Below are 138793 nucleotides of genomic sequence, written 5' to 3' on the forward strand. Positions count from 1 at the left end.
ACAGCAAAATTGTAACACACCTGGTGACAAGTACAGTGTTGCATTACTGAGCTAGAAACTACAGGATGACTTGTCTGAAAACACTAACATACAATTGGTTTCCTTATGAAGCAGTTTGTTTCTTTTCTTTAAAAGTTAAACTACATGAATTCCTTTTTTTTTCTTTTTTTTTTCTTTTTTTTCTGACTACACCATAAACGACAGAAGAACAGGTTTTACACAAATAACAAACAAGAGTACCAAAGTTACATGCTGGAATTCATCCGGAAAACAAAATAATTCGATAGCTTCTGGAGAAGCAGGTTCTTAACAGATGCAGTTTCCCTTAAAGAAAATAGAAGTCAAAGAAAAGCAGAAACATTAATGCAAAGGTTGTACAAAGGAGTGTGCTGTTATTTCAGCCCTCGATACAAGATCAAACACCCACTCATGCTTTACATTGAACCACACCTTATACAAAGAGTCCACTCACAAAGGGACACGTACCAACACCACCCATTGCACATCAGCTCTGGACAGGGGGCCCGGGGGTCTACTGAAACGTGCAAACGTTCACTGCATCTCGCAGGAGAGCAAGAGGGTTTCTTTTGCTAAACCTTTGCTTGGAACAAAGTTGAATGCTTTGTCCCAGAGTAAACAGCACTCCAATTCAATTCGGTTTACAGATAAAGCAGTAACCCCCTAAGGAAATCCAGAGTTCAGCATTTCAGAAGCACATATGCAAGATGAACACAATAAACTCCTTTTCATTTGACAAAAACAAACCCAATTCTGCCTAAACACGTGGCAGAATGCGCTAACAGTGAATTTTGTTTTATTTTTAAGAGGCAGTGCCACTTACAGCTAATGCATATAAATGTGTACGTGAATGTATTTTACATATATCTATATACATACAGTACATATACACACGCGCACGCACACACACACACAGATGATGCAGACCATTACAATCCCGTGGTGCAATAAACAGCCAGATATACAAAATTAACAGGTTTCATCAAACGTATCTTTGCTGGATGTAGAAGTCACTCACGAAAACAAAACAGACCAAAACCCCCAGCAGCCGGCCGAACACGAACCCCCGCCACACCGACGGAGACCCGGGGGCAGCTCGCGGCCGGCCCCAGCATCCGACAGCTCCCCTGGAGCCGGGGGGTGATATTCACCCTTGGAGACTTTTTTGTCTTTGGATGCAATCATTTTTCCAAACGATCCCGAGCCCCTTCTACGAGCACTTGGGAAGCGCATGGGTACGGCGCTGCTGAATACAGGGGGAAATATCCCCCGCCTCGGTTGCCAACGCCGATCTCACAGAAGCAATCCCAAGGGAAGGTGGTGGTGGAGGGGGGCATCAAATTAAAGCTGCTTTCTCTAAGACAGGTTGATCAACGAGGCGTTTTTCCTATCAATAAGGGCCCGTTCTCACTTTTTTTTTTTGCCTCTGAAGCTCATATTACATTTTTTTAAAGGCAAATTTTAGAACAAATGGCGAGTCTATGCCAATAGCAATTAAAAAAAAAAAAAATGCAAATTCTGCATTAGTTGTATGGAGCCAGCCCCAAAGACCAGCACGTCAAGCACTGTCATCATCTAAACAGTTAACAAGCTAAAGCTCCCTATCTGCCCCTGTGAGCAGACAGGAAGGAGTTGAAAAGATTTAAAGAGAGATTTTTTTTTTTTCCCTTCCCATTCGGTGGAAAGTATTTCTGCCCACAGAATGCAAGATTCACAAAAATGTTGGACAAACTTCATCTAACCCCATCCAAAGCTACTCCTCATGCAGTACTTAACTAGCCGAGCTGCTTCACGAACAGGTCCGCGTTTATTTGGGCTAGTAACTTGGTTCCCTTCTCCTGGCTGCACAGGCTGTGCCAAGGGAAACGAGGGGATCAGCAATGCAAGTTCCCTTCCAATACAGAAAGAGGAGCAACTCCTTAAGGACTTCTATTAATTTCCTAACTATCATCTCCTTGCACGCACATTTAAGGAGAGTGCAACCGATTATTCCAAAGGGAAGGGTCTGCTCTGGCACCTCCTCTTTCTTTCGTGGTGCAAGGCGGAGGTCCTGCTTCATGGTCTGTCTACTGATTCATCGAACTACAACCAGAGGGATGCTTTAGGATGCTGACCCTTCCTCTTCATTAAAGCTATTTGCTTTGAACGCTGAATTTGAGCAAGCCTAACCCCACTCCCCTCACAGCATCTTTGTTCTTCGGGAATGTTATTTTGATTTTGCTGTTCCAAAAGCAGAGGTTGCAAATCAACATAAGGAAGCTACACATAAGAAAATCTGATTTTAAACATGATCTAAACAAAACCACCCCCAACCCATCATAGCGCTTTGTAGAACTGCATTTGGAACCTGTCTCTTACCTCTCCTAATCCACAAGCAGTACCTGTTTCATGTCTGCACAATGCAGCAAGCATACAAGACTCACTAACGTTTCAGATTTTTATTCCCTGTTAGTGTAACAAAAATAAAAAATAAACAGACATTCAAAAACAGAAGCGAGATTGTTCAAGTACCAAATAAGGGGCTTTTCCAAACTCAAGGTGTGACACTCCTACAGCAATTCTGCTGTTTTAAACAGCCACAGCGTTCAGTTACAGACACGGTGCCACCCAAGCCTGCAGAGAGCCCAGGATTTGGGGCAACCAAGACCCTCCTCCTTCCCCTGTCCTCCCCAAAACAGCACTAAGCGTCAACATTCATTTCCACAGTCCCCATTACAGTTGCCTGGCTTTGCGAAGGACAAACTTTGATTTTTGCCCCGCTGTGATTTGAATTCAGGTATGATTAAACACAAGCTCTTTTCCTGGGAATGGCTTTCAGTTGCGGAAGTCTTGCTTACACTAGTGTCGGCGAGAAAAGAATCAGGCCCATCACGTTAAATGGAAAACTTCTTGACCATCTGCCACATCAAGAGAGATGAGTGTGGGAAGAGCATTTTATTTTTGGCATAAGACAGAGGGCTGTACTGGATATAACTCTAGATTGCAACAACCAACGGTGCAAAGCAGCAACCCAATCCACTGCTGATGAGAATTAAAAAAACACCAAAATACACCCCCCAAATCTAGAGCACTCCAGTATCAGAAGGTAGCCAATCACATCTTACTGCTTCACATACTAGTGAAGCATCTGTCGGGACATCCCTCTGTTTCTAGGCTGGTTCTTCCCATTCTAAGATTACTCGTTATCAATAAAGAAACTAGTGGGAAAAGATTTATAACTTACTAACTTCAGAAACATGGCACTCGTGGCTGATGCAATGGGGCGAATGGCAACTGTGGAAGTAGACCTGATTTCCATCCATACGAATACAAAATACTGAATCACCCCCGATCCCTGCAAATATACTTCAAAACAGATTAGAAGAAACTGTGCATATTTGAGTTTCAACATCTCTCCCCCCCCCATTTAACACTGTGCAAAAGTTATTTATTTAACTCTACATATATATTTAATACAATATGGGTCAATGAGATCAGTACTCCTCTAACTGCAGTCCGCTAACAGACGGCTGCTACAACAGTGAGACTATTTCCCCCTTTCCTCCTGACATTTTGACTCTTGAAACCAAAACCTTCTTGCACCTCACTGTTTTAAAAGAACTTGAGTTCCTTTGTTTTGCCTTTATGTTCACATTTCCTGTATTTGTTTTAGGCTTAACAGCTGCTTTTCATACTAGGGTGTAATCCTGCACCTCACAGGCCCATTTCTGATTTCTCAGTCATGCAAGTGTAGAACAGCTCCTGGAAGCCGTGGGTTTTCTCACAGGTCTAACGCTACTGAGCAAACAGAATTAGGGCGAGCACAGCGAGCACAGCAGGAGCAAGCCCTTGCCCCGTGGATCACACCAGCTACACGTGTCAGTCGGTTTTATATCCATTTTCATTTGCCTTACGAGTGCAAAACGGATGCAAAAAGAATCTGTGCAATGGCACGTGAGAGTCAAAGGGGAGCAATCGTAGCAGCCGGGGCTTCAGGTGCCTAAACCAAACAGAGCGAGCGGCAAAACACAGCCTCAGAGAGACTGCTGAGGATAACGGAGCCAAATACAAGAACACGGACTTAGTCTGCCCATAGCCCCGATCTGAAGGTTTGGGCAAAACAGAATTTCAAAGAATGCTTCAAGACGGCTTATGGGCTCTGAGTGCATCATTCACAGCAAATACATCACCTGTGACTAGCGACGAGTTCTCAGAGAGCGAGGGGCCAGAATCCCAACTCACTCACACCACTATAAAGCCAAGCTACCTTCACAGACACCAATGGAATTACACTGTATTTGCCTTGGCAGAGCCAGGGCCGGAGCCTGGACCAAGACCTCACAGGATCAGTCAGATTCCACCACAGGGAAACTTCAGACAGTTCCGCTTTGCTATCCCGCTGCTGTCAGTACTGCGAGGGTATGTCAGGATTTATGAGCCTGAAAGTAGACCTGTGCTTGTTTAAAACAAAACCGAGCCCTATCTAAAAACAGGGCAGATGGGAAACACTTCAGCCAGGTTGTCCCTGTCACAAAAACAGGGACGTGCCACATCAGCCTCAAACATTGTAAGAGGAGAGCCCAGCGAGATCGCAAAGGCAGAGAAAACAATCAGACACTCCTCTCACACAGGTTTTTCCAACAGGCATGAGGCACCTGGCTATCATTTGTGCCTTTGAACTGATTTCCCTCATCGGGCATTTGGACTCAGTCCAGCACCAAGGGAACGCTAGATGCACAAGAGGTGTGAGTGACAGCTTTACAGCTACCAGATTAGAACTGCAAATTATCCAAGAGGTAGGGCAAGTTGCTTTAAAAAGAAAAATTTCCATGTCCATATACCACTGAGGAATCCATTCCAGATTTCCACTAAGAACAAAGGCTACGTCTCATTTTCCATTTTCTTGGGGAAGTGGGAGAGAAGGGACACACAAGCAGATGTGGGTCACTTTGACATAGCAACTTGCATGAATTTTCTTCTCCTCTCACCCAGTTTTGTAGTGTTTCATTTAATTAGAAAAAAGTGGCATCTACAGAATTCTTTGCCTAAAGATTGCATTCTGGCTGATTAGAAAGTGCCTAGGATGCGTCAGGGTCATTAGTGCAAAATAAAACATCTCACAGGCATGCCAGGCAACCAGACTACCCTTCCTGCAATGGCTGTCAGTGCTTCAGCCTTGTCATTTCCCTGCTTGCAAATTCATGACATTCAGTGAAATAATACTTCTAGTGTAAACATTAAACATCAACAAGCCTGGCACTACTGCCCAGGCATTATAGAAAAAACCCTCCCATCTGAACAGGAAATAAGCCCCAGGGTCAGAAACAGGTCTAGAGCATTCCCAGACCTGCATGACCGTCTGCTTCCTGTCCTGCACAATGGGTGCATTGCAAGGGAACTGCTTCCAGTAATGGGAACAAAAGTAACTTTCAAGGTTGCACACTGAACAATTACTTTGCCAGTTGTGCTTTGATGCCAAGTGGTTCAGTTTGCCAAATTTAGCTCTTTTTCATTTTAGAAGCTTAAGGAATGGAAATAAGCTGCTTTGTATACTTTACAGGGAGGGGATTTATTGGATGATTGCTATACTTCACGAAGCCCAGGACTACCCACTCCAGTATTTGACAGCAGCCCTTGCCAAAGGATGGCACCAGACATCCAATAACTGAGGAGTACGGCTCTCTTCCCTTCCTGTGTTTTGCATCATGTCCAAAATAACTACAAGGGAATTTCGATTATACCAGTGTAAAAATCTTGCTTGGCTGCAGTGGTGTGAGAGTTCAGAACCTAGCTTGCAAAGAACAAATTGGAGGATATCTATAATTAGCGTGCTCACTTCTATACAACTGGAAATGACTACACCTCATGAAAGAATTTGGTACAATAAGCCATCCAGAAGCATTTGATTGCACCCACCTCTTCTATACCAAAATTAAGCATTACAAGAGTCTGTCACTGCTCAGCAAGAGAACTGCAACAGGCGAGTGCAAGCTTCACTCTAGTTTACATTCTGAAGCACAGTATCATTAAAAACTGAAAACAGAATCCCAAGCTGAGGAATGGGAGAAAGGGGGGTGAAGAAAGAGGAGAGTGAGCAATTACCTCAGATCAGACAAATTTAGTGTTTTGAAGCCACACAATGTTTAGCTTTTCCTTTTATTTGTTTCAAGTTTTGGTGTAGAAAGTATGTGCGGATGCTAATGCAACCTTTCCCATAAGTGCTCAATCTGGCAACGAACAAAGTTTTGGTATGTTCAATTTGGTTATGTTTCCTTTAAGTGAAGACCTGTAGTGCCATTGAAACCAAAACTTTGTTACTGTTGGCAAAAAAATAAAGCAACTTTTCTTTACAAGCATTTTTCCATTTAAATAAAAACCTGAAGCTTTCCCATAATTCCTTTGGTCTTCTCTCACCAAATTGCATGCTACCTCAAGACAAGCCCTCTTTTGGAAGTTCGGCTGAATCGCAGTGAAGCTGCTAAAATTAACAGAGAAGAATTGCTGTGGTAGAGTTTCCCCCCAGTTTCTTGGGAGTTTAAGACTGCAAGACATTACTGATGCCTCAAACAGAGGCTCCAAATTGTCTCTACAAGAACAAGAGAAAACAAAATCCAATTAGAAGTTCCACTGAAGGTGCCTGGCAAAAAATTACCTCCATAAAACAATGTTTTGCTTCCAGTATTTTTGTATGCATTGTGTTGAGTTTATTCCCCTCATAAGGAAACAAAAGTATCAGTGTAAAAGCACAGCTGAGCTTTTAAGGTAGCACCAGGACACCTACACCCAAGTTGTCGTCTTGTTGCTGCTAGGCCTCTTTTTGATTCACATTCACAGAATCACTTCTTGTGCAAAACAAGCAGTCTAAGGAGAAAGAATGCCCTCCAAGTTCTAATAAAAATTGTAGAAAAGAATCCAAGATAGCCAACACTTTCCTCCTCCCCAAAATTTATCTGCAGAGAGAGGGGGGCATCTGTGCGTAGACAGGATAGGCAAGCCTGACATTTAGGGAATCGTTGTGTTGGACAAGGGATGTCTGCTGGTAATGAAGAACCAAATCCTTAAGTGTGCTGTAAAGGTTATACGGTTCTGCAAACCCGTAACCTCTTGGAGTGCTGTAGATCACACAGTGTTTCACTTCTCCATCAGCTCTGCAAGGAAAGAAACCAGGAGAGTTTAACATCAAAGGACAAACCAAAAGTGACAGTCTATTAACAATTAGCTAATGCAGCAACGCTGCCAGTCACTAAATTACATAATGGAGGACCCAGCAGATGCAAGCTGAGGAGATTAATATAGTCTGTGAAGAAACAGTACTTCAGGGCATGTGATTAAACACTCTTGCATAATAATCCATAAGAGGCCTCTTCTGTCCCAGCAGTACAATTCCCTACTGCATTGTTCTCCAAATGCTTCTTGGGAAAAAAAAAGTCAAGAGCTTAACCAAGAAGATAAGCACCTGAAGTCAGCTATGACTTTGTGCTCAACTTCTTAGTGGAAAGGTTTCCGCTAAGCGAAGAAGCCAGAACCCACAAATTCTTAGGACCTACAGAGTATTTCACGAAATGCAGCACTAACCTTCAGTGTGCATTTTTTAATGTCAAGCATTGCATGGGTTCAAGTTGGTTCATTATCTGAAGTCATAGCGACTGAGTCCCTAACTTGGCAAAGCAGTTACTGCAACACAGTATTTCCAAAGTTGCTAGAAAAACTTATCTCCCAGAAAGATCGAGTATTATGTAATCCCTTAAGCCTGGAGCCTATTACAATCTAAGTCACATGTAGGAACAAGTTACATTATGACATCCCTTTGCTATCTTGTAGTACAATACCAACCCAACGAAAGTATCTGATGAACTCATCACTTCAGTGACTGTGACAAACAGTATCTTGAACATAGATACTACAATCTTCAGTTACCTTGAGGTGATATACCTTCACATATTAATTTCTGGGACTTGCTTTCAGAAGCAATTAACCTCATGTGAAATAAATCAGTGAAAGTCATTTTGCACTCCAGAACAGGCTTGAAGGGTTTTTAGATAATGGAATCAAAGTATTTCTGACCTCCATTATACCAGCATAAAATGAAGTGAAACATAAGAAATCAATGCAAGGCTGTGTGAATGTCATAAAAACTACTGGTCACAAATAACGTCTCCTCTGAAGCATCACCATTATCTTAAACATACAAGAGAAAGCATCTAGAGTTGGCCATGTCTGAAAACAAGAACGGAAGATGTTACAGCTTTACAGCCCTATTTTTCTTCTTCCCATGTGTTCCTTGGCAGGGAAGAATATATGGGAGAATTTGGCCTTCATTTACTTATGACTGTAGAGCTTCAAGTTGAGATACTTCAGAATTTTGTACTAGCTACTGTAGTGACTGAAGAGACTGCTAGGACTACAGTTATTGCACATTCAAAGCACATTTTTGCAACAAAGCTTTTACCATGCTAGTCTTCCTGCAAACATGCAACATGTTCCAACAAGTAGGCCTAGGCTAGGCCTGGCTTTTGCTCTCCAAAATAAAGAGCTGTGGTAGAGATTTATGAATTGAGTAGTTAGAACAAAAAGGAAAATAGACTTACACCACAGAACAAGCATAGCATCCTTTCTTGCTACTCTCTCGAATTAAAAATGCTCCATCAGGTTTCCCACAGAGCAAGTCTTCCGCTTGGATACGGTTGAGATCCCCAACAAACCAAGTTTTCTCATCGTGATGTGGCAGGTTTTCGTCTTCTTCATTCACAAAGTATGTGCTGAAAGAGAGGATAAATTTAACTTAACCAGTGGTCGGTAAAGGAGTTAATAAGCAGATCTATCTATTTTTGCAGAAATCATTCAAAGAAATACCAAAACACACCCAAATGGGGAGGTCAGGCTCCTAACGGACAGATATTAAAGGCTTCAACTCAGAACTTAATTGTTCCAACTTTTTTTAATCCTAAATGCTTCAGCAGAGTTGCTGCCTCCCATGACATACAGTTCCCCTAGAGAATTTCTCCCTTTTTCTGCAGTCCTTCCTTTTTCTACAGTCCTTTACTGAGAAACTGGTGTTTTGTATTACCAACCCCCACAAGAGAAAACACTTATTAATGGAACCCTTCTCAGTAAAATCATATGTATAATGACACTTACTCATCAATATTTTCATTTTTGATCCCCAGCCAGTCATTTATTCGCTTCTGTCTCACCCCTTTGTGATTGAGCCATCTGCCAAAAGAAAAGAGCATTAACACGTTACTTCAGAGTACATGTACGGGTTTTCTTACTGAGCAAGCTGAAGCTCAGACACAAGGTCCCACAAAGAAACAGTCTGGGGCTTAGTTTGTTCTCCAGTAGCAAGTGCCATAGAAAGACCATAGATTGCATAAGAGCGCTTCTTTGCATCATATTCTGAGATGCCTCCTTTAGCGGACACAGCAAAAAGGAGCCATGAAGCAACCTCTTAAATGGAGAAAGAGGAGAGTTGAGCTGAGGAAGAGGCACTGCCTCTGCACAGTGCAGTCCGGAGAGGAAGCGGAATGAAAATTGTGACAGCTGCCTGTTTCTCTTGGGAAAACAAAATGGGTATTGCCACTGGCTTCTTCTAACCTCCTAACATCACCTTCTGAGACAGCGTGTTTCCCTCTGTCTTCTGCCAGAATCCTAGTGCACTGAGTCCAGCCCAAGGACATTAGGAGCTGGATAACAGGGGTGTCAGTGAAATCAAGGGTGGGTACGAACAACATCTGCCACACCTTGCACAAAAAGTACTAACCTCTGTTGTATTAGCAGGCACAGGTTTTGTTTATAACTCATTTATCTTAAAGGTTTTATTTACAGGAGTTGCAGAATGTGCACCTAGTTGTGGCAGGCTCTTTAAGTAATGAAGTCAGGAAGAGGCCAACCAATTACTCAGACATCCCATGCCAGAATGTAGTACCTTAGCACTCACAGAACTTTGGTTATGAAAAGAAAATTAAATTCCCATTATCCTGATGGAAAAACAGTCATTACTCAGGCTCAGACACACTACTCTGAGGTACAGATCAGGCTTACTTACACAAGATACTGATCTCTGATTTTGCGGAGCTGAATTAGGTCAGGCTTGATACTATTCATTTTCTTATCAGTCTCCCTGTTGTCCAGAGCTTGTTTCTTCAAATCTTGTTCCAGGCGCATTTTACTATCATGGATCTCACCCAGGCGTGATTTTAGTTTTTCATAGTTCATCATTATCCTGCAAACAAGTGTAATATTTGAAAGGTGAGGTCAAACCAGTCTAGGAGGACTGAACCTTACCTGCAGCACTTGAGTATCACAAGAAGTACTGTAACAGCAGCTCCTCCCTTTGACCACCTCATCTTAACGTGAAAATTACTGTCAGAGTGCCAGAAAAGACCTCTTGCCAGAAGGCCTACCACCCTTTTGCATACTTCGAACCTTCAGTTTACCTTAATATATTTCCTTCTGGCAGAGATGCAGGAATAAATTATCTCTAGGAGGGTAAGCTAGAACAGATTCCTCCTTCACTGTCAGATTCGCTTTTTGGTGTATCAGTTATGCAATCCCACCATAGGTATCAGTACTAACAAGATTTCAAATGCAGACTTCAATTACTGATCAAGAGCTACCAGGAAGTAACGCTGCCTGTCTCTTCATTCAAGATTAGTTTGCAGGTTTGGTACTATTCAGGAGAACTACATATTTGCCCTGTTAATTGATCTTTAGTCAGAATGAAGCACCACAGTTGCATAATAAGATTGTTACAGGTAACTGTTTTCAGTCTAAAAATCTCCTTAAGATTACCCTACTGTGATTCGTAAAGCACTGTGTCACATTAGGCATTATACCTGGCATTTCTTCAAAAGCTCAGATACAGCTTTTTCTGCTAGTATCTTCACAGAAGGGCAATTTCAAATGAGGCCCTTACTGAATTTCTGTTAGATGACCACTATCCACTACCAAGTAGTGGCAATTAAATACTGATCATCTTTGAAAGTGACTAAAACTGACTATGGGATTTACCAGATCTATGTACATTTCACAGTTAACAAGTAAAGACTTTTCTGAATTATATTCTGAGCAAATCCAAACAGAAGTGGGATAAGCAAATGAAATTATTATTTCCTGATCCATTCCTGGTCCTCATCACAGTATCTTGATTTACTGAAGTTGAGAGAGAATAAACCAGAGATCTCCCACCTCTTCTGTCTTCAATGCAATTCCTTGACAGAAGAGGGCTTTACTGAAAGTTCAGACACCTTGGGGGAAGGTCTCAGAGAAAATACTGAGTTTACAAAGTGTTTTATATGATGCAATATTATAGAAAAGAATTTCATGGGAGTGTCAATGTGGACATTAGTTCTTCCTTGTAAGCAAACACAACTTAAGAGCCTACCGTTCAATTTCTTTGTCATTCCCCTCCCTACGAAATCGCTCAATGTATTCTTTGCTGTATCGCTCTTGTGAGTGGCACTGTTCCTCAAATATCTTAATAGTTTCATTAAATGCTTCAATTGCGGTCCTCTTCATCTGAATTTCCTATGTGAGGAAAGAGTCCTTCATCATTTGTTCACGATACAGATGACAATGCAAGACTCGATTATGTTCCCTAAATTGACTGAGAAGATGAACTCTTCTCCCCCCCCAAGTCAAAATGTGATTAATCAGTTTTAAATTTAGTCAAATGTCCAAGTAGAGTCAGGGAAGTACAGGGAAGACTTACTCCCTGTAAGTCTACCCTCCTCCCCCACGTGATGCTCTCTATTAGGCTGCAAACTCCTCAAATATTTTAGTCATATTTTCCATCTTAGTTTGCAGGAAGACTGCCAGCAAACCTCCTCCCCATATATGAACTATCTTATTTTACAAGAAGCAGTCCAAATACTGTATTCACACTTCCTTAATGCATAATATCTGGTATCTGATTTGAACATGACTTCATAAAAAACCTGGACAAACCCCTCTACAATTTGCACTGCAGCATACAGCAGCTGGAAATACTCAGCAGCCAAGGAAGAAGTCCGCAGTACAAAGCTTGTAGGTGATGGCCTTCTCCACCGCTCTACCTTATACTAGGAAGCTCAGCTCCTCTTTCTTCCTTGCCCCACACCATACCTCTAGGACTATCAGCAACAAGTAATATTCACTGTTCCCATCAACTTTGAAACCACCTTGCTCTATTACACAATTTACTAAATTTTTTCCTTGTATTTTCTGGCCTTGGACTGACTTTATTAGCCATAACAGGTTAAAATAACTTTCTTTACTTTTTAAACAACAAGAAACAGACTCACAGATAGCTAAAGTAGAACCAACCTGTGATGTTCTGGTATATTCTTCATACAATTTGTCGTATTCTTTACTCTTTTCCTGATACTGAGCATGGTATTCTTGAAGCTTTTTACCTACTGCATCTATATTATCTTCTTTCACCAACTGATCCTGTACACACAAAAAGCTATTAAGTCTTCAAGCAAAGCAGCTTTTCCTTAAGAATATTTGTTTGTCCACTTATGCACATTTGCATTTTACAGCTATTAGCATCATTTTTATAATCGGGTTTCTACAGAACACAAACACCGTATATAAATCCCCCTTCCTCCATGCAACAAGTTCCACAGTTTGCAGACAGTAGGAACTGGAACTATGGGACACCAAGAACTACGCCAAAATACTAAGCTTCCAAAACCACACTACAGCTTAGGTCTAGGATTGCTATCGCCTACTGGAGAAAGGAGGAAGTGAATTGCTTGGAATCTGAAGTTAGAGTATTTTTTTTCCCAAAAAGCTCTGCAGTTCTTTTTCCTTAATGCAAGACAATGTCTCGGGCTACTGAATAAAACTTTAAAAAATATTCTTGAAAAATTTAGATGGCTAGGCACAGAGCGGGCAGCTGAGTGGCTCATAAGTGCTTCAAGGGCAACGCTGTCTAGAACTGTGCCCTGTGGGTTCACAGGGGAAAAAAAGGCTTCTCAGGCTCAAGTCTGCTGCATGTCAGCGTTTCACTTCTCTATTGGACTGCTCAGATGGAGACTGGAAACTTGATAAAATGAAGAAGCTTAAATGGCTAGACAGTTTGGAAGACCCATTATTATAAGCAAAGTGAGGTCAAATGTGAAAACTCACCTTTTTTTTTTTTTCAGTTTTCAAAAAAAAAAAATCAGGCTTCACATAGAGAAAACAAAATTATATACACATTTGCAATTTTTTTCTTGTCTGCACTAATAGCTAGTGGGGTCCCATGAAGATCTTACCTGCTGGTACCGGGACACTGGGTACATCAACTTCACATCAAGCTTCGGGTTATACTGAGCTAGAGACTCATTGCGGTAGTGGTTAATCAGTTCCACAACTGAATTAAATGTCAGTGGATCAGAAAAGCCATATTTTCCATCCCGATGATAGATCTTTATCAGTTTATTGTTGCCACCCTTCCTGTAAAGCAGTACAGTCACTTAGAGGTTTTACTGTGTACCTCCTATCCCTCTTCAACACTAAGGCTGCTAACAAAGACACCAGTGAAACTTCTGGGCAAGTGGCTTTGACACTGTACACCTTCATAGTGATTCTTTACATACTAGCAGATATTAGGTAGTTTAAGAGTCAATACACAGAGAATTATCATCAGATATTATTTGAACAGGAGCAAAGCCCAAAGTAAATCTCTTCCTATGTGTTCATTCTGGAGCCAGCTTATAGTATTTAAGACCTAGCTTTGCCAGAAGTTTTGCAAGGGAAATGGAGGATGCTGAAGGCTGAATAAAGGAGCCATATGAAAACCCAAACCCACAATTTCCTGCAATTTGGGGTCACTAATAGTATACAACTGAGTATACATTTATATAGTGATTAACAAGTCTTTTTGAGTTATGGATGCTAATACAGGATACACGAACCTAAACAAAATCCTTTGAGGATTATAAGAGGGTTGTAAGTTTAGGACTTTACATTATCCAGATTTATACATTCTAGCGCTTTCCACAAATATAGTGCTTATTTCTTCCTTTTTTCACCAACAGACTGTTTAGACAATATACTGTCCTTCCTGCACTCTCAATTTTGGTTCCTAAAGACATCTGTGTTCAGCAAAATAACCAAATCATGCCAAACCTTAGTGCACAAGCCATGAACTTCAAGGCAGAAGCCAAAGCAGAATTTAAACTACACCCTTGGGGTCAAACCTGCCATTAAGACAACAGAATTTCACGGCAAGATCAAATATCTACCATATCACAGTAACTCCCAAAGGTGTGCTACAGAGGCAGTGGCTTATGCGCCTCGCCTGTTTGTCTCTAACAACCAGTCTTGGGAGGCTGGCAGAGGCAAGAGGCTGGACAGGCTGGGCAAGGTACCAGCAGCTAGTCACATGAGGTCTGCTGCCTAACTGCAGCAGACACGGCTGGGGCAGCTCTGGGAAGTCTGCCACTTGCAGACAATTTTAACGAAGAAAGGAACATGGCTCCAATTCAGTATTTCCTGAACTTTAGATCAGAAAGCACAAGATACTCTTTTTACAAAGACACTGTATTCAATTCCCCAGAGCTGCACGCTGACGAGATATTCAACACACTCCTATTAATCAAAGCCCTAGTTTATAAATAACTTTTACCTTAGCAGTTCTGAAACTACGAAGCACTACTGAGTGGCTCTCCTCCCCGAGTCCCATCTAATCTACACAGAGATCCTTACAGTAGTGTTTAGTGAGGGACAGGATTCAATGCACAGAACAGAACTAACTATCAGACCTGGCTATTTATTTGCTCATTCTGTGATCTGCAGTACCTTTGGGAACATCTCTCAAGTTGAGCTACGTCAGCTTTACACAGCCACTGCTGTCACTGGTATAGCAACTAGCTACTCAGGGTTTTACTATGTGGACTACAACTGCTCAATGCTTACCGTAATGTCAGAGTGTAGTCTCCCTGCATCTTGGTTGATGCATCGCGCACCAGGAATGTTCCATCTGGCATGTCTCGTAATTTGTCGTTTACTTCTTCCCTGGAGAATGGAAAGGAAAGCAAAATTAGAAGCGTTAAGGACATGATCATCTTTGCCACAGGTATCAATATTGGAGCCAGTAACACCAGCATGCGTAAGGAGTTCAATCTTCAAAATATCAGGCAAGCTTCTTTCACACTCAGCCTTTCCAGTCTTTTAGGCCATCTAAAGCAAGTCTGAACTTGTGTAGTTACACTAAAAAATAGCAGCTGCAGTCAACTGCCACTTAGGAAGCAGTCTCTGTTTAAGCAACAGTAGCAGCTGTGTCTCAGAGTTCACAACCTCTCCCTGTAATCTGCTCAGGTTTTAAAGTCCACACTGGAAAGAGGTGCCCTTTGAGAAGCCGGTCCTGACCTCTTAAGAAATGGTCTCTAGCATCATAGCTCAAAGGTGTCTAGAGTTTAGCACAGTTTTAGTCTCAAGAGACTCATTATTGGCTTAACTCTGATCTTATTGACAGCAGTTTTAAACCACTACAACCTTGCTAGCTTCAGTGCAACTTTTCCTTATTTACAACTGAAGCAAAAGGATACTCAGTCCAGAGCTTTAAGCTAAATCAAGAAATCTTTTAGTGAAAGTGAGTACCTGTAAGCATCAAGAAAATTATTTCAGCTGAAGAGTTAAGCATCTTGCCAGGTCTGACCATTTCACCCAGATTACATATCTCACTTTATTACAGCTCCCTCACAGCTCACCTCACAGGTGCTTAGAAGCATTAAGCACTTTAATACAATCATCTGGAAACTAAAGTTTATCAGGTAGCCTCAACATTAACTAAGTGAGGTAGGAAGCCTACCTGAATCTTACAAAGAAAAATCAACAGCAGCTTTTTTGTTCAAATACTAAGGAGCAAAAGTATTCTTACAAAATAGCCTTAGTTTTGATTTAGCTACCTGAAAACCATTCTGTTAGTAAAACTGACTCCTATTAAGTATCATGTGCATACCTGCTTACTCCTCTCAGAACATTTTACAGATTGGACCCAGTTAACTCAAATGGCCTTCTCCTTTTTGAATGGATAGATATGATCTAAGGGCTTGGGCTTATGCCCGCAAGTTGCACCCTGGAGCTAGTGACAAAATTTTCAGCACAAGTTCTTGACTGAAGAACACGGCTCCTGCCCTGACAGCCCGATGCAGTCCGTACCTGCTGGCTGTCAAATTAGGGTCATAAACAATTCCATCTTTACATGCGTGTGTATCACATTGTAATCTAATAAATCCACTCCAATGTGATTTATACTGCATTAGCTCCTGCCATCACGTGCACTGTTAATTGAGGAACAAATCCACAGTCAATAAACTGATACCAATATCAAGCAGTTTTAAACAAACCCTGCCTACTGTGTTTTGTGATCAGGTTTTGCCACTCTGCTTCGATTTAGAATTAACAGAAAAATATCACTGCCAAGGCCTTTCAAAAGCAAAATCTATGTGGGTTTGCTTTATAAAGATAAGGGTGGTACAATAAAGATATGAAAACTTTATTTCCCTTCTCAGAACTTCAATGAACTACTGTGGCAAACACACTCTTCTTGCCTCTATCTGACAAAGTGTTTCAAAGTATTATCTGCACAAGTTTGAGCAATTCCTGATCACAGTCCCAGCACGCTCATGTTTCCCCTTACAGTTCCAAATTCTAGACTCTTCAGAATTGCCTTAAGAGGGAAAGAGATGACTGGACACTTCAGTTCTTTTATGCAATTAAGTATATAAAAACTGGCACTTCATTTTCCAAACCTAACCCAAGCCATCTATTTTCTCAAGCGCATAGAAAAGCGTTTCCTTAAGAGGTAAAACTTAATTTATTGAGTATGTGTCTGTATCATCTGCTCAGTATAGCTCTTACAAATGCTAACCATCACCAGCTATTTTTATACCTCCATGTAATAGAAATTAATACAGATGCAATTTTAACGAAATGCTAAAGAAACCAAAAATAAGAATGCAACTCCTTTTATTCTGAGCAAGTCTCCTACTGAAATTTTGCTGAACTGCATGCATCCCAGCATTGTATGCTTACAAAACCTTATTAGCTAGCACATTCAGAAGCACTTTTCTTTTGAATGAAATGATTTTCTCTTTTTTAAAGACTTTGTGTATCTGGAGAAATTTAGAAACCCCAAATAACTGTCACCAAGACTGGCAATATCTGCACCAGAACAGTAACAACTCAAACACAAGTCCTGAATCCAGTCGAATACTTTCATTTAGGTGCCTTGCCAAGTATCATCCTGAAGTGTTTCCCTCCTGTAAAATGCTGCCTGAAATAGAATTCAAGAGAAAAAGAACATGCCTAACAGGCTTATTCTATTTTTAATAACATATATTAATATATATTTTAATTAATATATTTTAGTAGTATTGCTTACCTTGAGATGTCCCCCCAGTACCACTCCGCTTCCTGCAGAGAGAAACTGGAATTGTCCTTTATTCCATTCGTATTGACTGGAGTCATTGGTTTGGGGGGCTTTGGAGGAAGAGCTGAAAATGAAGAACAGATTAAAGAAAGGTAAACAGGGGAAAATAATCACTAAACTGTTAATGAAATACAACAGTGAAAGAGCAAGAGAAATGTGCATCTTGAACTTGCATTTCAAGCTCTCTCAAAGTAAATGGAATTTGTAATTTTTAAAGAATTTTGAAGTCAACAGCTGCACTGTGATCCCAGATTTCCTAGTACTCAAACCAAACGTGCTTGAGGGAGGGGAAAGGGAAGGAGTATGAGGAAACATGAGTTTTTGTTAAAAGGAGGACTGGCTCAGGCATGACTACAAGGGCAATCACCGCCTAAACCTCCAAACAAGTAACAAAGGTGTATTGTGTTTGAAAGCCACAGCCTGGAGAGCACTGTGCACCACTATGGAAAAACTCCAGTTGCTCAGGCGTCACCAGTCCTTATGCCAACCTGTAAGAGCAAACAGGTGGACTCTTCTTCAGAGGGAAAAATGCTGCTAGTGAGAGAAGTGGTGGCTGGGCAGTGGTATATCCATCGTAGACCCAAGGTTCATGTTTCATACTAGATTTGTCATTTAGGCTCCTGTTAGGAACAAAAGCTATGACCCTCTGAATATTATAGGACTTGAGGTGATAAAGGAAGATCCCCTTTATCCAAAGGAAGGGGAAAGGGGACATTAGGTCATTATTAGAGTGCCTGCACCACTTTACATAGCAGAAGTGTTTACCACAGGAAAGGGGATGCTACAAATCTGTGAAAGACAGGCAGAACTGCACATCTGTAGGCCTAGCGCACACCTGCCCAGAATTCCCCTATTCTGAACTCAAGGCAAACAGGCTTTTACTTCTGTTCTCAAAATAGGTTACACAATGTAAGGGCATACAACGCACTGAAACTCTTTCTATTTGGTCAGTTTTCACTCAAACAACTTTATCATGGTCTTGAACGTAAGCCCTGTATCAGGAGGAATTCAGCAGCCACAGGCATGTTCATGTATTGGTAGAGACTTGTCTGTCAGCAGAAATGCATTGCACTATTTTCTTCGAGAAAGATGTCTTGAGTGCTCTCCCCTGCCTTGCAGAGGCTGAACGCTTCATCAAGAACACTACCACTGAAACTGAGCATTTTTCAGTCATTTCACGAGACAGAGTGTTTTACAGGGACAGGTCACATTTGAATTCAGAGTAAGAAAGCAGCTACACACACTGATTTGCTACTAGCACATTTTAAAGTCAGACCCTGAACATCTGTGCTCCCAGCCCTGTGCCCTAGCCATCAGATTACACAAGCATCAGCGAGCAGGCCTGACACACTGACAACAGCCATCTTTCAGACACACACGATTCCAGTGTACAAGCAGAAATACAAATAAAGGGAGCAGAAAGAAGATTTTGATCTCTAGCTCCAGCGCGGAATGGCTTAACGCTGAGAGGTGTGCTACTTGGCACCATCCATCTGCTCACCTCCGAGCCACACCTCCCACATTAAAGAAGAGAAAACAGTGTTCCAACTGCAGTTCCAAATACCATTTCATGTTGAATATCCGACACAGTAACTTCACTGTTCTCAGACAAACCAGTAGATACTTTAATCGAGCCAATCTAAACTACATCTGAACCTTGACCCAGACGTTTGCACCCTGGGGTTGCTGACCAAACACCTGATTCAGATAGCAGCATTCATTCTGCGGGACTGAGCATTAAACCATAGCATACAGGTTCTTTTTATGGGGTAAGCTGGGAACTTTCAGGTGTGCACATATCTAGTGAGGCAACAACAGGTCTTGTTATAAAAGGAAGGTGAAAACCTTTGGATTCAGTGAAGTAGCTTCCTGCTTAGGAGGCTTCGGTTATTCCTAGCTCAACTACTACAGTTGTTTGTATAGCACCTAAGTATTTGTACAAAGCACCACTGAGACTAAGACACAGTTCTAACCCTATTTTGCTTGAGGCTCCCAGCCCCATCCTACTTTTGCGGGGTCAGAGGAGCATATATCCAGGCTAAGCCTGTAGAGTCAATTGTATTTACTGTGCCCTGTGCTGTTCCATTTCCCCCATTCAAAGTTCCTGAATTAGAAAATGTCTCCAGGTCCTCCCTCCTGCCCACCTCACATCTGGGCTGTGCTACCCTACGTACTCTAAGCAAGCGACAGGACCAACGCAGCGGTTCTGAGTCTCATCAGTGTCTGCACACGGCAGTAAATCCAAGTTCAGAAAACCTGTAGATGTTCTGATCTACTCCAGAATCTTTTGTAGATTCTGAGTCATCAACAAGCGCATGGAGATTCATGTAAAAAGCATACAACAGTGTGGAGAATTCTTAGAAAGCTATACCAGCACCAGCAATTATTTCACTGGGTCTTGCAAGTTAAGGCTTGGACATACCAAAAACTTCAAGGTATTTTACAGTGTAAAAGCCTGTTTTACACTGGTAATAGGGGCTTTCCAGAAGAGGCTTTCAAGTATTCTCTAGAGTACTTGAATACTTCTCTAGCCCTCCTTGTAAGATTAAGTCTTGCTCCTTTATATACTGTGGAATTATTTAGCAGCTTTGTTAGGGCTCATTCCACAGCACTGGGCACAGAAAAGCAAACTAACAAGGACCAGAAAGGTAAGGAACAGGAGTTTGGCATATGGAGACGGAGCACTAGACATTACACCAAGTGTCCTTACTACAGGTGGGGTTTTCTCCTTCTTTCCCTTCATAGGTAGGTATCAGTTCTCACTATCTGGGGGTTGCCTGCAGAACTTTGTTCTGCATAAGAAAATCGGAAGGAAATTCTTCCCAGGAGAAGAATAAGGCTTGGACCAGTTCCTGTAAAACCTGACTCATGGAAGCTAGTCCTTTTCACAATAGACTTTTGAAAAATGCTTTTTAATAGCTTGCACATTTTAAAAATACAAAAGTATTTGTAAGGGTGGGTCCTGTTTCCAGAGAGCTATGGATCTAATTCTTTACTTTCAATACTTTGAGCTCTTTGAGTCATAATAGATTTTCCCCTGTATTGGATACAGAACCAGGCCCTTGCTATTGCTTTACCCAGTAGATTAACATGCCCATCCATTTCAGTGTTTCTTGGCTACCCTCTCAGCCTGATATGACTGTAGCCTGTACAAATGGAGAACTGAGCACGAAGGTAGTTTAAACCCCACAGCCCAGAACCTGTGACGACACAAGGGGAGCATTTTGTAATAGCATGGCAAGTCTATTGTAACAGAGCAGCATCCACCCTACTGCTGCTCTCATAACACTGGCCCAATGGATTGCTAGAAGAGGCATCCTAAAATAGTTTTTACTAGCACCTAGACAGTACTAACCACCCTGCTAGAAGAAATCCTGTGACATTTCTATGAGAAGCTACAGAGAGCCTTAAAGAGTCTACAGATTTTGATTTAAATTTAAAAAAAAAATCCAGTTTTATACACCTTACTTGATGAACATTAGAGCGCTAAAATCCTACAGTAAAGTAAAATAAGGCTGGCTTGAAGTCAACAGAAATGCTTTCAAGAGCAGCCGTGTTTCTTTCCATGTCACTGGGTCCAATTCTGATCTAGCCACAGGCACAATCTCACTTTATCTCAAAACAAGCTCTGATTAGAGTGAACGATCCTGATGGTTTCTTGCCTCCTTTTTCCTGGGAGAGAAAGGACATTGATCACAAGTGATTAACAGCACAATGGATCTACCTGTTCTAATAAAGAACTTGCTGTTAACATCAGATACACAAGCATCCTTCCCCTACCATGTCTCTAGGACAGCTTTACAGCACAGATCTTTCCAAAATCCAAAAGGCAACAGCTCAGCTGGCCCCTTCCACTCTCGCACGAATGCATTCCCAAGATCAGGTTCAGCCCTCAGTGACCGCCTGGCACCACAGCAATGAGAGCAGACTGGCTCTCCCTCACGCACTAGCGGGCATCTCTGGTTTTTCTTTCTTTAGCAACTCTAGTCCCCTCTTTCTAGCTTCCCCAAGCAGCCTAGCTCGAGCTAAATCCCAATCCCAGATCAGTGTCACTTAGAAGGGGGGAAATAAAAAAGAGCTGGTGATGGAGCAGAGGCGGCAGCAGCCAATGCAGGCCGGGCCCGGGATCGGATGTTGCTGACGTCAGGGCCCGGAAGGCTGCCGTGCCGGCTCCAGCAGGTAGCTTCAGCTGAGCTGCTCTGCAGAGCTGCAGCGCAGGTCCTTAGAGAGAAAAGCCTATTGATTAGGCTTTGCCAAGGCAATTTTTCTGATGCTTTCTTGACTGAGTAGAATTGCTTTTTAAAAAGGCTACTCAAGATTTAACTGACATGATTCCCTGAAATTCAAACCACCTCTAACACCAAGACAACCAAGAAAGCTGGCAAGTGTCTGAAGTTTAGCACTGCTGTATTTTTTTTAAATTAAAGTATCTCGTAGAAAATAGCAGGCTATATTAATCCTGAATCTAACTTCAGCAAAGTATACCGTGACTTCCATGAGATATGCACTTTTCCCAGTCAGGTTTTGAATCAAAAACTTCACAAGTTTACATGATCTAAGAGCCACAGAGCCCTATGTGTGAGGGTTTTCAATGGCACTAATTCAGGAGGAGTGAAAAAAGAAGAATGCTGTAGGTCTCCAAGTGCTACATCCCACACAGCATCCAGTCAAGCAGCCCGTTTCTTCTCTGGCTGCAGTACTTACGTACAAGATAAACCTGCCAGTTAATTAAACTCTAATTTGCAGTTTTAAGGCAGATGCCACTTAGTCTAAGAATGGCTCCATAACTTATTTCTTCCAGTATTTTCCAAGAGCTGCAGGCCAGATACTTAAAAGCATAGCAGGTTTAAATGCAGTATTAACTCTATCTTACTGTTACAAATAATCACAACTACCAAGTACGCTGACAAAAGTCAATTTTAAGTCACTCAGCACTTCCATGAGCTTGTTTACTAGCCTTCTTTCTGATGCTCTCAATCTACTCTCCCTCCACTGTGACAAGCAGAAAACAGATCAGAGGATTTCCAAGATAGTTACCCAGCTTCAAAAAGGCTGACGTACAGTAGATACCCTACAAACTGTAATATAAAGCTCTAGAAAGTGTCATTACTATGGAAACATGCAAGTAATCCACGGTTAGGTCAGCTAACATTTTAATGACATAGTCCTTAAGGACAGAAGGGTTTTCCCTTTGGAGGTATAGATGAAGACTTGGAATGAAAATGTAGGCTAGCTTTTTTAAAACTAAAAAATCTCCCCAATCTTTAACTGCTCTCTGTAGTCTTACTCAATTTCTCAAACACTTTTCTCAATTTCTCTAACACTTTTAAGGCAAAGCCTCAAAATCTTTCCCTCCCTCAATAGTCCTGTACTTGTCTCTGCTGCATGAGATCCCCTCAAGACACCTGAGAAAAAAGCATACGCTGAACAAAGGCGCTTTTTGCACACCATTTCCATGAAATTGTGTACTACATGTGCAAGCCAGAGCAGTAAGGCACCATGCTTTTGCAGAGATTTTCCAGCTGACAAAGAGGAGGGTCGTGCGCACCTGCTGACAGTGGTTCATTCCCCACCACTGGCAGGTAAGTTATCTTGGCAGCTCCACATCTCAGCTCGTCAGTTCTCTTGCCAAGACCCCTTTTGCAAAGTACTGAGCGCCAATGCCCTTCGAAGCTGCCCTTCCTTAAAGGGCAGCTAACACGCACTGAGAACTCCTCAAGGGACGGAGAAGGAAGCTACTCGATCACATTATTGCTGGCCACAGAACCTCAGGCATGCTCACATTTTTGCTCTCCTCCCCCAGAACAGGCGAGATGCCAAAGAGTAAGACATATTCAAAGAATTGAAGTCTTTCAATATCTCATTACAGAAAACAGCAGACAAGTTGGCAGAAAGCCAGGCAGGCTTCCAATGAAAACACTCCCATTATAGCTTTGCTTGTGTTTCTATGAACTTTCATAAAACCTAACACTTTTAAGAAATATTTCAGTTTTGATTAATTGGCTTTTTTGATAAAGATCTGTTTTGTTTGAAAACTCCCCAGCTATCCAGTCCTCTCCCACACCTCCCAACCACTGTTTCACCTCCTACAGCCTGCCAGACTTCTGCTGCACTCTGTTCTTCACGAGCATCCACAGCTACTGCACAGGTTAAAAGATTATCTGCTATGGGACACCTGCAGAATGGTGGACAACAACAGTGTGTGAAGAAGAGGCTGGCTCAAATTCAGAATTCTTTTGGGCATTTCACAAGCACCCCTCACTACTTTGCAAGGCTTGTTACTTCATGGGCTGAGATGGAAGAAATGGAAGATGCTCGCTGTCCGATAAATGACACTGGGATCTTTCACTTCTGTATTACAAAGTAACGCAGCATCTCCTCTTCATTCCAGCCTTTGCATGAAGTTGCAAAGCCAAAAAAACTTCAACTTCCCAATTATTTTCACTGTTCAATGAAAACCAATTTTCCTTTCAACCCAGACCATAGTGTAACAGTTGCAAAGCTACAGCAGTGTCAGAAGTTCCATGATCAACAGGGTTGAGATGACTGTCCCAAAGTTAACATGAGGAGGTTAAAAAGGATAAGCCCTCTTTTACCTACCAAGCATAATTAGCACACTATTAATAAGTTGGATACGTTTTAGAACTTTTGCCGTGTTTCATCACTCAAAGATTGTCACTACCCAGCATCACACACTTGGCTCACTTCAGCAAGGAATAGCTTTATCTCCTAGCCAGTAGGCCCAAGCTTTTACCAACTCTTTGGATGAAAGTCCACAGCAGACATTTTATTGTCCATGAAAATCTGAAATATTCAATAAGAACAACTGTACTTTATAGTATCCAATGTCAGGTCTAGAAGACTATATGATAAAAGTAAATGTAAAATGCAAGGAACAAGTAGATTCTCCTTTGCATTTATTAAAGCAGTTCCTCATCTGCCTTCACAGAAGAAATACCACAGCATGTTTTCTATCCCTCCACAGGTAGAGTCTTCAAACGGCTATTAAAAAATGCTCTTTGGTCAATACATGGAAATAGATTTTTGGATAAGAGTAAGGAAAACACAAACCTTAGCATAAGCACAGAGCTACAGTGATCGAGAACGAAGAACTAGCTTTTCATTGTGGAAGACAGAGAATGAAGTCAGGCCTGAGCAGTGACACACTATGGCTAGGAGACCTACCAAAGCCAAAAGAAAAAGCCATTTTAAATAAAAACAGCCCAGGGCTGTTGTTCCAGATATTCCCCAGATATTTCAAAGACTAACCATCCATCCAGGTGTCACGTACAAACCTCATAGGAGAACCAATTCACAGAAATAATCGGCACTGCTGAGAAGTTTGCTGCACAAGAGCCTACTCAAAAATAATAATACAGCTGTAAATACATGTGACTTTTGCTGCTCTAAGCAGCATTTTATTTCAGCTTACCACTACCTCACATCTTTCAGAGCAGTATGTAAAATTGTTCCTCATACAGTACCTGTCCTTGTGCTGTCAAACTATTTTCTAGTAACCAAAGCAGAAATATTTCAACACCACCTAAATTGTTAACAGAGCGCCATCTAAATCAAGATCAAAAGGTGCATTTCAAATCAACACTCCAGAAGAAATTTGAAGGTAGAAAAGTATTCAGAGGAAAACTGTTGTACGTTGTGTCACGCATCATCTTTTCTAAGCGCCTTGATCTTGAAGGAAGTTCCACCGAGGCAGAAGTCCCAACCTATGCAGTCCTACGCAGTGCCCTCAGCAGAAGCTAAGATTCAGAGCAGGCATGGAGTAGTCTAGCCAGGCTCAGACTGCACGGCCATTGCTCATGCTAGGATCTCAAGGTGTAACAAAAGAAATTGATTCGATCTCCTCACTCAAGTACACTATATCTTCAAAATATTTTAATGAAATCCATTTCACAGCAGCAGTTTGACTTCTTTCACTGTCCCAAAACTTATCAGTGAGACTGTACTGTACCCTTCAAAATGGAAAGGATCTTAAACATTCATCTCATTGATTCAAGGTTCCTTGTATCCTTCAAGAGACTACTTTTGGAGACAGGAGATGAATCAGAGTAAAGACGCCACAAACACCAAAGACTTCTAATTTGACACTTGGAAGCAGTTCCTCGGAGGGCCAATCTAGATTCCTATAACATCCCCAAGATGACTATACAGGGCAGTGCAGCATGAGTACTGACAGCCTGGGAAATTTAATTGCAATGTACAAATTCGGGTTGTAACAGACAAGAGAACTTACATACACAATATTGCCAATGAACTTCTCATCCATCTCGCCTCTAAAACATTCTCCTGGGGCAGGTGCTGGAGTGTAAGCCCTACTGCACACACTCAAAGAAAAACACACTTGAACAGTGGGCTGTGTTCCCTCATTACAGCAATTTTTCTCTAGCTTCCATTGCAGCAACTCTGGTTTTAGGGTTTTTTGTTTGATTCTTTTGAGGGGAGGGATGCAAGGAAGGAAAGAATTCCTCCAAAAGCAAAGATTATCATGTGCAGCATCAGATTTTAGGGACTACAGAGGCTGAAGTTTAGGATAAGGCTACAGAAGGTAAAAACCCTGAAAAAATGGTTCCTGTAGGTATTTTTTATTTCATGGGGAAGAGTAGGAAAGTAACAGAGAGTAAGTAGTAGCTAACAGAAGGAAATGGGAGGTTTATGGTTGGCAGGAAAAACACTGACCTGAAGTACAAGAGTCCTAATGTGACACCAACCCCAGACTCAAGTTATTCTGTAGTGAAAGAACAAACAAGAAGGGGATATGGATTGATGTCTTTTTGATTTGTCCAAACCCACAATTTTTTGTGCTGAGAAACATGGCGTTTTTCAAGCCTTTCCGAAATAACCATGCGTCAGCTTCAGGGGTATCTGATTATAGAAGAAGTAACATTCCTATGAACTATCATTAAAATAACATTTTTCCAGTTCACAAAAACTGGTAGAGAGTCTGGGCGAATGTTGGAAGCAGTCACAGATTGAAGCAGTTGAAGTATTTCATCTCCTTTTTCAAAAAGCGCTGTATAGAAGGTAGCCATCTCGAGTGTGCTGCCAGACTCAAAGCCAGAGAAGAACCCGGATCCTGTTCAGCCACAGGAAAGCCTCAGAGTGCATCGTGCTTTGGCGTCAGGATTCACCAGGCAGCTGGTCGGTGTCCAGCAGGGCAGCTGGGGTCCTTTTTGGAAAGGGCTACAACAGGCACCACTTGCACTTTGCTTCTTTTGAACTGTATGAATTCTTATAAAGCTCCCTGTATGTAGCCACTTTTCTTCAGAAGAACTAGAAGAATTCAAGGTACTGGAATATATTCACTGAAACATTGAAAAATCTTTGTCTATTGAGTGGAGGGGCAAAGCAAAGATGAAGGACAATGAAAACAATCTCTTCTAAAGAGGTAACATCCACTCACATTGTTTGGGGACCCAGCACCAGCTCATATACTGTAGTTTAGATTATGTGGAGAAGCAAATTCTTGCTTACTTAGGTATTGTGCAAATTTTAACCTGTCAGAAGAAATGAGATAAAAAGCAGAAAAAAGAAAATCTGACTCATTTCCATAGGGGCATTTAGTACATGAGCAGAGTCTGTTCTTTAAGCATTACTCAGCAACCTACTTTACAAAAACAAGTTTCCAAAAATCCAGGTAGAACACACCTATTGCTTTAATGGGGCCAAAGTTTTACAGCAACCTGTTTCAACACAGTTAACAGTCTTTTTTTACAATAATAAAGCCTAAGCTTTAAAACATACAGGGAATGCTGATAAAAGTATTCTTTATGCTGCTGTTTCCAGTGTTCTCTAGTTCTCTGCCCAAAAAGTGACTCACTAAACAACCAACATGAGATGATGCAAGGCACCCAACAGCTTTTAGTACTGGGCACAGATGTGTATGACCAGCTCTGCCTCTCTGTTTTCCCAAGCTGTAGAGCAAAGATAAGCCTGAATAGCTTCATTCTGGAATAAGATATCATGCAGGCAATGGCTAAGACAGAAGTCAACTCTGCTGCTTGGGAAAACAACATTCCCCAAAGAAAATTCCAAGAAGAGTCTTCTCCTTTTAAGCAGGTGAGGTAGATGGAAGCAACACAGTGATAAACTCCTGTCAGGTACAGGCAACATGTGAGATACAAATTTGTTCGGAACAACAATTGCAGAAATAACATTTGCTGCAGGTTTTGCCTTCAAGCACGTGGTGAAGAGCTTGGTTTCTTCTCAGAACGTTCCCCCATGTTTTAGTTTGCATAAACCTACAGCTTTTCAGAACACAGAGCTGAACAACTTCCTTCCAACTATTTCTACATCATCTGAAAGCCTACTGATAAAACAAAAATGTCACCCTTTTAAAGCAGGCTCTCCCATCTCAAGCAAAGCATCATTTCACTTTATATTAATGATGCTATTTTTTGCATTCACGTGTTTAATTGAAAGCCGATGAGTGATATTCTTTAACAGTTAGAGCCATCAAAATGAAAACCAAATGCAAGGAATGCAAAAGCAAGCCTGAAAATGCAATCAGAAATAAAAAATGGTTACAGCAGTCATTAAATGAAAAGGCCTATAGAGAAATCTAGGTGTAACAAGAACAGAATACAAGCATTTCACATTACTGTCCTCATAGGAGATGACAGTCCGATTCAAACCATTTTCCAGGATATGTAGAATACAAGGGACTGAGCCTTATTTATTCCTTGCTCTACCCCAAAACAGCCTGCGCAAACTTCCCTTCTGTAATAAGGAAACTCTCAACCCCAACATCTGCTGTTTTGGAAACCTGACTTTCAGCAAGACTTAAATTGGCAATGAAGACAGTTGCTGCTACAGTGCTGCTGTCTTGATGACATGTACTAGTAGACCTACTTTTTTTTTTTTTTTTTTTAAAGATGTGTAAGAGCAGAACTTTTCTTTGATAAGCTTCTGGAGTCAGCTCAGATAAGTTGAAGGACAATACTGACAATGCTATTAAAATTTGCATCTGTTCTCCCACTGGAAAACTAGTCAGGCATAGACATGCAGTGTTCACCTACATCTGGCTACTGCATACCACAAACCCCATTTGAGAAGCCACATTCAGTTTCCACTATAACATTGATAATGATACAGCACAACTGGTATCCGAGTAAACACTGCCCTTGAGATCAGAACCCTATGTTTTCCAAATTACAGTTATAGTATCACTCCCCTAAAACAAGGGTTGTCAAATTATATATGAAGAAAATAGAAACTATAATGAATAAATACACTTTTTCCCTTGAATACTTGTTTCACTCATACAATGGCAGTGCTGCTTTTGCAAAGTAGACTTAACTAAGCGGCCTATAGATTATTGCTGCACCCCCTTAATTATTAAAAGATTTTGTAGCAACAGCATCGTTACAGCCGGTCTCAGCACGAGGCAAGGAAGAGTAATATTCTTGAAAAAGACAGTTGGGTCAATTTATAAACGTGGTCAGTCATATTTGGGCCTAACAGGCTTCAAAAAGGTAGCTTTCATGCAGCTTCAGGACAAACATTCTGTTATCTGCTCATAACTAGACAGAGCCCATTCTGCATTAGTAAGCCTGCTTTAAACTTGTGGTTTTCTTCATAACCCACACAAATGAAACTAACCTCTAATTTGTAGTTGAGCCAAATCTCTTTGCTGACATCTGTATCTGAAATCCCAACAGAACACTCTTACTGATTTTCATCCAACTGTGACAAAATGTATTCAGTGATTACACATTTTATCATCAACACAACTGATAATACATCCCAGATCTACAGAGGGAAAGACATTATTTAGTCCTACTAATTAGAAGCGAGGTAATACATAGGTAGTTATGCTTTAGGTACTCTGGTAACTTTTGCAGTCAATTCAACATCCTCCATTCAAAAATTTAACTTCTGGCAGTAACAACTTTTTGCAGACCTGAACAGATGTTGTTAAATAAAAACTAAATTCAATCCAGTAACCTATTTCCTTGTCTTTTCAGACAGCAAGACCCATAGCAAGAACAAACATTCGAGTGAACCCCTGACAGCCAGTTTCCTAATGCCAGAACCAGCATATGATACTGCCATGGCCATAATATGCTAAATGAATCCTGACTAGAAATTTTAGAAGCTACTATGTTAGCTATATGCAACTGATTATTCCAGTTTTGTCTTTAGACACTGAAAGTTATTTAGTTGCACCTAGTATTATTTGCCACATATAGATCCTACCTTACACCAGTGATACATTTTATTATGCATTTATACATGCAAGCAGAAGGAAAAAGCATTAGGTAACAGGAGTCACCCTGCTGGTTGTCACCACTGTTGCTCCTGTATTAGTTGTACTGCTCTGAGGCACGCTTTGCAAGGCTGGCAGAACTGAATCCCTAGTTCCACTGCTCTATTTAGGAAAACTGTCCCACTCCTATGCTTAGGATGGATTAAAAGCTAGCAGAAAGCTAGCAATCCCTTGTTGCCTGACCCTGCCTCTGCTGGAGCCGGGGAAAACTCATGTGTGACAGAGGCATCAACTTTATTATTATTTTTGAACTTTTGAGCAAGCCTTCTAGCAGAGAGGCTTCAGGACCTGCTCTGAGCATCCATTTACACCTACAACCCCGGACAGAAAACATGAGCACCCTGATAAGCTGGTGCAGGTGCACTGAGACCTCACAGAAGCTACGGCTGTGCTGCAGGCTGCCTGACATCACAGGATTTTATTTCTGCATTATTACTGGGCAACACTAAGGTGGGTATTAAGACAGCCTGCCAAGATAAATTAAAGGTCTACTGGCCCTTAACAAGAAACAGTATCCCCACCCTTGACTTAGAGGTTACGGGTGACACTGCACATTATGTTCACCTTCCTTTTGTCTTCTGCCTGAAGTTTAGACGCACTAAAATGTAATCACGAGCAGTCATGCGTGATTTGCGACACTTGGCTCCCAGTATCAGTCGATGCCCAGTCCTGCAGCATAAAGACCAACCAGGGATCTCTTCACGCAAGTTCTGTGAACAAAAGACCGCACTGCCTCCTTTGGCAGTGGGGACACTCGCTGCATATTGTTAGTTTGCGCGCTGCTGAGAAAACATATTGCCACCATTCAGCTGCTCAGGAACTCCAGCCACCGCGCGGGGGAATGCTATACTGAAAACCTTCACAAATTTTTGTTGGAAGCAGGCCAAATGGAGTTGTGGTTGTTACCGGGTGCAAATGCAGTGACTTTATCCCAAGGCATGCCAAGTGTTTTAAGTCTTCCAAACAAATACCTCCACACTCCCCTTAGGGATGACCTATCATCCCAGACCAGAAAATGCTTTTCCACCCCACCTCCGGATGAGGAAAAAGCAGACCACCTCTGCCACACTCTCCCTCCCTCCCCCTGCAATTTAAAAGTTATAGTTTTATGAAATCAGGACATACACATGGGGATCATCATCCCATGCATCATTTCCAGCTCTGGCTTTTCTAGTTTAAAAATATGAAAGATAAAGTTACTGAACACTTCAGGGATCAGCATGTAACATTAAGTCCTCTTACTAACTGGTGTTTGGACTGTGCAGAGCCTTGATCCCTGACAATAGGGCTTCAATGATGGAAATATTGGCATTATTAATGACAGAAGCGCTGCTTCTTAATGTAAACTTTGTAAGGCTGCATGGCCGAATTCCTGCAGAAATATTGGAAAGTTGTTTTCTGACCAGTTCAGTTAGGCCAGCCCCTTTTAGCAGCCTCCTCGCACTAAGCCATTCAAAGGGCTTTATTTTTTTTAATAAAAAACCCCACACCAATTGTTTTATGTCACCTACAATGGAACTTGGGGTTTTGTTCGCTTAATACAAGCAAATACAAATACTAACCTCATGAATAGTTAAAATCAAAAGCATTTACAAGAAAAATATCCTTTGAAATTCACAGAAGCAAACAGATTTGACTGAACTTTACGCTTTCAGGAGTAACATCTAAAAATAGGTAGTGTCCGCTATGCAAGAATTTAACGAGTAGTGGCCAGTATTGTGCATCTGAGAGATCTGTCCAATTTTTAAAGCGTCAGTTACCAGAGGAAGTGACTATAGGTCCTTGAGATCCAAAAATCTCAGGATGATCACCTCCTCCTCTTTTAATTAAAGTACCACATACCTACAGAGAGAAAAAAAGAGCTCACTGTGCTGAAACAAAGAGACTAAACCACACTTGGAGATACAAGCCACGATTCAAGCACAGATTGAAAAGTGCATTTTCAAAGTCTAACAGTACATGCCACACAGAAGATACCACTTATAGGTACTTATTTGCTATCAGTTTCTCTGCAGGCTAAGATTTTTGGTGCATATTTTACTGTACCTTCTGGCTGTACAGATCAGAGACCTGAGAACATAAAGGCCCTTCAATTACCTTACCGCTCTCAGCCTGTTAGGCTTACAGGTATAGATACGGTTTCACCAGTACCCATTTATGCTTACTTTAATTCATTACCAAAGAAAGACTCAACCTCTTCTCCTTGTAAGCCTTCCCTCACTCTTCAGACATAAAAGAAACTTTCTGTCCCATCTGAAAACTTCAGGCAAGCAAGGGACAATGCATTTCTCCATTTTCAGCACTGACAATCCCGGGGGGGGGGGGGGGGGGGGGGAAGTTGCATCAAACCCTTTTGAACAAGGTTATTAAGCGTTATCAAAGTAACAGTGCCTCCAGGGATGGATTCCAGCCTGTTCCCAAGTATTATCCCCCCAGCACCAAAACTCGGCGACAACACACACCTCATCTGTCAATGCTGGAAGAGAGCTGGCAAGAAAAGGATCTCGGAGACTGTAAAAGCGATTAAACTGGAGCTGAATGAAGGTAGGTAAATCACTACCATCAAAGTGTTACAGGCACATAAAGGCACACAGGTGAAGAGGCTAATAAAAACGCTCCTCTAGAAGTGAATACAGCCAAAATATACGGTTTTCAATAAAGGCTTAGAAAAAAGGAGACTCGGGAGAGGGGCTGCAAGCAGCTCTCCTCCTCCTGCCTCCTTCCACCTCCCAAAAGGCACCATAAATTGCAGTTATCCTCCCACCCCCCCAAAAAACAGTATTAAAATACTTTTGCCCAGGAGACAGCGGGTTCAAGTCCCTGAAAACTTTACGCAGACATCAAAGTTTAACTACAGATATATATATTTTTTTCCCCTCCCCCTCTGCAGATTCCCCCTCCTTTTCCAAACGGGAAAAGTCTGCAAGTAGGAGGGAGGACGGGCAGGGGAGAGAAGGCAGGAATGAAAGGCGGCCCCGACCCGCTGCGAGGGGTGCACACGCAGGCACCGCAGGCTTCGGTTCCCTACCTGGAGGGTCCATTTCAATGTAAAATATCAGCTCAGTGGAATAGGGCATCATCACTTCCCTCCAGTCCGTGTCATCGCGGTCCATATCCCACACCGTGTTGTACATCGCGACAGTCAAGTCCCGGCAGGTTTATAAATATGAGATTGGCTTTCTCGGCTTTTAATGGAGGGAGGTGGGGAAAAAAAAAAAAAAAAAAGAGGGGGAAAAAAAAAAGCCGAGAAGAATCCACCCCGCTCTAAAATAACACTTCTAGCAAAAAAAAAAAAAAAAATTAAAAAAAATTCGCAAAATTAAACTTAATTAAAAAAAGCCCACCACACAAGCCACCTCAGCAGCTGCCCTGCAGGAACTAAGATAGGTAGTTACACATATAATATACAGAGAGAGTGCTTCTTTTTGTTTAAAAAGACACCTTTCCACAGAAAAGCCACTTTCCTGAATTCTCTCTAAAAATCGCCATTTTCGGGGTATTTTTAAAACACCGGGCTGAAAGCAAAACAAAACCCCCACACAAAAGGGAAGGGTGGGAAGAAGCGGATAAAAAGGGGAGATTTCAGTCTCTGGATGAATTCTTTCCGCCGGCGGAGGAGAAGGGAGGGGGCGGCGGGCAACAATAACGGCGGGCGCGGAGCCCGAGCGGGGCGGGCAGCGCTGGGGGCCGCTCGGCCCGCGGTCCCTGCCGGCTCGCCTCAGCTCAGCTCAGCTCAGCTCAGCGCTGGGCGGGCAGCCCGCGGCGGCGTCGCCCGCCGTGCCCAGCTGGCAGCCCCGAGCGGCGCAGGCGGCGGCCCCGGGCGGCTCCGGCAGGTCGCAGCCCCGGGCTCTCTGCGGCGCTGCCGGCCCCGCTAGGTTTCATTTTAAGAGGCTCTGAGGGGCCCAACCGTCGCCAACCGCCTCTTGCCGAGGACGAGGCCACGCCTCCCCCCCGGCGCCGCGCGGGAGGGGCCCCCGGGGGCGGGGCTGCGCGCCGGCTTTTTTAACCCCTTCGAGGAGGCGGGAGGCCGTGCGAGCGGGCGCTTCCACGAGGCAGAGGAGGGGGTGGGCAAAAAAAAGGAGAAGGGGGACGTCCCTCTTCACGCCGGCGAGACAGGCCCAGGAAGAAAGCTGAGCACAAAACAAAAATCTGTTTCCCCACTGTCCTAACTTTTACCCGGCTCCCTTTCGCCACTGCGGCCGCCTCTCTCGCCGCCTTTTCCTAGCGACCCCCCCCCCCCCGCTTCCGAGGAGAGCCGGGGAGGTGGTAGGTCCCTCGGCTGGCCTGTCGCCAAGGGGCTGCTGCCGCGGAGCACGCGCGGGGGGCGGGGGGAGTCGAGCCCAGTTGCCAGAGCTGCTGTCTTTGTCTGAGGGAGCAGCGAGCGCCGGGATTGGCAGAGGGCTCCGGCCAGCCCACCCAATCAGCTGGCGGCGAAGCCGGCCGGCTCGATGGCGATTGGCTGGGAGCCCCAGTTACTAAGCGGGACAAAGAAAGGCGAGCGCCGAGGCGGAGAGGGGGGACGGGGGCGCGCGGGCACCCCCGGCTCCGCTCCCCGGCCGCGGCAGCCCCGGTGCTGGGCCGTGCGCCCCCCGCTACAGCCGGCCTCAGCGCTACCGGTGAGGGAAGACCCCCCTGCCCACACCGACGGGGGGGCTGCGCCCCTTCGGGTCGGTGCCCCGCAGCGCCGGGCCTACCTGCTACCCTCCGGCCAGGGCCGGCCCCCCTTTGGGGATGGGGTCTGTGGGAGAGGGCCGCGGCTCAGGCCCAGGAGGCCCTTTGCTGGCTGTCCCCATCCCCGGCTGGGGCCTGGGCTGGCCGACCCCACCGCCCCACCTCCCAGCTGCCTGCCCTGCTGCTGCTGCTGCCAGAAACATGGGCTGTTCTCCTCTGCCTTCTGCAGGTCCCTGGCAGCTGCCTCCTGTGTATTCCACATAATAACTTGAGCAGAGGGCATCATAACTGTCCGCTAACTAGAGTGTGACCCCCCGGGGAAACCCAACGCTCTTTGTAGTGACATAACCAGGGGAAAAAAAGCAGAGGAAAAGGCACCAAACTGGATGGCTGTCTCTCACAAGCTTTGGGATAAATCTGAGCTGCAAACACACCCGAAACTGAACCTCAGCTTGCCTGCCAGCCACATCCCAATGGCCAGACCCTGAGCCCGCAGCCCACAAGCACCGGCGGGAGGCAGAAATGCAGCCAGCTCGGCAGCCAGCCTCGGTCTTAGTGTGGCGAAGCATCCTTAAAGAAAGGCAAAATGACAGCTGCTGAGAAATTAAGGAAAAGCCCTTTCCAGAGACTTCCAACCAGTGTCGCAGGCACAAGGACAGACGAGCACCTTGGTCTGCTGCGGAGATGTCAGGGAACGTTAGAAAACCCAGCACTGAAGTTGGCCGCTTCATTTGCACTTTAAAGCATGGAAGAGTAAGTTATGAATAATTTTTCCTGCTCTAGCACCAGGTAGAAAGCTCCTGAAAACACTCCTGGCTTAGGTGAACCGAAGGGTGACTGAAACATTGAATAACTGAAAGGCTATACCCAACGTCAGAGTATGTGGGAAGAGCTGGGCACAGAGGATCTGAAGTTTGCTGATGTACCACAACTTCCACGGCAAGCAATTGAGAGCAGTGCTGCTCCAGTAATAGAGTTCCTTGAGGGATGGACAGCTGCAGAGGAGCACAGGGCTTTGATTCAAATAACTCGCTGTAGATAAATTGATTTTATATCCCCATCCACAAACTCTGATTAATCCACAATAACCAGATATGATTCCTTTTTCTAATTTTTAAATTAAATTTCTTGGGCTGATACAATATATCAGCTCGAGCTTGCTCAAAGTGAAATGTGCGTCCTGAAGTACACCCCCCTCCCAGTGAAATTTAAGTTGGTACCGTGGGTACAAACCATCCGCTGCCCACCGACGGTGCGTGGGGCAGGGCTGCAGAGCAGCCCCGCAAGGGTTGGGCGGTGGGTGCAGATGGAGATGCGGATGCCACTTTGCAGACCCCACGGTGCTGAGAAATGGGGCTGCCATCCCTATGGCAGCCCCCAAACTTGGATTAGCAGCTCTGGTGGGGGGGAGGAAGGAGGGAGGGAGGCTCGAATTGAAATTCATTTTCCCCTTTCCTGCACCTCATTATAAGTTCCACCCACATAAGACCTAATTACTTGGCTTTTATGCTGGCAAAGTGGATTTCATCCTTGCTGTTTCCCATGGTGGTTGCCTTCATTTTCATGGCGGCACTGATGGTTACAGCTTATTGATGTTTTCACTTTAGTGATTTAAAGCAGAATACATTTTGTTATTAGCACTGGTTTCTCTCATTGCTGCTTTAATCAAAGATGCAATTTAAGGCAAAGGATTGAGTGTAATGGTAAACAGTAGGATAATGCCTTGAGAGAACAGAATATTAATGTGTTTTTATTTCTCAAAACTGTGCTTATATCCAGGGTTACTTGACTCCCAACACACACACATGGGGTGCTCCCTTTCCTACCACACCACCTGCCTTGCAATAGGGGCGAGTGGTTGTGTGCATATGCATGCCGAGGGGGGAGAGGGAGGCACGTGTGCTGCCTTACACACTGCAAAATCCCCTCTGCCTGTGCGTCTCTCCTCCACGGGCACAAAGTCTGAGCATCCAGCATCATGGCAGTGCCCTTGGAGAACAGAAACAAAACCGGGAGCACGCCAGGTGCTCAGGGATGCTCGAGGTCTGGCTGAACACTAGATCAGCCCAAGTTGGGAAAAGCTACATTCAAACACTGAAATAAAATAATGGCGATAATGACAATGCTTGAGCGGGGGGCACAGTGCTTGAGAAAGAGTCCTGGTGCCCCACGCTAAGGCTGAAAGGCAAGAAGCGAGCACAGCGTCTGCTGCCTCCCCGACATACCCGCGTTGATGGCCATGCATTCGCTCGCTTTCCTTTCCTTGGATCTGACAATTTGCATTTCAAGGCAAGATTAAATATTGAAGTTTTGAGCGCTTCCATGTGCTTCAGGAGGAGCCGAACGGACTCGCGTTGGAACAGGCTGAACACAGAAAAGCCATTTGTGCCAAACTGCTTGGTTTCCTCTTTGCCGAGCCATGATAATGTGATATCCGACAGCTGAATGTAGGCCACAACAGGCTTTTATAGTTGGAGGGGTGGAGGAGGGAGGGGGCTGAATCCACGGTGCTGCCAGCCAAACACACTAAAATCATGAGAGATTTTTGGGGCAGGCTAGAGATTCCTGGCCACTCCCGAGATCCAAATATTAGCTTCACCGTTGGCACAAGCTCAGGGCCTGCTGGAGGGGAGTTTGTAGAAGGTAGAGCTGCGTTCGTGTCGGAAAGGACGACTCCCTGGCCGGCAGTAAATGCTACACGAAATTACTAGCCTTGTGCTGCACAGACACTGGGATTTGTGGAGTATCTGCTGTAATTGGTGGCCAGCTTCCCACGGGGGCAGCCGCATCTTGCAAGTAACAGCATGAGAACAACCAGTCGCGGCAGTTTGGTTTAGTTAACGGATTATTCCAGCCTGTTTCTCACCTCCTGGCGATGAGGAGACGAGGGAAGGCAGGAGGGTTGGTCTTCTTTGGCTCAGACGCTGCCTCTGGGGTCTCAGCGCAGCTCCGTGCGCTGCAAGCTAAACCTGGGGCTTGCTGGCAGAAGAGGTGGTGGGAAAGGCAGAGGTTCATCCTGTCTTCCTGAACCAGCGCGGTGCTGGCAGCATGGGGACGGTGCAAGCACCATCTTCCCCTTGAATTGTACAATCTGAGCCCCGAAAATACCCCAGAGACCGCAAAGCATTTGCCACCAGATTAAGAGTATTAACCCCTGCGGGGGTGAAGTAGCAGCAGTTTCCCCCCCTGCAACCTCTTGCACCTTCGTGTGAAATGTAATGGGTGATTTTAACAAGGACTGTGCTTCCTCCTGTCTGCTTTAGAGTCATTTTATGTCCTAATTGGCTGCAAAACAGTTGCCTCGCTCCACCCCAGATGCGGCCGCATTTCTGTGGTGAGGAAAAACTCTGGCAAGTGGGCTGAAGTCGGGTGCATTGGTTTGAAAATTATACATTGCATTAAAAACCTGTATTAAAGAATAATATGTGGTCTGCAAAAACATTCAAATGCAACACTTCAATGTTAGGAAGTGTCTTATTTACAGCTGTTGGAGCAGCTTGTGCCCTCTTCCCTCCCATGTCCACACGACAAGGAAAGAGGTTGAAATAGGGGTTCATGTACGTAAAGGTCATAGCACAATGCATGCACACAGAGTTGAGCTTGTGAGGAATCATACATTAGGCATTTCCTAACTTAAAAGCACTTGGCTTTGCGTTGTAAACAACATTCTTTTAACATAGGAAATAACATTTAAAAAAAAAAAGAATAAGATCTTTTAAATAAATGTCTATAACGTAGGTTATTGCAGCTGGAGCTAACGTATTCCTCAGCGAAGTTTGGACTGGCCTTTCCTCACTGCTCCAGAGGTTTCTGCCCCAAAAATCGCCAGGAGTAACGGTCAAGGCTGGAAGTGGAAAGCCGCTCTCCTGTGAGAGGAGAGGAGAGGAGGTGTGTGTGGCTTTTGCAGCTGGGCAGCGTATGCCAACCCCGTGCGCTGCCCACTGGTGTCCAGGGTGGACACGTCTGTGCCGAAGGGTGCCCGGGGATGGGTGTGCGAGGGGGTGGGCACGGGGGGGTGAGGGAAAGGACACGCCGCGCTGAGCTGTGCTGAATTGCTGCTTTGGCAGACAGCACCGGGCCAGCTCTTTAGAAAGTTCACGTTCAGTTATTGTTTTGACAGGCTGCCAAAGTTTTCCTGAGGAATGCAGGCAGCAGAAGGGAAATGGCGATTTTCAAACTTTTTTTTTAATAACTCAGCCAAACCAGAATGGAATTTCATGGGAAAAGCGAAAGGTACATCTCTAGCCTCGGGGCATCGCTGCTGCCAAATTTTGGAGGCTGACTGCGAACAGTGGAGGTGTCAGAGCATCTCCAAAGCAGCGCACACTTGCACGCACTCACATGTGCTCACGCACACTCACGCTCACGCACACACTGGAAGCATCTTCTCTAACGGCGAGTGCTCCCACCCTACACCCAGCGCCCCCAGAAGACAGACATTAACCTATAGTGCTTAAAAAACTCAAGAAGTATCCGTGGTGTAAAGGCAGAAGACAAAGCCAGTGTGCAGCTGATGAAAGGTTTGCGACTTGGCCTTGGGAGGACGCTTAAGTCCTCTCCCCACCCCGATCCCAGCCTGCAGCCAGCTGTGCACGGTGCTTCAGGGACCCCACAGCCATGGGGGGGGACCCCTTCTCCCCACACACTCTTCGCTATGTCAGTCCCAGAGCCGCAGGGTATTTTTGCAGGTCTTCCTACCCCTAGGAAGGGCAGGAGGTTGCAAGCTCCCCTCCTCCTCCTCCACGGAGGCGGCAGAGCAGCCGGTGAGTCGGGCTCTGGTGCTGCGGCACCCCGGGGTCTGTGGGGCTGTGGAACTGGGCTGGGGAGCTGCCAGTTACCTTATATTTTCCAGTACACTAATTTCTCTTGTCATCTTGCCAGTGACAAACAGAGAGAGTTAAACAGAGCAATCCATTAAAGAAGCAGCCTGACAGACTGATTGTTAAGGGTTTCAGTGATCCCCATTTACACTGGCTTGAAAAAAATTTCGCCTCGAGCAGCTCCAATTACAGAATTATCGGACCACACTCCGGTCCCTTTGTGCACTTCACATCTCTGTCATCGTTCCAGGCCTCTCTCTATTTAGTTGCTTGGAAATGGTGAGCAAAATGGAAGGAGACTTGTAACAAGTTCAGAGAAATTAGAGGGGAAAAAAGAGAGAGAGAAAAAAGCCACCCCCCCAATTCTAATGTTCTAAACCAGGACATTTTTTGAAATGTAACACTGTAGAGGAATTTAAAATATTTTTCACTTTCTCTGTTCATGGCTTTAATGCACTGGAACTACTTGCTCAGAGATTTTTTTTTTCCAAGGAATGTACAATAACCACTCTGTAAATTCCTCAGGTCTGATTTTAAGAGGAACTGTAGAACTTTATTCATGGCGGAAAGAAATAATCCCAATACCTTCCTGCAATAACTCTTTCTTTTTAATAAACATGGCAGTGTATATTTTGATCACAGCCAGTGATGCAAGTGGCAGGAAGAGGAAATCAACGGCACGTCTAGGAAAAGCGAGGTCTCGTCCCTGCTCTGCTGCCATCCCACTTGAATTGCCAGCACCAGTTTGAAGGTGGCACCATTCCCAGTAGGAGGAATTCTGGAAGAGCCCAGATGAGTGGTCACTTCTGCAAATGCAAAGCTTGAACTCTGTAGATTTGTTATTATTATGAAAAAAGAAACCCAACATAATAGTTTTCCTGCCCTCGGATGCAAAGCTGAAGGGTTCCATAACCCTTCACTCGCGGCTGAGCCAGGCAGTGTCACCCATGACGCAGCAGCTACGTGACATGGACATTATGCCCCCAACCAAACGTGACCTCACCTATTTATCTTTCAGCAAACTCTCCCGTCCCTGGCTTTCCGAACGATTTTACGATCCCATAGCTAGTGTTATCCTAGTACTAGTACCCTCGTATATCCATAACATGTTACCCCACGGTAAGAAAACCGCCCCCCCCTTTTCTTGCAGCGGAGATTATCTAGTTTCACGGGGAGGATAAGTGAGCAAAGCCATCCCTGTGTACTGCTGGGGGGAGGTTGAGATCAAGCTTCAGTGCTAATGCACGAGTGAATGCTGGCTTCACTCTGGCCCTAAACAGAAGGAAGTTTCTCATGGCTGAGTCCCCAGTCCTGCCATGGGACTCCCTTGTCCCCGTCCCTTTCCCTGGGATGTGGTGGAGCTGACCCATCGCTCTTCGGGTCCAAGGAACCTCGCTGCAATGCATCCATACTCAGAGCTCTGCCCAGCCGCAGCAATGGAGACTTTCACCCAAGGTTTTGGGTGGAGATCGAAAGCAAGAGAAAAAAACCCATAATAACCCAGGGAGCTCTCGGGGGTATTGAAAAGTCATCTCATTTCTTATTAATCGCTTAGGCCAAGAATTCAAACGTCGGCAGCATGTTGGCTGGGGTTGTTTTCCTTGCAGTTATCCACATGCAATTCATGCCTTGGAAAATGACCCATTTACCATTATGCATTGTTGCTTAGCTACACGCGCATTCCCTCTAAGTTTTCCCAAATGGAAACATGGCTCTATTTGCTTTGGAGATCATTTTCCCTGGCTTTCTTTGCTTTACAGTAAATAAGCGCAAGAAGAACAGCCTCTGAACACTAAGCGGGGAAATAAAACAAACAGCGCTGTGTAGGGTAATCATTTAAAAACCAGCACATGAACACAAGGCCTTCCTCATGCAGCCAAGGTGATGGGCAGGGAGGGCTTGAGCAAAGGCAACTTGCAGATCAGCTTCTTTAAGACCTTTTTTTGTCTGTCCTTTGCATTAAGGTTCTTTCCCTGCTGAAGATTTCCAAACCCGAAGGGGGAATTCAGTTGAATAATTGGGTTCCCAAGAGAAGAATATTAGTTTCCTGGAGGACAGGTGGGACTTCAGGGCACTGAGAACTCACTCCGTGTCTCTGCTGCCACGCTTGTCTTGTGGAGTCCTAGGCATCCTCTAGAAACAGGCAGGAAAAAACCTCCCTCATCCCTGCAAACCACCATGCCGCTTTGCACCACCAGACGGGACTTTATCATCATCAAACCCCAAAATTTCACAGATTCACTGAGTCCTGGCTGCAGTGGCATAGCTGTCGATGAGCACATGCTGGCAAATCAGCCACCGCAGCATGAAGTTCAGCTTCCCAGCACATCAGGTAAATCCTTCGGCCGTTTGCTGGAAGCCTGAGCCCGTCAGTGCCTGCGCAGCACAGATGTCCTCTAAACGTGCAACAAATCCAGAGCATTTGGAAGGCATCAGCTTTACTGCCCATGCACGGAGGGACTGCGCAGCACGTGTGCGGCTGGTCCCCTGCCTCCCGGGAGCATTGGTCTTGCTAAGCACGTGCCTTAGGGCTGAGCTGTGCCGGCACGGTGCGCCGTCCAGCATTTTCAGATGCCCGGCAGTTCCTCTGTTCCTCAAGGATCAGGCAAAACTTGCAACACCTTCAGATTTTACGAAGGACAAAGCTTTTGGGTAAAAAGGCGGCCAGGTCTCTCTCACAACACATAGGTTGGTAAAGACCAAAGTGCAAAAACTTGTTCCTCGGCACCATGAACACACACTGGATGTGAGCTCTTTGCAGAGCGTAGGCAAAGCTGGCAGCTGCCGGAGCACTGGGTGCCTGCAGCTTCCAGGAGGAGTGGGATGCCCCGAAGGGTGAGCTCTTGCCCTGCCTTCTGCTGACAAAGCATAAAATGTGTATTGTTTCCGAAAAGAAAAAGGGGAGAGACAAAGTAAATAGTGTGATACTGATTGCCGGGCCAACATACTGGTCTAAGGTTTAATACAACAGTTTCCAGGCCAAGAACCTGCCAGAAAGTGAAGAGGGGTATTGTACCTATGCAAATCCCGGCCAGTGGGTTAACACAGCCCAAACACTGTGGGCTCTGTGAGAGCTGCCAGCACCTGAAGAAGCCACCTTTACTGCCCCGCCGCTTGGAAGCTCTTATCTTGCTTTGACCAAACGTACACAATACGACTTTGTTTTAGGCGATACCTCCCAGGTGAACGGCCTCTTACAAGTGCTTTGAGGAATTAAATGAGAAAACAGTAGGAGGGGGAGAGGCAGGAGAAGGAGAGAAAAGCTTGCTGCTGCACTACAGGAGGCTAAGTTGGTGGACACTAAAACCACTAAATAAGGAGCTAGGAGCAATGTCAGACTGCAAGAAGCAAATGGGTGACCACAAGAGGCACCCCGAGACAGAGGCTCGGTCCCAAAGCGAGTATCCACTTCACTGTCCCCTGTGCCTCTGCAGCAAGGATGGGGATGCTGTTGCTTGCGGATGCCGTCCGGGTCTGTGGCGCTCCGGCTAATCTGCCCGCAGCTCTACACACACCGAGCTCAGGCACATCATCCTCATCCTCACGGCGCGGCCCCATGGCCTCGGCTCCCCACAGCGAGTGGGTTTCAGCACAGGCATTCGGGGGAGCTCAGTGGGCGATGGGATCAGCCAGCGTGTCCTCTTCTTCCCTTTGCCGTTGCATTCCTGCAGCTGAGGCCAAATCCTGCTTCTTGCACTCCCCTCTGGTCTCTGCGGTTGATGGGGAGATGCCAGGTCTCTCTTGCCCTGGGCAAAGACCTGCTCTTAGGAAGCGTGAGCGTCTCCTAGCCAGAGCCACGGGCTCCTGCTGCGGGCAGTGGCAGGGAGTTGGGCATGGCTGGTGCAGAAGGTGACGGGAGGACCAGCACAGCCATGCTGACAGGACTGCAGAGCTCAGTGCCACCGTGCTGTCGGAGGGAAGGCAGCACGGATGGCCGAGAGCTGCATCCGTCACTCCGGCTCACTGCAGGCTGGGCACCCGCCTTAGGTCCTGGAGCTGAATCAGGCCAAGGGCAGTTTTCATGAATGGAAATCCCTCTGGTTTTATTGTCTCTGAAAGCCTGGAAACACCTGCCTGTTGCTCAGAGAAATGGCAGGCAGGATGAGGGTCTGGCAGCACCTCCCCTTTGCCCCGCGTCCTTCCTGGGCACCCTTTGGGGCCCAGCCCCACCGGCATCTGGTGCCCCCCACGGTTGGTTTGGAGCTGGCCTTGTGAAAATCAAACATCAAAAGGGCTCTTTCAGGAAGGGCTATTTCCACATCAAATGCCTACCTCCAGTCCTGAGTCATCGGGGAAAGAGCTCTTCATAAAAGGAGAGGGAAGATTAATACTGTTTTTCAAAAGTATAATGGGAGGTTTCCACTCCCCAAGCACTTCAGAGTTGGTTTTTGCACAAAGTCAGAATAATTCCAACCCCAAAGGAGAGAGAAAAAGAAAAACACATTAGAGGGGGTTACAAATGCCTGAAAAAATGGTTGGTCTGAATAGAAACATTCACGTCACTGTCACTGGGAGCTGGAGGAGGCTGCTGTTGGGAGAGCCTGACTTTCCCATGGGGATGCATGTCCTCCACTCTCACTCAGAGCAGCAGGGTCCTTCCGGATGCCTGCTCGAGCACGGGGAGCACAGGGAGGTGGGAAGAGCCAGAGACGGGCTGTCGGAGTTGCACACTGGTGAGAGGGGGAAGGAGAGGACAAGGAGCAAAGAAGATGCTGGGAGCACCCTCTTGGGCAAGTGGAACGGGGGAAAGTCTGCTGCCAGGTACAACACTCCTGCGGCTCCACAGAGAGAAAGGCGGCACGAATCTGGCCCAGCGACTGGCCGGCAGCGTGCCCAGACCGCGGCATGGCTCTGCCTTGGAAAGGCACCTGCGGCCTCAACATCTTCCTCTTAACAACATGCCATAGCATCATGGGGGAACCACATCCCAGAGCCTTGACAGCAAGTTTCTGCTCTGTGAGCATGAAACGTTGGGCCAGATGGGTGTATAAACAATTATTTGATCACTTCCACTGCAGGAACCAACTTGAAAAATACCTTTGATTCACAAGCTTGCAGCCTGCTTCTGAAAAACCAGACTAGGAGCAAGCTCCCACCCTGGAAAATCCCTTGCCTGTGTCTGCTGTGCCTCCTTTCCCGTGCCAGGAAGGGTTGGGCCAAATGCAGAAGATGCTGTGGGGCTAGCAGAGCTGCTCCAGGGCAATGTCCCTGGGCCGCTGGGTCAGGGGTGGCAGGGCTCAGCATCTGGGAGGTGATCTGTCCTTGGGCAACTTAGTGCCTTGCTTGCTTTCTGCTTCTTGGTCATTCAACAGACGGGGCTGAATCTCTCGCCAGTGTGTACTTCACCTTCCTCTGGACTTCGGGTGCAAATGTGAAGCGAGGTGTGGGACAGTCCTTGCAGCCCCAAGCCTCACAGTGACCTGAGACGCTCAGTGGTTTTCACTTAGCAAGTGGGTAGGGAGAAAATCCTTGTGGATAAGGGGGAGAAAAATGCAAAACGTGATCCTGAGGGCTCAGAGAAACTCTTCTGGTTAAGCCAAATCTTGCCTTTTCCCAATGCTTGGAGTTGCCTATCCATGAAGAGGGCTAGAGCAGGCATCTTCACCACGTAAATTCCACTTAAGCCCTTAAAGAAATGCTTGAGTGGCCCTCCAGGTTCATCCGCTGACCACCGCAGGGGCAAAGATTTCACATTCACCCAAGAAAGCAGAAAAATCCCCCAGTCCCTCTGCTGGAGATTACAGCCGATGGCCGGAGGGCAGCGGTGGGAGAAAGAAGCAGCAAGAGGGTGGCCGGGCAGCAGTTTGTGGGACCATGCTGGCAAGCACCGAGTACCCCAGCATCCTTCCTTGTCAGCTTTCCTGCACAGCCGGACCCAAAGCAAGGGGGGGTGATGGCAGACGGAGCGCCTCTCCCCGAGACATCAGCTGCCTCCGGGAAGGTGGGGAAGCCCTGGGAAAGCAGCTTCACGCCAATGACGGGGGCTGACGCGCGGCGGGTCGGTGCTGGGAAAGCCAAGGGGCGCGCTGGAAATGGGAGACGCCTGCGGCAGCTGATTGTGCCAGTAGGATACGGCCGGTTTGCTGCCTGCGGGACTTCAAATGCTCTGCCCAAAACAACTTACTCAGATTTACTGTAAGCGGCAGCCAGGCCATCTATAGCTTGTGGTGAACATACCAGCCCCGCCTGCAGAAAGGGCCACGGGAACTAAGCTGGCCCCTTGCCCGGCAGGCTGGAGGAGAGGAGCGGGGGGGCTCTGCAGCCCTGCCTGCCTGCCCCGGCCCCCAGCCTGCGGGAACAGCGTTTCCCAGAGGTTGCTGCTGTTTGTTTGGGTGAAGGCATTGAAATTTCGTGGGCTGCTTGTTAGGGAGGCAGCGGGCGAGGAATACAAGTGGTGAAACGGGGGGTGGACTCCTGGGGATGCGTAACACACACATGCACACACATGTGCACACACACCGGACCCTGCTCATCTGCCTCTGCGCTGGCTGGAAACCCCCAGCTGGGGCCGATTCTCACCATTTCTGGGGTCCCTGTCTAACTCTGGAGCCCATGGAGCTGCACCCTCAGGCACTGGCCCTGCCAGGGCTGGGCAAGGGAGCAGGGCGTGCATGGGGGGGATATACCCCCTCCTGCCTGCAAACCTGCTTCTCTCCATAGCCACGTCCTGCTGTTCGCGGCCTGATGGCGCAGAGCCGCTTGCCACCTCATAGCCTCGAAATGCAACTGTTTGCCTTCAGTCAGAGCCCCCCCATCTGCATGCCTGACCCCTTGGGGCACACTCGCCTGGGACTGGGTGCGTGGGAGGAGGAGCTGGAGGGGGGATGCTGCCGCAGGGATGGGGTGCTGTGGCATGGCCATGGAGCTCGTTATTAGGGATGGCTAATTTTCCACTCACATTAGGGCTAGGTCACTGTGAATTTGGGGCTGCCAGCAAGGAAGGAAACCTGGCTGGCTTTTCTGACCTGTGGTCCAGCAATGGCCCCCCTTCCCCTCCTGCTCCCCCAGCATGCAGCGCTGTTGGTTTCCAAGGGGAAATTCAGGAGGTTTTTCCCCTGAGAGGGGGGCTTCGAGGGAGCCAGTGGCTGGCGGGGATGGCAGAGCACAGCTGGAGTTTCTGATGTTCAGAGACTCCACGTGGGTTCAGACAGGAGGAACCCACCGCTGCCCACGGGCATCACTGCTCAGCCCTGTGCCAGGCAGCAGCTAACAAAGTGTGGCAGAGGCAGGAGCCCTGCGCTTCAACTAGGAAAGCAACAGTCCCAAGAGGATGTATCTTCATCACCCAAAAGCTGTGGTGACCAAATCACGCTTTCTTGTTCTCCAGCAACAACCCCCATCCCAGCATGGAGCTGGTTGCAGAGTGTCCTCATGTACCTGGGGGCATTTGTGGAGCTCACCCACTGCAGGGGGCAAACGTAGGAGGTGGGCTTGAAACCTGCCTAGATGCCTTCAAGGTGCTAGGGGCACGTTTGATGTAGGATTTCAGGTGATTTCTGGAAGCTGGCGTGCAGGAGGCCAGAGCACGCCACCGGAGGGGACCCCCGCCTGCCACCCCAGCCCTATGCACATGGTCCCCACCGGGACCCCGCGGACGGAGCAGCCGATTGCCCCACAACACATCCCGAAGGGCAGCAAACCTCTTGACGGGGCTGGGACCCACTGGGGGCCGACGTCCTCCCCTGCCGGCGCAGCCGCGGGTCCTGCCGCAGCCAGGGCTGTTGTGGCCGGCCACCTCGCCGCTACCGGCTGCAGCCTGACACCCTCAGCCCAGCGCAGGTCCCAGCACCAGGTTCAGAAACACGAGGTGGATTTTCTCTTGCCAGGTGCTTTCTGCCACCCAGTGTAAGGCTCGACCGTGATGCTGTGAACATTAACCCCGGATGGAACGCTTACAGCTGCTGCCATGCCCCAGGGAGCCCCCAGCCCCCCATACTGGTTCCACTGCGACGGCACTGGGGCAGCCGGCTGTGCCAGCGGACGAAAGGCAGGGAAAGCCCCGACCGTGGCAGAAACTGTTTGAGCAGCTCAGCAAAGGCACGCAGAGGCCAGGCTGGGCGCCGCTGGCTGGCAGCCGGCTCAGCCCTGGGGCGCCCGGGGCCGTGGCCGAGCCGGGAAACCCCCGGCTGCACCCGGCTTCCGGCCTTTGTGCGAGGAGCCGGTGCCGGTGCCGGGGCGGTGGCGGCGGCGCAGTGGCCATCCGTGTCACCCTGGCCTGGGCTGTGCTGGAGGCTCGCACCCCTCCCGCACCCCGGGAGGTGCTGCCGGATGGAGAGAGACCGTGCGAGGTCTGGCCGAGGGGACTCGCCGTCCCCTCCCACGCAGCCATGCCGGGAGGGAAATTTCCAACACTGCCGGGTTCCCAGAAGTCAGGGGAGGTTTCAGCCCTGGCTCTGCTGTCTCGGCTCATGCTTCCTTCCCGGCTCAGCCTGCAAACCTGGCACTCGGGGCTTAGCGCTGGCGGCGCAGGGCGAGACCGAGGGTGGGCAGCCCTTCGGGCCAGGCCCTGCGGAGCAGAGCCGGGCTCGCGCCAGCACCGGCGGCCGCTCCAGCCCTTCTCCTGGCCCCTCTCCCAGCCGGGTTGTCTTCGCTGGCGAATTGCACCGGCGGGCTGTGGGCTGCCACAGAGTCGCTTGTGCCGGCAGCGCTGCCAGAGCTGCCGGCCGCCTGAGACGGGCCAGCTCGGTGACTATCAGCCCATGCTGTGTCCCCGTCCCCCTGCCCCAAAGCGTCCCACCAAAATCCCTTAATGGGGCACTGCGGCCCTCAGCAGTGGTGCGGGGTCACTGTGCCGTGGGGTGCCATAGGGGTGTGCTGCGGGGCCAAGGGCCGGGATTTTTGTCTCTCCCTTCCCTGGCATGGAGGCGAAGCTTCCTGCAAGGGAATACTCACAAAGGGACGGATCCTGCTTGCATGCAGCCACAGTGCTGGTGCCCACCAGCGGGCATCGGTGCCCTGGGCTCTGAGGACCGATGGGGCTGATCCAGCGCAGGTGATGGGGGACGTGGCTGCTCTGGGGTGGGGGAGTCAGGGGAGCCAGGGGACACCGGCCACGGGTGTTGGGAGCGCGGCTATATCCTGCAGCAGCCTCCCCTCCCCTCGCCCCAGCCACCCAGCGCCGGCTGCGGATGTTTTCTGTTCTTGCAAGAAATCCAGCTGAAAACAAGAGGGGCTGCGCCTGCCAGGTGGCTCCTTCAGAGCTCTCGCTTCTGCTCTGCGTTTAAGCAGCAGTGATTTTTGCTTGGAAATGTCCAAATTTTTGCTCTGCACAGGCTCTGATTTTGAAGCCACCAGCACTGAGCTCCCAGGGACCGAGGGACTCCCGGCGCCTGCCCCTCTCCTGCCTATCCTACCTGCGGGACCAGCTTGCCAGAAAAAAGTTGAGTCTGGGGCTAAAACATCCAGCCCAAACCTGATGTGCCTGGGGGGTAGCACTGACCCTGGCCCCTGCAGAGCTCCAGCACCAGCTCAGGCTTAACTCTCTCCTCTGCAGGAAGAGTTCAAGCCTTCCAGCTAAATCCGGGAAGGAGTTAGCAAGTCTTTGTGGCAGGCGGATTAGAGGCAGAGGTAAATGCTCCTGCTAAGTGTAATCTGGCTGGTTAAAAGCTCAGCTCAGCCTCTATCCCAGCATTGTCTTTGCTTCTTACAAATATAGGAGACGCTTCTGCAAACAGGGGGTTTTCCTTTTGCCTGTTTAGAGACCCAAGAGATTGGGGGGAGCCTGTGGCCCTCCTCCTCCTCCTCTCCCCAGGGTGTCATTAGGGTTTATTACCACCCCCCTGGTGCCCTCTTCTCTCCAGGATGGGTTTGGCGCTGTCAGCCTCTGATCCTGCGGGTGCAGCAGGAGGGGGATTACAGCTTGCGGGGCCACGGGTCAGGGCAGGTGAAGGCAGCAGAAGCTCCTGGTGTAGGGGAAATGGGACTGGGGGCAGAGCCAGGGCCCTCTTTCACCCCGCAAGCTGGGGGTTCGCCCCCTTCCGTGCCCTGGGGAGCCCCCCTGGAGAGGCTCCCCCCCCGGGGGGGACGGGGACTGGGAGGCTGGGGGCTCTGCTCACTGTGAAGCATATAGGAACCCAAAACAGAAATAAAAAAAATTCATAACTATAGAAAAATAGGTAACAGTTATCTGGTTCTCTCTAAAAACCCCTATTCCGGAGCTGGTGGCGCAGGAGGGTGACAGCTCCACCTGTGACCCTCCCTGCCCTGGCCATCCCACCCCATGGCAGGAGCATCCCTGGGGGCCGTGTCCCCACCGTCCCCTGCAGGTGACAGAGGACTCCCTGGGCAAGGCTAACCAGCACCCACGTGTCAGCCCCAGGAGCTCGTGGGTGCCCTGGAGAGGGTCCCTTGTCCCCAGGGCTGGAGGGTGTGCAGATGACCTCTCCCCGGGAATTATGGCTGGAGTGGAGGGCTCTCGCGGGGAGCACGAGGCAGGCAGGGATCAGGGGCTTACCAGGGATTAAGGTATTTTCCATGCATTTAAACTAGTTGTCATGAACCCAGAGCTATCTAGGAACAAGCGACCCAGAGCACAGTGCCCAGGGGACAGGGGAGAAGTGGAGGGAAAAGCTAATACTCGCCCCGGTCCCCACCCCAGGGCTTGCAGGGAGCAGGGGGAAGATGCTCACAGAGGCTTGGAAGCCCCCAAAGCCCCAGGGATGGCCTGTGGGCCCCGATTTGAGGAGAGACGAACACGTGCCGCGCAACCCCGGTGAGATGCATGCTGGTGGAGGAGAGGCTGGGGGGCTCGCGTGGAACAGCAGCAAGTCCCCAGGGGGACAGCAGGGTACCATGCCCTCTCTGGGGCCAGGACAGAGTGGTCCATCCCAGGAGGCATGAGGGCTGGGTGGCTCCAGGAGCTTGTTAACCTTAATCCTCCATTGGATTAATGCTCAGGGGAGCTGGGGACAGTGGTTAAACCTGCAGGAGTGAGCCCTCGCATTGAACGCGGCACTGCAGCGGGGTCAGGGGGGGACAGAAGGCACAGGTTAATGGCAAGGAGAGCGGCAGGCAGTCCTGTGGCCTAATCTGACATGCGGCCTCGGATTTTGTGGACATGTTCCTGGGCCCTGCCCTCCCTGTGAGCAAAGGGATGGGCAGCGTGATGGCCAGCTCCACGCTGGGGTCACGTCTGGCAACGCTGCCCGGCTCCAAGAGGCTGCTGCTGGGTCTGGCTCTGCAGGGCCACTGTGGGCTGAACCCCTTAGGATCAGAGCAGCCTGGAGGTGCCAGCCCAAGTTGGAAACTGTCTGCTCTTGGAAGGATGCTCTTCTGGGGGAATGCCTGCCTGGGATGAAGTCTCTGGGATGAAATCCCTCTCTCGGGCTGAGCAGGCTTCCCTGGGGCTGAGCTTTCAGCCTGGCTCAGAGGAGCAGTGTGAGGATGCTCAGGGATGCTGAGACAGCTCCTACCTATGCAGACCCCAGGCTGACCCCAGACCCCAGCAGAGGACCCCCTAGCTCATGGCATTAGGAGCCATCCCCCTCTGCAGTCACTGGCCATGCTGTGGGGCTTGCAAGCCCACGCAGGGGCAGAGCAGCCCGGCTGGCATCCCTGCAGATGGGGCCACCCGTCCTCAGAGCAGCCCCAGCCCTAGCTCCCCCCGCAAAGCAGGTACCAAGAGCCCCAGGCGACCCCCTGTAACAGCCCATCCCAGCCTGCCGGGGACCCCCCGCTGGGTCCCCAGCCCCAGCTGAGCTGCAAATGCCACATGGATGCCCTTAGAGGAGGTTCCCATCCCTTGGCAGCATGGGTGCAGCTCCCTCCTGGGCATCCCCTGGTCCGAGCTGTTTTGCCGGGCAGCTGGCTTTGGCACGAAGGTGCCACTGAGTTACACCAGTGTCCCCTGGACCCCGAGCACCGATTATACCTCTTTCACTCCTCCGCAGGCTTGGCCCCTTGTGGGAATCCCCTGCCCTGCGCCTAATCCAGCCCATGGCTCCATGCTCTGGGGCTGGCACCACCCAAACCTGCCGCCTGTCCCAGAGAGATGCCACAGGACATCATTGTCACCCATCCCGACGTGGCCAGTGTCACCTTGGGTGCCTCCCTGGCGGGGCAGGGGTGGCCTTGCAGGGGCTGCGGGTGCCATGTGCCTGTCCCCTGGGGCAGCGAGGCAGGATGGGATGTGCTGTCCTAAGTGGCATCTTAACTACATCTGATCCAGCCTTGCAAAGCCACAGCGCCTTCAATTCCCTTAGCACTCCAAATCTGCTACTGTGCATCTAAGCGGATTATTTTAAATACCCCATGATGGACTGCTCCTTTGTAATATAATCCAGCCTCGTGTGTCCCATTCCCCTCCTATTTGCTGTGATTTAGCTGCAGCTGTGACAGCTAGAAACCTCCTCAGCCCCCTCTGCTCCCTAGGAAACGTCCCTCATACCAGCCCCTTCCCCAAATCCTGCTCTGCCCTGTGCGGCCGGATCCTGGGGCTGCTCCCGCTGCCTTCCACGCACCCTTAGCGTGCAGCCTTTCACGTCTTGGGGTGAGCGGTGGCCGTGGGATGTGCTGCCCCAGAGCTGCTTCATCTGCACCCAGAGCTGAGCCCCTGCACCAGCATTGCCCCCACCCGCATCTCAGGGCCAGATCCTGCCTCAGCTGCTTTCACCCAGAGAGGGGCCATGCAGGAGCCCTTTTGGGTGGGTTTTACCAGTTTTCAGGCCTCTTGCTCGAGCTGACTGGCTCTGACACCTCAGCCCTGCCATGAAGTCAGCCAAGCGAGAAAGCATCCTGCCTCCTGCTCCCGCTGGAGAGGGGGGGTTTGGGGAGGGCGGGGGCCAGCACCGAGCCCACCCAGCCCCGCTCTCGGCAACAGCAAAGAAGCCGCTGCTTTTCCAAGCGCTTCCCTTCGGGGCTTGTCTGATTAATGAGGGCTTGTTATTTCCAAACTGTTTGAAATCGTGTTTATTTTATCTGCTGCCGGATTCCTCTGACTCAGGGCTCATCGTTAACTGCCAAAGATGAGTGACAGATCCCGCTAATTACAGCTAATGATGGCCTTAAAGGATCTTTGCGCGCACACGTGTGTTTGTGTGCACACATGCCAAGGGCCATTTATAATTTAAAGTGGGGAGAGTCGTTAGCATAAACCATGCCCGGATTAATTGCAGAGAGCAGCCTCTCCAGGGAGGATGCTCACCGAGAGGTTGTGGTTTCAAGCGCTGGATGCTGAGGATGGTACAGGCTGCCCGGGCAGCGGCAACGTGGTTCCAAGCCGGGTGTCAGCCTCGGGGACACCAAATCAAAGCCACCACATAGGAAATGTTTGGCGCAGAGCCACCGAGCCGCTGGCGGGGACCAGGGGACCCCAACATGTGGCACAGGCGCAACTGGCTCAGAGCCGTGCGGGGCCATGGGAGCTGACATCCACCCCCTGGCAGAGCTCTGCAGGGTGTTCTCCAGCTGGGAGGAGCGCCATGCCCAAGAGACCCAGTTCTCCCCCAGCTTCCGTGGGAACAGGCAGTGGGAGCACTGGGAGACGCTTTTTATGGCCTCCCTGAGGACAAAGTAGCTGCAGGAGCACAACCCCTTACTAAACACCAGAGACCTCACCTGGGGGGCTGGGGTTAGCAGTGCCCCCCGCTTGGGGAGAGCTCTCCCTGCTTTAGACCCTGGGCGATCCAGCCCTGGCGTTGACTTCTTTGCTTGTACCTTTCTCCCCAGGAGGGAAAGAGGGAGGGTGGAGAGGACGAGGCTTTCCCCATCCCTGGGCTGGAGGACGTGGCATGAGACGCAGTGGCTGCAGGAGCTCACGGCCACCACCCCGGCGAGGGGACAGGCAGGTGGCAGCTCAGCCAGAGCGGGCATGTCCCACAGAAGGGCTGACCAGGGGACTCCCATGACTGGCACAGCTTGGTTTGTTCCAAGCCCTTCCCTAAACCAGCTCTCCACTTGCCTGGGCTGACTTTCCCCCACCCCTGCAAAGAGGGTGCACAGGGACAGACCCATGTGTCCCCCAGCTCCATCTCCTCGCCCTTCCCCTCCTCGGGGGTCCGAGTGATGCCCTCACCCCTCTCCCAGGCCTGCCAATGCAGGCCATGGAAGAGGCATCCAGAAGGAAACCAAAAGCTGTTCCAGATGGCAAAAGGCTCAGCAGAGCAGAACAACTACTCCCCAGCCCTTATCTTTCTGCAAACCAAATCCACCCTTCTTGGAAAAAAGTAATTCAAGCTCCTCGGTCTTCCTCGGAGCTGGCGAGCGGGAAGAGCGAAGTGCCGGCGCCGGCTCCCTGGGGAGGGGAAGCGCCGTCCTGCAAAGTGCTTCTATATTGGTCTCTGCTACGAGAAGGTCTAAATTGGAAGTGATGGCAGCAGCAAGCGTCGGGATGCCGAGATGGACTCTGGGGCCAGCGTGAAGGGATTTCAGGGGCTGGATGTGCTCGGCATGGGGGGACGCCTGCCAGTGCAGGACACTGCGGTTCTAATCCCACTAAAAGCTGGGAGGAAACGACTTGGACGAGGACTTTTGGCTTCCTCACTGAAAAGACCACATTCAGGTCAAGCCTGATGGCTCGTGAATTTGTCTTGGATCTTTTGAATTGTTCTGGACCCCAAAACACTCGGGTTTCTCTTTCTGAAACACTCCAGATGTTTCAATTTCAGGCTTTTGCAGAAACAGCTGTCGGAGGCTGTGGAGCAGAGCTCCCCTCAGAAATGTGCAGCCACTCGATGGTTACAAACGCTCCCAAAACGGCCCAGCAAGGCTGTTTGGGCAGGGCCAGCTCGGGCTGGTGCTTTTTCAATTACCAAAACCCTGTCACTGGGGGTTCCAGTCCTCCAAACCCTGTTCACACAGGGGTCCTGGGGGCTTCTGCTCTCCGGACCCCACTCTTTCCCCTGGGGTGGCTTCCTTTGCTGTCGTTCCCTGCCAGCACCTTGCAAAGCCTTCTCCAGGCCACCTTCCCCATAGCTTTAAATCCCAATGTAGCAGGGTTGGGAGGCGACAGGAGAGATGCTCTGGAGAAGCCATGGGCTGGGAACAGGAGGCACCGGCGTTGGAGCGAGAGCAGTGCCAGCAATGCTGGGCGCCTGCTTCAGCGGGCTTGGCACCGTCTTGCTGCGGACCGAGAGCTCCAGCGGCGTTGGTGACCTTGGGGACATCAGTCTGGGCAGTCCATGTCTGTGGTAGATGGAACCGCGCAGCCCGTGGGAAATGGGTGGCTTTGAGGACCCGGGGTGACTTTGGGGTGTGCAGAGCTGAACGGTCTCTCCCAAGCCCAGGTGAGATGTTTTTCCCTCTGTGCCACGGCCCGGGAGGGTCAGAGCCATCTGAGATGTGGGGTGCACGACAGGACAGGCCACCACGAGGTCCTGGGTCTGGGCACTATGCTGCAAGCTGCTTGCTCAGCGGCACGCTGAGCCCTCCCCAAATAACCCCTGTGATCGCTGTCACCCAGCAAAAGAGCCCGATTGCAAAGAAAACAGGGAAGCAGCTGAAAAAATAAAGGCGCTGCCATGGCACTGTGCATGCCAGGTCGGAAATTTGGGATGGTGCCGAAGCACAGCCCCGGATGCTCCTCCTGCCCCAGGGCATGAAGGGCCAATGCAGGATGGAGAAATTAGGGGTGCCAGAGGCTAGCGGGAGGGCACCCTGCCGACAGCACTGGGGATGGGCAGCCAGGACTCGTGGGCCCTCCAGGTACTTGGGAAGAGCTGAGGATGCTCAGCAAGGATGCTGCAGCCATGTCTGTGTGGCGTGAGGTCGAATGGTCTAGCCCCAGCCCCGTGTCTCCTGGGGATGATGTGGTGCCAGGCTGCTCGGTGAGATGCCAGCCTCTGTGGGTACCCCAGCACCTTCACCGCCTGCACTCCTCCCTAAATGCCAGAAATATCCAAAAGATGGAGAAATCTGCTCAGCGACCCCAAAGCATGGCCACGAGCTCCCAGAGACTTGGCACAGGCCCTGAGCCCTGGCCATAGGGCTGTAACTCTTTCAGCTGAAGGAAAGGATGAACGGAGATGAACTGGGCAGACACAGCTTTGCTGGGAGAACTGGAAGGTCACCGAGCCTTGAGGTCAGGATAAGAGGCAATGCCAGTGCCTGCCTCCCAACCCTGCGTGTACTACTGCCAGAGACTGAGAACACCAAACTCATTGCACCTCTGCCCTGGGCCTCTGGTTATCTCCAGCATCAGCCGGCCTGGGGGCAGGAGCCGGTCACGGCACAGCTCCGTGCCCCTGGCCCTGCCGGTGCAGGCAGGGTGTGGGTGGAGGTGTGGGTGGAGGCAGCGGTCCCTGCCCTATCTGGCAGCCTCTGGGATTAGCTGTGCGGCATCTGGAGCAGCTCTAGCAGTAGCTGGGTAGGAACAGATACAGCCAGATAAGGCAACCTGAACTCTGGGGACAGCGAGCCAGCTTCGTTAATCCCTGCACATCCAGGCGCTGATGAAGACGCTATCGTCCCCTTTCCCTCCCCAGCAGCTCGTGTGTGGCCATCAGTCCTGACTCACACAAGGACAAAACCTGCTGCTTGCATGGGTGGTCCCTCTCTCCTGGAGCTGCTAAGTGGCTCCCGTGTCCCCCTGGGGACGCTGCTGGTACAGGGACCCAGCCGGTGCAGGGACGCACAGCCTGCATGGGGACAGAGCTGGTACAGGCATCCACAGCCAATGTGGGGCCCCGCAGCCAGTACAGAGAGCTAATGATAGGGACATGCAGCCAGGATGGAGACAGCCGACAGTATGGGGACAGGCAGCCAGGGTGGGGACCCAGGTGGTAGAGGCACACGCAGCCAGGATGGGGACTCTGCCAGTCCAGGGGCACAATGCAAGGGGTGATGGAGACCCATGGACAGTGTGGGGACATGCAGCCAGGACAGGGACCCAGCTGGCATGGGGACACATGCAGGGGGACTCCATAGAGCCCTGGGGGCACAGTGATGCTGCGGGGCAGAGGATGACCAGCGGTACCGCCCACCCCTCTGATGGCCTGGGCCCCATCCCCATCCCCACATCTCTCCCCAGGCTCTAGCTCTCCGGCTGCGGCAGGCAGGAAGGTCCAGCACTGTGCGGGCACATCGAGGGAGAGAAGCACCACCAGGTCCCTGCCCGCATCCCCATCGCTGGCATGCCGCGGGCTGCTCGGGGATGGGTGCAGCGCGGCACTCCCCATCCCGTTAGCTCCGGCATGGAAGTGCCTGCCGCAGCAGCAGCTGGGCCTGGCCACAATCTCCACTTCCAGGTAAACAGATGAGGCAAGCGGCTCGCCTTCCCTCCCTGCCCGGCAGCCCTGGCCGCACAGACCCACCATTCAGCCCCGCCGCCCCACACAAACCCCCAGTGTTCGGGAGAGGGCTCGCGCTCCCCGGGGGGCACTGGGGGGACACGCCGCAGCCGGGCGGTTGAAACCCAGCCAGGCTGGAGCGGGGCCAGTGGGTGCAGAAAGAGTCACTGTGTTTTGGCCGGCTCCTGCTGTGCCAGGGCAGGGGCAGAAAGGGCCCCTTGTGTGCGTGGGACCCAGGGGGTGCCCCTGCGGCTCGGCTGCATCCAGGGTCCCACGAGGCTGTGGCAGTGGTCACTGGTGGGTCTGTGGGGTGGCAGTGAGGAGGCGGGGGTGGGAGCCCGAAGGGGTGAGGGGATCAGAGGTGGCAGGCGGGGGAGCTCAGCCAGCGCACCGGCGTACACAACGCTGCTGCTGCCCTGCTGCCATGCAAAAGATTTGCAACCCCAGGCTACGGGAGACAAAAGCAGTGGCAGGGTTTGACCAGGGACACACTCAAGTGGTGGCAGAGGCAGGAGCAGGAGGCGGCCTTCCCTGGGCGTCACCCTGCGAGCATCCTCCCCAGCCAGTGGGAAGGGTGGGCATGCTCCTGGCACGTTCACCCTGTGCTTCCGCACGGCCTCCGCCAGCACAGACGGCAGGTCACCCACTGGAAGCGTGCTTGTGGCACTTCTCAACAGGACCAAGTCAGACACTTGCAAGGATGAGAGAGGAGGGTGCCAGCTCCTGCTCCCCAGGGCTCTTCTCCCCCTCCAACCCCCTGACCCTCTCCCCAGGCTTTCCTTTGCACTGCCGGGGCTGTCTGTCCTGCAGCACAGCCTGGGGTGCTGTGGCCACAGCAGGGCTCAGAGGGCTGTCCATCCCTCTGGGGAGCCTGGCACTGAGCTGCGCACATCCCTGCCTCAGCCACGAGCATCCCTGCAGGGGCCAGGCTGAAGGGGAGAGGGGAAAGCAGGAGGCAGAGCCGTGATGCTCCAGCATCCCAGCTGCTCCTCCTGCTGCCTCCATCATCCACAAGCAGCCATCAGTGCCTTTGCTGGGGACAATGTCCCGTCTTCCATGCCTGGCACCTTCCTCCCTTGCTTCTCCCCTGAGAATGTGGCTTTCTTTCCTGAGGAGCACAGGGAAAGCATTTTCCACCACAGCAGATGAAAATGGATTCGCAATCCAATTTTACCCTGGTACCACTTCAGTGATTTTGATGGAGCCGCTCTGGATGGGTGCCGGTTTGAGCCAGAGGACAGCTGTCGCAGCTTCATAGACCAGGGGTTTCTTATCTGTGTCACCTTTGATTACTGTAATTGAAATCCTGCTCTGATCTGAGCCGTGCCCGAACATTTCTGCTGCCTGTGCGGCTCTCAGCTCGAATGGCAAAATGACGTTAATAGATTTTAAAGCCAGGCAAGGCCTGCGAGAGCATTTCTGCCTGACCTCCCGGATAGCAGCTGACAGTCACCGCTTACCCTGGTCCCGCGCTCACCCGCTGGCATGGCCCTGCCATCCCCCCATGACTCATTTTCCCTCCTGGAAGCACAAATCCTGCCTTTCCCCAGAGCTGCTCATGTATGTGTGCTGGGCAGCCTGCCTCCTCCCACCCCTTCGGAGCAGAGCCGGGATGCTCTCAGGGGAGGCAGGGTCCAGGGGTGCCAGTGGGATCACGGAGGGATGCGCCATCCTTTAGCGCTCCTGCTCCAGCATGAAATCCCCTGTGGGCAGCATTGCCCTTTTCTGGCATCTCCTGACCAAAAGGGCAGTGGGGCAGCATGCTGCTGCCTGTCCGCTGCCAGGCAGGCTGCAGGGGACGGAAATGCCGCCGCGCAGGAGAGGATGCTCCTGGCTTTAGTGCCGCGCTGGAAAACCGGCTGTGGCGTGTGGTGTGACTGGCACTTTGTCACCCTCCCCATCTTCTTTTGTGAAGCTGCTGGTGCTGTTTAGCCGGAGTCACTGCAGCAGAAAGAGTGACTCCAGCCCAGACAGTGTCTGAGGGCAGGAGGCGAGAGGACACGTGCGCTGGCATGCACGCTCCTGCAGTTTGGCTCGGTGAGCAGCCGGCACAAGGAGCGAGCCAGCCCTGGCTGAGCTGTGACAGCCAAGCCGGTCGCTCTGTCTGGGATGGGGAGGGTTTGCTCAGCCAGCCTGGTCCCCAGGAGCTGCCCTCCGGAGCAGGCAGGGGCGTCTCAGGTGCAAAGCCCTGTCTGGAGAGCCCTGCAAACCCCGAGGGCCAAACCCTGGCCACGCCAGACAACCTTCCTTAACCCCCCGGGTTTTCTGGGTGGCAGCTTTTGTGGCCATACAGCCGAGAGCTGGCCGGCACGTGCTGGCACAGCAGCCTGGGCTTGCACCAGCAAGGATCTGACGGAGCCATCCCAAAACTTCATATGCCGGCAAAAAGAAAGGAAGGCTGCCCAGGTGGCAGGGCAGCCCCAGCGCCCCGCCGCCGGCACGCACGGAGGCTCCCTCCGAATCCCGGCCGGCCGAGTGGCAGCGTTTCCCCTCTGGCAGTGAAACCCCTGGCGGGTCATGGGCCGGTGGCACACACAATGCTTGGGGTTATCCAGCCCGTTATCAGCTCTGGCCATGCGGTGCGGGGAGGAAAAGGGTTTCAATCCCAGCTGAGCCGTGTTTCCGTCAGGAGCCGTTCTCCCTGTCACGGGGGAGGGCTGGACCATGCCATGCTTTCAACACCGGGACTGGTGGAGCAGGGCTGTGGCTGCCATGGGGAGAGAGGGACCGCAGGGATGTCACCCCGTATCCCCATGGCATTGCCAGGGTCCTTCCTCGTGCCAGGGAAGCTGCCAGTCTCCGAGCAATGCAGTTGCTCCTGCCCCAGCTTTGCCCGGCAGCGCTGTGCCGTGGCCTGGGCCTGGCCACCTGCAGAGCTTGGGGATGGGAAGGGGCCAGAGCTGGTGACCCCCAGGAAAGGGGCTGCCACCGGGGCGTGCGGCAGAGGTCTGGGCTGGCTGAAACATCCCTTGCTGGGTGTCACTGCTCCCCACCCCAGGGAGGCATCCCGGAGCCCTGGCATGCTGGGAAAATGCCTGCCTGGAGCAGTACAGGCAACCGGAGAAACCCCACTGGCAAAGGCCACCTCTGCCAGCCAGGAGGGGAAACTGAGGCACGAGGAGATGCTGAGGGAGGCCTCCTGCCCCCTTGTCCCTAGGCTGCCGTGGGACATCCTTCCCGGGGCTACCCCAGTCGCTTAAAGCCAGCTGGAGGAAGGGGACTGCGGCACAGTGTCACTCCTAGTTCCTCAGCCCAAAATCACGAGGTGGGGGTACGCCCCAGCCCCTGCTCCTCCAAGCCCTCCCAGCAGTGAGCACGGGGCAGGCCGGGGAGCCGGCAGAGGCACCGGCAAAGTCTGGGCTTGCCGCGATGCTGCAATCCCCTCCTGTTCTATGATTAATTGAACACAGGCTAAAATTAGCTGCGGAGGCAGCACCCCTGGGGTCTCCCAGCAGCATCCCACTGCCCGCCGGCTGCCTGCAAGTGGGTCAGGCAGCAGCTGCCTCCCAGCTGGGTGCCCTAGGTGCTTTGGGGACCCCCATCCTCTGCTGCGGGTGGAAGCATCGCTCCCTGCTCCATGGCACGGCTCTGCACCTCTCGCCTCCCTGCTGCTGCCCATCTTGGAGGCTTTTCCCTCTCCAGATTCACCAGGCTGGGCTGCATTACGGCCAGAGCAGCTGGGGAGGCGCAAGGCCACCTTCTGGGATGGCAGGAGTGTGGATCCCTGTCATGTCCCTCCCCGTGCCTTCAGGGATCTATTATTTTTAGCTGCTCTCCCTATCTCACGTTGCTAGCTAGGCTCTGGCTCTCTTTTCTTTCCCCCACTACTTCCCCAGTGTTAATTTGTTTTCTCTGTATTATTTGCAGATTAGGGGAGGCAGAACCAGGTGTCTCGGCACAGGGGACCACTCGGCCATGGCGTCCCCATGCTGCCCTCCACCCAGGGGTTTTTGGTTGGATTTTTTCCTGGCTATGTTTAACTCCCCTCGGCTCCCCATCGGCAGCCCCAAGGGGATGAAACACCAAGGGGTAACGCAAACCGGAGGCATCCTGGGGCCGATGTGCCAGGCCAAGCGGCAGGATGCTCCCGGCTGTGCTGGGATGCTCCCGCACAGGCAGGGCAGCGCCTGGACACAATCCCCAGCATCTTGGGCAGGCGGGGGTCTACACCCCCTGGGCCGGCCCCTCCTGGCAAGCCCTCTGCTCCCTCCTGAACCCCTGCACATCCGAGTCTGCAACCTCCACCATGACACACTGACACACAAGCCAGGGAGAGTGAGAGGACGGGCTTTTCCCTTGGATTCAGAAGAAAGCAAACAGGAAAAAAGTTCATTAAAAACTTCAAAGCCAGATACTTCTAATTTGGTTTAACGTAGCAGTCCTGCTCAGTGGCGATGCTGTCACAGAGGTGCCTCCCTGGGGCCTGGGCTGGGAAGTGCCCAGCGTGTCACATCGCAAGATGTCACGGGATGTCACCCGCGACCAGCACCACTGCAGCCCTGTGGCCTCCATCCCTGCTGAGCACTGGGGTGTGGGGTGCCATGGTGCTGGGCTCAGGGCTGGGCGTCTGGGGACCAACTTCCCCAGGGACCGGATTTTGGAGCTGCTGGGAGAGTGCCTCCATGGGGAGGCCCTGCCTCAGTTTCCCCATGGCATGGGGCTGCCAAACCTGCTCTTTGGGAAGGTGTTTTCAAGGCACTTGGGCTGGGTGCTGGAGCCCGATCCCCACCCGCTGGCATTATACCACTGCCCCACATAAAGTGGGGCAGGACTGGGGGTCCTGGAGGAGCAGGGAGTGCCTGCCTCAGCAGGGTCCAGCAAAACAGCGGCCCCCGTCCTGGGGTGAGGAGGGGACACTGGCACCACTGCTCCTGTCCCCTCCAGCCACTGCTCTGAAGGAGGAAGGGGACATCTCCCTTGCCTGATTCTCACTTTTCCCCAAAAGGAGCCGAAATCCTCTCATTTTCTCCAGAAACCTATGCCACAGGACAGCAATGCTCCTGCCCCAGCGCTCTGCCGCCTTTCCCTGCCTCCTGCCCCCGCTTTCGGGTTTTTTTTGGTGGTGGTGTTTTTTTTTTTTCCAGAAGTCTGTGCTGCATGGTGAGTAAAGGCATCCTGCTGTCTGAGGGCTAACGGCTTGCTGGAGAGATAATAAAGCAAAGAGGAGTAAATTAAAGTGGCTATAAATAGCACCAGGAGAGGAAAAGGAGATGAAGTCATCTTCCTTCAGCTGAGCTGGTATTTGCATCACTTCTTCCCTTCGCCTTCCCCTGCCCCCTCACCCTGCTCAGGAAACGGCCTCCCTGGGGCTCTGGGGTCCTGCTGTGGGCTCTGTGTGCCCCCCCCCAGGTCCCCATGGGGCTGGGGAACGTCCCTGTGCCCCTGGGCTGGGGGTTGCTGCCCAGCACTGGGGGCTTGCTGGAGAGCACAGCAAGGTGGCCTAGATGTGGTCACTCAGCCCAGGCTCTACCCCAGCTTTGCTACTGATCCATGGCCTTGCCCCGTGCAAACCAGTGCATGGCCCCATGCAAACCAGTGCCTCCAGCATGACCCCAATGCTGCATCCGCCGGTCACCAGGAACAGCGTTCAGGAGCCATCATGGACCCACCCCGTGCCATTCCCCTTCGCAGCCTATCCATGGGCGGCTGCAGAAACCCCCAGGAGCAGTGCCTGTGGGAAGGGATGCCGCAAACTCAACAACAGTGAATCTGCCCAAGGAAGCCCCTCCAGGAACCAGATTTCATAATTTACATTTTTATTCTTGATGATTTTCACATCCAAGCCTCCACTATCAGCCCCAGGACACATGGGAAAGGAGGGACCCCGACCCTGCAGGAGCCTCCCTGGGGTTAGCAGCCAGCTTTGGACCTCACCCAAAACATGACCCTCGCTGCCAAGGCGGCCACTGTGCCTGCAGCCCCCGAGTGGCCCCCAAAACCCCCCAACTGCCCCAAAACCCCCCAGCCGCTTGCTCGCACGAGGTATATTTACGCCTGAGTCAGAATGAGGTCACACCGCGGTTTCCTCCGTGTCAGCTACCGAATCCTATTCCTGTGCTATGTGCACACACCCGCCGTGTTATTGCAGAGTATTTATAGCTATTTTACATGTATAATTATAAAACCACAACTCCACACATGCACGAAAATAATCACGGTGCCGGGACACAGGGAGCAGGGCCAGGGCGATGGGAGTGGGGCCGGGGCACGGACCCCACTGCTAATAATAATTCTTTGCACTTTATATATAGCCCCTTTCATCCGCAGCTCTCAAAAACGCTTTGCAGGCATTTAATTAAGCTTCCCAACATCCTAATGTGATGACAGCCAAGTAATAATATCCTCGCTTCTAGGTATGAAGAGAGGGGAGGTGGCAGGACTTGTCCGAAGTCCCACAGCGAAGCAGCCCATGGGGCAGCAAGCCCAGATGCCCCGTGCCCTGCCCCACACTTGTGGGGTGCCCACATGGGGACATGCCCATAGGGGAGATTTTGACCCAGAAAGGGATGAGGACCCCAGGATCCTGCCCAGTCCCTCTGCTCAGTTTGAGGTGGGGGCAACCGGTGACAGCACAGGATCCGGGGACGGCAGTGGGGACCCTGGGGACCGTCAGGCTGCAGCTGCCCGACATCTGGATCAGCAGGTGGAAGAGACATACGGATCTCGACAAACTCATGGGTGAGAGCTCGGGGGAGAGCAATAAATAAGATGACAGGTCTGAAAGGGCTGATTTACGAGGAATATTAAGAGTTGTAATCCTGCCTGGCCCAGCCACCCCCCAGGGAGGCAGGGTGATGACAAGGACCCAGACGCATCACAAGGAGACAGGATTCACTGGGGTCAACGCTGACGTATCTCCAAGCAGGAGGGCTGGAAGCAGTTGTGCCTCCCAGGGGTCTGGGCAGCTTGGTGCAGGGACACAGCCGGATCTCGGTGGCTGCCTGGAGATGGGATCCCACGGGAATGGGTCCCTGTGGTCCTCAAGGTCTGTGGTTTGTGCTCTGCTGAGCACCCTCTCTCCCTACCACGTACATCCCTGCCTGGATGAACTGCTTGCCTCCCATCCTTGGAGTGTTGCAGAGGGCACAAGGAGCATGTGCTTCAGTTTTTGGGTATCGATGGGACATGAGATGCCACCAAGCAAGAGGGACATGGCAGGAGAAGGTGGCCAGCAGAGGGCTGGGGCTTCAACCACCAGAGCAGAAGTAAAAAGCAAAGAGGTGCTGGTGTTTGTAATAAAAGGGGCAGAACTGCAGTCCTGGGGGGTGCTGGGTGGGGTCATTAACACCTGCAGAAAAACACACGCTCCTGGCTCCTTTCCCATGCATGGAGAGGTGGGGGACAAGTGCCCATCCTCGTCCCCATCCTGGGGATGCCCCATGGGGGAAGAAGCAGTGTGTCAATGGACGCAGTGCGATTCTGCACACATGAAAACTAAATGCAAGTCAAGAATCATAAACCCGGATTTCATCCTGTAGCAAGCACCATCCTGCCGTTTTATGATTGTGCGGGTATTTTTTTCCTCCTAGACTGCAGCCAGATCCCTGCTCACCAAAACAAGCTCCACAGTAGCCCCCGACCGACAGCACCCACACCTACCGAGCCCCCAAAATGGGGGAGCGGGACCCACTTGCGCCACACCAGGACCAAAGAGCAGTGACACAGACATTAAGCAAGAAAACAGCTGCAAACCTTCTGAGGGGCTGCAAAGAAATGCCCCCAAACCAGTCTCTCTGAGGAGAAAGGAGGGAGGGAAATGGGAACAGCGTGCCTGGCCAGGGAGCCAGCACAGCCCGGGCACCGCCACAGAGATGTGGGCACCTTCCCATCACCGCACCAGCCACCGAAACCGCCCCGCGACCTGCTGCTATCGCCTCCCCGAATTTCACTCCTGCTGCCCCCCCTCTGCCGCCAGCCGGGCATCTCTTACCAGGGGCTGCCGGCACCTCCGCCGCCTCGCTGGCCATGATGAGGGACTCGAGAATCCTTGCGTGGAGTTCAGGACTCGCCTCGGTGCTGTGGGGAGAAGGGGGGATCCATGAGGGTGCCAGCAGGTCAGCCCCCCCGGAGACCCCCACATCCCTGGGAAAGGACCCAGCCACCCTGAGGGATTTCTTGTGGGGCTGGTGTGATGCTGCGAATCCCAGTCCCATGTGTGACACCATGCCTGGTCACCGTGGGAATGGGTGTGATGTCAGAGCATCACAGTTGGGATGGGGGCTCCCAGCTCCGGCCTCCCCCTTCGGAAAACGCTGGGGCTGAGCCGCTGGTGGGCTGTTATCCAGCAAAACCAGCGTGGTTAGGGGCCAGCGTGCCCGTGCCTGGCTACGGGCACCCTTCTCTCATCCACCCCGTCCCCTGCATGCCAGGGGCACCTCACCTGGCTGCCGCGGGGCGGAGAAGCAGCTCCCCGAAGAGCTCCCCGAGGAGCCGGGGTGAGAGGTGGCTCCTGCGGGCATCCTGGCAGAGGCGGCAGAAGTGGTGGGCGAGCTGGCGCAGGAGCAGCGCCTGGGGCTGCGGCAGGGCCGGGGGGGCCAGCAGGGCTCTGGCTCGCTGGCCACACTCCTCCAGGCCCGGGGTCTCTGCAGCAGAGGGGAAACAGTGGGGAAGAAATGTCAGTTTGGGAGGCTGGGGCGTCCCCTTGTCTCTCACAGGAGCCTGGCACCCACCAGCACACATGGCATGAGCTGTGGCACGTCTCTACTCCCCACAGAGCCTCAAAAAAACCTGACCTCAACCTCTCCTCCAAAACCCATGACTGTTTCTTTGCAGCCCATCCCTTCCCGCAGACAGGCTGTGGGACATGTGGGTACCCAGGGAGCGCAGGGCACGCAGAGGTGCTGCCCTGGGGGTCTCAGCTGCCTCTTGCTGGAGGCTGCCAGCCTCATTTACCCACTCACACCACCCCAGATCAGATTGTAGGGTGACATGAGCACGTTCCCCCTCTCAGCACAGCCAGGGAGGGAGCATGGGGGACTGAGCTGCTCACCTGGCAGGGGCTGCACCTCAACACCCCTCACTGCTGCTCCAACGGAGAACAGCGACAGCCCTGCCCTGCAAAGCCATGGAAAAGGCAGAGCAAAACAGAGGGGGGAAACAGGCACCAGCTGGAAGACCTGCCGAATTTAAAGGCTCAGCCCTCCCCTGCAGAAACAGCAAGCTGGGAGGGAAAAGGCTTTTTAGGAGAAAAAAAAGCTGCACTTGGGCTGAGAGCTACAGGCATGGCTGCAGCGAGGTCCCTGCAGCCCTCCCAGTGTGGCCTCTCTTGCGCCCCGAAATGCAGCATCAGGGAGGGCTGATTGGGGGGCAACTACTTCCAGCGATGCTTGAATTGCCTATTTGAATACAAGCAGGCACCTAATGGTGTTGCACATCATGGCGGTGCTGCCAGGACCCCCGCCGTGCGTACTTTGAGCCGCCCCACAGCCTCGCAGTGTTCCCACCAGCATCCCCCTGTGTCCCCGATGCCCTCTGACAGCCTTGGCCAGGGCTCCCCGGTCTTGTGAGCTGTGAGCTCAGTGGCCTGGGACCACGGTCCTGCCCCGGGCACGAGAAACAGCAGCTCTTCAGCCATCCTCCATCCCCGCCTTGGCCCGTCCCTTTCATCTGCGGGGAACAGGGAGGTCCCCAGGGCTGTGTTGCTCTCAGCTGGCTTCAAAGCCTGGCTTGGCCGGGGGCTGACTCAGCTCCCCACGGCTCTTTGCACCAGGGCTGAGGCTTGGCTGATGTCCAGCCAGCTCCCGGCATCCATCCTCGGGGCTGGGGTGCACCGGAGCCGGAGGGGTGGCGGGTCTGGGATCCCCTCCCGAGCAGGTCTGCAACCCAGCTGGGATGGCGATGGGGTGTTTGTGTGCCCCTGTATCCAACAAGCTGCTCCCGCGGGATGTTCAGCTTCGCTCCAGGCCTCCCCTACCCCAATTGGCTGCTTTTTGCAGCTTTTTGCACCCAGGGGATGCCACAGGGGGAAGGTCCACAGCCAAAGGGGGAATTTGGGGATGTTTTCCACCTCCTTTTGCAAGGGGTCAGCTCGCCGCTTTTCCAGCCTGCAGCCTTGAGCGGGGCAGAAGGAGCCTGCTTGCAGGGCAGACTGCCAAAAACCGGCACCGTCTCCTGAAAGACTTGTATTTTTTTTTTTTTTAAAGCCCTGGAGAAATCCCCGTCAGTTTTGCCTCCATTCCTGCCCCCTCCTGCTCCTCCTCCTCCTGCACCCGTCGTGCCAGGAGCAGAGCCCGGCTCGACGCAGGCTGCAGGGGGGGGAAGGCACATCCCTTTGAAGTCGCTTAACGAGGCAACCCAGCTAATTGCTTCCTAATTGCGTTTTTATCCTTGGAAGGGAGGCAGGCTTTGATTTCTCCTCTCTCTGAGGGGTGAGGGGAAGGCAGCGTCTAGGTGCCAGTGGCCCCGGGGGTATTTCTCCTGGCTCCGTGTCTCTGCGCAGGGCACGGAGGATGGGGTGTGAGTTATCCCTCATCTTCTCTGTGTGTCCCTCCTGCCTTGCTGGAGGCCACGAAGAGCCCGTGGCCTTTTCGCACCAGGACATAGCAGGAAAAGGCCACTCTGGTCCAGTGATCTTTTGGTGCCTCTTAAGGCAGCCAAGAGCATGATCTGTCCAAGCGCTAATTTGGTTTAGGACGGGGAGGTGATGCACGGGGATGGCAGATAGTGCAGCAACCGGCAGCGAGACAAGAGCTGCTGCGAAAGGGGAAATCCTGGTTTCGAAGGTGGCGAGGGATTCAGGTCCTATCTAAGATGGTGGGCGAGGGCTTGGCGTGTGCCTAGCAATGCCTGTGGGGCCTCGGGCTGGGAGAGGCTGAGCGGCTCTGTGAGGACTCCTTTGAAATGGGTTTTGGTCCAGGCTGCCCGCTGGGATGGACCGTGGACTCTGCTGACCTGGGTACGAGCCCTGCCCTGTTTATTTGAAAAAATTCAAATAAACCCAAAACCTTGATGGTCTCGTACATTTGCACAGAGGCTGGAAAGCTTGCAGGGACCTAAAGGCACTTCCTAACGGCACTGAGCTGAAAAAGCAGAGAATTTTCTATGCCCATATAAAGCCAAGAGTTAACGAGATTACAGTAAAAAATTCCCAGGCAGCAGAGCCAAAATATTGTAATAACGCTTTCTTCTGGGGCCAGCATCACCCAGCCTTGGCAGCTGCTCATTCCAGCAGGCAGCACCTCCTCCTCCGGGCACTGCGGTGGGAGAGGGCCATGCCACAGCCAGGGCGAAGCTGCTGCTTTCCCGGAGCATTTCCCAAAAGCTGCCATGCTGCTCCAGTGCAGGGGAATGCTCTGGGCAGTCCTTCTCAGGATCTGCCCTTAGTGCAGCATCGGGCAAGGGATGGGGTCAGGAGCTGCCCTGGAGATGCTGGAGAGCCTTTCTAGGAGCTTCCCAAAGCTCCTCCAGCCTCACAAAGGTCCCAGGCACGGGGGGAGCCTGGCCGTGCTTACCTTGAGCCATGTGGACCAAGTCGCTGTAGAGGCCTGGGGGGACCAGGGGTGATGGGAGCTCCTGGAGGTACCACTTCAGGGCCTCCGCCAGCGTCTGAGCGTCATACAGGTCCATGTCCACGGCTGAGGCGTCTGCAGGGAGAGAACCAGCGGGAGCCCTTAGCCTGTGGCACTGCCCCTCTGGCATGGAGCATGGAGCTTGTCCATCCCCGCAGGCCTTCCTCTGGATATGGGTGCCGATTTCTTCGCCCATGCCCCCATCCCCTAGGTGTGGCAGCCCATGATTCCACTGCCAACCCCCCCAGCAAATATTCCTGTCCCAGTTTCCACCGACCCTGAGTTCCATGTGCCCATGGAGAGCACGAGGTAGCACCACCACTTTCTGTGCACTATACATCCAGTTCATGGAGCAGGGGCTCTCGCCATCCCACCGGGGTCCCACTGCAGGATAGCACCCATGGGATGGGCTGAGCGGCTGCCCCAGGCACTCTCCAGCCATCAGGGCCAGGCACCATGTGCCATCCCCAGCCCTGGAGGAACTGCTTGGAAAAATGCATCCATGGGACGGGGTTATGGTCCCCGGGCAATGCACGTTGCTTAAAGGCCCACGTCACCTGCAGCGAGCCCGAAACGCTGTGAACGTGCCCCAGCTGGCATCGTTTCTCCCAGCCCCGAAAGGCATCTGCCCCGGGGGAGGCGGTGAAGGATGCTCCAGGGACCGGGGCAAACGGCCTGGGGGAGGCTGAGTCCACCCAGCCTGGGCTCGGGAGCGGGGCAGCGCTCCGAGCAGAAATGTCCCACGGTCCGGCAGGAGCCAAAGGGTGGGATGCGTCCATCTGAGCCCCGCGGCCGGGTCGGCGTGGGGACATTGCTTCACCAGGGTCCAGGGGGAAGAGCCCTTTCAGCATCCTTTGGTATTGCCTCATGCGTTTGTCTTGGAGGTCTCTCAGCCTGGCCGGGCCGAGAGGTGGCTGCCCGGAGGGTGATGGTCCCTTTTGCAAAGATCTGGAGGTTTCAAAATCTGGCTTTGATTTGAACTGGAGCCAAACGCAATGTTTTGAAATTCTCCTTGTAGGAGAAATCTTGTAGGGGCAGGGGGGGAATAATAAAAAAGCCCAAGATATTTGGGATCGTTTGAAATGGTTCGTTCATAGAAACTGAATTTCTCGCTTCTTCTAAATGAGAATATTGAAAAAAGAGCAAATTTTGCACTTTCTTAAAGATGACTTGTCAGGCCCTAAATGGCCCAGTGTGTTGTGACTGAGAAGAAGATGGTGGGCTTGCCCTGCTCTGAGCCCCCTTCCCCTCCCCTCTCTGGGTCTTCACCCGCAAATGCAGCTTTACTGAAATCGGTGCCGTTTTGGGAGATGCTCCATCTCCCAGCCCAGCATTTTCCAGCAGAAAATGCCTTGAGTCTCCAGCCATTTCAGCTGACTGTGTGTGGCTGCACTCCCTTCTGGGGCAATAAACCCGAAAGGGCGGAGAAAAGCTATTTCCTAGCGCAAGGCATTGGAGGCACCTGGCTGGCAGGGCTAGGATGGGGAGCCACTCCCCAACTCTTGGCAAAGGCTCATTTTGGGCACCTTGACCTTGATGTCCTCTCCTTGGGGCATCCCCGCCGTGGGCCAGGCAGCCCAGGAGCCTGCCAGCCTCCTCCTCCGCCTGCTCGGGAACAAGAAGCCGTGGCGGGTCCCTTATGGCCAGTGCCTGCCATTTGGCTCAGAGACCAGAGAGAAAACAGATTGACCAATGCCTGAAGCGAAGCCTTTAACCCAGCCGTTGGAGACACTACCTCATTTTCAGGAGCAAGCACCCGGCTGGCTGGGAACCGTGCCCCAGGGCAGCATGGGGACAGCTGGGAGAGATGCCACCGTGCCAGGGTGGGCAGCCGTCCACTGTGGCCAAACACGATGCGGACCAAAGGTGTGTGCTGCCTTTCTGGCACCCCCCCGATGTCACAGCATCACCCCATGGACCACTCTGCCCTCAGCATCCTCGAGGTGGGCAGGGCTGTGCCAGCCTTTGCCTGCTGCACCCCAGCCGCACTCTGGTCCATGCTGATGCTCCCATCTCCCAGCCACACTTCTGGACCTTCTTAGCTGGCCAAAAGGGTTATTTCTACTGGGGTTTGCGGGGGGATGACAGCCAGTTCCCCATTTTTGCTAGTACTTGCCCTGGAGAAGTGAGCTGGCAGGTTAGCTCCAGCTGGGCAGGGGGAGCAGAGCAGGGTCAGGGATCCCACGAGATGCTCCAACCCCCATTTTGGGATGAAACCCCACAGTGTGTGGCTAAAACCCAGGGATGCTGCTGGGGGGTTTCAGAATCTCGTTGTTTGGGCAAGCGGCTGCATTGCAGAGAGCTGCTCCCACCAGCAGGATGCACCGGGCAAACCCCAAACCCCTTCTCACCTGGGGCGAGCCCGGCTGCTCTCCCCTGCCTGCCACGGAGGTTTCTGCAGGGACCTGTCACTCGCCTTAAGGATGCTGGCACGGATTGGGGAGAGCAGCCGCAAGCTGTTTCTGTGCAGGGAAGGGGCCACTGCCGGGCGCTGGCCCCAGGCGATCAGCCCCAGGCTCCACCGTGGCCTAATTAGCTCGTTTGCATCATTAGGCATGGGCTTGGGGGGGTGTTCAAAGGGAAGGCTCAGCCAGTTTCAAAGCGAGACTCAAAAACATCTTTACACTCGGAGAGAGGCGTGATGGGGAGACCAGGGGGATTCACACCCTGCTAACAGGGACTGATTGCTGATGGCACCATTTTCCTTGGCACGTTGGCTAGAAATAGCCATTAGCCTGTTGCCCCCATCCTCCTAGAGATGCAGTGGCATCCTCCTGCCCCAGCTCCCCTCCTTCCCCTGGAGCCGCCGTGGTGAGCTGGGCTCCCCGTTAGGCTGAGAGCACAGCCGGGGGGTGCTCCGAGCTGCTCCCCAGCACCAGCTGCACCCCAGCAGCTCGGGGAGGCTTGGCCGGCAGCTGGGGAAGGGTTAACCCTGGAGCCTTCCCAGCCAATTACGGCTGGCCTGACCCCACGGATGCTGCTCTCTCCTTATCAGAGGGAGATGATAACCAGCTATAAGAAGTTAATGATGCTGCAAGATGAGTCAATGCTCTCCCGCTGCTCTCCAGATGTTCCTGTCCCTTCCCCGGGGGAATGACAGAGGGATTCCATCCGTCTGCCGCAAATAGAAGGAAAACACCCCAAAACCCCAACCTCAACCCCATACCAACCCCCTCCAGCACACAATCTGCTCGCTGACCTGCCAGCAGAGCAAGCAAGCAACCAGGGACCAGCAGAGAGCATCCCTTGCCCATCGGGGATGAAAAACAGAAATAAATTTGGGGCTGGGGAAGGGGTGTGCAGGATGACCACCAGCCCAGAGCAAAAAGCAATGGGTGCTCCCAGCCTCCTCCCACCGGGATGTGAGACCCCACATCCCAGGAGAGGCAGAGGGGTGCGGGGGCTTTGGGCTGAGTCAGGCTGGGCAGGAAACACCAGGACCTCTCCCGGCAGCTGCAGCCAGCTGGGGAGGTGTGAGTAAGCCCGGAGTTTCGGTAAACGCGGAGGATGTTTAGCCAAGAGGTGGCGTGGAGGAGGTTGGGGGATTTGGTTTGAAGGAGAGGCTTGCCAGGTCCTGGTAACCTGCTGTCCCCTGCATGTGGCCACAGGTGACAGCTGCACCCACATCCCCGGCCAGTGCATGGGTGATAGGGTGCGGACCCTGCCCAGCACCCACGGCCCCTCTCGCAGCAGGGTGCAGCAGGGAGTCCTACAGGCTAAGCTCGACCTTGGCTGCCAAGTGCTGCCACAGCATGATGCTTTTGGGTGCATGGTCCCTGTGACAGAGGGGCACCCAAACCACCCATACCTGGGGCTGACTTAAATACTGACTTGGGAGTTTCCCTACCCCTTCCAGACCTTTTAGGTTTAACCATCAGCTGGTGCTGCAGGGATGTCCTTGTTGTCCAGTCCTAGGGGCTATACCTTCCCATCTGCACACATGCTGCCTGCACAAGGATCTGTACATCCCCTGGACCCGACCAGGCATTTGAGGCTCCTGGGCATCCCATAGTGGGGATTTACTGGGGAACTGTGCACCGAATCAGGGAATATTTCCCCAGCTTTGATTCAGCACCATTGTAACATCTCTCAGCCAGCCTGCTGGTACCTTGTGCTGGGGACTTGGCAGCTGCCAGGACACCCCCTGCCCATGCACAGGAGCTCCTGGCAGCCCCAAACACCATCCTAGCTGGATTTCACCTCGGCATACCCCCGGCTTGCACTCAGCCAGGGCAGGGGTGCTGGGACCCCCCCTTTCAAGGGTGCCCAGTGAGGCTGCCTTCCCCCACCTCAGCTTCCCAAGGGCAGTTCCCTTCCTCAGTTTCCCCAGCAGCTACGGGAGGGGATGGCAAAAGCTCACCCCCAATTCACCCCGATGGGTCTGGCAGGGACGTCTGCGCCGTTGCCGTTTATTTACCCTTCTTTCGTCACCACCAAATATAAGAGATGAGATCATGCCTCTTGCCAGGCTCTGATGACGCGAGGTTTATTTCTACCGCAGGTATAAATAAAAAGCAGCGTGGCAGGCACCGGGGCACCTTGTGTTCGGCAGTAAAGTCATTGTGGTGGGGTTAATAGCTTGGCCAGAGGAAACCAGAGCCCTCGGGGGCCTCCAACCCCCTCTGGCATCCCAGGGATGAGGACGGGGATGCGCTCCCTCCCTGGGCATCCACGTTGTGATGATGTGGGAAGCGGTGTGGGGCCCGCGAGGCTGCTCTTCACTCCAGCCCAGCCCTTTCTGCCCGGCAGCAGCTCCCGGCAGCCCCGGTGAGGCCCCGGGGCCCACCACCGCTTGCTAATCCCCACTGAGCCCTGACCTAATTCCGGGGCACGTGAGCGTGTCTCCAGGCAGACTACTCAGCGCCGGGGCCCAAGATCAAAGCGGGCAGGATGGCAGCGCAGGCACGGCACGCCTGGAGACACCGGCTCCAATCCGCCTCACGCTGCTGCCGGATTCGCCCCGGCACCCCAGGGTGCAGGCAGCTCCTGCCTGGCCCTGCCAGCGGCGGAGGCTTTTCCCAGTGCTACCTGGGGAAGGCTCATGGTGTTTGCGTCTGCCGATGGAGCCCAGAGCCCAGATCGGGGCATGGGGTATCCAGAATCTGGGAGGTTTCAGTGCTGGATGGGTTCAGTCCCATCCGAGCCATACGGGGCACCCAGGGAGGCATGGAGTGGGGGGGTCTGCGGGGTCTCTGCACCCCGTCCCCCACCAGGGAGGAGTGAGGAGGATGCAGACCACCCCTCACCAGTGGTGGCAAAGTGCTGCCCGACCACTTCACGCAGGACTTTGCAGCCATCCCCATGCCAAGCCTCCTCCAGCTTGGGTCCCTCAGCTCCGAAGGGGTCCAGCACCCACCAGCCCACCCACGGCTCCGCTGCCACCGGCCAGAGAAGGTCCCATGTTTCCAGGTTCAGTGGCAGCCATGAGAAGGCTGCCTGGAACATCTCAGGGAGAGAGGAGTGCGGGCAGGACCCTGAGCAAGCATGGGGTGAGAGGACATCACGCCCGGGTGCCGGAGGGGCTTGTACACCCCATGTCAGCAGGCACCAGGGATTTTGCAGGTGATTTGCCCCATCCCCTGTGCTCAAAACAGCCCCTGAGCCACACACAGGGGACAGCAGGAGTGCTGGGGGCTGGAAACCCTCAGGGTCAGTGTGTGGCCCCTGGCACGATGGGCACGGAGATGCCCCCAGGTCCTGAAGCAGCCCCACAGCCGGGGAGCTTTCTGTCTTTGCTTTCTCTTTTTTTTTACCCTATAAATAATTTTTCTTGCATCATCTAACATGGAAATACCAAGTTTGGTGCACAGGCTCTAGCCAGCGGTCAGACGCCACCATCCTGCAGGATGACACCAGCGCTAGGACAGGGGACAGGGACAGCCCCAGCCCAGGCTGTACAGCCACGTGGAGCCACGCTGCATCCAAGCTCGCCATGCCTGATGCTGCCATGGCCCCATGAGGATGGGAAACCTGGGAATGCTTCATCCCAAAGCCTGGGTGATGTTCGGCTTGGGGGCTGCCCTGTCAGGCTAGGTCCCCCACGGGTAAGGGCTCTGAAAGGGCCAGGGACGGGGAAAGAGTTCGATCAGCACAAGTCAGATGGGTGCCTGCGCTGTCCGGCCCCAGGGGCACGATGCCCGCAGGCTCCCCAGGACAGCCAGGACTGCTCTGACCTGCGTGGCTCCTTGTCCCCAGAGAAACCTCCTCCTCCCCACCAAAAGTTCATATGCTCTTTCAGTGTAGAAAACACCCTGTTTTCTCTGACATGTTAAGATTTGGGAGTTAGAAAACCAACATTAAACTTTTCCAGCCCCTGCTCCTTTTTTCTTGCACTCTCTAGCAGTTTTCCTCCCACCACTGCCAAACACCAGTGTGATTTGGGTATTTGCAGGGAAGCTGAAACCCCTGGTGGGAACCCAGTTTTCCCCCCAACTGAGATGCAGTTCGCTTCCAGCCACCGCCAGCCCCAGCTCCAATTTCTCCCCGTTCCCCAAGATGGAGCTTGACTTTTGCAGGCGGGCTGCTGGCAGAGATGCGGTACAGGAGGGATGGACCATCAGGAGTGTGGAAGGAAGAGGAACGCGACCCTCGCCTCTGCTGTCTTGCGCATGGGGCATGCAAACTCCCATTTTTTGGCAGGGACGTTTTACTCCACCAAATGCAATGAAAGGGCCTGCATGGGAGCCAAAGCAGAGATGCTCTCCTGCCCTCCCCAGCCCAGTTTGGGCTCCAGCAGGGCCCTGGGAAAGCACCGCTGGGTCTCTGGTCCGCAGGAGGCTGCAGGGGGAGCAGGCTGCCAAGCCTGGGCTCTGCCGGGATGCTTGGCCCTGGCAGGAACATCGTCCCCATCCTGTTTGCAGAACATCCCTCTGGCGGGGCTGAGCATCAGCCCCTTCAGCTGAGAGATAGCAAACGCGTGACATGTCCTACCCGCTCCAGCCAGCTCCGGGGAGCTCCGGCTTTGCCTAGCTCATTGTTGCCGAGCACACGGGGCAGCCCCCTGAGCTGCCAAACAAAAGAGCTTATTTAGGTCCTAGAGGAGATGGCGAGGCTTGGGAGCATCAAGTCACTCAGGGCTGTTGGGGATTTTTCAGGGCTTTCAAATGGTTTGAAAACCATGATGGCATTTCCCTGCCCGGTGCTGGGTCCTGCAGTGGGAGATGAAAACCTGGATGGACCCAGCAGCTGCTCAGAGCTCCAGCCCAGGCTCCGGCAAAGCCAGCGGATTTTGCCCCTGGGCTGGGGGAGTCTCCTGAGGCTGGGCAGGATTTCGGTAGTGACCGCTGCCGTGCTGCCAAGGAGCCCTGTGCCTGCCGGGGATGCTGCACCCGCTGTGCGGGGAGGACGGAGGACCCGTAACTCCTGCGTGCTCAGAAAGAAAAGCATCCTTCTCATGCTGTTGTTGCTGCCCCTGCCCAGCCCAGGCATCAATGCCCAGGGCAGCCGGGGCCGCGGGGATTGCTCTCCGGATGCCTTCACCTCCTCTGGAGATCAGCTGGGAAATCTGGGCCGGGAGACAAGGCCGTGCGAAAGGGCACCCCGCTGCTCCTGCCTTCCCCAGACTGCAGCAGGGGCTTCCCCAAGGGGAGGAGAGCGGGGTGGTGGGGTGCACTGTGCCCCCCATCATCCCCGGGGGAGCAGAGCCCTCCTCGGGCAGCAGGGACGGAGCAGCCCCGGGACACCCAGCATCTCCTCTCCTGCATCCCTTCCTTCTCCGCGGCCTCGTCCCCCGCCCGGCGGGAACTCGGCTCCCGGTGCGCGGGGAAGCGATGAGGTCATGTTGCTTAATATAGCGATTTCATCACAGCCCTTCTCCCCAGCAACACGGCCCGGCTGCCGCCGGCTCCCGGCGCTGGCAGAGCCGCCGCCGCCCCCCCCCCCGCCCCCGCCGTGCCCCGGCCGGCAGCTCCCGCGATGCGGGGCCCAAGGGCAGGCGGGGGGGGGACGCGGGGCCAGAACCGGACTGTGCGGGGCTGGACCGTGCCTGGTGCCACAGTGCCGCCCTCTGGGCACCGCGGCCAGGAGGATGGAGATGCTCGACGCAGCCCCCCGCCCCCCCGCCCCAGATTTGAGCGGCACACTGGATCCATCACGTCCTCAACGCCCCCGTGCCATCCCAGCCATGAATTTAGGAGCAGGGGTGGGGAGATGGTTTTTCCCTCCTCCCCACCCTGCTCATGCCCTCCCAGTCCTGCAAAACGCTTCCCATTCTCCTAAAAAATGAGCTTTTTCTTCCCTTTTTCTTTTTCCCTACCGCACCCACAAAAGGCTTTCTCAAACAGAAACTCTAGAGGGTTGCAAAATGAAATATTTTTCTGCCTAAAAAAAATATAGAGCTTCTAGCAAAGCACCCCAGCCCCGCACCTGCATCCCTCTTGGCAGCATCACATTGGGGTATCGGGCAAGCGGAGGGGGGCTTGCATGCAGGCAGGGCCTTACAGAGCTGTAATTAGGGCCATAACGAGGTTGGAGCCCGTAACTGATCCCCACTGTGCCTGGGTAGCATGGCTCGCCTGGCAGCATCACCTCCACAGCCCCCTTCCTTCCTGGGGATACGGGGCAGGACGCGGCTCTGGGACTTACCTGCCAGAAGAGCTTGCTTCAGCTCCGCATCCCCCAGCGCACCGGGGGCAGATCTGTAGAGCACCTCGCTGTCGAGACCTGGGGAGCAGCCAGGAGAGAGGGGTTAGTCCTGAGCCCCAAATCCTCCCTCCGACGCGATGGAAGCGGGCAGGGACTGAGACCACCAAGCTCCCTCACCCTGCCCACACTGCATGGGTACCAGGGTGTGTGAGGAGAGGTTTGGCTCTAGCGATGCTCTCAGGGCATCTCCGAACGCGGGCAGAGTGAGTGGTCGTGCGCATGCACCCATGTACGCCCTGCGGACAGACACCATGGCTGCCTGTACCTTGTTTTTCCAGCGCCTCGATGAGCCTGGCCACGGTCGGCAGCGCCTGCTCGGGGAGGGTGGGGTGCTCGGTGAGCTCTGCCTGCCCGGGGAGCCCTGTGATGGAAAGATGGGGAGAAGGGGCTTGGAAATTTCTGCCTGAGGGAATTCCAGCTTCTTTCCTCAGCTGCCCCAGGGCAGAATAAAGCTGCTGCTTTGGCACAGCCACAACCAACACTTCTGCTCATGCCTGTCCAATTCTGGAGAACTTCTCCCTTCTTTTATCCTCTTTTTACTGTAAGACTCACCGTCGGGGGCTCACCCGCTTGCTGAGATGCAAAGACCTGCTTGGGCATGCACCCTGCCCGCGGAGAGCATCCTGCCCTGACCGTGGAGACCCTTCAGGCCAAAACCCCTTCCCCGCCTCTCCTCCCATGGCACCGAGACTGCCCCCTCTCATCACCCACAGCCCTTAGTGGCACCAGGCAGGAGCTGGGGGGCCAGATCCATACCCGGCATGGACATGGCTCCTTGCAGCTCTCACCCACTTGGATTCTCTGGTGTCTACAACAGGGTTGAGCACAAGCCCAGGGAGGTCTCAGCCACCCCCTTGGCTGGTGCAGACCTCCCCCAGCCCTTGAGGAGCCCTTCAGCCAAACATGGGTCAGGCTTCCCACGGCACAAATCCCTAGGTGCTGCTGGCTCCTGGGTTTTATACCAAGGACACCTCACCCCAGACCCTGCCAGAGAGGAGCAAATCCCCTGGCAGGCATGAAAGCAGCTCTCCTTACCCCAGGGCACGCTGTATTCATCCATCCTTCCATCACTCGCTCCCTCCCTCCCTCCCTTCTTATCACCCCAGCTGATAAACCCTTCCTGTGCAGGTTATACCTGATGGAGGCCCTGGCAATGCAGTGCTGGGCTTTCCCTCCACAGTCTCTTGTTAGTGGCCTTGAGCCCCTGCGGGAAGGCAGCGGGCAGGGGCAGGGGACAGGCAGGAGCAGGCAGGGCAGGGGGCTGGCACGGGCTGCCACCGGCCACAGCACATCAGAGCTGTGTGCAACAGCCGGGGCACGGATGGCATCTGGACAGGATGATGTGTCAAGAGCTCGTCTGCCTGTTTTATGTGGTGAGCGGATCTGTTCTGGTGGAAATATGTTTAAAAAAATTATAGCAAATTAAATAAAGCCTGAGTGTGACTTTCCCCCCCAGCAAGGTGCACTCCAGCTCGGTCAACTCCAGCATTAGGTTCATTCTGTCTTTGGTTTTTGCTGCCTGGCAGAAGGCAGGGAGCTCACGTGTGAAGCCAATAAACCCATAATGGTTATAAGGAATGAAAAAGAAAAAAAAGGGGGCTGTGGACAGGGTCACGATGCCTTTGACCTTTTGCAAAAACAGAACTTGGCTGCAACGGCTGGATCTGGGCTCTCATCTTTGCCACGGTGATGCCCTGGTGCTCCCTGGAGAGCGAGGAGGGACGCAAACCTCCTGCTCGTAGGTGGCTGATCCGGTCCCCAGGCACGGCTGTGACCCCCGAGCCTGGCAACAGGGTCCCCTCCACAGCCTGATGGGGATGTGTGGGTGCATCGGGTGGGAATGGGGAAGATCTCAGGGTTTGAACCAAAGCAGGTGGTTGGGAGCCCATGGAAAATGTCCCCACCGTGCAGGTGGTTTTTTAATTAGGGAAAACTGGGTTTTGGCCTCCAAGGCGTTGGCTTGGGGAAAGGCAGCAATGGCAGAAAATAACCGTCTGTTTCTCCTTGCTGGAAACAGCAGGAATAGCCCCAAGCTCAGGTTGGATCTTTAGCCCATCCTCTCCCCGCAGGGTGCCAGGCTGGACCCCAGCATCCTGACGCACCACTTGGCTCCGACCCTGGGTGAAGCGGAGGTGATGCTTTGCAGCAGTGATGCCGCCCAGGACAACCAGGCAGGGCCAAAACAGCCGCCGAGCTCCTGGGAAGTCCCTCGGGAACTCAGATCCACTGCAGAACCATTTTTAGGATATTATTTAATTAAAAAAAGACCATTCCTCCCTGCAGAGCCAGCCCTGGCTCCGGGGCACGGCTGGGAAACGCAGTGTCTCTCTCCCATTCAGGGCTCCCCGCAGGGCTTCACCCTGCTCAGGGTCCCCAGGGTCCCCAGCCAGCACCAGGGCTCAGTGGGCACCGAGGGCACACAGGGCAGTACGCTGCTGTCGCAGAAAAATAAGCACTTGGGCCAGCCAAAACAAATGTCCCTCAAAACCTCCATCTGGGAGTGGAAACAGTACGGGAAGAATTTTCCAAAAAAAAAGAAAAAAAAAAAAATCCCTTCTCTTCCAAGAGCACGTTGGAGATTTTTACTCTAAGGGAAATCCCGCCAGCCGGGAGGTTTGGGTTTAAACCGACATAAAATGGTACATGCTGCTCCGCTGCTGCAGAAAGACATGGTCGTGGGCCATGACTCTCCCCTGCCAAGGTGCCTGCACACCCCGGCATTGCCCCAGGAAAGGCACCCCATGTAAGGGCACCCCACGGCACAGCACTGGGGAGGCAGCACCCAACGTCCCCCTGGACAGTGGGGCTGGACAGAAGGCCATGGCCAGAGCATGTCCTGCAGATGGCAGCACCCTCCCCAATTTACCCCCAAAGCCTGGTTTTAGTGGGTTTTTCCCTATTAAAAAAACCCTCAATTTTACATTTTTTAAAATTTTCAGTTGTTATCCTCTCACCCAAGCACACGGAGGGCTGGGGCTCCTGCGCCGAGACCTTCCACACGGGCCAGGCTCTCCAGCCAGGCTGCGCTTGCTGCTGGGGACGTGCCTCTGTCTGTGGGGCATCGCCACGTCCCCGGCACCTGCAGGCAGGGGTCCCTGGGCACCTCTCCCAGCCCCTCGGAGAGGAGCCCATACCAGGTGTGAGGCAATGGTGATGGGCAGCGAGGGCAGAAGCAAGAGGGTGGCTTCACGCTTCTCCCTGGTGAATGGGGCTGGAGAGCCCTTGAGCCTGCTCCTGTCAGACTCGAGTTGTCCACGCTACAGCACTGCGTTTGCTAGGGCTCTGCCTGCCAAACAGCCAGGGGCAGAGGGCTCCTCACGCACCGGTGAGCTTGACTGGGAAGGGGGCTCAAACCCCTTGTCTGGCAGGGTAAGCACCCCCAAAAAGTGGCCTCCTCCCTCCTGCAAAGGCAGCACATAGCTGCTTACCGATCCTCACCAGCGCTGCTGGGACTGTGGCTGCCTTGGTGCACTCAGAGCATCGGTTGGGGAGGAGCAGCCATGTTTTGGTGAGGGGAGGCAGAAGGGGGTCCCAGCGTCCTTCTCATGCTGTTGTAGGGGCTGAGTGGCAGGATCCGCATGGCAACCCAACGTGTGGTGGTGGATGGTGTTGGGGGAAGGAGTTGCCCCGTGCCAGCTGAGTCCTGCCGTGCTCAGCACAGGGGCCAGGTGGTCCCCACCCTCTTAAATCACGGTGGCAAGGGGGCCTTGAACCATATTTTGGAGGGAGACGGACTCCTCATCAGTGGGTGTCCCTCTAAACTTGGGACCAAGGTACCTCTGATGCCTAGCTAGCCCAGGATGGAAACAGCCTCTCTGGCTACCACATCTGTGCCTTGGTCCCAAACTGGGCAAGGAGGGTGCCCGAGGTGCCGGGCCAGCAGCCAGGCAGGTTTTGGGCAGCTGCGGCTAAAGGTGGTGCCGCCTCCCAACCCCAGGCCCACACGGACAGCCATTTCTCCTCCATCACATCCTGGAGAAGGAGGGCACCACAGCTTTGGCCGGGGTCGCCGCACCGTGCCTGGCTGGAAGGGAGGTTTCTTACTTTGCTTTTTTTTTTTTTAGCTAGGTTACATTATGCAACTGCTGTGAAATCCCTCCCAGCCCCAATGCACTTGGCCACAGCAAGTGGTGAGGGCAGATCCGGCCGCACGAGCTCGGCAGATCCCAGCCGAGAAACGGCCGGAGGCCCCCATGCCAGGAAGGGCCCTGCCGAATATCCTCCCCAGCACTGTGCTGCAGCCCCCGGGGATGGAGGAGCCCCGCAGGGACCAACCCCACCACCTGCCAAGATCGTCCCCTGTCCCAGCCTGCACAAAGTGACAGTGAGGCCGGGAGCTGGCCGGGGGCCAGCGCTCTCCTGGGCACCGAAAGCAGCCGGAATCGGGTGCCGCAGTGGTGGGGAGAAGAGCAGTTGGAAAAAAAGGTCCCTGAGGACCACCATGGGACTTTCTGCTCCTCCCTGAGGGGCCAAGAGGATCCTGCATCTTCTCCTGTGCTCTCACAGACATGGACCCCCTTGGACACCGCATGCCAGCACAGCAGCCAGCCTGGGATGCTGGCAAGGAGTAATCCCTGCAGTGTGTTTGCCTGGGGGGGGGAGCGATACCCTGGTCACCCCCTGCCCCTCCTGCGGCTGCCTTGATGCACCAGGGCAGATAATTCCTGGGGCAGCTCCTCCTTCTGGGGCTGGATCCCCATCCCGAGGGTGGATCCCCACCAAGCCACCCCAAATACGAGCATCCACCTGGGCTCCACGCCACCCTCGCCATCTTGCAGGGGACACCCACTCGTAAGCTCCCACCTTCCTGCTCCCTCAGCACTCACCCCAGGGTGTGGGGGTCCCGGTGGGTGGCGGGGGCAAGGGCCGTGGCCTGGCCTTGGCGGTGGTGACGATGCGCGCGGGACCCAGGTACTCCACGTAGGTGCCGGGGAAGTCACCTCGCTCCTTGGTGCGCTCGTTAAGGCCATGGAGCCAACCCTGGGGGCTGCGCTCGTCCCCGTCCTTGTAGTCGGGGCCGCTGAGCAGCCCGGCCCTGCTGACTGTCAGCACATCCCCGGGGCACAGCTCCAGGTCCTCCTCCCGGTCCTTCTGGTACTCGTAGAGAGCCCGGTACTGCAGCCCGTCCGAGGAGGCCATGGTGATGGCGTGGTGTGGGTCACGCTGCCTGAATCCAGCTGGGCATCGGCAGCCTGGAGTGCCCGCACGGGGCACGTATGGCCGGGCTGGGGCAATGCGGCAGGGATGGGAGCGCTCCCTTCCCTGTGCACGCAGAATAAAAATCTCAGTGTTGGAAAATCCCCGCGTTGGAGAGCGGCTCCTGACCCCTCCAGCCCCGAAATCGCTGCGGAACCACACCGGTGCCCGGGGCTCAGCAGGGTTGGCTCAGGTGTGGGTAGGGAGCCTTTTCATCACTGGGGCAAACAGAGGGGAGCAAATGAGTCTAATTGGGGTGCTGGGTACAAACGTGCCATCCTCTTCTCAGCCTGGTCTCATCCGCACAGCGCTGGGGACCTCCCTCTCTCTGTCAGAGATGAAAGGCAGCACATTAGCGACCAAACCGCTGTCTCAACCCCAACCCCACTGCCCCGTCCCCCCATCCCAGCCTCCTGACACCGGGGAGAGCCCAGTGGCTCGCTCAGCTCCGGCTTCCCGGGGAGCTCCCGCCAGCAAGGCTCGGCTGCTGCACGCAAGGAAAGTACCGGCAAGAGTCTGGAAAGTAGGGCAAGAGATCACGCCACGGGCTTTTAAAATAGATGTATGTGCTGAGAAACCGCCTGCCGCACGCAGCTCCCCTCCGGCAGCTCCAGCCTGGCATTGCTGCACGGAGCTGGCGGATGAAGACGAAGGATTTTCAGGTGGTTTTAGGTTTGGTTTTTTTTTCCTTTCTTCTTTTTTTTTTTTTTTTTTTGATGCATTTTTAAATATTCCTCCGAGAAAGACATCTTCCCCGGGGGAAAGGCTGTGCTGCTGCCGACCCACTGCCCCCCAGCTTCCCGCAGGACCCCGCGGAAGAGGGATGGAGGGATGGATGGATGGATGGATCACGAGGAGCAGCCGCGGGACCGTCCGTCTGTCCATCCATCCACCAGCCTCCCACAGCCCTCCCGCTGCCCCTCCAGCCTTACCGGGCCCGGCGGCTCAGCCGGTGGGAGCGGAGAACGGGAGCGGAGCGGAGCCGGCCCGGCCGCCCCGGCCCCGCCGAGCCGCGCTCCGGCGGTGATGTCAGCGTCCCTCCTCCTCCTCCTCCTCCTCCCCGATAGCCGGGCGCCCCCCCTCGCCCCCCCCCCGCCGCGCTGCGGCGGGGGGGGGGCGAGGGGGGGCGCCCGGCTATCGGGGAGGGGGGAATTGTAGGAGTAGGTGGATGATTTCATCCCCAGATGCAGCATCCCTGCTCCCAAATCGCCTCCTCTGTGGGTTGGAGAGCCTCCATCCATCCTTAGGGATGCTAAAGGACAGGGGAGAACCAGCACCCCATGAACCCCATCCCCCCCATACCAGCCAGCTCACCCTGCCCCAGCACCCAGCCCACCCACAGAGGACCCCATCCCTTAGCCAGGCTAGAAAACACGCACAGGACAGGCAGGAGCTGCCATGGAGAATCCCAGCCTGGGGATGCTCCAGTTCCTCACTCTCCTCCTGAGCATTTGCCCAGAAATGTCCCCCGGACCCGGGGTAAGGGCTGGGCACCCCATAAAACAGTGCAGGGCGGTGCTGCAAGAGCTCCCGCATGCAGCAAGGCTCCTTAAAAATTAACAAGGCAGCAGTTAAAATATAGTGGGGCAGAACTCGGAGGGGGCTGGCAGGGCTCATATGGAAGGGGCCAAGCTCGACCGCAGCGGGGACACCCACATCGCCAGCCTGTGGCAACAGCAGTGCTGTTGCATGCAACAAGAGCATCAGTTCTCAGCTCACTTCCAGCCGGGGGACACCCACGCTGGGGGTACCTCTGCCCTGAGGTGGTTCGTGTCTCAGCGAGCCTCAGCAGATCCAGTTACACTGGGGCATGGGCGAGCTGTCCCAATATTTGATTGTTCGTGAGGCACAAAGATGTTGATGTGATGTTCCCAGAGGTGCAGAGGCTTGGGGTTTTTTTTAAGTCCTTGCTTCTCACACTGACTTCTCTGAACTGGCAGTTGCTTTTTGTCTTTGCTGCAGGTTGGGCATCCTAAAAATAGATGGTACCTAAAACATGGGCTCTGGGAAATGCATGCTGGCTAAATCCGGGCCAGCGCTGGAGCAGTGCAGGCATGGCACGAGGTCCAAGGGGGCACCCCAGGTGCTGGGGAAGGGCTGGAAAACTGAGGCAACCGAGGCACAGAGGCCAGCAGAGCAATGCAGGAGATGTACGGCCCTTCTCATCCATAATTTCAGCAAACTCTCCCCTCCTTTCCCTGCAGCATATGGCCTGACCATGCAGGGCAGCAGCATCCTGGGGGATTTCACCGCAGCAGCATTTCCCTGGGCAGCACGCAGCCGCTGCTGCCCCGCTCCCCAGCCCAGATCCAGCCCAGCTGCTGGCCTTTGGGGACCAAAAGGGCTTTTTCTCTCCCTCGTCCCACTTCTGCTGGCACTGTGCTGCTGCTGCAGCTGCCGGGACAGAGTCAGAGCTGGCTGCAAACAGCCAAACGCTGCCCTGCCCTGAGTTTTGCTTCCCTGCCTGGGGCTGCCCCAGTCGCGTCCCCTGTGCCCCATTGGGGACGAAGGGGCTTTGCCGTGTGCCTAAAGCCCTGCTTGGTCTCCCCAGCCTGTCCCACGGGGGCTGTCATTCCAAACGGGGCTGGGCATGGTGCCAGTGCTCTAGGGGCTGCCTGGGGAAAGGCGAGGAGGTGTTTTCCTCCTGAGAGAGGATTACAGCTGGGGAGGCTGGTGGGTACATCACCATCTGATATTACCACCTATCCTATCCTAGGATCAATCCTATATACAGGCCAGGAATTAACACAGTCCCAGGGCTCTGGTGCAGGGGAACACCCTGCCATGACACCCACCATCTCCCCTTCCCAGGCTGCTGAGTGGGATCCCTCCTTCCCAGCAGTGGACATCTTTCCCTCCTGATGCACCTCAGGGTCCCCAAACCCAAAGGCACCAGCTCCTGCTGGAGCCAAGTCCCATTGCCCCTGGCCCAGATAGGGCTGAGCATCACCCCATCCCTCCCCAGCACGGCCGGCTCCTGTCCCAGGGCCCCTCCTTGTTGCTTGCCTCCAGACATCCCCTAGCCCTCAGAGCACCCCTTACCCCCCAACTCCAGCTACATTGCAGCTCCAAAACTCATTCCCAAAACTCCCCCACCTTGGGCTGCCCCTCACCCTGTGTCACCCCTACACTGTTAATTTAAACCTACACCTCACTCCAGCCCAGAGGTGGATGCATCCCCCAGGGCATGCAGAGAGCCTGCAGAGAGCACCCTATGAAGACATAAAAGGTGCTTCAGCTCTTCACTACTATTTATTGAGCAAGCAGAGGAGCTGCCTGTCAGGCCCTGATTAGCTACAGATCCTTCCTTTTTTGCTTAATGAGCAGCACTCATTGCAATGAGAGCTTTGCCTTTGACTTGACTGGCCTTTGCTTTTCTGCGGGGTGTGCAGGAGGAGGCATCCTTGCACCCCACATTCCCCTTCAAGCCCCCCTTTGCTCACTGTCTGTACAGCCTGGGATGGGATATGGGGTGGGAGAGCGACACGTCTCCTTGCTGGCCTCCCCAGGCCCTGCTGCAAGCCCCTCTCCTCTCCTGGCTGGAGGGACAGCCCTTGGTGGGAGCATCTCCAGGGGATGCTCAGCAGGCACTGGCCTCGGCTGCCTGTCCCGGCCTTCCCAAAGTGACAGGGGCAGCCTCGCTGCTCCCTGCTTTGCTTCAGGGATTGTCCAGTGCCATCCCAGCTGGCCCTGAGATGTGCTGGCCACACTCATGGCATGCTTCCTGGCAGTGGCCAGGGGAAGTTAGCCACACATCTTTGAGTAAATAGAGCATAAATAGAGTTGTTAACGTGCCCAGCTGGAGTAAGTGAGGCTGTGAAACCAGGCTGAGCCCTTCCCAGCTGCAGAAATCAGAGAGAAACGATGTTTGATTTCCACTGACATTTTGGAGTTGGCTTTTTTGGTTTCATCTCTGTTTCCCCCCTTTGGAGGGGGCCACGCTTTGCTTTCTGTTCTCTTTAGGAGCAGGAAAACTCCCTCTTGGTTTTCTCCCAGGGTGCCCAGGAGTAAGCTCTGGCCCCTGTGGGTTTTGGTTTAGGAAGAGCCAAGCGCTTCTTCAAACAACTTCCCAGTGTGGCGCCTGCGGGCAGCCGGGAGCCGCTCGCTCCTACAGCCATGCTCTGCCACCGCTGCCGAGCTGCCTGGCTGGGCTGGGAGTACCCCCCACCTGGGGAGGGAGATGCTAGAAAAAACCCGAGGAACATAAGGAAAGGCTCGGGGCACTGCCCAGGGCTGGCACTGGGGATCTTTCCCGTGCCTCTCTGCAGGGTTGAAGCTTCACAGCACGGCAGGTGCCAGGAGCTGCCGGAGTGGGTGCCGGCAGAATTGTGCCAGGCAGGGCACCCCAGCATGGCACCGGGGACCGATGGCCCCTCAACGCCACCTCCCTGGGCAGTGGGCACCAGCACACCCGGGTATTGAGCCCCGAGCTGGGCCAGGTCCTGCACCCCGACCTGTGGTGGAAGAAAGCTCCATCAACCGGGCGGCCCTGGCCATCCTCGCTGGCGAGACAACGGCGAAAGCTTCACAGCCCGGCTCTCGCCTGCAGCAGCCCCCAAGAGCATCAGTGCTCAGGCACGGGGTTGTCCTGACGTGACCCCACGGCGCAGCCCTCCGCATCCCCAAACCCACCCGGCTTGGCTTTACAGCAGCTGGCGCCTCGGCGTGGCCCTTGTTAATTAATTCAGGAGGGATTTGCTGGCGTGGACACATGTGAGAAATAAGAAAATGTTATCTGGAGGGGTGCAGGCAGGCAGCCAGAGGCAGGGCAGGCACGAGGGGACTCGCTGCGGGGGGTAAATGCACGGGAAGAAGCTCAGCCCGATACACAGGCAGGGCGATGTCATCGAGCCCCTCTTTAATTGCGTTATTAACACACAGCTAGCAACAGCATCATGATTAAAATCAGTTATGTAAGGCACAGGGCTGGATCCTTACCCTGAGGGACTCACGCTGGGGGGATGCACCGCTGGGACAGGCTTGCAGGCCCCGCTTATCACCCTGTATTTACACCCTGGGCCCCGCATGGCACAGATCATGGCACCAGATGGGGCAGCTCCCATTTTTTGGACTCAGTTGTGGTTTTGCGCGTAGCCACAGAAATGGGGAGGATTCCTCTGAAGCGAGAGCTGCAGCCGCGGGGAAATCGGTGTGGTCCCACTGCCCGGTCCCTCCCAGGGTGGGGGAATCCGTGATTTCCCCAGTTCTCTGGCCAAAATGCTTTGAGTCCTTTCAAAGCTTGAGAACTGAAATATTTCATTTTCAAGATGTCAGAAACTTTTGGCTCCTGTAGATTTTTATTTCTCCCCAGCAGGAGGCGGAAAGTGATGAATTCAGCACAAATTTGCAACATTCAGTAACTTCCATCTGCAAATCCGAAGCCAGGTTCATCTCTGGCACATTGCAGTGTGTCCATCCATCCACCACTCTCAAGGTGACTGGGCGCCGGACAGACAGCTGGACAGATGCTGCCAGCCCAAAACACACATGTGAAAGCCCTTTGCAAGGAGCTCACCCAGCTGGGGCTACCCTGAAATCGCGTCAGTCCTGGGCTGGGCTCGTCTCCATGGCTGGCCCTGCTCAGGGCTTGTACCCGATGCTTTACCAGGAGGGAAACTGAGGGACGGGGCGGGGGACGTCCCCTGTGCTCAGCTGAGTCCCTGTGGATGGCATTAAGCCAAGCGAGCCCAGCTCAGCACCTACCTGGCCTCCTGGCTGGCAGATTGCTTGGACTCGTTAGCGTTTGCTAATTCACGCAGGGGGCTGAGCAGGCTCCAGCAAGCCCCGCTGGCAGGAGGGCTGCCAGGGTGCCCAGTGCCCCGCTGGGTGTGAGATGCCAGTTTAGGTTCCCCCCCACCTATTCCCAAGCAGATGCTTTGTCAGCATCGCAGGCTAGTTTGCCTGTAGAGAGGAATGGATGGCTGCTCCGACATGCCTCCTCGGAGCACCCGGCAGCTGCCTGCACTGCCTCGCTGGAGCCCTGGGTAGGAGGGTCCCGATGCAGGGGAGGCCGTGCCCGCAGTGAGCCTGGCCATTAACCGGAGGATGCCAAGGCCCAGGATCGTCAGCAGGCTGGAAATTCAGCACTTGAACGCTCAAAATGCGAACACGAGCTGGAAGAGGCATGAAGCTGGGAGTAGAGCTTGCAGCTTTTCCTTGAAGAAAAGCCCAGGGAGAGGTGCTTGGTGCAGACACCATGGCTACATCCTGACACCAATGTGTACCTGGCTCCCACACTCCCCCAGGCATGGGCTAGCGGCCGGGCTGGGGACAGAGGACCTCGGGGGTGACCGCTTATGGCCACTTTCCTGCTCTCAGCCTCCTAGGGCCAGGTCGCTGGGGAGGAGCCGTGCTACCCACGCCCCGGTGAGAGGCATCCCTGTGCTCTGGGGAACGGGATGCTCGAGGTCCAGCTGGGCTGCGTGCGGGGATGGGGACAGCAGGGAGGTGGTGGGGCCCTGCCAGGTGGGAGGGATGCGGCAATGTCACCAGGCTCGTCCTGCTGTGGTCAGGCCAGGCCTTCCTGGAGAGCCAGAAAATCCAGCCCTGGCTCCCTAATGGGGCTCAGATGGGTGACGCTGGGGAGCGGCCAAACCCCAGGCTGCGGCGCCAGGCGCTGGGAAGGCGAGTGGAGCAGCCCGTAGCTTGTCCTTTGGTTTTCCCCGTGGCTGGGAACAACTGGGAATGAGAGCGAGTATTTACATATTTGCCAAAAATTATTTTCGGGGTGGGGGGATTGCGTGCAGCGAATAGGGTCAGGCTGGGATGGGGCAACTTTTGGGAGAGGGGCAATATGATGGGGGTCTTCCTTTGCATTTAGGGGGCAGTGGTCCCCCTTCGGGAGACGGATGAAGGCTTAGCCCCTCACTCGGAGCGGCTTTGTGGCAGCAGTGGATGGGGAGCTGCTGTAGGGAAGGGCTGAGGCTGCAGGCAGCGAGGGGTAAAGGGTTAAACCCCCTGGCTCCAGCACAGGTTGCATTAATACCCAGGGTGTCTGGGAGGGTTGAAGGCTTCCCCCAAATACCACTGGGCTTTGGCTGGAGCCCAGCGGGGCTGACTTCATCCTCCTGAAATGTATCATTATGGCCAGGCAGGGAATTTGCTCTGGGGTTTCGAGGGAGCCGGGTGCACGGCAAAGTGTGCTGAGCACCCAGAGCCTGCGTTTGCTGCCTGCTGTTGCAGGACGAGAGCTCCCTGGCCTCCTGCGTCGCTCCTCGGTTTGATGACAAGCTGAAGGGACACACTGTGGGTGCTGAGGAGGGGACCAACACGAGCCGCTGCCACAAAGGCATGCTGGATGGGCAAGGACCACCCCCACGGTCAGGCTTGGGGACGCAGCATCCCCCTGTGTGCTGTTTGGCCCTCTGTTGCAACCCCACTCTGTGGGAAACCAGCCCCGTTTCAAAGCATCTTTCCATAAAAAATCACTTTTGGCAGCCCTCAGGCAGTGGCAGGTCTCCGCTGACCTGCTCCAGCACTGGCATCTGTTATGGCTGTCACTGTCCTCTCCTGCCGTCACCCTGCTGTGTCCCCGCCAGCGAAAATCTGCCTCCCTGTGCAACAGTTAGGGACGGCCCGTACAGCTTTGGCTTTTCCTTTGCAAACCAGCTCGCACGGCTGTTCCCCCGTGCCCTCCTCTGCCTGCTTCTGTTTTGGCCCAGGAGGTTGGAGATGTGGGTTTTAGAGAGATGCCTGCTCGAGTGGTCCCGAGCGGCAGGGCCAGCAGCGCACCCACAGCATCAGCCTGGGAAGATGGGGTGACTCAACTATGGTCGTGCTGGGAGTGGGTGGCAGAGGGGGCTGTGACCCACGGGGCTGTCCATCGCCAGAAAATCCCAAGCACAGTGCCCAGCACCGCTGCCGAGCACCTGTGAAGGAGGGCAGCGGGGTGGTACCCCCACCATGGCTGCAGCATCCGCCATGGGGTGAAGCCCCCTGGGGACAGATACCCTTGCCCCCCAAAGACCCCATCCTGGGGGTCCCAGCCTCCTGCTCCATGGGGCTCTGTCGGGCGGGGACTCAGTGGGGACACAGGCAGGGGCACGCGTGTGGGCCCCGCGAGGGCTGTCAGATCACAGCAGCAGTGGGACGGGGACATCACATCCCCCAGCCCACGCCCAGAGGCCGCGGCGATGGGCGCGGGCAGCAGCCGGCCGGGCTACCCAGGTCTCCCGGGGCGGGCGGCTCCGGCGGCAGAGGGCAGCAAGTCACCAGGCACCCAGCGACACGCGTGGCTTCGCCATCCCCAGGGGGTGGCCCCGGTGGGGGCCGGGCCGGGCGGGGGCGGGGGGCTCCAGCGGCGGAGGCGGCCCCGGGACCGCGCCCGCTTAAAGGGCGGCGGCGGCAGGGCGGGGGCGGCAGTGCGGTCGGGGCGGGCTGCGTCGGGGCTTTGGGAGCTGCTCTCCACTCAGGTAGGCTGGGCTCGGCCTTTCGGGGAGTGGACCCCGTGGGTTTCCCCTCCCCCTCTGCCCGTGGGGAGCCCCCAGGCTCCCCTGGAGGGGGACTAAGCCCTGCTCGCAGGAGGGCAGCGGCTGTTGCCGGGGTGGGGGCTCCCCCTGATAACCTCTCTGCTCTCCCCAGGTGCAAAGATGGGGTGCTTTACCTTTATCAAGGTCATGATGATCCTCTTCAACCTGGCCATATTCGTAAGTGTACCCCAGCTGATGTCTCTGCCCGGGGTGCCCGAGCCTGGCAGCCCCCCTGGCTGCCGTGGGAAACTGGGATGAGGGGCTGGGGTCTGCGGGAGTGGCTCCTGGGGAGCACCCTAAGCCAGGCATGGGGTGGGTGAAGCCTGCCTGTGTGGGCTTTCCTGCCCCTCCATGTCCCTTTCTGTGGAAGATGGAGCAGGGGATGTGGGCAGTTGGGTGTAGGTGGGACTTGTGCTGCTGGGACCCCAGTGGGGTGTGAGATCTGGTCTCTGGCCCCAAGCTGAGGACTAAAGCCCTGGGCTTGCAGGCGTCTGTCGCTGCAGTGGCATGCCCAGCTCTGACCAAAGCTCTGGGGACCGTGGCTGTTGCATCAGCCACCCATGTCCCTCCCTGTTCTGAAGCTCTGGCAAGGGGTGCTGTGTGCCCCAGAGCAGGGGCGTTTGCTGGGTCCCTGCCTGGGGGGCTATGTCTCTGTAGGGGAGCCGCCCACGTGCGTGACAGCGACCTGCGGTGTTGGGGGTCTTGGATGTCGGGGGTTTTCAGAGCACACACAGCCTCTGCTCCCACCCAGGGCAAAGCATAGTGGAGCTCCTGAGGGCTACCCTGGCTCTGCAGGAGCAATGGAGCCACCTGGAAGGGGGTGCGGTGGGATACAGCCTTGGGAAGAGGGGGTGCAGAGGCTCCAAGCTTGCCCTGATGAAACACTCCCTCCTTAAAGCTCCTGCTGGGACTTGGGGCTGGTGGGGAAGGTTGAGCGGGTGGAGGGCAGGGCTGGGGCAGGCTGGAGGCAGCCCTGAGCTGACCTTGCCAGGAGCGTGTGAGCGTCTGGGGCTGGGGGCTGCTCAGCTGCTCCCCTGCGTGAGTGGGAAGCTTCCCCAGATGGAGGAACTTGTGGCAGCGTGATGGTGGCCAGTGTCTGAGCTGGCCATGTGGGCCCCTCTGGGGTCATGGGGTGGCTGGTGGCACTGCTGGCTTGACTGCCCTGCGTGGGGGTTTCTGCCCTGCTGCTGGCACCGAGACCCCTTGGGCTGGGGAAGGGGGCAGCTGCGATGCCACAGCCGGGGATGTGCTGGTGGTGGGGTGTGTTTTGGGATAGTGACCCATCCGGCTGCTCCAAGTGTGCGGTGGGAACGCCCTGAGCTGCCCTCAGTGGCCACAAAGTCTTGCTTTGTTACGGTGAAAACTTGCAGAGGGGAGAAATACCTGTGCCAGGACCTTCCCCAAATCCCAGCTCTCTGCCTGCCTGGGAGCTGACATTGTCTTTCTCCTCCCAGCTCGGTGGTGGGACCCTCCTGGGAGTTGGCATCTGGATCACAATGGATGGACAGTCGTTCCTGGATATATTTGGGGCGCTCTCCTCTAGCGTCCTGCAGGTTATGAATGTGAGCTACTTCCTCATCGTCATTGGTGCCATCCTGCTGGTGATCGGCTTCCTCGGGTGCTGTGGTGCCCAGAAGGAGAGCAAGTGTCTCCTGATGATGGTATGGACCTGACTTATCTCCTTATCAAGCCTCATTTGAGCTGGGTCTCTGGTGGGGGAGATCTGAGGGACAGATTTCTCTGTGGAGATGTGCTCCTTGGATGTTCCCATGTGGTGGAAGGCTGGGTGGACCTTGGAAGGGCAGTGCTGGACCCAAAATCTGCCCTGGGCAGGGGTGAAAGGATGTAGAAGCTGGTGCTGAGCAGAGGTCTCTCTTGGAGCATGTCTGGAGAGGTCAGCCCCATGCAGACAGAGGGCTGGAGGACCCTAAAGTTGTGCTGCTTCTGCCCTGGAGCAGAGCTGAAGGCAATGAGATAGGGCTTGAGCCCTGAGGTAGGGTCCTGCAGCCCTTGGGAAGCAGATGGGTTCCTGGGGGCCCTGTGGACTCTGGCTGTTGCTTTGACCTCCCTCCCCTTGCTGTGTCCTAGTTCTTCTCGGTCGTGCTGATCATCTTCATTGCTGAAATTGCTGCTGCCGTGGTGGCTCTCGTCTACACAGGTCTTGTGAGTGGCGTATCTGAGTCTCGGGTTGGGCTAGTCTGGGACCTGTCCTACCCTTTGGGAAAACAGAAGACACTGGTGCTGCCAGTGCTGCCCGTGGATGGGGAAGCTGGGAGGTGGGTCCTGCTGCAGGAGGAAGGGATGCTGGTCCCTGCCGGCACCAGCTACGTAGGCAGGCTGGAGCGGCCTGGCCGGGATGAGGACAGGGAATAGGTGGTGGGAATAGGGATTCCCATTGCCCTAAAGAAATGAGGGTTATGGTACAAGTGTTGCCCGCTTCTTTCTTTCAAACCCCTTAGTCCAGTACCAGCCTAGGCTTGACACCTCTCCACCTCAGATAGTAGGAGCAACACGGGAGAGGAAGTCCCTAATGCTTCGTGCTGAGCAAACTCAACCCCTTATTAGGCACCTGAGAAGACACCTGGGGAGAAAGGTGACTGCCTCATTAGGCACTGGAGAAGTCAACTGCAGGGCAAACATCATTCCTGGCTCCATCAGTTAGGCTGTTTATCAGATGATTCACTGGCCATAAATGGCCTTGGTGCCATAAAGCACCAGTTAGTGGGGAAAGGGACAAGCTGTCCTTGGGCCAAAGGGATGCGGTGTGACGTGCTCCTGGCCATGCTGGGTCTGGTTGGTCCCCTCCCCATGGGCTGAGACCAGTATGGGGGCTCTTGGCTCTGTGGTGCTCACCAGGACCTTCTCTGATGGTGTTTCTCTGCCTCTTCTTCCAGGCAGAGACGCTGCTGACAGCCGTGGTGACTCCTCTCCTGAAGGAGAAGTACGGGACGGATAAGAGTTTCACGGAGATCTGGAATGTCACCATGACGAAGGTGCGCTGAGCCCTGGGGCCCCCACTTGTGGGTCAGGATGCTCCCAGCACAGGCTTGGTGGTGCACACCTGGATGGGCCAGCAGGATGGGAATGGGGGCACCATTGCAATCCTGGACGTGCTGAGCTGTCACCACCCCATCAGCTTCCCAGGTGCCTGGGACCTACCCACTTGGGATCTAGCGGTCCCATGGCTGGGGTGAGAGCTGTACATGCTGGAGTGTGGGGCAAAATCCTGGTCCCAAGAAGGTCCTTGAGCACGCCTCCAGAGCTGGGTTGAGCTGGGTTGAGCTGGGTGACCCCCTCCATGGGGCAGGAGGAGGGAGACCTGCAGGATGCCCTCCCCATCCCTTCCTCTCTCTCCCTCTTAGGTCCATTGCTGTGGCCTGAATAACTACACAGACTTCAGTGGCTCCCCGTGGCAGCAGGAACATGGAACCTACCCAGACCCCTGCTGTAAGGACCTGCAGCCCTGCAATAGCACGCTCGCCGCACAAAGCGATGTCCCGGTACGGATGTGCCAGCAGCTCTTGCCTTCTGGCAGAGCCTGGTTTGGGGTGTGCCCTGGCATGGGGAGGGAGACCTGTCCTGTAGCTCCAGCCCCAGCTCTGGACATGGCAGTCCCATGGGCTTTAAGTCCTGGGGGAAGCTGTGGTGGCCTTGGCTTCTCGCTGGTGGAGACAAGCAAAGCTGCTACCATTGCTCTGCTCCTAAAGGGAGCTTTGCAGCAGTGTGGCATGCCTGGAGCTGAGCATGAACCCAGGCACCACTCTGCCTTTTTGGGTGACTTCCCTGCCTCTTCCCCTCCTCCCCCCGCAATACTGTGCTTTGGCCTGAGAAGCGGCTGAGATGAGTTGCCCCCTGAAGCCCCCAGACCTTCTCCATGGCCGTGCAGCTCTAGGCTGGAGAACCATGCCTCTCTTCCCAGGGGTGTTGTGCCCCAGTGGTTGGGGGATCGCTACCCCTTGCTCGTCCTCACCTGCGTGGTTGCCTCCTGCAGGGTTGTTTTGGTCAGATCTTGGAAGAAATCAAGACTAATGCAGGTGTGGTGGGTGGTGTGGCAGCCGGCATCGCTGCCTTGGAGGTGAGTGCCTGAGCATCGCTGTGCTGCCTCTTCCTCCTTGTACCTGGAAGTGAGTGGTGGGGCTGGGACTGGCCTCGGTGGCCAAGGGGCTGCAGGTGGCTGATGCAGCCCCATGGACCACCATCTGCCCCAGGGTGGCTACTGAGCCTTATTCCCTGGGCACACCTGGCTCTTCTTCCTTGTGTGCACTGGGGATGGATGCTATGGGCTGTGACCCAAACCCGTGCTGGGGTGGGACACTTAGGGGGGCTGACTTGCCTCTCGCCATCCACAGATCGCAGCCATGGCGGTTTCCATGTACCTGTACTGCCAGCTGGATCAGAAATGACCCCACGAGGCAGGAAGATGATCTGCCCCCCCCACCATGCTGGGGTGCACCCATGGCATGCTGTGCTCTTGGGGGGACCCCATCGCTCCCTGGGCCTGATGCTGTCCTGTGCACTGTGATTTATAGCTGTGTTTTGATCTACTGAGCTGGGATCTGTAGAGTTTGTGTATATTTTTGTACTGATATGGCACACTGAGCCTGTACATAGAGATTTGGGGGGGGGGCTTTTTGAAGGGGGTGGAGGAGGAAGCTGCTTGGTCTGTTTGGGAGATAAAGCAGCACAGGGGCCGATCAGGGCTGCTGATCCGGCAGTGGCACAGCGATGTCTTGATTAAACCCTTGCAGGCATGTACTGTACCTCTCCCACGCTGTCCCCATGGTGTCCCTGTGTGGGGGCTGGCAGGGCAGGGGGCTGGCACTGGGGCTGGCCCGTGCCCTCCTGCATCACTCCATTGAACTGGGGCTGGTGGCCAGCCAAGGTGTTGTAGGTGGTAACTACACCCTCAAATGGGGATGTATCTACCCCTACACCCATTTTCTGCCAGCCCTGACCCTGTCACTGTGTTGTCCCCTAAAAGAGGTGCTGGCTGGTCTCTGTCCCTGCCCTGGCATGAAGACAGCCCTGTTGGTCCCTGGCCCTGCGGTGGCCGGAGCTGCCTCGTACCCCCTGTCATTTCATGGCCGAGCCCCTCTCCATGCTGTAAAGAAAAACAAATAAATTTTTCATCTTGGATACAAATTATTTCCTGGAGTTGATCTCAGTGCTGCCTTCAATAAATAGTCTCTGCCTGGGGGAGTGCAGCAGGGCGGGGGGCTGCCTTGCCTTCTGCCCCCCCTGCCATAAGCCCCATGCAGGCAGTACAGCCCTGCCTGCAGCCTGCCTGCCCCCCCTCTGCTGTGGCTCCTCACCTGCTCAGGTGCTTGGAAACAAGCAGCCCGGTGTTTGCACAACAGCCGGGGAGCGGCAGGGGCTACCATTAGCCTCGCAAACCTGCTCTGCCCTCTGCAACAGCCGCCGCTTGCTCAGCAACGCTGGTTTGCGGGCTGAGCAGCAGCTTGGCTTGAAAGGCAGGGCTGGCTCTGGGGGGGTTTGTACTGGTGCCCATGTCCCCATCAGCCCCAGGAACCCGAAATGGGGTGCTTGGGGTGGTGAGGGGGAGCGGGTCCTGCCAGCCCCATCTCTGAGCATCTCCATCCCCCAGCATTGTCCCACGCTGCCCATGTGATGCACCCACAATCCCCTCTATATGTGGGGATGGTGGGGGGTCATGGGTGGGCTGGGGGGGTTTCCAGCCACCCTCTTTCCCCAGCATTGCTCCCTCCCTGCCTTTGGCACCACCCCACCTTGAGCATCCACTTGCTGTGCCTCAGTTTCCCCATTTCAAAAGCAAGGTGAAGGTGGGTGGTTTGAGGGGTGGGTGTTGTCGAGGACTGCTTCACCCCATTTTTGACATGAGGCTCCCTACCTCCCCGGTTGTGGGGCAGGGTGCGAGGGCTGTGGGGCGGTGGCAGTGAAGGACAGGGCGATTAGCAGCAGGGCAGGAGGCCAGTGTGCAAACAGCCTCCCCGCACGCTGCCTCGCTCCGTGCCTGCCGTGGCACCCCCTTATCAGCTCCTGCACCGGGTACGGGGCTGCACTGGGGCACCACTGCAGTCCCTTGGGGTCCGGCATCTCCCTGGCACTGCCCAGCACCCAGCACGCCGGCGGGAGCAGCTGCGTGGCAGCGGGATGGGTGCGGGGACCCGCTCTGCACCCCGGGTGACTCAGCCCTGAGTATGTGGGTTCTGGCCCTGCCCCATGGCGAGGTGTGGAGGGAAGCTGCCAGAAAATGGCCTCCTCTTCCTCTTCCTCGCTGGACAGGTGAAGATCCTGGTTCCACCATAAACCGGTGACCTCATGGATGACGTCAGGGCTTTTATTCCTCTTTTCCCTCGCCAAGTACGCAGGAGCTGCCTGGAGCCTGGCGCTGCCCAGAGCCCTTCCCGGAGGTGTCGTGGTGCGCAGGAGCCCGTTGGCACCGAGCTGGGCACCGCTGAGCACACCTGCCCTGGCCGTGTCCCCTTTTGCTCCCTCTTTTTGGGGCTGCCTTGCGAAGCTGGCTCCTGGCAAACACCCTCTCGCCATCACCCCCATGGGGTGGAGCGGGCTTGGGGGCGATGCCCGGCCGGCCGGAGGCTCCCGGCTTCACACCTCTTCGCAGCTGTGGGGTTTCTCTGGGACAGGGCAGGCCGTCTCTGGCGCTGAGTTTTGGCAATAACCCTGCAACCACTGGCTTAGTTCCTCCCCTCTGCCTGCTGGAGAAACTCAAAGGACCAGTTTCTCCTCCTGGATGCGATTCCTCCTCATTGCCCTTCCCCGCTCTCGGCTCCCCTGGCAGCCTAAGGGCAGCAGCGGGGCACTGGGGGGAAAGCCAGGCTGGTGCAGCCTCCCCTGTGCTCCCACTGTGCCCCTGCCCTCCGCTTCCCACTGCCCAGGCACTGCCAGAGCTTTTGGGCTCCCCAGAGGAGACCCCATCCCAGCTGGTTCCCCACCAGCCCTGGGACGCACCCCAACCCATGTGGGTGCCACCAGGCATCTCTGCACTTTGTAATCCTTAGACTTGCCCGATTCCCCCAGACTGGCACCCCGAGGTGCCTGGCAGCACCCCAAAAGCTGACTGTTGTGCCATCGGAGTGCGAGGCCAAAAAGTCCTCGGGGGCACATGGTCGCAAACAGAAACTTCCTTGTTGCCCCTCGAGAAAGTTCCTCGAGCCATTTGGGCTCAAGATGTCCAAGTGGCTGACATGATGGGGTGTGTGTGCCGGGGTGGGGGTTCCTCTTTTCCACCCATGACACAGGGTGGGGGAGAGCAGGAGGGTAAAGTCTCCCTGGCAGGGACTGCAGGCAAGCGGGCAGCACCCTGCTGCCTGCCAGAGCCTGGGTCACTGCTGTCTCCGGCCACGCACCCTCTGGTGCTTCCTGGTCCATGGGTTGTGCCCTGCTCTGCTCCACTGTGGGCAATAACCCCCTGTGCGGGTGCCGACCAGCATGGCCAGCCGGCGTGGGCAGAAACCCTCTGGGATGGGCAGAGCTGGTGGGAGCGAAGGGAAGGGTGGCTGAGCCCAGGGGCAGAGTTTGCTTTTTTGCTGGGTTGGGTTTGCCCCTCTCCCGGCTGGGGAGGTGATAAGGGTGGTGGGGAGAGACCTGGTTGTGCGGGGGGACACTGGGCAGCAGAGCCAGGGTCACCGTCAGGGCCAGGCTCAGTAAATGGGCAGTGTTTGGTCCCTGTGCTCCGAGATTTGCTCTGTACAGGGAAACGGGTGCATGCAGACCCCCACCCGCCTGGAGCCCCTGGGAGCTGTGTGACACCTCCAGCCTCATCCCGTCTGCTGAGGCCCCACAAGTCCCCCTGCGACGGGGACTGGCTCGATGTCACTGTATTTCACCCTGCCTGTAGCAGCCTTGGACTTTCTCCCAGTGGGAACCAGCCACTTTCGGAGCGCACGTGGGGAACTTTCCCCTGCTTGGGGAGCAGGATGGCTCAAGGCTGAGCTGCTCCCTCAGAGGCAATAAGGAAGGGGCTGGTGTGTGTGCTGGAGGCTGGGCTGGGTGGGGTGGATCCGTCGTCCCCTCCCCCGGCAGCCTCCTGTAGGGCAGCATCCCTGTGGGCACAGTGTGGGGAAAATGAGGGGCTGGAGCTCCCGGCCGTATGGGGAAGGCAGATACCTGAAGAGCTGCCTTTCACCCCCCTGCAGCCCCATGGGGTGCCTGTGCACCCCCTGCCCCACCACAATGGGTGCTGCACATGGGCCAAAGTGCCAAGAGATTTGCAGGGCGCGTTTGCCACCAGCATCGCCTGCCCTGGGGCCCAATGGGCAAAATCCTGCGTGGCAGAGGGGGTGTGTGCTGGTAGGGAGCGGGTAGTGCTCAGTGCTTTAGGAAACGAGCTGCCCCCTCCCTCCTGAGAATTAGCTTTGGTGGGGGACAAGGTGCTCATGAGTGGGAGAAGGAATCACAGCTCTTCAGATTTGTGCTGATAAAGGGAGTGAATGGGAAGCAAAAGCAAACTCATCCGGCATCAGGTGCCCAAGGAGTGCCCGCTGCGGGGGATTTCCCCCGCCCGCTGTAACAGCCTGGCCAGGACGTTCCGGATCTGGGAGGAGAGGACGTCCTCGAAGGGCACAGGCTGGCCCAGGTGAAGAAATGAGGCAATGCACCCTTTCCCCGGCACAGCCTTCCTCCCTGGCTCCCCTTCTCTTCCTCCTCCTCCCTGTCCCAGAGAGAAACCATCCTGGGTTCCCACCCAGCCCCAAGGGTGCTTTCTGCGCAGCTCCGTGCCCCAGTTGTCGGGAAATCAGAGGAGGCAATGGAAGGGCTATTTGAAAGGCAGCAGGCAGGAGCTGACATTGAACCTGGGTTGTGAATCATTAACGCCGGGCAGGACACGGCGTAATAACCATCACAGCAACAATCCCGGGCACCCAGTTGAAGATTAAATTTGCTGCTGGGCTCTGTTGGGTGCGGGCACAGGGGGTGGCAGCCCCACGCTGGGAGGCGCAGCAGGGGATGAGGACAGGGATGGGATGGGCGCAGGGGAAGGACCCCCCACAGCTGGGGCCAAGGGGAGAAGCCAAGCAGACCTCCTTCCTGGGAGCAGCTTGGGCACCTCGGCGTTGCAGGGCTCTTTATAAAGCAGAGGTTGCCAAAAATCTGGGATCAGCTCCCTGAGCTGGGACAAAGGTGGCTTGGGCACAGCGTCACTGCCTCCCTCCCACGCAGGGATGGGGATGGGGCCAACGTGCCCTAGGCGCTGGCATCCCTCCAGCGCTGAAATCCCTCCATCCGAGAGGACCGTGTCTGTTATCCTGGAGGACGCCAGCTGGAGGGTGCTTCCCTCCATCTGTGGGGCACAGAAGGACCGATGTGCCATGGGAAGGGTCAGCCTGGACCTTGTCTCCCACATCCCAGCCCATCATTGGATCATGGGGACTCCCCGCTCCCCCAGGCACAGAGACCCCTGCCAAAAAAGCATAATACATAAAAATAATCACCACCAGAAATGAAGCAAAATTTCCCTTCCCCCCACAAGCTCTGGAAAGGTCAAGTTTCACGCCAAGGCTATTTTGCTTTTGTTTAATTATCAGCCAGCTCCTGGGAGGTGGAGCAGCCGGGACAGGTTCTCCTTTGTACGGCTGCACAAAGCCAGGGAGGCCGGGCTGCAGGGGGGCTGCGTGGCGCCAGGCAAGACCTGGGAACCAGCAACTTGGGCAGCATGTGCTAAAGGTGGTGCTGCGTGGGGCCGAGCCGTGGGAGCTGGCAGGTTGGGCTTCCCAGGGAGGGCAGGCGATGGGCCAGTTGCCCGGCCAGCTCCCGGACACCCAGGTATGCTCCAGCACCTACGGGCTGACCCAGGAGGTGAGCAGGACCCCAAGAAAGGGCAGGATGGGGAGCGACCTGGCTCCTCTAACAAACTCCTTGGGACTGAGCCCCTTCAGGCAGTGAACCTTGGCATCACCATCACCCGGGGACGATGAGCCGAAGCTCTCCATCAGCCTGGCACAGGCACTCCCCTTCAAAGGGGGTTAACCTGCTTTTAGCATCTTCCCTCCGTTTCAGGAGGGGATGCTCCTATAAACACAGCAGTTTGCAAATACCGGCTCCTCGAGGCGGGCACAATGCGGTGGGTCTCAAACCTGAGCCCACATCACCCCGCAGGGCTCTGCCCAGGGGCATCAGTCCCAGCAGCCAGATCCTCCCCTCGCCCACGGCGCCCTGGCAGGGGCTCAGCACCGCAGGGTTTGGCCTCGGCGGGAGGCGGATGTGGACGGGGAGGCTGCCAGGAGGTGAGAGCCCGCTCCAGCACTGCCAAGCAAAGCCCCCAGGGCTGGGTGAAAAGCCTCTGGCAAGGGGGTGCCCCCCTGAAAGTTGTGCCGGGTCCCGGGGAGGGGGTGGCAGCCACCTAGGAAGAAGCCCAGCCTGGCTGCAGGGATCAGGCAGGGGAGCAGGAATCAGCCAGTACGGGACACAGGTTGCAGCCGGTCCCTGCTGGTGGCTGACGCTCTCCCATTGCGGTTTCGTTTGGGTCCTGCGGTCTCTGCTCCAGAAATGGGTGCACCCCCAGCCCTCCCAGGGCTTCCTGCCCCACAGGGGCAGAAGTTTGGAGAGGTCTCTTGGGCTTCCTGCAAAAGTCACCCACACAGGGCTGACCCAGAGGCTCTGTGGCTACTTTTTGCCATGGCAGGACCAAACCTGCTCCTCGCTTGGCTTCGCCTGACCCCCACCAGCATCCACCCCCATGGGGAGGAGCAAAGGCTGCTGCGCTGCAGGGGTGGTTTTGCTGGAGGTCCCTTCTGCAGCCCCTGCTTTTGCTTTGCCATCCCTGGCCACAACCAGGCAAGGGCTGAACAGCTCAGGAGCAGTGGGGGGCAGGCCTGGCCCTGCCATGGCACGACCCGAATTGTCAGGTCTCAGCTCCAGCCGTGGCTGGTTGATGGCAGGGGCCTGGTCCCCTCCAGCTACGACATCCCTTCCTTCTGCTGTGACCTTGAGCAGGGGGTCCTTATTCCAACACCCCATTTCCCTCAAAGGAAAGAAACCCAAATCCACCAGAGGCCAGAAATGCAGCTCAGCCCTATGGGGCTCAGGCTGCTGGATGGTGGGGTGCAAGCGCCAGGCCTGGCTGCTCGCTGCCCCCCACCCCAGCACGAGCAGCCGCTTCACCCTGCTGACCACCAAGGGGACACCAAGCCACAAGCCGAGGGCCACGAGTCTGTATTTCTCAGGGGACGGCAGCTGGAGGTGCCAGGGGGAGCACGAAGGCTGGTTACGCCAAGCAAGAGTCCCCAGGCAGCTCGTCAGAGTTTCCGTCCGTTGCTGAACTGAAGATGAAAGTGATAAAACCTGAGGAGGAAACAGCTCGCAAACCTGCGCCAGCCACTCTGGCACCGCATGGCACAGCACAGCTCAGAGGACCTCTGCTGGCACAGGAGCCACAGGGCAGGGGCCTGGGGCCACTGTTAGCCCAGCGCTAGCCCTGCAGTGCACAGGGCAGAGCAAGACACCAGAGGACAGGGGTCTGTCCTTTCCAGGCAGGTGGCCACAACTGGGGACCCCAGCCCTGGGCCACGCATGAGGCCAGCTATGAAACACACGAGGCTCAACAGCTTTGCAATGTTTACTCTTGAAAAAATAATTTGATTCAGAAAGCGGCAAGCCCTGGGGATGCCCACGCACCCAGCCCTACCACAGCTGCTGCACCGGAGCCTTGCTGGAGGAACAGGGAGGGACGGAGAACAGCACCCAGCAGGCCCCTCGCGGTGTGCGGAAAGCGGGGAGCTTGAAGCCCACCAGTCAAGTCCTGCTGTTGCTGAGAGCAGGGAGCCACAGGCCCCTGGTCACTGCAGGGTGGGCAGCAGAGAAGGGAACTTGCGTTTAGCCATTCCCTATCCATAGGACCACCTTCCCCAGCCCCAGGAGGAGCTAGGAGGAAGCCGAGCCTGAGCTCTGCCAGAGAAGAAGGGAAAGGGGGTGCATTTAGTTTCAGGGAGAAGGGAAACTGGGCCTTGGGAACAGAGATGCCAAGGAAAGGGCATCATGGTAGAGAGCCGTGGAAGTTTTTCCAAAGCAGGGTATGGGGAGTGATCTGCTTTGCCCGGGAAGAAGCCAAGTCCCTTTCCCATTGCACTGAAAGGACCTGCTTTACCCCAAGGGCCAGTGCAGAGAGTCCGCCTGCCCACTGGCTGCCAGAGAGTCCCAGTGAAGGGCAGCACTGGGGGTGGCAGATGAAGGCAGGGTTGAACCCAAGCCCGGTACCGCAGTCTCAAGGGTGCCACCCTGCACCCTCTTGTTCCCCTCCTGCACCTGTCCCGTCCCTGCTGCTGGGACAGGCATGCAAGGGACCGCGAGGGTCAGAGGCCCTGGGGTCACGCTAGAGCTGTGCTGTGTCCACACAGGGCTCATTTTGGCCAGAAGAGCAGATTTCCCGGGTTCACAGCTATTCCTTCCTATGCTGGGCAAGGGAGGAAGGAGGGGAACAGAGGATGGAGCTAGGGGGACAAGAGACAAACCTTCCACGACTGCCCCTGCGCAGCCTGGGGGCTGCCAGCTCTCCATGCTGCTTTCCTGCTATCCTTCCCTTCCCGCAAGCAATAAATAAATAAGTTAGTGTAGACCCCAACGCTCAGTTCACAGTGAGAAAATGAAGGGGAAGACCCCAGGGAAAGGGCTGAGCAGCAAATCCTCCTCCCAAGGACAAGCCAGAGCGTAGCATCCCTGCTCGAGGCTGGGGAACCTGGGCAGAGAACAGATCTCTTGCTGCATTGATGAGACAGGGAGGTGTACTGAGCAAGGGGACCAGGACTGCCTCCAGTGTGAGGGGACATTAGTACCGAGTGGCTGGGGGTGGGAGGGGGCCCTGGGGTCCTTCCTAAGGCACGGGAGGGGGGACAGGCACCCCCTCCCTCTCCCTCTGCACGAGGGGTGTACCACAGCAGGAGAGCCAGGCTGCCCATCCTGGCTCAGCTCACAGCTTCCCTGCTAACAATGTACCATGGTAAGGGTGGGGATTCAGGAGAAGAAACCTCCTCTGCCTTCAGCAAAAGCTGGAGGTACCTGGCCAGGGAGAGGGAGGCAGGGTACAGTACCACAGGCAAGGACCACGCCGAAGTGCAGCATCCCTCGCTCCAGAGGACCCCGGTCCATCCTGCCCCTGCAGCCAGGGGGATGCCCGCTGGCTGCTCCCATCTCGCTCTGCAAGGCACTTTCGCCCACTCTCCCAGAACTCGGCGGGCAGGGCTGCTCCCCACAGAGAAGGTGGGTGAGGACGGTCCGAGCCACACAGCCTGGTCCACTTCCATCTGTAGTCATCTCCAGCTCCCAGAACTGCAGGGAAAGGAAAGGGGCACCTGACCGCCCTCGTGCTGGGTATGGGATGTCTCCTATGTGTCCACAGCAAGTTCAGCTCCTCTTCAGCATTCCCTTTTGCCTGTGAGCTGGGCCGCACCAGTCGCTGCAGCCCAAGAAGCGAAGCCAGTGTGCGGGGAGATGTCCAACCCAGCAGTCTTCAAGGTGCATCCATCGTGCAGGAGATAGAAGAGATGCTGGAAGATCCCCTCTTCACCACCGCATTCACCACTGGGCACGGAGCCAGCCAGGCAAGAGTTAATAAATAACACCTAGCTGGTAGGCTGCAGCACTTGCACATGAGCATGCTGCCTTCTCAGGACTTGGAGGCCAAAAAGGGAAGCAGAGGTGTTTCTTGAGGCCCCCTCTAGCCCCCAATTGAGCATCTCCTTCCTCCAGCCTTGCCCAGCCAGGGGGCAAAAGGAGCAGCGTTAGTAAAGAGTCTGTGTTAAAAAAAAAAAAAAAAGAAGTTCCTGGGATGGGTGGTGGCATATCTACAGGGAAGGTCCCTGTCCTGTGCGAGGGAGAGGAAGCCCACAACAGGGGGCTGGAGGGAGCCCGAGATCTCATTTTACAGCCTGAAATGGGAGTCCGTGTCCAGCCACCAGCCTCTGAGAGCTGCTGCCAACTCTGTCTCTGCACCATGGGGGTCTCTGTCTTCCCCCGGTCCCCTGCGCTTCCCAGCCGCCAGTCTCACGTCTGCTCTGCTGCAGCAACCGCTGGCACTGCCGCCGCCCCCTCCTCCTTGGCAGGGGGCTCCATGTAGATTGGTGTCACCGACGAGGGCTTCTTGGACCTGCAGGTGAGGAGGCTGGATGGGAGCGGGCAGGGGTGGTGGTCCCCCTCAGGACCCCAACTCCCAACAGCACTGCCTGGCCTTCCTGGCATGATCTCCTTCCCACTGGGGCATCCTCCAGCCCTGGGCTTGTATCCTGTCCCCCCTCCCACCACACTGATTAAGAAGGGGGCATGGTATGCCCCAGCATTGGGCTGGGACAGAAGTGGACAATGCAGTGCGCCGGGCAGGGCACAGTGCCACAAGGATGAGGGGATTACCCAGGTTGCTGCGCCCCGATACTCACGAGTAAGGGGAGGCAGGGACCCCCACCACGAGGAAGTGGTTCTTCTTGCGGAAGAGCCGCCACAGCCCCTTGTGGTTCCCGCGGACGTCCAGGTCCCAGATGTGGAGGCACTAGGATGGTGGGGAGGGAGGAAGAAGCATCAGAGCCTGGGGACAGACACCACGGCCAGGCATCCCCTGGCAAGGGAAGAGCCACCACCCCTGCCCTCACCGAGACACAGCAGAGAGGGCGGCACCCCTTGATTGGGGTGGCGCAGGGCAGCACCCCTCCAGCCACCATCAGTAAGAGGAGGGGGGAACCCGCTCCCATCCTTGCCTCAGGACAGGGGGTTTGATCATCTCCTCCAGGCATGCAATGGAAACTACCAGACAAGCTCAGGCTCTGGGCTCCCACACAGGGAAGTCGTAAGACTTATCTTCTCCACTGAGCCAAGCATCTGCCCTGGATGACCCAGTGCCTTCTGTAAACACCAAGAGCTTTAACATCACCCAAGGACAGCAAGAATCCATCTGCTGAGCTGTGTCCATGCCATGGGCAAACCCAAGAACAACAGCCAGATGTTTCCCAGCGATGCAGAGATCGGTGCAGGGCTGAGGACAGGCCATGTCAGGGGCCTCACCTTGGCAAGCTGAGTCCACGTGGTAAAATCTGCTTCCTGCTCCATCCTGATGAACATGACATAGACCCTGCCCTCGGTGTCAGGCACAAAGGAGTCCTCGCAGGGGTTCTTGCTGTGGTCCAAGACCTCAGCCTCACTGCAGAAACAGAACAGGGAGTGAGAGGGGACCCCACCTCCTTCCTATTCCCACTGCAAAGTACTTCAGACAGGCAAGCGGTGGCTGGGGCCACCAGGGCTACCTCCACCCATTCTTCTGTCCTGGTTGGTTCACCCAGCGTGCCCCGTGGTCTCCTAACCTTCCTGCAGGCACTTACCCCAGGAGCCGATGAATTTCGGTCTCGTAGGCATCCTTCCTCAAGCTGTTGGAGGAGGAGAGAACACAGAGATCAAGGCAGAGTCAGAGTTTGATAAGCAGGGAACATCCCAAGATGATCCAAATTTAAGACTGCCCCAGTGTAACATTAAAAGGCAGGTTGGAGCCAAGGAATGGAGAGCAGGGACTGCCACGCATCCTGGAGGATGTGGCAGCATAAACGTGACCCTTCAACACATCCACCAGGAGCACAGGGTAGCTGAACCCCACCTTACAAAAACCACTGCAAGGATTCCCCAGCGAAGGCCACTGTGCTGGGGCTGGAGGTTATGGCTGTTGCTCCAGAAGGAAGGCAGACGTCCCCAGCACAAGGGGACAAGGCTGAGGTCAAGCAACTGTTTCATCCAGATCTCATTCTGACCAGCACTCACCTCTCCACATTTTTAAGCTGGACATTCGGAACTGTGTTGAATTTGTGCTTCTTGAAATAGGCTTCCTGGGAGGAAGAGAGAGGGGAGGGAAGGAAAACGGGGTTCAGTCAGGAGTCAGCAGTACTTGGAGGTCACCTCAAGCATCCCTGCTAGCTGGAAAGGTGGCTGAGTCAGAGCTCAGCACCAGGACAGGGCTTGGGGGCTGAGGGAGGTCACTCACGTGAAAGTAGCCGTTCATGTTGAGCCCCACGATGCCGAAGTGGTAGGAGCGTGAGATGTCAGGGATGATGCACTCCCGGCCCTTTCGCTGCTCAGGCATCCGCATCCACATGTCCCAGTCCCAGAGCTGGGGAGGGGAAACTGCCACTCACACTCAAGTTTGGGGATGTGATTTGGTAGTGTGACCATCCAGGGACCTTTCTGGCTGCCCACACCAGCTCTAGCCCCTTTAGCCCCAGCCTGCCTGGGCTCTTCCAGCCAGCTCTGTGGCTGGTTACATGGTCCTCAAGTTTCTGTCTGTCCCAAATCCATTCTGCTTGGGCATCCTTCCTAGTAGAAGCTCAGGGAGAGCCAGGGCCCCTCCAAGAGCTGTACCCACAGGGACTGGGTGATGATCAGGGACTGCTGATGGGCAGAGATGGGGGTGGAGAAGACAGGGTCCCTCTGGGGTACTCACCTTCTCAGGGGTTGGCCACTTTGGCTCCAGCTCGTCCTTGTACAGGCTTTTCCGGAGCACCCAGCCCAGGCCTGGCATGGTCTCCACACGGTACAGGAGCGAGGGGTCCTCAGCCGTGTGCTCATAGCCCTGCGATGTTACAGGGAGCATTCAGCACCCTGAATGCACCCCTACTCCACCAAAAAAAGGAGGCGTCTTGCTCCATTGAGGATCTCAGCATGGGGAACAGGGGACAGCCACTGGGAAGCACATGACAGGGACAGGACGGTGATTTGCAGGGACACTTCTGAACAATCCAGGGCTGGGGAGACAGACTCACTTAGGATGATAGCAGGGGGGACACCCTGCTTTAAAGACGGAACTTGGATCCCAGCCTGACATGGGAACAACACAGGGCAGAGGTGTCCCTGCTCCACCATCCTTCCCTGACCCACCTGGTCATTCCAAGCCGAGATGCAGTACAGGCTCTCGTCCTCCTCCAGAAGGTGTATCGACTGGCTCAGAAAGCTGAGGAAAGAGTTGCCCGGTCCCTGGTCAAACATCCTTCCCTCATGCAACCCAAGGCAAATTCTCCACCAAGGGATGGGCCACCCCCACTGTTGAACCCATCTCTTGGGCTGAGATAGCTGATGCTGGTGTGAGATCAGGGGAGGCACACCCAAACAAGCTAAGCTGCATCTCACCATGTGGAGGGGACAACATTGTCTCCTGCTTCATCAGTCTCTCCTCCTTAAGAAGAAACAGGAACCCTGTTAGACACTGTCCCTGTCCTCTTGCTATGGGGCAGCCCCAACCATGTGTACAGAATGGATCAGTGTCCCCAAAAAGCAAACCAGGAAGAGATCCCAGACTCCGAAGTCACCCTGCACTGAGTGCCAGGACAGCGGACTCAGGACTCTCTGCAGGCAGAGCTCAGTTATGGCTGTTGCCTGGGGACCGCTCAGCCTCGGGTAGGTAAGCTACAGCACGGCAGGGATCCGGCCTTTCCTGAGCAGCCAGAGAGCTTCTAGGAAATGCCCCACCCAAACAGGGACCCACAGCTTTACCTGAAGAAGTCAACAGAAATGTCAAGGTCTTCCTCCAGAACCACGGCAAATTTAGCATCCTGTAGGGCAAGGAGAATGTCAGAAGGATGGACAGGAACAGGACAGAGCACAGACACCAAGCAGTGTCCCCTGCCTGTGCTGTGCCTTGCCCCAGAGGATTGATTCCAGTTCCTGTGAGATGGGGGTCACAGATGCCACTCTCCCAGGGAAACCCTGCGCTGCCTTGCTCCCCCGGGCAGGCAGCTAGACGGGGTGCAGGCAGGTCTCACTCACCGGGAACAAGTTGAAGGTTGCAGTCAGACTGGCTTTGTAGTGCTACAAGAAAAGACAGATCGTTGCCTGTGTTAGCATCAACCTGGCACATATGCAGGGCTAAGCCTGCCTCCCTTGAATGCTATCCCAGGTCCCAGGAAATAACTCCCAGGATTTGGGAAAGGTCTCTCACCTGGGAAACTCTGGCATTTTTAATGCTGATGGGAGTGTGCTGGATTCCTGAGAGGCCAAACAGCTCCACGACATCCATCGGCTCCTGCAACGGAGAGGTACAAAGCTCATCAGATGTGTGGGTCTGGATACATTCTCCCCACCCTCTGCCAGTGTCAGCTCCCTGGGACAACAAGAATATGCTTGTGGGATGCCCCGCATGTGGCTGTCCTCTTGGGGGCAAGTGAGGCTCAAAACGATGCACATAGACCCCGCAGCAAGGAACTCGCCAAACCCTCTTGGCCCTTTCAGCCTTTAAGTACTGCCATAAGTTTCTGTTAGCCCTGCTAGTCTACAGACCCAAAGTTGTATCCAAGACTATCCAAGAGGCCCCAAATTCCCAGTCCCTCATTGACAGTGCAGAAAGAAAACAAGTATAGCCAGGAACACCTGCTAGCTGCTTAATGTCAAGACCACAATCCACTTCATTTTCTCGCACAGTTGCCAAGGGACCTCTCTGACCAAGCACATCCAGACTGGGGTCAGAAGTAATCCATATTTGGGCTGACATATCTCTGCCCCAAGAAGGCCCCACCAAGGCCTTCTCCATCCCCTTACTGTCCATCCCACCTCCTAGCCACAAAAGAGAGAAGGAGCTCCCATTGCACCAACTGTTCCCCCTTTCCCTGGTATCCACCATGGCAGCACAGCATCCAGGCTGCCCCCTCGTAGCTGAGGGATGCTGCTCCAGTTGCCATGGCAATGGATGCTGCTATCTTTAACCACTCTGATGTGCTGCAGTAAGAGCCTGTGTAAACAAACCACCTCCCCCAGCCCCACAACCTGGCAGTGGTGGGAGAGGCCTGCAAGGGAACGAGCCTGTTCCCTTCCCTGTCTCCATCACAAGGCAACCAGACAATACCTCATGGGCTGCTGCAGAGAAGACTGCTAGCAAGCTCCTGAGACCTACTAAGATCTCACATGCCTGTCCCAGAGCACATCCCACTGCCAGCGAGCCAGGGCTTCCAGTGGGATCCTCCAGGGCTTTATAAGGGTGAGCTGATGGGAAGGTCTTCGCCCTCTAAAGGGCCAGTTCTCCTCTACCTGGCCTCAGCTTTCATAAGCCTTGTGAAAACAGACTGTTTTGGGTCTGTTCACCTCTTACTGAAAGTGGAGCTGGACAGGCACGGCTGGACTGGTTTGTTCTGCTTCACGCGAGGGAGTGCTTCGTGGACAAGTGGTGTTACACCCAGACTCTGCTCAAAGGGCTGACAATACTCATCAAGCGAGAAAAGGGGATGGGGAGAGTCCAGCATGACCACCTCATTGCTGCACACCAGCCCCTTTCTGACATGGGGATGTCAACCTCGGGCTTTGGGAAAGACCAAGGAAGCTTCATCCACACCCATGGCTTGGCTAAGCTGACTTTGCACAGGAGCGGATGAGGAGCAGTGTGACCCACAGCAGGAGGAAGGGTGAAGGGACTCATAGCCTGCCACCCACCAAGGACTGGGCCAGCACCACATACTCTCAGCTGGGGAACCAACGACTTGGCTACAGGGACCTCTGGGAGTGCTCTCACCTCATAGTACCCATCGATGAAGACCGTGATCATCTGCGGATTGACACCCTGAGCCGACAGCAAAGAGCGCAGCATCCTGGGGAGAGATCAAGGGGCCTGAGCGCAGCACAGCCCTGTGGGCCCAGGCCATTCAGCAGAGGGGCATGGATACCCTGGGGTGGGGGAAAGTGTGCATGATTAGGGAACAGGACCCGCTACCCCTGGGCTCTTCCCTTTCCCGTGGTCAAGGACCCTGGGAGCTGTCCAAGCAGGTCTGCCCACATGGCTCATGCAACCCCAGGAGGAGGCTGGATCCCGCCAGCAGGATGAAGGGGAGGGCCTGGGCCATGCCTGGTCTCGTGGCACAGAGCAGAGAAGCCGTGTCCCCTGGAAGTGCTTACCTGTACAGGTAGTTGGGACGGTTCCCTGCAATGACAGCTACAGGCACATCAAAGACTTTATTGTCTTTGAGCTGGAAGAGAACAGTGTGTGTGAGTGGGGCTGGGGGAGGCCATGCCAACCTAAATGATTCTATGAGTCTATGCCACCGAAAGCAGGATCTAAGGGGTAGGGACTGGCCTCGCTGTTAAACAGCAGAGCTGCATAGTCCTACCCCTTGGCTCAGGACCACACCAACCAACCAGGACTCCACTCAGCACTGCGGGACACCCTGCCAGCTTTCCTCCTTCACCCCACCTCAGACTCAGCTCCCAAATCCCAACTTGTATCCACCCAGAGACCTTTGTCCAAACCCTTCAGCACTGTGCCAAGGACAGCCCAAACGCCATGATAGCTGCTCCATCTCCAAATGTACAGGCTCTGTGGCTTACACTGATGTCCCTAGAGCCACAGTAACCCGGCAGCTCACAGCAGACATAGGGCAAGGGAACTCCCCTTCCCCAGCATGACCTGACCACCTGTATTCACTTTACCTTTGCCGGGGCTAAGAGCTTGCCCAGGGGCAGTTTGCACCACTCAGCTGATGCTTAAGGATAGGGCTCTGCATCTGAGCTGCAAACACACCTGGTCCAGCCCAGCCCTCCCTCCTGGAGCCTTCCCTGAATACTCTGCCCCTGCACTCACAGGATCAGGGTTGAACTCAATGGGTGTGGGGTCTTTGCAGCTGCAGACACTGCCGTAACCTTCTACTTTGCTGCAGAACCTCTTCCGGCGGCGGTTCAGCTCTGTGTCGGGCCAATGGCACTCAGCATCTGGAGGCACCAAGGAGAAAAAACAGACTGCTCATCCCCATGGCCTCAGCTTGTGTGCTCCAGGCTGCACTGCCACACGCATGGCTCTCCCTGGGCTCAGCCATCACCAAGCCAGTCCTTATTACTATGAACAAGCAACACTTCTGGATGCCAGATATAACCACAGGAGCCATTCAGAAGCCATCCCCACCATATGGCCTCTCTGAGCAGCAATGGGCCATGTTCAAGGCCAACAGTCATAAAAGACTGGACCAGGCCTGGTTTGGAGAGGCGACAAATGGCCAGACCATGTCCCCACTTCCCCATCCTCACCTTTCTCAACAACCATGCCTGGAATTGCCACGGAAGCAGGAAGAAGAGAAGATAGCCCCATTTTAAAAGTTACCATCCCCATCTCAAACAGCCTTAAGTCCATCCTAGGATCTTGCTAACAGACCCACGGCTTTGACTCAAAACCACCAAGAGCAGCAGGCAGACATCTCCCAGAGACCTGGCACCGTGGAGCAGATCTTACTTCCTACCTTCCACGGATGTCAGATGAACTTCTGTCTTCAGCAGTACGGGGTCACCCCATGTCGAGAGGGCGGGCGACTTGGCGTGCTTCTCCCCGTATACTTCCCCTGGAGCAGGGACACAGGGTCAGGACTGTCTGGAAGGGCCCATCCCTGCTGTGTCAAGGCATGACCAGGGGCTGTAGCTCAACGTGGCATCTTGGCACCGCTTCCCATTGGCCTCTGGCGAGCTGCTGAAGGGACATGCTCTGCCTCCATCCCCTCCCTCACCCCCAGCAACAGAGTTGCCGCTCTCTGTGACTAGTTCCCTGCTCATACAGCGTGTTGGGGATGGGCTGGGTTTGTCTTCACCCGGCTTCTCCCAAAAAAAGGAGCCATGAACCCTCTCCCAGCCTGAGCAAGACTCACCTCCCTTCTTCCCCACAAATGTCCACATGTCTCTCCAGCTCAGGAACGGTGCAACTTGGCTCCCCAGGCTTTTCAGGACATTCTTGGCTGTGTCCTTGAGGTGAAAGGAGCCTTCATCCTGGAATAAAACATAACCCTGCAGCTGAGGTCTGGCTCCTGATGCAAACAAGCAAAGTCTCCCATCAATACCAAAGAGCTACAGGGCCCACTCCTACCCTTGAACCAGTTGAGCCAGAAACCTTCAAGAGCAGGTTCCTAAGGTCTCTGTGCCACTAAACCTGCCGGTGGCTTCATCATGACCCACAGGGAGGTCAGAAGAATCGCAGACTCCCATTTCCTCGAGACCAAATTGTTCTCAAGCAGGGCCATGTGTTCAGCAACACTTCACACAGCTAAACCTGAAACCTTGAAGAAGCACAGCGCTGCTTGCACAGCAGGCTAGAGCCAGCCCAGTCCACAGTGCCCCCTGTAAAGCCTGGAACTGGGACCCAGAAGGGTCCCACCACATCCTTCTATTTCCCCATGTCCATTCTCCACCTAACTTCTTGTTTATTGCTGCAGGCTCTGACACATCTGTTTTTTGCTCTCCTGCCTTGCTGGACACACAACAGTATCTGTAGTAACAAGGGGGAGTGAGAGGACAAGGGAGGTGATCCAGCCAGGGAGGCATAGCCCAGTGGGGATGTGACAATTAGCCCTGGGAATGCCTGATGACATTCAGGAGGCAACTGCCCAGAAAAGCTTTAGGGCATCCTGACTCAAGGTGACTTTTTCTTTTGACAGTAAGGTCACATACCTTAATGGTGAAGATCAGGATCCGGCCCCGGGCAACCATGTTGAGGAAAAGTACCATGGCTTCATCTTCATGGGGAGAATAGGTGTCAAAGACCCTCTTGGCCATCACATGACCCTGTTGGTATTCACACGTCAGATGCATCTTAAATGCTATATGGCCAGGACACGCTGAATTATGGAAATCTGTCCTGGAAGCCTCAGTTCCTGAGCAACACAATGAGTTACTTTTCTGGTATGCCAGGGAGTTAGTCCCCAGGCAAGCTCAGCCCTTGGGCCTTCACGCACGACATGAAGTGCACTGAGGTCCATGGGACAGCATTACCCAACCTCACAACTCCTCTCCTGCCTGCTCCCCAGGGGCAGCTAGGCAAGCACAAGAGAAACTGCAGGGACTCTCTGGGTGACCATGTTGTGCTCTGGAAACTACAGACAAACAAGGATTTAGGGACTTCCCTCCTGGCTGCCCTTTGCGTCATGCACCCCACAGTTAAAGAGCAAGGACAAACACTGCCCAGTAAGAAAGACGAATGCAGACACATGGGGATGCCTTACCGTAGCTTGATTTAAGACGATGACGTGGATCCCTCTTCCCTGCTCCCGAGCCTCATCTTCCAGGACCTGCAAGCGGAGAAGCGATGAGAACCATACGCCAAGACCTCTTCCTCCCTGCCCATTCAGCACAGCAGAGCCCCCAAACAAGGGGCAAGTCTATCTCCTGTGACATTTTGCCTTTGCTCATGGCAGTGATGGATGCCAGAGCAGAAGACAACACAGGACACCTCCTCCAGGGTCCCGTAGGCAGGAGGGGGATCCACTCCTGACCTCCTTGCCAGCCACCAAAGTGCTCTCACCACCTGCTGCTTGAGGCTTCACTCATTCAGCTCCATCCCCTCTCTGCTCACAGGGACAGCCAGCACCCGTCACTTACCGTCGTCCCATCCACAGCCACGTAGACCTTCGACCGGCTGGAGTACACCTCGACATCCAAGACCTTCTTGTTGCTGACAGGGTGCCTAGGGATCTCCACATTCAGCATCTCATCATCTACAGGGGAGAAATGCCCAGTCTCAACCAGACAAGGCATCTCTGGCTTGTCCCTGCTCAGTGCTAGCCCAGCCAAGCCTCCAGAAGATCATGCCCACCAGGTATCCCAGCCCAACAAGCCATGGGTCAGAATCTACAGGGATGGCAGGTACGGGAAATCCAAAATGGCAACAGGTCTAGCCCCAACTATCCCCACACAGACCTCTGCAGCCAAGTGGGCTGAAACCTTGAGTAGACAGACCAGGAATGGGAACAGTCTTTTCTATTCATTTTTGTTAAGCCCACATACACAGACCTGTCTTTCATGCTGTAGCTGGTCACTATTTTGCCCTGACTTAAAGAAATTACTTCCTTCCCTCCGGTTTCCTTACTTTCAAAGAAAAGCAAGATGCTGCCCCTCACCGTAGTCCTGTGCAGACTCCTCTTCCTCCTCATAAGCAGCTCTCCTGGTGTCCAAGATCAGCTTGATGTTCACAATTACAGTCACAAGCAGGAAGAGGACAGCACCTGTCTGCAATGCAGGATGCTTTGCGTTAGCAACTTGTAAGTAACAACCCCAAGATCAGCCCACCTACTTGGCAGAGGCTGCAGGGCACCCCAAGCAGATCTTGCAAGGGATCATAAGCATCTGTCATTTCCCCTGTTTTCTTCTGGGGAAAGGCAGAGAAAGAAATACAGGTGACTGAGTTTTAGGGTGAAATGCTTTCATCAGCTGGAGAGCACTGACTTCTTGATACATGAGAACTAACCCACTTCCAACGTATCCCCACTTCCAGATCTGTGAGCAGATGCCTGCTAAAATACTGCATCAAGGTTGAGGGTCTCTGCAGGCAAAGAGTTTGGTAATTCAGAGTTACAGCTCCCATGGTAACCTTAACTTCTGCCTCTCCTGCAGAATCACTACTCTCGTCTCTCCCTCTGCAACCAGAGGACGTATTCAGGGTATTCAGAGGGAGAGGAGATGCTGTGTGACTAAAGCAAGGCAAAGGGAAGAGGCTGAGGTCTGACTTCAGGAAACTGCACTGTGCCACAGGCTGCAGAGAACAGCCTGCAGCCTTACTGTCTGCAGCAAAGTTCAAGGCAACCTTCATGGATGCTGACACAGAGGGCTATGGGAAGGTCCAGGGGCTATGGAGCCATCCATGGGAACCCCCGATGTGAGCACCACCATTGCCCATGGCCTTGTTGCTCCCAGATCAAGAGGAGGGAGAAAAGACTACAACATTTCTACAAGCACCGGTATTTACTTAAATGCATCTTGCTCCTCTCTTCCTCAATTTCAGTCTTTTTCCTGGTATTTGGACCCAGCGTAAAGCAGAAACTACACCACGCTAAAAGGGCCTTTTCTGAGACAGAGCCACACAGGAAGACTTGGACCACAAATATCCCATGTTGGGAAATAATCCACTTGCAGGTGTAAGCTGCAAGAGCACATCTGGCCACAGCCAAGAGGATGGTCTTAGAGCTGCAACGCTGCCTTGGGATGCAGGATTGAAAGACAAGACCTCAGCTGAAGCAATTTGTCTTTACTCGACCCAAGGAGCTTTGTAAGCCAGGGCCCAGGTGCTTCTTCATGGTGGAAAGGTGACAGCAGCATGTGGTGGCCGTGGGGCTCTGCACGGGGACAAAGTCCCTGCCCAGTAGCTATAGCCCTACTCCAGGGCTCAGGAACAGCTCTAGCAGGGAGCCCAAAAGCTGCCCTGGATAGTCACACAGCAAGGGAAGGCTTTGCCATTGGATTTAAGACACAAAGCCCTGAGCATCTATTACCCCCAAAGCTAACACCGCTGCAAGGCTCCACCACCAGCCTCCATGCCAGGAGGGTCCACCCAGCTCACAGCAGAGCCACCACAGAGGCCCAAATCTGACTGCTATGTGCTGCTGACAGATTCATCCCATGGCCCAAAAGCTCTGGCCCCTTGGCCCAGCCATGCTTTGGACATACTGGATGGTTTCCAGTTTCAGCCACACAAGCTCAGGGGCCTACTAACCTCCCTGGAGCATCCCCAGACTCAGCGTGGAGATGTCACAGTAACTAAGGGAGAGGAGGGGAGAGGTTGGTGGAGGCTGCTCATAGCCTGGTCCCCCTGCAAGGGGACGTTGAGACAGGTCTTGGGTGGTTTTGCGACTCTTCCCTTGCCCCTCAAGCCCCCAACAGCTTGCTTCCTAAAAATCAGTGCCTTTTTCAGCTCTAGAACCCTTGATTCTCTGAGATCTGGTATGGGGTTGAGATCACACACAGGCCTGCCCTTGGTGAGAGGCACTAAAAGGATCCCTGCCCTACCTGGCCAGCTACTGCCTCAAAGCTACATGTTGCTGCCATCTCTGCCAAGCAGCCAAACGAGTTCAAGAAGTAACTGAGGAAGATGGAAAACCAGCAATAAGACAAATGTGATGATATAAATGTCACTATGGCATTTTGGCTTGTTGATTTGCTGTTGACTCAGGAGTATGAGCACCTTTCGGGATCTGTGCCCAGAAAGCCTTTAATGAGGCAAGAACAGAGACTTGGGCTTGCGGCGAGGAGCAGGCTGCGCCTGGTAGCCTGCAGCAAGGCCACCTTACCAGCCTGCCCAGGCTTTCCACCCTGGTCAGTACTGGAGACATGGGGGAGCAGCCCCGGTGACTAGGGCGAACAAGGCAGCACTAAGCAAGACCAGCAGCCAGGTCTAGCAAGGCTGGCTCAGAGCTGCTGATAGAGGCCCAGCTGCTGTAGACCTGGCTACCCCATACCTGCAGCTCTGGCTTACATTATTTAAGCCCAATTTTCATCTGTGTTTTAAGCCACAGCAGTGCCATGAAGGAGAGAGATGACAGCAGACAGGCTCTAGCCCACTGCCCCCAGCGCAATGAGCAATGCCTTGCCTGAATGACCAGGCCCATTCCCAAGCCCGAAGCATCCCAGGGGACACAAGACTGAGCAGTCTCCTTGCCCATGGAGCCCTCGTGAGCCTTTGTCCTCCCAGGCACATGCAAAACCCTCCCCTGCTCCCTCCCACAGCAATCAACTGCCAGATTTCATGAGCTCTGCTCATCTCAGGAACGGCCCCTTTTCTGCAGCTCACTGCCATGGGGCCAAACCCTTCCTGTCCTTATGGCCCCAGACACCCCCCAGGATGCCGGCTCTGCCGAGGATTAGCTGTTTTACAGCACAAGCGACCAGGCCTGTGGCTTTCCCAGACGCCAGCTGCGTCTGGGGCACGAGATCCTGTTACCCAGCCCTATTTTCTCTGTCCACCTGTCGTGCCTTATACCAGGCTTGGTTTGCAAACCAAACGGAGCAAGGATGGTTTCCCACTGCAGGCTGAGCCCTGCTGCACTCGGCACAGGTCTGGAACCAGGAGGGGAGGAATTGGTCAGGTTTCTAGCTGAAAGCTCCCCCAGGACACCTGGATAACTGTATCTCCTGCCATAGCCACCCAATAGGTCCATTTGCAGCTGGAAGGAGCTGCTAGACATTGCAGACCCTTCCATGCATGAGCACAAAGCCACTGGAGATAGCTTTTTGGGGGACAAGTTATGCTTCACCAGCACCTTAGGTCACCCAAACTGCCAGCAGACCCACTTCCATCCATGCAGCTGCTCCATAAGCTCGTAAATCCCGTAGATTATCCTTCCTAATCCACCGCAGGCCTGCGGGTGACTCACTTGGCACAGCTTCCGCAGCGCGCGCTGGTTCATCAGCTTGTACTTCCAGGCAAGGTACCAGCTCCGCTTCTTGTGGGGCTTGACAGCAGGGTTAGGTTTCCACTCGTCCATAGTCACGGAGGCCGGCATGGGGACAGCCCTGTGGGGCGGGGGTCAGGACGCGTGCTGCTCTGCTCTCGTGTCCATCGGGGCTCCCTGCCATGATGGGACAGGCGCAGGGTGAGGGAGGCGAGCGGCTTCAAACCCTCTCCCCAGCAAAGACAGGGCCTGGCACAAGCAGTGGCCATGAATGGCACTCATATACCACAAGCAAAAGCCCCACGGAGCCTCCCTGCCTGCCAGCACCCCCAGCCCTGCAGGGAGCGATCCAAGAGGCCAGGCTTCGCTGGAGGACTGTAAGCAGGGCGATGGGAAGTTCTTGAACCCATAGGCCAGTGAGGACCTCTGCTCCAGGCCAGCCCCTTAGCGAGGCCGCTGCAGTGCGGTGGGCCCACTCCCACGCTCCGGAAAAGAAAAGCGGCCGAGAGGCACAAGCAGGTGACAGGCTCCAGACCGGCAGGCGTTATGGAGGTGCCATCACTAGCCATATCTGCCTGCGGGGTCCCTGGTGGGGAGGGCACCCTCCCCACTTACAGCAGAGGGGCTGTGAAGCGGCACCATCCTCACTAGCGGGGATGCAGCTAGCCTAGACATGGCGACCAGAGCTGGGCCATAGTCCTGCTGGAGATCCCGGCATCCCTGGGGCAGAGGGGCTGTGCCCAGAGGAGGCCAAGCTCCCCATGCAACCTGCTGGGCCTGGGGTGGGATGCGGAGGCCCAGCAGAGCCAGGGGCCTGGCTGGAGCACAGGCTCCCCCCAAGGGGCCAGGCAGGGTGGGAACCACCAGTTACGGGGTGGGGAGCCCACAGCAGCCACCCGGGTGGGGGAAGAAGAGGACTGGGGGACCCAGAGCCCTCAGGGTAAGGGCAACGGGACCGCGGCGATACCGGAGGGAAAAGGGCGGGTATCGCAGAGGGACCCAGGCACTCGGGGGGTGGGGGTGGGGGGGCCCAGGCCTGCGGGGAGGGGTCGCAAAGGGGACCCAGGCGCTCCGGATGGGGGAGGGGGCGGAGGGAAAGCCAGGCGTCCAAGGACGGAGGCGGCAAGGAGCGGCGGCCCTCCCGGAGCAGCCGGGGGGGGGGGGGGGGGGGCAGGCGCTTCGGGACCGCGGAGAGCCCGGGGGGGCACCGGCAGCGGGGCGGTGCGGCCCGGAGGGTGTGTGCCAGCCGCGCTACTCACGGTCCGCGCAGGGAGGCTGAGGCGAGGCGGGGCGAGGCTGGGGCGGGCCGGGCCGGGGCCGGGCAGGGGAGGACAGGGCAGGGCCCGGCTCGCCTGTGCCGCCGCCGCCCCCCGAACCCTCAGCGCCAGCGGGGCCGCGCCGCTTCCGGCGCCGCAGAGACGCCGCGGGGGCGAGGCCAGCGCCAGCCCCGCCCCCGGGCTCCGCCCCCCAGCACCGCTCTGCGCTCCCCGGCGGACCTCGCTGGTGCGCGGCCACCACCCCCCCCCCCCGCCCTTCGCCGGCAGCAGGGTGCGGGCAGGTGGAGGCGGGGGGCGGAGCGAGGGGCGGGACCGGCGCGGCGGGGCGGGGCCGGCGCTCGGGCCGGGGTGACAGCGCGGCCGCCGCCCCGCGCGGCGCCGCCGCCCCACCCGCATGGAGGGCGGCGGGGAGGCGCTGCCCGCCGACCTGCGGGAGCTGGCCAGCAAGGTGGGACGGCGGCCGCCCGCCGGGCTGCTGCGGGGGCTGCGGGCCGAGACCGCCCCCGCACCGCCGGCACCGCCGGCACCGGCCCGCGGCGCCCGACCGCCCCTCGCCGACCGCCTCCGGGCGCTCCGCCTCGAGCTGGTGAGTCCCGCGGCACCGGGGGCACTGCCTGCCACCCCGCCGGTAATTGCTTCCTCCCCGGGGCAACTGCTCCGCCCTCCTCCCCTCGGGTAACTGCCTGCCACCCCCCCGGTAACAGCCCCCTAATAGTGCCCCGCGCTCTGCCTGCATTTTGGGACCCCCCCCCGCCCCGTTTTGCTCTTTCCTGTATGGGTTAACAGCCTCCAGCTCATATCCCCCCCCCGGCCCACGCAGCATCCCCCCCCGGGGTCCTACGGACCCCTCTGCCCACCTCCGTCCTGCCCCCCTCACCCCACGCACCCCCCAGGCGCTGGCTCCGGCGGGGACCGGGGTGTCCCGGGGATCAGGATCTAGGGCAGGGACCTTCGCCAAGGGCATGGTAGCGGGTGTCGTCCCCCCGCCCCCCGGGTGTCACCCCCTGGGTGACAAGGCACAAGCGCTGCTGGGAGCTTTCCCGGCGTTCGCTTCCTGCTGGGGCTTCTCTGGTGGCTAGTAAAGGGTTGGGCTCCGGTGGCAGCCTTTCCCGGGGACCGTGGGAGTGCCGGTGGCGGCTTTCTCGCCTCCCTCTTTTCGTGGAGGGAGCAAATACCGGCGATGCCTGCGCCTCCGGGAAACGTGGCGAGATTGGGCAATGGGTTCAAGTGCTGCTGGGGGAAGGGACTCTCCCACGCACACACACACATGCGAGCGGGAGGGAATGAGCATCGTTTCCATAGGGAAACAGGCTAAATATGCTGGCATCCCTGCCTGCCACCCGGGGGGCTGGGGACCCACCCAGCCTGAGCCTTCCGCATCAGCGCTTTGGCCAAATTGGTATTCCACATCGGTGTAAAAGCTTTCATCCTCCCTCCGCTTTCATCCTCCCTCTCCTTTCATCCTCTCTCCGTGCCGGCTTCCAGGCTGCACTCTGACCGGAGGAGAAAGGTCTGCGGGCCCTGGGTTGCTCAGAGGAGGAGGAGGAGGAAGCAGCGGTGGTGTTTGCCCTGCCCAGGTGCAGGCAGGGTCAGCCCATGGTCTGCAAGGCCTGGCTTTGGACGCACGTTATTAACCTCGGCTCAGAAAGGCTTTTCCTTTCTCTGCCCTGGCTCTTCTCGCGAGCCGGTGAAGAAGCGGGGGACACCTCGCACCCAGGTCAGCAGCCTGGGAATGGCACCCGGGTGCCCAAAACCCAGCATGGGGCTCCCCCCATCTCCCCACCCCCATGAACAGGAACCAAAATCTGCTTCCCCCCCTCAGCAGAGACCAGCAAACCCAGTGCTCAGAGGAGAAGCTGGCCTAGGAGTCGGCGGTGGGAGGAAAAGACAGCAAATTCCCACTCTCACCTGATCCAAGGAGGATGTTTTATCCCGGGGGCTAGACATCCCGAAGGGAGATGGTGCCTGCGGGTTTCTTCTCACGCACTGGGGAGGGGAGTGGGACTGTATCCCCCTGGGAGGATGCTCTCCCCCCTCTGCCTGCCCCTAGAGAGTGTGGGGAGGAGCATGATGGTCCCCCCAGCTCCGACAGCCCATGAGGTCCCCTTTGAAAGGGGAGGAGACATTTCTGGATGTGGGGGAGGACAGCGTTGCGAGATGCACATGGGGAAACTGAGGCACAGAGCAGTGCAGGGTGTCACATCCTGGAGCAGGGATCCAGGCTGGTCTCCTCCGCCCCCTGCCATGCACTCAGGACCGCAGTTGCCTTCCTCCCCTCTGGATGCTGCTGCTGCCCTGGGTCCAGATGCCAGTGGGCACCATGTGGGGAGCACCGTGCGGGCTTTGGGATGGGTACGGGGTCGGTGCGGTGTACCCATTACCACATCTGGGGGAATATAGAGAGCAGCTGGACCTAGGTCTCGTCCCGTGCTAACCTTGACTTGCTGGAGAGGGGTTTTTTTGGGGTATAATGAGGGGGGGTCAGGCTGGCCTGAAATAGCAGCAAATCGATGGCTGACTCTCTCCAGCAAACGATATAGAAAGTGGGGAGTGTTTTCCCACCCTCTGCTCTCAGGATGGCTCCCCTGGCATCTCTGACAGCCGCAGTTGCATGAGGCAGAGAAAAATGGGGAACCCCTCCATCAGGGGTTCCCAGCCTTCCTCCTCCCGCATCTTCTCCCTGCCAAGGCCAGATGCTTTAGCAGCGCAGGCAGAAAAGTCCATTGTAGGCAGTTTTTGAAATAACTTGCCTAGAAAGGAAGTTTCTGCACTTCGAAGCTGGCTCCTGCCCCAATCCGGGCACATCGCTACTATTTTTTATTTAAATCCAGCTTGAGGAGCATGGGGAGGGGATGGGGGGTTGGTGTCGGGTCTCTACAAATCTTTGCCCCTTTTTTTTGTGTCCTCTGGACTGAGAGGCATCACGTGCCAAAACCCTGGCTGGAGTTTTCCCAGGCTCCTTCCTCAGATGCTTTTGTTGCTGCGCTTGCTGTGGGACCGGAGACAGGCGTCTCGAGAGACCGGCAGGTCACCCGTGGGCGGGCGGGTGACTCTGAGGGTACCGGATGCTGGGGACTGGGCACTGTGCTTAGAAATGATCCCAGGGGACTGTGTGGATTTCCATTGCAGCTTGCTGGTGCTGGGGATGAGGTGTGTTTGTGAACGAGCCCGTGGGCATCCACAGGTCCCAGGCTGCCTGTACCTGTCCTGCAATGGGTTTCTCTCCCTCTCCCCCCTGCTGCCGCCTTATTCCCTTTCCTGGCAAAATATTTGCGTCCTGCGCAGGGGAAATCCAGTGGCTTTCGGCGGCCAGTATCACACAGACAGGAATGTCTTGGCACGCGGGGCTTTCCGTTAGGAAAACAGATGTTTCTGCAGCAACTGAAGTTTTGCAAAGAGCTTCCCCAGGCTCGGAGGGGCAGGAGACCGCGAGGCGAGTGGTGTGATCAGCAATGCCTGTCCCCCACACCCTCCTCCCCTGTTTTGGGAGTGATTTGGGTCTCAGGCTCCACATCCTGCCATGTCACATTGTCACCAGGTTTGGATCGGACCCTAGAAGGGGAGAAGTAAATGCATGAATGGATCCTGCCGAAACAGCCCGGGGAGGTGCTGACAGTCCAGCTAGACCTTTGCCCTGAGCAATGCCCCTGCCTGGTCCTCTTGCCCTGCCAGCAGCCTCCTAGGGCTTGGGGGATGCTCTGGGCTCAGATCTGCACGCAGTGCCTCCAGTTCCTTGCTTACCCCTGTCCTCATAGGAGACAGTGACGTATGTGCCTTGGATTTATTTTCCTGAGGCGGTTGGTGGCTGGTGGGTGCCATAAGTCATTGGTCCCCGACGGTCGTGTCTCCAGGTCTTGGACAGGGTCCCCTGGGATGGTTCCCTGCAGGCTGTTCCCCCATGCCGTGCTGTTCATCAAGCAGCTCAGGAGACCTGTGGCCATTGCGGTGACACCTCTGCCAGGGTGGGCTGGGACTTGGGGCCCTCGGCCGCCGGGGTCACCTTGGTCCCCTCAAAAACCCCGCGCTCTCTGTCTCCCCGCCAGGCCTACCTGCGAGCGGTTGACGTGAAGATCCTGCAGCAGCTGGTGGTGGTGAATGAGGGCATCGAGGCGGTGAAGTGGCTGCTGGAGGAGAGGAGCACGCTGACCAGCCGCTGCAGCAGCCTGGCCAGCAGCCAGTACAGCCTGGTGGAGAGCCAGGCGGCCTCGCGGCGGGGCAGCTGGGACAGCCTGCAGGAGGACCCCAACGACAGGCTGGACAGCATCTCTGTCGGTAGCTACCTGGACACGTTGGCCGATGACATGGATGAGTATTCCCAAAACGCCGCCGAAAACGCCACCGCATCCACACCGGGCAGAGCCCTGGTCAGGGCGGAGCAGGATTGGGTCAGGATCGACCCCGAGAGGGGTCTTGCAAAGCAAGAGAAGGGCAAAGCGGAGCACGAGTGGCCCCACGTGGACCTCTCCCCACCCGGGCTGCCCCAGGATCACCGGTTTGCTAAGGAGCCCCAGGTGGCCAACGGGTATTTGGGCCAGCAGTCCTCCTCTCTGGAACCAGGCAGAGACACCAAATTGCCATCGGGGGCCGGGGAGAGGCTGGGGAAGGGGAACTCGGGTGGGAAGGCTCGGAAGGCTGAGGCTGACTTCGAGAACTGCAAACTCAACAGCAAACTGCACCTGGAGTACGATGCCCACTGGCGCTGGCTCCAGTCTCAGGACGATGTGACGTTCTTGTAGCCCGTGGCTTCGCCTTCCCAGTCCAGCTCTCCCAACTGCCTGCTCTGCTTCTCTTGTCTCCGCTTGGGAGAGTTGGGGTGGCTGGAGAGGGGGGGACAGGCTGGCTTGGTGGTGTTGCACTGTTCCTCTGACCCCTGCCCCCCCCGTCAGTGTTTGGTGATGCAGCCCTAAGGGATGAGGTGCCCGCCCTGCAGCAAATTTCTGGGAGAGGCGAGTCCCTGTAAATTTAATTCTTTGCTCTGGGGTGGTGCTTGCAGGTGGCTGGTCACTCCTCTGTTGTCCTTGATGTTGGTGGTGGGGAAGGGTTGGTGGGGAAACCTGGGACAGTGGGACTGCTGGGACCTCTCCCCTCTTACCCTCAGCCTCCTGTCTGCAAAAACTGGGGACCCTTCCCCCAAACTGGCTACCAAGAGAGGACAGGAGATGCTCCCACGCATCCACAGCTCAGTGGCACCAGCATGCTCAGTGTGAGGTGCGGGGCAGGACCATCAGCAGGGCATCCCTGTTGGATGTGCTTATTTCCATCATCGTCTTCCAGGCCAGTGTCCATCCAGGGTAGAGTTGACCTGGGGCACCTGGGGTTTGGCCACAGCACATGACGGATGCTAAAAACTCCTTCCCTGTGGGTGAAGCCCTGCCTGGTTTAAACGCCTCTGTGAAGCTGATCTGAAGTGTGATCAGGGCGGTCACTGTACTGCTCCTGTTGGGCTGGGGAGCCTTCGTCCATGCCCTGCGGAGGAAGGATGACGGTGCAGACTTCCTTTCCTGAAGTGATTACGCGAGAAGGGCAAAGCGCTGGGTGGGAGATGGAGATGCAGTTCTCCCAGTTTGTTTCTGGACTGTCTTCCACCTTGAGACCAGGTCCTGCAGAAAGCCCGGGATGTGGCAGCGTACGGGCAGCCTGGCAGAGCCTGCGGGGCTCAGACTCAGAAAGGCTCGTGCTTTCCCCTGACGCAGTGTGATGGGGGTGATGGCCAGGATTCTCCATCTGTGTGATGAATGGTGCCAGGTCTCTGCCCCCTACCAGCAACCAGAAACATGAGGCTTCTCTGCCAGGGTGGATTTGCAGCAACCCTGCCCTGGAGACATCTTCTCTGTCCTTTTAGCCTTGGCTTCTGCCTGTGCCTTTTACTGTCCACCCACCATGCCTCCCAGCACACCCCTCGCTGGCTTGTAGAGCATGGCTTGCAGCTGGAGCTGTGTGAGAGCTTGGGCAGGACCTGCTGCCTTCACCAGACGATGCAGGGAAGGACCTGAGCATCCCGCAGCCCCCTGCTTCAAGGAGAGGGGCTCTTCCACGCGCGTGGACAAGCCTGGAGAGTCCTGGCTTCACAACCCGTGGGTGCGTCTGGCCCCGGCCGAGTGCTGTGACAGCTTTGCTCTTGCCATGGTGCTGTTGTTTCCCTGCCTGCGTGGGTCGCAGCCTTGCTGGGGTGGTGGGAGTGGGGACAACATCTCCTGATGTCAATGGGAAGCCAGGAGAGAGGGAAGACCTGGCTGTGACTCTTCCTAGATGTGAGATGTGAGCTAGCTGTGGTTAGGAAGGTGGTCGGGTGCATGACAGGGTCAGCTTTGTGTCTCTGAAGCAGCACCTTCAGTGGAAACTACCCTCTGTGCCGAGACCCCCGAGCACCCTCCCTTCCCCTGCAGATCCTCAGGGCTTCCCTGGATGGACATGGAGAGCAGGACAACATCCAAAATTCACAGAGACGGCACCTGCCGAGGACTTGGGGGAATCCCAGCAAACCGGGACCAGGTTGCGCCACGCGAGCATCCCATCTGCCTGCCCCGGAGCAGCCATGCTTGGCTTGCTGTCGCCTGCGAGCAGCTCGTGGCTCCCTATGTAGCACTGCTGCTGAGCCACCACGTCCCCCAAGGCTGGCTGTCCCCCGCTTTCCTTCTAGCCCTGCATGCAATGAATCAGCTGAGGGTCCCTGGGGGAGACAGGGTAAGTCCTCCAGTGCTGTTAAAATAATTCTCAACAAAAAAATAGCTGGCTTAATAAATGGTAGTGTTTCTCCCAGGCCACGCTGTCTGTGCTTTGCTGAGTTTACGGGGGTTTCTAGGCGAAGGGGAGAGACTCAGGGCTGAAACGCCCTGGAGCTGCTGGCAGCTCTGCAGGCAGGGCAGGTTTAGCCCCAGTCCTGAAACAGCCACAGACCGCATGTCCGGGGATCTGTCCCTTCTCACATCAGGGTGGTGACACACAAAAGTCACGCTTCCTGAAGCAGCCGGGTACCAGAGCACGTCTGCCAGGAGCGAGGATGCTGGTGAGACTGGATCTCTGGGAGATGAGGCATACTGAGCTTGGCTGAACTGTGTCTCTAACTACAAACAACAGCTTCACCCTTCCTGCCCCAAATTTCCAAGGAAGATCTTTCTAGGTGTTTGCCAGCCCCGTTAGCCATGCTGGGGTCTCCGTTTGCTTCCCTTGTTCTGCAGCCACAGTCTTGGCTGCTGTGGCCTCCTCCACCCAGGATGCGCAGGGGGGGTCTGGGTGTAGGACAGAGACTTCTCCAGCCCTGCCCGGGGTGGGAGCAGCCACAGCTCTGATTTCAGGCTGTTGGGATTTGCTCCTGGGTGGGTCCCTTTAAAACCACTGGAGCCGGTGCTCATGCAAACATCAGCCTTTCCAAAGCAAACGCAAGCGGCTTATCCAGCCCTGCCATCCCGGCCTCAGCATCCGTTCCGGCTCCTGGCTTTGAAACCGTGAGGTTTTGCAGATGGAGAGGTGGATGCTGGAGCCAGCAGGACTCGGTAGGATTTCCCCATTTTGTGCTGGGCTGAGGTAAAAAATAAAGTAAAATAAAATAAAATAAAATGAAGAAAACCTTAGAAACAAAATGCCCAGCTTATTCCTCTTCCAAACCTAGACCCTGGTGGTTGGACTACTCTGTATCGCTGCAGATGAGCCTTTGCTGGGGCTTCCCCCGGGTGTGGACTCTTCAGCCTAGCTTACAGGAGCCTAAGTTGCCCATAGCCCCAAAATCTGGGTATCATCTCCCAAATCCCAGCCCTTGGAGCTGGAGGGGTGGATGAGACCTCACAGTTTTCCTGCCATCCCCTGCCCTGTCTCTGGGCTGCCTGGATGAGGGGGCACACCTCCGGGCTTTCCCCAGGCACATGCAGAGCCAACGTGTCCCAGACCCGCGCTGGGGAAACATCCCAGGGACCTCCGTCTTGCTGAAAGGTGGGTGCAGCAATGGGGTGCAAAGCACCCATGGGTGGGAAACAGCCCGCAGTACAGATCTGCAGCCTCTCTCCTCGCTGCTGCCCGGGGAGGAGCGGTCTGCCTGGCCCTGCCTGCTGCTGCCCTTGGGCTGTTCAGTGCTGGTATCAGGTAAGAAAACAAACAGATAAAGCAGGCAGGATCCCAGCCAGTGCCAGAAAACACCCACCTCTGTTACAATAACAACACCAGCGAGCCAATTTTTTTTTTTTAAGATATACACAGAGATTAGACTGTCTTAACGAGGCAGTAAAACACTTTAATAGCTCCCCTTGCTAGTTATTAAAAAGTCCCCTGGGCTTTCGCCTCCCTGCATGCAGCTCGGCTCCAAAAGGGCCTGTCCCCTGAGCGCTGCAGCCATTTAAGCAATTTATGTTAGTTCCTGCGGGGAGGCAGCATGAAAATAACCTTTTCCTGCAGAGGGGAAGAGGCTGCTCCCCATGGTCAGAGGGGAGGTGGCATCCAGCCTCTCTACCAACCATCGTGGCCTTTGGTCTGGCAGCCCCGTGGCCCCACACAAACCCGTGGGGTGCGTCGCCATCGGGTGCATCGCCGTGGGGTGTCCCGGGGAGTGGGTGCAGGGGATGTGCGGGTGCAAGTGCAGGCTGCGGGGCTGGATCCTGGCACCCCCACCCTCCTTGGTGCTGTGGGGAGGATGCTCCCTGTTGTCCCTTGTGCCATTCCCTGTGCATCGCTCAGGGATCAAATGCTGGGAGGCAAACTCCGTGTATTAGGGCTGCTTGGGGCTGCTCTAAAATCGGGGCCGTGCACAAGCACCGGCTTGTCTCAGACCTTCCTGCCATGGCCCTGCCTCTGGCACCCGCTGCTCAGAGATGAAAAGATAAGAAAACGTCCAGATGAAGCAAGTCTAACCCGGTGCTGCCCGCCAGTTCCCCCAAGCTGAGCACAGGCTGCTTTGCAGGGTGAACTGCCTGAAAAATCAAACCCCTCAAGAGAAAGTTTTCAGCCAGAGTGATGCGATGAAGTGACCCAGTGACACCAGTGGCAGTGTGGAGGGGTGTCTTCCAGGCCACCCCAGCCCCTGGGGGAATGGCAGACCCATGCACCCCTTGGTTCTCTGTAAGCCTTGCCGGGGAGCAGTGCTGCGAGCAGAACCCTGGGCTTGCGCTGCCTGACCCGTTGCAGGCAGCATGGGGCAGGAGAGGCCAACAAATGAGGCAGGAAGGGCCCCCAAGCCCTGCTCTCAGCCTGCCGTATTTTGGCAGCCGGGATGGTCTCCTGGGAAAGGCTGAAGTGTTGGTGCCAGTCGGAGCAAAGTGGTGATCCCCACAGAGAGCCTCGTGATGCCAAAACCGCCTCCAAATCAGGATGGCATTCAGTCCCGGTCCTGGGGCACCTGGCGCCCAGCCTGGCCCCATCATCCAGCTCTCCTCTGGCCAGCACCTCTCACCCCGCCTGCTCCCCGCACCCTGCCGAGGATGCCCCAGTACGGGGTTAAACCAGCCCAGCGGAGGGTTCTTGTGTCCTGGTTTTCCAGCTGGTTTCCAGCTTTTCCTTCCTACTGGCTCAGGGTTACAGGTCTCCAAGGCAGGAACCTCCTACAGGTTTTGCGCAAAGAGGCAGCCGAGGAGAAGGGAGAGATGTCACCCCGTGCTCATCTTCTAAGGAAAGGGCTTGCAGCGTGTGCTCAATCTCTGTTACACACCGGAGAAGCCACACCGGGTAGGGGAGTCTCCGACTGCCCAGGGTGGCTCAGGCACCAAGAGGGGGTCTCATGGTAACCTCCTGCCTCCTCCCCACCTGTGGGACCCCCCCGAGCTCGCTCATGAGTCTGCTCTTGGCGTCAGCAGCTGAGTGACCAACATGGGGACAAAGCTGGAGCGTGAGCCAGGAGCAAGCTGAGCCTTTGGGAAAGGCCTCCCCGGGCTGTTCCCTGCCCAGGCTGGCAGTGGGCCAGGCCTTTGCTTTGGAAACTAATCCTCCCGCTTTAGAGCTTCCTGGTGCTCCCTGGGAGTGAAAAACAAGCGTGACTGCTCCGGGCCTGGTGGGTGTGTGGGCATGGGTGGGTGACGAGGATGGGCTTGGGCTCAGGGACACTGGGTGCCAAAAGGGAGCGGTGGCACAGCTCTCCCCTTCCTCCTCCCTGGGTGGTGGGCACCCACCCTAGCCCATCAGGGTCCCAGAGGTGCCACCTTCTCCTTCCCACCTGTGTGACCCATCGCTTGGTAAGAGTCCCCTCCGCTTCCCACGCAGGGCTGGGACCTGGGGACACCCCCGCTCAGTGCCATCCCAGAGGTGACACCAAAAGCTGCGTGTGCCCAGGAGACGTGCGTGCTCCTGCTGCCGCCTCCTGCCTGCCAGCCCTGCTTCGGTCCCTGGCGGGGAGGGGAAGAAAAATCTGAATTCCTCTTCTGACAAATTAATCTTCTTTCACCGTCTTAGTGCAGCCTGACCTAGAAGAACCCCCCTGGCTTTTTTTTTTTTCCCCGTGGGGTCTTTAAAGGGAAAATTACAGCAAATGTATTGCAAAGAGGCTGTGGGAGACAGAGGCCAGAACTGCAGCAGGGGGAAAGCGATGCAGGCAGGGTCTGAATGGTTTTAGGCAGGATCTCCTGTGCTGCCCTCTCCTGCGAGACCCCCTGGTCCTGGGGGCCGGAGAAAAATTGCATCTGCCGTGGGCAGTAAAACAGAAACAGTAAAAGGTTAAGAGATGTGTTGGGTTCCCCCTGGCAGGGTGCAGAGTCAGGGGGACTTTTGGCTGGACAGATGTAAAAGCTGAGCTGCTTAAGGGAGAAATTGCGTGGCAGCAGAGGCTGGCAGGGGAGAGCAGGGGTGCTGCCTGACCAGGGCTGATGGCTCTGTGCTGCCCGGTTGCCTCTCAGGGGGATGTTGGGATACGTTCCCATTGGGGACACCAGTGGGGAAGGATGGGGAGCAGGACCAGCGGGGGATGTCCCCAAATGGGACTGAAGCAGCTGCAGTGCTTGCTGTCCTCCACGGAAGGCCGTGGTCTGGGGGGAGAACAGGACTGGGGCTGGGTGGGGGGACAGCGCTGGCCACTGGGACAGGGATGGGAGGTGGAATATGCCTCTCCCAGGCACCCGCTCCTGCCCCATCACACCTCCCGCTGCCTGATTTCACATCCCTTCTCCCCAGTCCCCTCCGTCCCCAGGGATGAAGCCTTCATTGCCCAAATGCCATCCCTGGCTTTGCGAGCGCAGCCCGAGTAAGGGAAACCAGCCACCCCAGTGCCAAAACAACCCTGATAAAATGCCGAAGCTCAGGTCTTGGAGGTTACATCCAGGCGTGGAGCTTTGTCTGCCTTTAAAGCTCACTGCCTGCCCTGCAAAGGGCTCTGCTCCTGTGCTGTGGGGCCAGGAGCGCTCTGCCCCTTCCCCGCTTCCTGCCTGCCTCAGTTTCCCTCTTGTTAAAGGCACGTGGGATCAGAAAGCAAAGAAACCCCCAGCCTCCCCCAGTTCCTCCCGCTCTCAGGGGCTTTCTTGTGGCTGCGCTGTGGGGCTGGTTCCAGCTCCGCAAGTCTCAGAGCAGAGCGGAGAGACCAGGCAGCTGCTCCAGTGCTCATCCATGCGTCTCTGTACGTCTGTCTGTCTGTCTGTCCCTGGCAGAGTGCTGCAACTGGGAGGGGGGTGCAATGCTCGTGGCCCTCCAATGCCTTCTGCAAAGGGATTCTGAGCCCAGAACCAGCTCCAGCCAGGATCTGTGCCCTGGGAGAGAGGCAATGCTGGGAACCGAAGGGGTTCGAGGCAGTTTTGGGGCAGTTGCCCCCACTTCAGAGGCTCAGCCCTGGGCCTCGGGGCAGGAGGGTGCAGGCAGCATGAGCAGCGGGGATTATGGCTGCTATAAAAAGCACCAGCATCTCTCGCTCCTGCTCCCTAAGGCGCTTAGGGAGGAAAGAGGGACTTAAAGAGCAACCTCCTGCACTGAAGAGGTGCAAGGGACTGGAGCCGTCGGAGCAGCCTGGCACCCTCATCAGCCCCCTTCCCTCTCAGCATCTCCCAAAACCTCCCCTGGGTAAAGCAGCCCTGGGTGCCTCTTCCCATGGACTTTCTCCCTGGGGCCCTGATGTTGGATGGCCAGACCCTCATTCCCTGCTCGGAGGATGTGAGGGACAAGGAAAGGGCTGGGGGGGACAGCCCAGCTCAGAGTGGGTGTCCTAGTGGGTGAGAAGAGCAGATGAGGTTGCTGCCCCATTTGTACCGGCCCCCAAACAGCTCTCCCCTCCCCAAATTAGGGGGAAGAGGAGGAAGGCAGATGCCAGATGACTGCAATGACGTGGGGATGGGGGGATGTGAAGGAAGGTGGTGTGGGAAACTGCTGTCCTCTGCAGTTTTGCCCCAGCATGTGGCAGGTTCCAGTGGGGCCAGTAGACAAAGCAGCTACAGCCATGGGGTCCTACACAGCTCCAGTGCCAGCCTGGTTCCTGGTCTTCACCAGGAGTGACCCTGCGGCTCACGGAGATGGTCGGTGGTTCCCCCCACATGCACACCACTTTAATGTTACCTGGAGGCTTGGTCGGTCTGGGGGATGGACACAGCACCAGGATCCCTCCTTGCATCCCTGCAAAAGAGGAGCTTCAAAGGGGGTGGCTCCAGGGGGTGGACCTCCTGGTCCTGGCTCCAGGAGGCCATGGAGGGGAGTGGGTCGAGGGCACTTTGTCGCCGGCCCCTTCCCAGCCTTGAGCAGCCCGGCAGGCCCCGGTGCAGGCGGCCACAGGAGGGAGCTTGGCTCCTTCCTTCTCCTCCTGCTCGGAGGACAGTGGCCTGGGGTGGGTGACAGCCACGCTGGCCCTCAGCGCGAGCTGCTGCTGCTTGGTGCAGGAGTAGCTCCCCATGGTCAAACCACGGCATGTGGGACCCAAGATGTCTTGGGAAGGGAGCAAGAACCTGGCTGGAGTGGAGGTGGCTGCCTCCAGCCTCAGGGAAGCCTCCACCTTATTTCCAGCAGCTGGTGGGTGATGGGTCCCCGATGCAGAAGAGCTGCCAGGGCTGTTGCCTGCAGCCACAGGGGGACCAGCTGTGCCCAGTGAGTGGCATGTCCCCGTGGCAGGGACTGGTCCCTTTGAGAGCAGTGTCTGTGCCAGACACGTGGTCTTGCCATCCCTCTGCAGCGGTGGCCGGGGGCACCTGGGTGACCCCGATGCCCAGCCTCTAGGTGTTGAAAGGGCAGGGGAGCAAGGAAACCAGCCCCTCCCACTCCGTACAATCTCCTGTCCCCCAGGAATCTGGACCTTCCCAGTTTCCCCAGCCCACAGCCAGCTCCGGCGCTGCAGCCCTGCTCCCAGGGGCCGACAGACCCGGGATCACCCCCCAGCATCCCCTCGCACTGCTGCGGCATCACTGCCCAGCTCCCCTCGACAACCCCAGCGCAGGAGCTGGCTGACAGCTGCCAGAGCAGCCACGTTACAAACCCAGGTCCAAAAAACTGGGAGAAAAATGATGGTGGCAGCGATGGTGTGTCTGATTGGAAATGGTTAATTACTGGGGGGAGGTTTGCGGTACTGTCGCTACCGCCTTTGCTTGCTGCAAAGCTGACGAAGTCCCAGCGTGGGATTGCTGGTAATGGCTCTCATTAAAAGCCGTCAGAGCAGGAGGTCGAAACCACATTCATTTTCCCTAATCACTTCCAGAAGGGTAAAATGATGCTCTGGCCCCTGCTATTAGGGGTGCGCTGAGTACCTCAGGCTAGGAAATGCAGGGCTCATCTCCCTGAACGCAGAGGCAGAAGTCCTGACCACTTGCCTTTACCTGTGATCAGGTCTCTGGGCCATCAGTATAGCCTTTTTTTTAAGTTCAGGAAAGATGTGGAGATCAAAGGGATCTTCACAAGGAAGAGGCACCGGGACCAAGGAATGAGCTTGGTCCTGGTGGCTCTGCTCTGCTATACAGAGAAATGATGGATCCTGGTTTAAAACCCTGAGAGGGGCAAAAGCTGGCCTTAAAATACCAATGAAACCATCAGGATGCTCTTTTTCCCACTTGGTTTGGGAGTGTGCCCCCCAACTTGGCTGCTGCTGGCTTCCCCTGAGCCTCTTACAAAGGGGGGAGCGGGGATCTGCCTGGAGTTAGCAATGGGAAAGGATGCCTTTGGGCAGAGGGAAGTGGCAGGAAAAGAGAAGGGCCATTTTGGATGGCGGTGCCCTGGCGGGGAAGAGGAAGGCACCCAGGGAGATGAGGGAGGTCTCCCCCCTCCATCAGTGCATGCACATGTGGCTGTCCCCAGTGCAGAGCCAGCACCCCTTGTGGTGGTAGCTAGTTCGGGGGTGACGAGGGGGATGGCCACACTGGGATGAGTCTGAGGGATGCAGCAATATAGGGGCTATTTTTCCCCACGAAGAGTTTGGGTTTCCTGCAGGTGAGTCCCTGCCCTCCCCTCCAGCAACTTTCCTCAGAGAACGCGAGTGTGCCATATCCCAACAGAGCTGCTCCTGGTCAGGGGACGCTGGGCTCAACCAGAGCTGGTGGAGAGAAGGTGGTGGCCCTGGCCTGCCCATGGGCATGGGGGAGGAAGGCTCCCTGGGGAGGTGGGGCTATCACCCCGCTGTCCCAGAGCCACAGGATGCACCTGCTGAAATGGGCTGTGAGCTGGAGCTGCAAAACTAAGGGGAGGCGTGATGGCCCGGGCAGGTCATCAACGTACTGGGCTGGATTTGGCCCCGACTGACCTTTCAGTGCCTTTCTGCAGCCCCCAGCTCACGCTGCAGCCCCAGCTCCCTGCTGCGTCCTGGGTCTGTCCCCAGAAACGCAGATACTCCCATTTCTCGTGCAGCCTCCTTGTCTCCTTCGCCCTTTTGACCACCCCATCCCCGTGCTGCGGGACAGCCGCATGCCAAAGGACTGCCCGGCTCCTCTCTGGCTCATTTCTCTTGCGAGCTTTGTTTGGTGGTTGTATTTTGCATTTGCTTTTTTTTTTTTGCTATTCACAGGGAAGAAAGGGAGGTCACAAACCCAAGGGCAGATGTTAGGGCAGGACTGACGAGCCCGGGAGAAGAGGCGATGCCGCCCGCCCTGGCAAGGTTCTTAGAGGTTGGCAAAACCGGGGCGAGAAGGGCTTTGCTCTGTCGTGCCGGCTCTGCCCATCCCTTCCTCTCGCTGCCTGGTCCTGCAAGGTGGCTGCTGCACTGTCCTGCTGCGCCATCCTGCTGCTCCATCCCTCCGCTCCATCCCACTGCTCCATCCTGCTGCTCCGTCCCGCCTGGCCCGGCCACTGCACCGGTCACGTCTGCTGCGGCAAATGGCAGGTCTCGCCGATGGCAATGACCACGTCCTGGGGCTGGCGGTCCCGGCGCCGTGGCACCTCGGGCATCTCGCTCATCTCATTGACGCTGTTGCTGATGCAGTTGACGTCGCTCTTGTTGCTGTTGTCATCCGGGCTGGGGCCAAAGATCCAGTCTGGAGGAAGGAGAAGCACAAAACAAGCCCCTTGTTACCTCTGGCTGTTCCCAGAATCAAAGTCGGCTGGGAAATTGCTGCCCCCTGCTATTTCCTACCCCTTGCTCTGGGTGTTCACCCCCCAGGAGGGTTCCTTGACTCCCCCCGCCCCTTCAGCCCCCTCTGCTCCCCTGGTACCAGGGTCTCTGCTCTTCCCAGCTCTGGGCTGGTTTTCCGGCTGCTGGTTTCTGGAAGCCCTCCCGGCTTAGGCAAATGAAATCACCCTGCTAATCCCAAAAATGAAAATGAAGTGTCTCTGAAGCAAAGTGTGCATCTGGGCTCTCCAGCAATGGACTTTCTACAGTGGGTTTTTGCTGTCAGAAACAGAAGGGACGATTAAATAACTGTGTGACATCCAAATGGGGCTGGAGACATGGACGGGGACACAGCTTATCTGTCACGGGAGTGTATCACAGCCACACCAGGGCTTCAAACCCTCCATGGGCAGCTTTGGGGCTGCACTTCTGGCAGGCCATCGGAGCACCAGGGCATGGCTCTGAGCTGATCCAGCCGCTCTCACAACCCTGGGGATGACTGATCCCCCTCCAAAATACAGTGGTTGCTGCTGGATGGCGGCGTGACCAAGACTTCCCCTGCAGCGTGAGGGGCTGCGGCTCAGTGGAGGCAAGTGGTGCTGCCTCCCAAATATCTATTTTTTTTAAAAATTTGGCTGTTTGGGCGGTGAGAGGCCATGCCCAGCCATGATGGGGAGGCACCAGCAATGAGGAAACCAAAGCTGGGGAAACCCAGGCGAGGGGAGAGGAGCCCCTGGGGCTGGGCAGGACCCGGCGGCGGTGGGCAGTGGAGCACCAAGACCCCTCTGCTTCAGCCCTGCTCCCAAAATAAAGTGGAGATGGCTATCAGGAGGCAGACAAAAGGACCAGCCTGGTTTAGTTGTTTCTGAGGGACTCCACTTATTCACCAATGGATCACTCTCAAGAAATAACATTTCTCTCCGTTGTGGCATGGGGTATTTTCTGTCCCCAAGGGGCATTTGAATTGCAGCTCTTTGGTGGAGGACGCAGGCTGCCTGGCAGAGCAGGGCCAGAGAAATGCAATCACAGTGAGACGTTGCCTTTTTCATGGGCTGCGGAAAAAAGTTTGGCAGCAAACCCGAGGTTGAATGATGGCAAATGCCAGGGCGGGATCCCAGGTGTGAAGGGAGATGAAGGTCTAATTTCTTGCGTCACCAGTGGTGTCCAGACACTGCTGCAGGTGTGAGAAGAGAGATGGGACTGACCTGTCGTCTTCCCTGTGCTCGGTGTGTGCACTGCGGGTCAAATTTCGGGGCTTTTTTGAAAGCCCCAAAGCTTCTCCTTCTTTTTTGAAGAAAACCCAAAAGTTTTGTCATTTTTGCAATGTAGTATTTGACTTTCTTCTCCAGCCTGAAGCCATTTGGCAACATCATCCCCAAGGGTGCGGTGCATGGCTTTCGGGGCGATGCTCATGCTTTGGAGCGAGGGTGGGTGTCCACCCCTGCCATGGGGGACGGGCAGGGAGCAGAGGGGGTTGTGCCCCACTGCCAGCATGGGCTGGCTGGACGTGGGTGCAGGCTCCAAGGAGGAGAGAGCTCCCATCACGCTGGGTGTAGGCGACATGTCCAGAGAGTGACTGTTCTTTCTTGTTTTTCCTTTTTTGTTCACCTCCATCACCGCACCAGTGGGGTCTGCCATTTGTGCGGTGGGAAGGGCAGAAGAACCACCACCACAGTCCCCACAACTACCACAGTGCTGGCAAGAGTGACTGGGGAACTCAGCAAAGACGTGGTCCAAAGACTTTTGGGGAGCCCTGGGTCTGCCCCAAGTCCCAGCCGGGGCATTTAGTTTTCACTTGCACGTTCCACAGTCCCCACCAGAGCCTGGCCTCCCCATCACAACCCTTCCCTGAGGAAATCAGCCAAGCCTGGAAGTCTCATTTCTGTCTTTTTTCCTTTATAGCCTCCATTTTGCTTGGATTTACTGGATTTAGACCAAAGCCAAACACTCCACTGCCTGCTTCCCGGCCTGGCCCTGCAGCCTGAGCTGGGTTCATGCCGGCCAGACCGGCCCCTCCTGCCCCCAAGACCTCTCAGGCTCACACCAGCCCCCGCACAGCCACTTGGCGTGAAGAGGATCCGGAAGGCAATAACAAGATTGCCTCCTACAAATACTATTAAAGGTCTTGGCTTGCTTTCCTTGACGTCAGTGGTAAAACTCCAGTGGGAGCAGGGGCTGGTCTGGCAGGGAAGAAGGGGAATGACCTGTAGAAAAAGAGGTGATGGGTCCCCAAATATCCCGGGAGCCATCGGGTGAGTGGTGCTGCGTGCAACGGGAAGCAAAGAACACAGCTTTGCATGCCTGTGAGCAAGGGGAAGTGGCCTTTGGTGGCCAAGTGATGAACCCCTGGGGACATCTGCAGGCAGCTGAAGAAGCAAGAGCTGGGCACGGCGCCACGGCACTGTGGTAAAGGCAGAAACGCAGAGGATGGGTGTTTTGGGAGAGCGCCAGGGGGCTCAGCAAAAGCCATTTCCATGGGAAAAGGGTCACCCTGCATCGTCACCAAAGGGAACATGGCTGGCCAGGGCACCCGGGGAAGGCAGCTCGTGTAAGGCTGACGCAGTCTAATTCCCGGGTAAGAGCGGGTTGGATTGTACGCGCTAATCCAAACCGCTGCTTCCCTGGGAATTATTTCTGGAGCCTGCTGGATCTAATTACCCAGTAATCTGCAGGAAGATGTAATTAGGCTGTCATTAGAGGGTATTTACTGCGATGCCTTTATGATTTGACTGTGTAAGTAAGGAGTGAAGTAATTACACAATTACACGTTATTTGTGGCCATTTATGGCCTGTAACTTCAGCATGTTGCCATGTGCGGAAGAGGGGAGCGAGGCCCCGTGGAGCTGGCGGAGTATCTCCTGCCAGCAGGACCCTGGAGAAACAGCCATAAAAATGTCAGCGCCCTCGTCTCCCCTGCCAGCCGCCACCGGCCGGCTCTGTCCCAGCCATGCATGCTTCTCCCCAGGTTCTCCCTCCAGCTCCTCCCTGGCTTGCTCAGCCTGTGGGTGAGAAACTGGGGTCCCCCAGGGTCCTCCATGGGATGTCTGGGGAGGGATGAGGGGGAGGAGAGATGGGACCTGCACATCTTTAGTCCTGATGTGATTAAACCTTGTTCTGACGCAGAAGGACCTTTGCAGGGGATGGGATGCACGACCTCACATCATGCACAAGCACGCGTTAGAAACCTCGGATAATGAAGCCTGCGGGGGGTTGTAATCAGGTGATGGAGGGTGGTGAGGGGCCAGGAGCTGAGGGACGGTGGTGACCAAGTGAAGGTAGCTGAAGCCCTTAGCATCACAACAGGTATTTCTCTCTCCATCCTTTACATCTGGCAGAGGGTCTGCATGAGCAACAGAAAACGGACACAATTGGCACTGAGACGAAAATCAAATCCTCTTTTGGAGCAAAGTCCACATTCAGGTTCACATGTGCTCTAGCTAGAAGGCAAGAGAAGTCAGGCTGAACCGGGACACCCAATGGACCTGGGGCAGCCGAGGGCAGAGCTGGGGTGAGCAGGGGTCCCATGGTGTGCTCCTGGGGCAGTGACACCCCTGGACACAGGTTGGTCACACTTTGGAGGTAAGGAAAAGCATTGCCTGCCCCTACCCAGCCCCTGGAAGGAGCTCGTAACACATGCTGCAAAATCAGGGCATGCACACGGGCACATATGTGAATGCCTCAGATAAAGGAGAGGGACAAAGTGACTTTCTCAGCCAGGCTGGGTGAGCAGCGCCTAACCCAGAGGCACCTCTCCCCGCTCACCAGGTGCTGCCGAGGCTTAGCGTGCCTGCTGAAGTCTTGCAGGGCGAAAGGCGAGGTGGAAAGTGCTGAGATGGGGTGAGATCGATACGGAGCAATTGATCCAAAGCAGCTGGGGAGAGGAGATAGGGCGGACTGGGTAAATCAGGAGCTGTGGAATAGCATCTCTCCCTAAATAGCAGAGTGATGTGGCACAAAGTGCCCCTGCACCTCCCTGGCTCTGCCTGAGTCTTCGAGAGCATCCCTGGCAGCAGGACCCTTGGGATGTGCTGATCCAAGGGGCGCAGAAAAATACCGTTCTGAGCTGCCCGGATTTCACAGCGTGTTTTACCCCTCCTCATACTGGCGACATGAGGGAACGTCCTCACTTAGAAAACCCTTACAGTGCCGGCAGCGGGGAGCAGCCTCCTGCTGCCTGTGTGCACAGGGGCACAGGGACGCTCTACGCCCAGTTTCATCCCAGTGGGTTGGCCAGGTCCCCTGCATTTATCAGCGACAGGGCAGGATGTCCATGAGGCACTTCAGCCACTGGAAAAGAGATGTCCCTGACAGAAAAGCAGAGGGAGGTGGGAGAAAGGGCTGAAATTTAAATGCAACCCGGTGAGTGAGACATTCACACTCCCTGCAGAGGTGGAAACAAGCAACGGAAGGGGAAACATGTTAGATGAACAATAAAATTCGTGCTCTAGTTTTACTTGCTTTAAATGGAGCTGGGTGTGAAAGCAGCTGCTAAAAAAGCCCTTTTCCCAGCAGCAGGAGCAGAAGACCTCTTTCTTTGAAACAGGTCCTGACCCAGCGATCACCTCGTACTCTGCAGTGAGGCAGGACCAGCTCCAGCCAAAGCATTCCCAACGGACACGAGTTCAAGGGTATCCCTCACGCATTTGACAGGATGCAGCAGTCGCAGCTGGACACCGTATCTGTCTCATTTGCAGGACAAACTCTGCTTATTCATTAGCAAAATCAGCAGATATCTCCCAGGTTTGTTCTGCTGGAAAATCTCCGTCTGCCTCTGTCAGTAGTAATTTCTTAGCAAGAAGTCCCTCTTTCCCCCCAGATTCATGTC

The 138793-nt window shown here is 54.9% G+C and overlaps 4 protein-coding genes across 8 annotated transcripts; 2 read left to right on the top strand and 2 right to left on the bottom strand.

Moving 5' to 3' along the window:
- Positions 1 to 5944: 5944 nt before the first annotated feature.
- On the bottom strand, positions 5945 to 83194 carry PIK3R3 (phosphoinositide-3-kinase regulatory subunit 3). Of its 5 annotated transcripts, none has more exons than XM_050900622.1 (16): positions 83123 to 83194; positions 81374 to 81809; positions 76813 to 76908; positions 76488 to 76565; positions 67848 to 67979; positions 64778 to 64979; positions 64328 to 64413; positions 17354 to 17465; positions 14884 to 14982; positions 13239 to 13419; positions 12301 to 12426; positions 11381 to 11523; positions 10043 to 10219; positions 9136 to 9210; positions 8586 to 8756; positions 5945 to 7145 (listed from the first exon to the last, which is right to left on the bottom strand). In XM_050900622.1, exons 1-16 carry the CDS (start codon positions 83192 to 83194, stop codon positions 6944 to 6946), a joined length of 2388 nt encoding a protein of 795 aa, XP_050756579.1. In that variant the 3' UTR covers positions 5945 to 6943. The 5 variants fall into 5 exon arrangements, with proteins under 5 accessions (XP_050756579.1, XP_050756581.1, XP_050756582.1 ...); XM_050900624.1 differs by lacking the exon at positions 83123 to 83194 and adding an exon at positions 77524 to 77531 and having other exon boundaries at positions 81370 to 81686; XM_050900625.1 differs by lacking the exons at positions 64328 to 64413; positions 64778 to 64979; positions 67848 to 67979; ... (2 more) ...; positions 81374 to 81809; positions 83123 to 83194 and adding an exon at positions 32713 to 32839.
- Positions 83195 to 90122: 6928 nt separating this feature from the next.
- On the top strand, positions 90123 to 94829 carry TSPAN1 (tetraspanin 1). The gene is made up of 8 exons (XM_050901224.1): positions 90123 to 90154; positions 90324 to 90388; positions 91666 to 91872; positions 92300 to 92374; positions 93106 to 93204; positions 93574 to 93711; positions 94203 to 94286; positions 94561 to 94829. Exons 2-8 carry the CDS (start codon positions 90332 to 90334, stop codon positions 94612 to 94614), a joined length of 714 nt encoding a protein of 237 aa, XP_050757181.1. The 5' UTR covers positions 90123 to 90154; positions 90324 to 90331; the 3' UTR covers positions 94615 to 94829.
- A 6921-nt stretch (positions 94830 to 101750) lies between these two features.
- POMGNT1 (protein O-linked mannose N-acetylglucosaminyltransferase 1 (beta 1,2-)) lies at positions 101751 to 118590 on the bottom strand. The gene is made up of 22 exons (XM_050901199.1): positions 118542 to 118590; positions 117265 to 117459; positions 114019 to 114127; positions 113501 to 113616; positions 113125 to 113190; positions 112574 to 112687; positions 111778 to 111895; positions 111379 to 111477; positions 110730 to 110857; positions 110048 to 110118; positions 109668 to 109743; positions 108108 to 108191; positions 107936 to 107977; positions 107663 to 107721; positions 107051 to 107123; positions 106617 to 106745; positions 106161 to 106286; positions 105941 to 106005; positions 105511 to 105555; positions 105197 to 105332; positions 104578 to 104687; positions 101751 to 104291 (listed from the first exon to the last, which is right to left on the bottom strand). The coding sequence occupies exons 2-22, from the start codon at positions 117391 to 117393 to the stop codon at positions 104189 to 104191; spliced, it is 1998 nt and encodes a 665-aa protein (XP_050757156.1). The 5' UTR covers positions 117394 to 117459; positions 118542 to 118590; the 3' UTR covers positions 101751 to 104188.
- Positions 118591 to 118953: 363 nt separating this feature from the next.
- On the top strand, positions 118954 to 125321 carry LURAP1 (leucine rich adaptor protein 1). Its single transcript, XM_050900828.1, has 2 exons — positions 118954 to 119145; positions 122603 to 125321. The coding sequence occupies exons 1-2, from the start codon at positions 118954 to 118956 to the stop codon at positions 123293 to 123295; spliced, it is 885 nt and encodes a 294-aa protein (XP_050756785.1). The 3' UTR covers positions 123296 to 125321.
- Positions 125322 to 138793: the final 13472 nt, after the last annotated feature.

The sequence above is a fragment of the Gymnogyps californianus genome, chromosome 8 (assembly GCF_018139145.2).
Source record: "Gymnogyps californianus isolate 813 chromosome 8, ASM1813914v2, whole genome shotgun sequence".
In the NCBI taxonomy this organism is placed as follows: domain Eukaryota; kingdom Metazoa; phylum Chordata; class Aves; order Accipitriformes; family Cathartidae; genus Gymnogyps; species Gymnogyps californianus.

What these genes read in the sequence shown, in the direction of transcription:
- TSPAN1 (XM_050901224.1), top strand. Translation starts at nt 90,332, where the DNA reads ATGGGGTGCTTTACCTTTATCAAGGTCATGATGATCCTCTTCAACCTG. An exon ending in TCTTCAACCTGGCCATATTC is followed by an intron (nt 90,389 to 91,665) that starts GTAAGTGTACCC and finishes TTCTCCTCCCAG; the next exon opens with CTCGGTGGTGGGACCCTCCT. An exon ending in GGAATGTCACCATGACGAAG is followed by an intron (nt 93,205 to 93,573) that starts GTGCGCTGAGCC and finishes TCTCCCTCTTAG; the next exon opens with GTCCATTGCTGTGGCCTGAA.
- LURAP1 (XM_050900828.1), top strand. Translation starts at nt 118,954, where the DNA reads ATGGAGGGCGGCGGGGAGGCGCTGCCCGCCGACCTGCGGGAGCTGGCC. An exon ending in GGGCGCTCCGCCTCGAGCTG is followed by an intron (nt 119,146 to 122,602) that starts GTGAGTCCCGCG and finishes TCTCCCCGCCAG; the next exon opens with GCCTACCTGCGAGCGGTTGA.
- POMGNT1 (XM_050901199.1), bottom strand. Translation starts at nt 117,393, where the DNA reads ATGCCGGCCTCCGTGACTATGGACGAGTGGAAACCTAACCCTGCTGTC. An exon ending in TCATCTGACATCCGTGGAAG is followed by an intron (nt 110,858 to 111,378) that starts GTAGGAAGTAAG and finishes TGGTGCCTCCAG; the next exon opens with ATGCTGAGTGCCATTGGCCC. An exon ending in ATTTCTGTTGACTTCTTCAG is followed by an intron (nt 107,124 to 107,662) that starts GTAAAGCTGTGG and finishes CTCTTTCCTCAG; the next exon opens with CTTTCTGAGCCAGTCGATAC.
- PIK3R3 (XM_050900622.1), bottom strand. Translation starts at nt 83,194, where the DNA reads ATGCTCAGGAGGAGAGTGAGGAACTGGAGCATCCCCAGGCTGGGATTC. An exon ending in TGGCAGCTCCTGCCTGTCCT is followed by an intron (nt 81,810 to 83,122) that starts GTGCGTGTTTTC and finishes CTGCGTGCACAG; the next exon opens with GGAAGGGAGCGCTCCCATCC. An exon ending in AATGACAAAGAAATTGAACG is followed by an intron (nt 10,220 to 11,380) that starts GTAGGCTCTTAA and finishes ACTTGTTTGCAG; the next exon opens with GATAATGATGAACTATGAAA.